Source organism: Hevea brasiliensis, chromosome 3 (assembly GCF_030052815.1).
Source record: "Hevea brasiliensis isolate MT/VB/25A 57/8 chromosome 3, ASM3005281v1, whole genome shotgun sequence".
In the NCBI taxonomy this organism is placed as follows: domain Eukaryota; kingdom Viridiplantae; phylum Streptophyta; class Magnoliopsida; order Malpighiales; family Euphorbiaceae; genus Hevea; species Hevea brasiliensis.
The window spans coordinates 112,541,170-112,685,348 of record NC_079495.1 but is presented as its reverse complement, the minus strand read 5'-3'; the positions used below and the strand labels follow the sequence as shown (position 1 = coordinate 112,685,348).

Sequence of the window (144,179 nt, the reverse complement as noted above, 5' to 3'; positions counted from 1 at the left end):
GTGGCATGGAATTGAAAAACTCCCTGGATCCTTTAGCTTTGGAGGAAGTTTCCTTTGGAGGATAGCACTACATTCTTCTGTCAAAGCTACAGTTTCATGGTCTTCAATTCTCCTCTTATTTGAGAGAATCTCTTTTAAGAATTTTGCATAAGAGGGCATTTGTGAAAGAGCATCAATAAAAGGCAGATTGATGTAAAGCTTCTTCAAGACCTCTAAAAACTTCCCAAATTGCTTATCAAGCTTAGCCTTTTGAAATCTTTGTGGAAAGGGAAGCTGTGGCTTATAAGGCTCTGGAGGTATGTATTTCTCTTCTTTCTCTTCAACCTCCTCTTTACCTTTTTCTGCACTCTCTTGTTTTTCACTCTCATCAGTTTCTTTCTAATTTTCTCTCTTTTCACTATTTTCACTCTTCTCATTATTTACAACTTTCCCACTTCTTAAAGTAATAGCTTGACACTGCTCTCTTGGGTTTTCTGGTTGACTTGGAAGTTTTCCAAAAGACTTGGTACTTGAGGAAGATACTTGTTGCGCAATCTGATTTTCCAGCATTCTGTTATGTGTTTGCATCTGTTCTAGCCTTGCTTTCATCTCTCTCATCTCCTCATCATGCTTAGTTTGGTTAGCAAGAATCTGTTGCAATAAAGCTTCTGTGGTGGAACTTTGTTCTTGCAGTTTTGGTGGAGGGTTCATATTTTTCTGTTGAAAATTAGGCAATGGTTGCCTATTTTGCTGATATGGAATTCCTTGTTGCTGTTGTGGTTGAAAATTCTGATTTGGAACTTGACTTTGCTGATTTCCCCATGAAAAGTTAGGATGATTCCTCCAAGTTGGATTATAAGTTTGAGAGTAAGGATTCCCCGTTTGTTTGTTTCCATAATTACCAACATATGCTGCTTGCTCTCCATAGTCTACTCCACAGCTGGTAGTTCCCTCTACATAGGCAACTTGTTGTGAACTTCCAGATGATGATGATGAACTAACCAACATACTCAAATCTTCCATCTTCTTAGCCAAAACATTTGTAAGTGCACCAAACTTTACATTAATCATGTTGAATGGATCAAGATCATACATTCCAGCAGCTTGCCTCTTTTGAGTTGGAGCTGGTCCTCTTGGACTACTCCAAAGATGAATATTCTTTACAGTTTTCTCCAATAGCTCATAAGCTTCATCTTCATGCTTCATAATAAATTCTCCTCCTGTTTGAGCATCAATAATCCCTCTAATTGCAGGAGTGACATTTGTGTAAAAATTCTGATTTATCATCCATTTCGGAATGGCATGATGTGGGCATTGTCTCTCTAATTCCTTCCATCTCATCCATGACTCATATAGAGTTTCATCTTCTCTTGGTCTGAAAGCTGTCATTTGATTCCTCAACTCTTGAGTTTTTCCAGGTGGAAAATATTGTGCAAGAAATGCATCAGTGAGCTGCTCCCAATTTGTAATGGAGTTGTGAGGTAAAGAATCAAGCCAATCCAATGCTCTATCTTTCAAAGAGAATGGGAATAGCTTCAATCTTGCTGCATCATCAGATACTCCAGGTTGTTTTTGCATGTCACAGATCATAGCAAACTTCTTCAGATGTGTGTGTGGATTTTCAGAAGGATGTCCTCCGAATTGAGAATTTTGAATCATTTGAAGAACTCCAAAATCCATCTTGTAACTATTTGCATCAATTCTTGGACTTGCTATGCTCTCTCTCAAGTCATCAAAACGAGGAAAAGCATGATCCATCATACTTCCCCTAGGCACATTAGCATTTACAACCTCTTCTCCTTGGGCAACATTTTCATTGTTTCGATCATTTCCAGCATTACCACCAATTCTAATTCTTTCATCAGCCATGACTTCTTCTAATTTAATTTCTCTCAAAGCTTCTTTTCTTTTTCTGGTTTCTTTCTTATTGGCCTTACAAAATTTATCAATTTCAGGATTGAACAATAAGGATGTGTCACTTGTGCTTCTAGCTCTTCTCATAAAAGATTAAAAGTACCTGAAAAAGAACAAACAAACACAAAAATGAAAAGATAACAAAGATAAAACTATAAACAACTAAAATAATCAAGAATTCAATCTTAAACAAACAACTCCCCGGCAACGGCGCCAAAAACTTGATGTGGCCCAACCGCAAGTGCACGGGTCGTACAAGTAATATAGAAAAGATATCGTTCCCACGAGGAGTTTTGTTAATGATTGAATTTTTGATATAAAAAGTTGACTAAATTGAACTATTCTTGAAATTAAAGTAATAAATTGATGGGTATTTGAGTATGAAATCTATATGTGCAAAATTAATAATCTATCCAACAATGTATTAATTAAACTAAAATTGCATCAATTTGAAATAAGCAAGTTGAAATCTATATGGCAAAATTAAAATGGCAAGCAATTAAATTCAATTAAAAATTAACAATTATGAAAAGGTGATTTTGGAGTTCGAGATTTCATATTCGAGCTATTTTGGGATTTTAAATTGGTTATCCAATCTTGTGGAACTTACTGGTTTTAAGGAGATTAATTCTTAAATCCTTTGAATACCCTTTCGAGTGAGACAAAGAGTGCCTTAATCAATCTAATCCTACTTTCGTGGAGTTAGAGTTAATTAAGACCCATTAAGTTCTTTAATTAATCTGTAAATCCTCTTAATCCTTAGTCTATTTCTAGAGCTAAGTTAATTAAGTCCAATTTCTTGATTATCTATCACAAGGCCTTCTCCTTTCGGTGCCTCAACCATGGATTAAGAACATTACTCAATGGGATCCTACACTAAGCATGCCATTAAGCACACAAGAAATGAATAAAACTCATTAAGACCAGAAAATATGGATTACCCAATCAAAATCCACAAAATATCTCAAATATTACAACCCTTACTCCAGAATCAAAATAAAACTACTCACTATCCATAATGTTTACAAGAAATTATGAGTTTATAAGGAAATAAAGCTTTAATCTAAGCTAAGAAACAAGAAACTAAAAACTAGAAATGTAGGAAAAATGTAAGAAAGGAAAGAAATCTGCAAATCTTGGTTGAAAATGGTGTGGAAGGTGAAAGTGACTCTTCAGCTGCTGCCTACACCTCTTCCTTGTCTTCCTCCTTCTTAAATGGGAAATGGGACTATTTATAGCATTTTCTGACATGGAGCCCTAAAATGGTGTGTTTGAGGAGGGATTTTCTGAGGGAATCTTCTGCCAGCTCATTAATGAACTCTTTATGGGACTGCATAAGTGGACTGCATAAGTCATGCAGATCCTTATGCGCTTACCGGCCTTCTAGTTCACTTATGCGAAACTGCATGACTTGGTGCATAGGTTATGCACAATTCCGTGAAAGTGCATAAGGGAGGCGTGAATGTGCATAAGCTATGCAGTCTCCTTATGCACATTTCGGCAGGTATTGGAACAGTGATTTTTCTCCTTATGCAGATCTGCATAGCTTATGCGGCAAGTTATGCACAATTTGGTCAATGTATATTTCAGCTTGAAAACTTGTTTTTGACATCTTTGGCTGTAAAAGTCACTCCTCAATGGTAAAAATTCTCTTCAGTCCTTCAAAAACACCATTTTTCCTACAAAACAAAGTAAAAATTACAAATTAATGCAAAATCGACAACTATGAAAAACTAACTAAATAACTAATGAAATTGGCTAAAAATGACTAATAATAAAATAAAATGGCTATGAAATTAGACCTAAATGACTATGCAAAATGTATGCATCAAATACCCCCAAACTCAAGCTTTTGCTTGTCCTCAAGCAAACTTAAAATTGCAATGCAAATTTTTAGGGGTGCCTTATCCAAAGAGCTATGAAAATCAACTATTAAAGTAACTTAACACACCTTTAGCCACACCAACAATCCATATACCCATCCTTCAAAATGCAAAGAATCTAATGCTTATCCAAGCTTTCACCGCTTAGCCATCAAGTCAATTATCATTCAAAATCCCCAAACCAACCAATCAAAAGAGAAAGTTATGCTCAAAAGGAATTCTAGGACAATCAATAGGCAAAGTGTCTCTATATAGAATGATGAAATTAAATGAATGAATAGATAATTTCTCCAATCCCATAGGCAAATTCCCTACTCCTATCTCCACTAATGTGGCAAGTACTATCAAGAGATCAAAGGTCTTTTTAGGGGTGTAATGGGGCCATGGGGTTTAAAATGAGGCTAAGAAGAAAGATGGGTAAAAAGGATTCAAAGCATGAGAATATTTTCAATTTTTGACAACATAAGGTATATTTCTTATTTTATTATATATTTTTCTCTTCTTTATATATATGGGGGAGAGAAATACACAATGAGGATTGTCAAGTGCTAGCATAGTTTACAAAACACATAAAAATGGAGGGACATTTGATTCTTTAAACTTGTATTTTGCATTTTCTTTTGATGATTGTCCCTAAAATTTGCCACCCCCAAACTCATTTCTTTTAATACTTTGGGTGGATTTCTTTCATTTCGAATGACAATGGTGAAAAGCACATATACTAGCACTTTTACAAGGTGACAAGCATTTCTTCTCCCTTTTATTGCATTTTTTTTCTTTTTTTTTTTTGAATATGTACCTAATGTTATAAATAATTATTCTCATGAAAAGGGTTGGAGTGTTTGGTTCATTGGCTAGGTAGTAATAAGGGTTTCAAGAAAAATTAGGGACAAAAAGGCTCAAAGGGGTTTGCAAGGGTCAATTTTAATTAGGAAAAGGGCCAAAGGTTTAAAATGAAGAGATTTAAATCAAAGAATGCCTAATCATCTCTCTTTTCAAGTACAAGCTGGTATTTCGCCTTGAAAGGTTTAGAAAATTTGTTCTAGGATTGGTGAGACATCATTTGACTACCTTATATCCAATAACTCCCTCTAAACACTTCCATCTCCAAATGACTAGTTGGGTGGCTTTTTGGCTAAGAAGATATAGGCAAGGGATAGACACTTCAAAACCTTGCATCTCTTAGGAAACTTTCAATCCACAAACCCAACTAAAGGTAAGTCAAATCACTCTCATAGGTAGCTTTTCAATACTCAAGGGATTTGGCAAAAGATTTTAATGCATGATGCATGATTCCTAAAATGAGTAATGCATTAACTAAATGGGGAATCTATTTGTGTGCAATATGTACAATTTCTAAGTAATGTATAATGTGTGTGTAAATGTGTAATGTATATGTATGTATGGATGTATATGTAAAATATTTACAGTATATGTAAATGGAATGGGATGAGATGCTCTTATACTCAAAATGTGAAAACTGAAGCAAAAATCAAAATGCACACCCCCAAACTCAAAATTAGACATTGTCCTCAATGTCTCAAGCAATGTATTATCAAAACTCAAAGCAAATAGTAATTACCAGGAATTGTGAAATGTTAAGAGCAAAAAGAAAAGGTTACCTGGTATAGAGCAGATGAGAATTCAAGAGATAATGGGAATGCATAAGTTCTTTGCAGGTTATGTAGAATAAAGTCTTTGTCGAGCAGTGCATAAGTAGGGTGCATAAGCCGTGCGGTTCTGCATAAGTAGCAATAAGGGCTGCACAGGCTATGCAGGACATTTGCATAAGGGGATTCACAGCCTGTGCAGTTCTGCATAAGTGGCATAAAGGGCTGCACAGGCTATGCAAAATAATTGCATAAGGGAATTCCACGGCTGTGCGAGATATTCAAAAGTCATGCATGATGATTAGCAAGGAAAAATGTGCAACCACAATATACAAAACAGAATATATGGACAATTATGCACAAAAGGGCAGTAAAGGCAGTGAAAATCAATGGAAAACTAATGTAATGGCCATCCAATAGAACTTTAAGAAACAAACTAATTCAAAATAAACTAACAGAATTCAAAACAAACTATAATTGCTTGAACATATGTACAAAGAAAAAGTCCGACAAGTTTGAACAAAAGTAAAACAAAAACTAGTCTAGTTCTATTGTTTTGCCCTTGTCCATAGATGTTGCTAAGGGGCTGGTTGCATCTGGCTGCTGTCGAAATGATGGTGCTGGAGGAGGTGATGGAGGTGGAGGTGGCATTCCCAGAAAAATCATGAGTTTCTTCATCATCTCCTTCAATTCTTTCTGCTTGTCCCTGGTTTCCATGACAAGGTCAAATAGGTGATCATGACGATCCTTGAGGGTATCAAGACCAGTGTCAAGCTTCCTATCCACAAAGTATATATCATCACTAAGCCTTTCAAGATAGGTGAATAAGGCTTTAGTGTTGAATGCAGGAGAGGTCGTGGATGAGGAGGTTCAATTGTAGGAGGTGTGGCGAGAAAGGCTCTTTGGGGTGTCTGTGCAGATTGAGGGTGGGGTAGGTTCGATGAAGTCTTTGTGGGGTGATGGGACAGGTTGGGCTTCTGGTTGTGCAGTGGGTTCAGTTTCTGCTGCTGGTTGTGCAATGTCAGAATGTGGCAAACTGAACCCTGTTTTGGATAGGTGTGCAGCATCAAAATATAAGGTGTCCACAAGTGCTGGTATTGGGTGCTCTTCAGGATTAAAACCAAAATGCTTGGCTATAACAGTTATGAGCCCACCCAAGACAATGTCACCTATGGATTTTGTGGCAATATGCAACACATGCTCACAAAAGAAATAACCAGGAGAAACCTTGACCTTGTGAAAAGCACACCATAACATGAATAATTCAGATTTCCCCACAGCACCAGAACTAGTCCCTCTGCCCAAAATAGTGCTAGCAATCAGCCTATGAATAAACCTAAGTGCAGGGTCAAGTATTTGAGAGGTTTTTGATCTGCCAGCAGAAAAAGTCTGAGGTTGGTTTGTGATAATTCTCCAAAATTGAGCAGCATTCCAAATACTCTTGTTTGCTACCTCTACCCTTGTATATGGCACTCTAAATAGCCCATCAATTGCAAAACCAAGAATGCTATGAAATTGATCCAATGATAACTCTCTATTTTGCCCCAAACATCTAAATTTCATAGTTGGCTTAAAATCTACATCATGCAATTTCAGGGTGGCAGAGAATGAGGAAATAAATTCCAAAACTAAAGTTGGGTAAACAATTTCTTGCTTGTGCACAAATTCTATCCAACCCATACCATCAAGATAGGCAACTACATTGTCAAATAAACCAAGTGACTGGAGAGAGTCCACAGAAATATACCTAGTGGGTTGCACCTTCCTTTCCTTAAGTCGTTTAAATGTTGCTTTGTGAGTTGCATCAGGAAGGGACCAAGGTAGTTTTGAGACCTGTGAGGTTGCCGACAATTGCTTTTTGCTTGAAGAGGGTGTGGAGGCTTAAGTTTTTGGCTTTTTGGGTGGAGGCTCTGACCTTGGGGTGGTAGGTGGTTCTTTGCGTTTTGAGAGAGGAGGTGCAGAGGCCATGAGTCGGGTGGATTTTGACCTGATTTTTCGTTTATACGTAGCTGTGGAGGGTGGTGGGGGTGTCTCTTGTGGAGGGGAATCGGGGTTGGGAGGTCGCGTTGACAATGGCGAAACCTGGAGAGGGGAAGTTTGAGGGGAATGGGGAGGCGACTCCATGGTTCCCGATGGTGAGGATGGAGGAGATGAGGGCGGAAATAAAAAATGTAGGGAGAAATTAGGGTTTATGCGGTGGAAATGTGAGTGGAGAAGAATAAGAGGGAAAATGTCGGGAGAAATGGAGGTGGAAGGACGGTCGTGAATAGAAGAGTCGGGAAATGGAGGTGGGAAAATTGGTTGCCGAAAAGAAATTTGATTTGAATAGGGTTTGCGTAAAAACTGCATAAGTGAAAAGTGAGTTGTGCATAACCTATGCACTCTCTTATGCATGTTTAGGTGGGTGATAAAAAGGTGTGAAAAACTGATTATGCAGGAGTGCATAACTTATGCACTAACTTATGCAAGTTTCGGCTTGTTTTGGACTTCAGAGAAATAGCTCATGCAAAAGTGCATAAGTCATGCACTTTCCTTATGCACTGTTCGGCAAGTTTTGACCTTCAGGGAGAGTGGTCATGCGAAAGTGCATAAGCTATGCACTCTGCTTATGCACTTTTCGGTGGGTTTTGGGTTTTGGGGTTGGTGGTCATGCAGAAGTGCATAAGCTATGCACCCTCCTTATGTAGGTCTCGGCAGGTTTTGGTGTTTGGAAAATGTGGTCATGCAGTTTTGCATAAGCTATGCACTCTGCTTATGCACATTTCGGTGGGTTTTGGGTTTTGGGGTTGGTGGTCATGCAGAAGTGCATAAGCTATGCACCCTCCTTATGCAGGTCTCGGCAGGTTTTGGTGTTTGGAAAATGTGGTCATGCAGTTTTGCATAAGCTATGCACTCTGCTTATGCACATTTCGGTGGGTTTTGGGTTTTGGGGTTGGTGGTCATGCAGAAGTGCATAAGTCATGCACTCTGCTTATGCACCTCTTGGCAGATTCTGGATTTCAGAGTTTTTGGTTATGCGGAAGTGCATAAGTCATGCACCCTCCTTATGCAGACTTCGACAGAGAGAGAAAATGCAGGATTTGAAGTCATGCAAATGTGTATAAGTCATGCACACACTTATGCAAGTCTTGGTAGGTGTGAAATTTGACAAAAATGTGGCTATGCAGAGTTGCATAAGCTATGCACTACCTTATGCAGTTTGCAACAGAGACGGAAATGGCAAGAATTGTGGTTATGCAGGATTGCATAAGCTATGCAGTTGCTTATGCACAATTCAACAAGATTGAGAGTGCAATGGAAAATGATTTGCAAGTGTGAAAAATACCCTAGAATGAAGAAATATAACTCTATTAAGCATAAATCATGAGAAATTATCACCAAAAACACATCAATATATACACATCAAGAATTGTGGTCAGATACATTATCAGTTCTCTCATCCCTTCCCTCTCTCTCAGGCTCCTCATCGCTCTCTTCTTCAGCCTCTAGGATGAGCTGATTCATCCAGTAGAAGTCTTCCTCAGGATAACACTTCTTCAGCTCGGCCAGGAGGTCATTATGGGCGTTCACATATGCTCCAGCCTCTTTTATAGTACTCTCCTCCTCTTTGGCCTAGAGCTCCTACTCCTTCACCCGAAGTTGTTTAGCAAACGAGCGAGATCGGTAGATCAACCAGCTTGGGAGACTTCAAGTTCCCGCTCCACCTCCACTATCCTCTCTTCGCAATGTCTCACCCGATCCTCCAGCTGGACAATGTAATCATTGGCAGTGGAGAGCTGAGCCTTTGTAGCTGAGTAATCCTGGACCGCCTTAATAATCTCCCTCCTTAAGGCGTGGGCTTTTTCTCTGATCACATGTTGATTTGCAATAGCCTCCAAGCCCAAACTCATTGTTTGAGTTAAGATGTTGTTGATACTCTCTTCTGCCATTATGTTTCGATCTTCTTGGAAGCAAATGGAAGCTCCCATGACTTTGGCAAGACCGGGATTCCCTCGGGTGGAACGGTTCCTTTCTAGTGATTGAATGAGCTGTTGAGCTCCCCAGGAAAGTGTCTTAACAGTAGGTTTGGGAGACTCCCCTTCCACATTGGAAGAGATTGGAGGAGGCGGAGGAGGCAGACATTCAATCTGCCAAGGTGGAGAAACGACGACGTCTACTTTAGAGATCGGCTGCTCCTGAGGTCAAGGAGGGGAGCTCGGTATTTCTTGTCACACCCTACCCCTCTGTAAGGCATAACATGATCCCGTAGTATACCTAATGAATTACCAAACTTCGTCTACTGATAACCCATTAAATATATTACAAGGGATTTTAAAACTTTTTTTACTTCTTTTTATAGTGTGAGTACTATTTACAGGTGTTAAAATTTTTTTTAACTGAAGTGAAACCAGACAACACATTTAAAGTATTAATAATTTCTGTAAAAATTTTAGCAGAGTGCCATCTGTATTTTGAATAAAACAGTTCTTCAAAAACCTGTAAAAAAGCACTTCTAATATTTTGTTTAATTCCCAAACTCCAATATCCAATTAACACAATAAGTTTCTCAACATTTGCCAGCTCAAATCCACAATAGTTTTCCATTGTTTTCAAAATCTGAGATAAAAGAAATATACATCATAATATTTTTACAAGCTAAGATAATTTACAATTTTAATATTTTTACAAGCTAAGATAATTTACAATTTTAATGTATAATTTTAAGTTATAATTTTAAGTTACAACTGCTCAAAACTAAGAACAATATATACATACAGTGAACATACATTACAATACAAAATGCAAAGTATGGTATACTCAATATACCCGATGAACTCTCAATGAAGCACTAGTAGCCTAGTCTGCTGCCCTACCAGTCTGTCTATCTGTGACAGCAATGAAAAGCTATTGCTGAGCCAATGTCTCAGTGGTGTACAACATTAACAAAATGCAACTTTAAATCACAAATCATAAGTCATATAAATAGTGGATACTTAAAACAATAGTTAAATTCAAAGACAGTGAATGTCATAAAGAATTTAAACTCCATTTCGCAATATCACAATAAATATCAATAAATCACACACATAGCTTAATCATGTTCCAAAGTCCAATTCATCCCAAAAGCCGATGGCTAGTGAGGAATAACATAGCTAGCTAGCAATAATATGAGTACTCATTCTATTCGTCCTCAACAGACACACACCTCAACACTTCAGCCAGAGAGGGAATTCAAAGTCAATTCGTCCCACTAGACAAGCTAGCGAGGAATTCAATCAATATACATGATAGCTGTGGTTTCAAACCATTTACAATACTTTTCAATCAATAAGTATCCATCAAATATCATTCAAACAATTTTTCACAATTTAAAATAATAATATACAAATAGTCATAATTTATTTCAATTGAAAAATTCAAAAGAAATAACTGTTGTGCACAAACCTCTGATAAATGTCTGTTGGCCCTGACTCAGTGTTTCCTTCCCTTTCCCTGAGTCTTTGCTAACTGAAACACACAATTTGAAGTGTTTCAGTACTCATTTAAACTGTCTCTAAGAATAAAGCTTAATAATTAACTTATTGAATTCTATTATTTCCCTTAGTCAACCTAAAATGTTGACCCTCGATGCACTCTAGGTGAATTAGGTTTAATGTTACCAATATCTCACATTTTATATCATTTTGGTGTTGGTACATGTTACCCAATTCATTTTCAAGTATATTGCATTTTATTGCAATTTGCCGAATTTCGGTATACTAATTTGACCTAGCTGAATGACCTAGTTCCCTTAGTTTTCGGGTTTCGGTCCAAACCACAAACTTGTAGGTCTATGTCTCATTGCACACGGGGCAAAATTTCAAGTCATTCTGAGTTGTGTAGACCAAGTTATGGTCAATTTACCAATGCTGGACAGAATGTACCAAAATGGTAACTTTAGGTCTTTTTTAGGTCACTTTTGGTTCGGTCAGTTTTTGGACCTGAACTTGTGTAAGCTATTTGGCTTGGTTCTGGCCATTTCTGAGCTTTGGTGTCTTCATAAGAATTGTATATATATGTATCAACTATTCATGGTAAAAATTTCAGGTCAATTGGACCTTTTTTGAGTGAGTTATGGCCAAAAAACTAACTACTGCCCAAATGGTCAATTTTCAGGCTTTCAATTCACTAATCTGGATTTGGTTATTTTTCAAGTTACCTTCTAGGCAGAATTTTGGTAAGCTTCCTTCATGAAAGTTGGCACATTTTATGCCTAGTTTCACCTCCAATTGGTCTCATACCAATTGGATCCACACACTTAAGGTTCTAAGCTAAAACATACACTACCCTATTACACATTGTTCATCCTTACCAATTACCCATCCAACACTTATCAAATTAACTCTTCCATGCCAATTCTAGTTTGTACCATAATACTAACACACTTTACTTCACATTTTTGGTCATTTTGGCAGCTTGTAACCACTCTCAACAAACACACTATAATACAGAATTTTCCAAAGTCCCATTTACAATAATTCAACCACATGAATATACCTCATTTCCATGTCCAATTTCAAACAATTATTTATATACACATGCTGCCATCAATGACAACATAATTCAACAATATTTCATGAACTCAAACACTTCAATCTTCTTCATGAGGCTACCACAAATTTACACATACCCATCAACCTCCATTTGCAATTTTCAAGCTTACAAATCAAACCTTACTCATGGAATTCCACTACAATACAATCATACATTTAAATCATCATTCAAACCACTATTTACATGCAAGAACAAGCTGTTCATATTGAGGTTTCATGGCTGCCAAAATGGTGCACCACCATTAACTCATCAAACATCAAAACTTCTTCCATAAATCAATTCACCACGACATCCACTCAAAGTTTAATGAAACAAGAATAAAAAATACACACTTACCACTTTTGAAGCTTGACCAAAACTTCACTAAACCTCCTTAAAATTGCTATCAAAATCTTCCTTGTAAGATGAGGATTAACTTTAAAGAAGAGACTTAGTGAAAATGGTGGCTCAAAGGGGATTGCATGGAGCTTGGAAAGGATTCGGCCATGGAGGTTTCTTTCAAGTGTTTCGGCTGGTTTTGCAAAGTGTGGAAGATGAAGGCATATTCTGCCACAATTATGCTTAATGGTCCACTTTAGTGGTGTTAGTGGAGCACTAATGGAATTAAAAGTATTTTTTAATGTTAAACTTTCAAATTTTCCACATTTTCCTCCTATCTTTTGCTATTTAGATTATGTACCACTATTTTAATTTTTCATGACATTTTCCAAGTGTAATATCATTTATTTTTAATGGACATTTAGGTCAAAAGATAACTTGGGGTGTCAAATGACCACAATGCCCCTGTTCGGGTTGCATTTCTGATTTTTCGGTAACACCGAGTTTTGTCGTTTTCTCGATTTCTCGTTTTTTTTTGTACTAATTAATTAATTTTTCTTTAATATTTCTAATGACATTTATACTTCAATAGATGTTTATTTAAGTCTTAAAAATATTTTCTAGGGTTTCCCGCAGTCCAGGGCTAGTCAACGGTCCACGCCGCAATTTCCCGATGCGGTCACCCATCGCTATGGTTCTCGGCTCGTTTAACTTGGTTACATTTCATTGCTATTATTTTTCTTTTGTTTTTCTTGTATTTTCTTTTCTTGTATTTCATTATTTTATGTCTCCTTACTAATATTTAAGTGTAGTTCTAGGCCTCCTAGCTGTCCGGACAACATTGGTCACTAGAACAGTAGAACGCACTACCGAACATAGGGGTGTTACATTTCTACCAAATCTCGTTGAGGTGTCTGAGCAGCAGCAGCGGTAGCCTCCTTCATCTCCCCTACCTTTCGGGAGACCTCCCTCTTTCACTTGCAGCTCTCTTTAGAAGCATCACCACCCGCCATACCTGCACAAAGAAGAAGTCAGTGAGTTCGCTAAGATTTAAAGGCTAGAGATATGGATTGTACCAGAACCGAGGTCAGAGAGCTGAAGCTCATAGTCTTCGTCGATGATCAGCGCATCATCCACCACTTTAGTTCAGCCATAACAGCATCTAAGCATGAGAATTTATGGGTGGATGCCTGAGTCTTTAACTCTTTCACCATGGCGTCTTCGTCCTTATTTAAAGTGATCTTTTTTAGAATTGAAGCGAACAGGTATTGCCAACTCTATGGGATACCCTCGAAGCCATTCGGAATCTTGCTCCTCAATATAAAGAACCAGTTCTTCCAATTCTTCAACGAAGAAGGGAGATCGGTAAAAAGCGCACAATTCGGCTTTGCCTAAAAGAACCAAAATTTGTCATCCTTCCTTTGGGCAAGCTTATGCAGCTCGGCAAAGACTTTAGCCGTGGGCTCCAGTCTCTTGGCTCGGCAGAGGCCCCTGGAGGCTACTAAAGTCCGCCAGGAGTTCGGATGCACTTGAGCTACCGAGACATGGTGGAACTTTAGGACGGCCTTATAAAATTCATCCAAGGGGAAATGGAGCCTGGCCTTCAGCTGCTCTTCATATACTATGATGAGGTCGCCTTCTTCAAAGAAGTGATCAACTGGAAAGTCGCCATGGCATTTGATCAGTTCAAAGGAGTCTTATGCTCCTAACTTATGGATTGGAGATCGGTTTCTCTCAGGATGGACGACAGCTCATCAATTGGCAGGTTTTCTCTTCTCGAAGAGGTACCTTGTTTCGGTCTGGTAGCCAGACCAGTAACCGAAATAATGGCTGTGTTGGATCGCCTGCCTGATCTGATCACATCGCCTTCTTCCAAGGTCCACGAAAAATGGACGGAAGGCAGGCTTGCAGCTCTCTGACCATCGGTGCTGCTCATTTTCAAAAACAAGAAGGAAAATAACTGGGAAAAGATCAAAACTCTTACCGGAGTATAAATTAGTGCCTGGAAACTTTAGAAAACGAGAAGAAATGCTGAGATTGTTGGGGGGAGGTCTGAAAATGACATAAGGAAAAAATGACTCACCTTTCCCCATATTTATACCCATCTAAGCATTAAATGCTCACGAAGTCCCAAGTGATGCATCGGTTAGCGGAACCGGGCTGCTTCCTTAACACATCGTGGGAAGGTTCCAGAAACATAATAAAAAATTGGATAAATGAGATCGGTTAACCAAAGTCATCAAATTGAATAAATTTCCAAAGCTACGGATCGCCGAATGGCGATTCGTTCAGGGATCAGATTGGTTACACTAATCAGAGATCAGAAAAATAACTAATGCGATAACAAAAGAAAAACATTTAAATAAAATTTTCATTTCATTTCCAAAAGATCGGATTACATCATTTGGGCAATCTCAAAAGATCGGATTACATCATTTGGGTGATCTCAAAAGATCGGATTACACTATTTAGGGCGATCTACCTAGCTTAAGATTACTCTGAGGCCCAGAATGCTGGCCTATGTCAAAGCCCAGTCTTATGGCTGAATCAAAAGATGTGTTTGATCAGAAAGCTAGCCACAAATATTGGATAGATGTGCAGCTCAGATAGGGTGACTGTGACTCTCATGATATTGAGCAGAGTCATCATCGATGTCATTAACCAAAACCGAGCTGCAGTCGAGATGCTCGATATGGTTAGGAGCCAAATGGACTTCAAGAGGCGGTCACCGACATTAAGATTGAAATTAGTAGTCCTCTTGTCCGAGATCGGTCTACCGATTGTACCGATAGACCAATTTGAGATCGGCACGGCCTTCACTTTCAATCTTGATTGGCAAATTAGTCCGGTTCTCTCACTGTCATCAGATGACGCTCTCCTAGTTCTCCGATCACCGGGGTCATAAATTTTCAGACGAGGGGTGAAAGAAATAGTCGAAAAAAGACCAAAATGGCCATCATAATTAGAACTATCATCGGAAAAGCTAGAATTAGGGAGGTGGTGCATTGAAAATGAACTAAAAAAGGAAAAGTGAGGTGTGAAAATGATTTCCCATTTGCTGCATATATATAGGGCCTTGGCATTTATTGCATACAAAACCCGAAGCGGATGCATCGGTAACTGAAAAATTTATTACTTTGACCAATGCAAGTTAGATAGAGAGGAAAGATCTAGAATGAGAGAGATCGGGAAATAAGCAGGGACCCGATGCAAGAGATAGAGATCAGAAAAGGGAATAGTTATAATGGGGAGATCGAAAGAAACAGGAGACGACCTATAGAGATCGAAAAACGTGGAGGGATTAAATAACTTTCAATTAACTCTCTTCATCGTCAGATCCGAGTTAGTTAAAGCATTTGCAGACGCGATCAAATCCTCGCCGCACATCTCATCTGCAGAAACGCTGACCTAGTCGCCAGATGCCAAAACAGTTAAAGCAGTCCTGTACATATCGATCTCCACCGTTGATCACAATCGTAAGTATGGATTTGGAGCCCTCGAATCAAAAAGCAGGCGATAGGTTCAGCACTTTTTATTCCCAGCCTTTGGATCCATTTTGTAACTCAAGGCCCTGAGCCATTGGATTAAGAGAAGAAAGGACGGATATTCTGAATCGGATCTCGACCCTCCATTTCGATTCTCCTTGATTCTCAAACATTAGATTATGTCCTTTTGAATCTGAACCCTCCGTCTCCCCCTGGCAAGATCCTGACCCTTCATTAGGGACACCCGTTCCCTATAAATAACTGCATGCAATACTATAGAAGGAGGACAAAAAAATGAAAAGGTGGTGATTATAGTGGAAAGACTCTGAAATTGATTAAGTCTTGCTACTTACTATTCTGAGCTTTCGAAGTGCTGAGAAACTTTAGAAACTAGTTTTCTTAAGTATTTTCATCAAAAGGAGCTCTAAGTCCTAAAACTTCCATTTTAAGTTTCTGTGCTACCATCTTCACATCACCTCCTTTCCACCGCTTTAGTATCTGGCATTATCTTCCAAGCTCAATTTTGTTCCGACCTATTCCCATTACTTTGGGTAAGTTCAAGTCCTTCGGCTGTCAGCTTTCACCTCTACAAGATTTGTGGATTCCAAAGTCAGCTCATCTGTTTCCTCAACTTTCCACAGGTAATCGCCTAAACTGTTATTTTGTTGAATACCCTCATTTTGTTTTCTCTAGTTTTCTTTTGTAATTTCTTTTATATCCAATCGCACTAAATCTTGAATAGATTATCTAGGCCAATAGTTATTTCCTGTGTCTTCTTTTATTCGTAAATTCCATTTATCGTTATTTTGTTTTCATTTCCTTCAAAAGTAGACATTCAAGTCACTGGCAACTTGTAAATACTCAAAAGAATATAAGCAGGGGTGTTTCGACATGAGAGCTTTTGGTCTAAAAAATAAAATGACAAAGAAAGATAGGTGTAGCATAGGTTGGGTTGGTTGGAAACAAGAATAGGCCAAACCAATAATTTATGAGGTTGGGCTAAGGAACGAGCCCATGTGATAATATAATATATCAAAAATTGAGATAAGCTCAAATCCCGAGTGAACAACTAAAAGAGATTGGATCAAAGAGTTCGGATAAAGCGATCACGCGAAAGATCGGCAAGGAGTTCGATCTTTCATCCTCCATCTAGTCATAAGGTCCCGTAGGCTAGGAAAAGCTTTACACAAGTTTCCTGTGTCTTTGGTACTCCATTCCCAAAAAGAGGAGTCAAGAGAGACCCTTTACCTAAATCCTTAGTTTCAAAGTTCCTACAAACGCTATTCTAATAAACGCATTAAGAGTTCTGGGGAGAGTTCTTACCCGAACTCAGTCCAATTTTTAAATGCAACACATTAAGAGTTTGGGGGAGAGTTCTTACCCAAACTCAATCCAATTTTTAACGCAACACATTAAGAGTTCGGGGGAGAGTCCTTACCCGAGCTCGGCTTAATTTTTAAACATAATATATTAAGAGATCAAGGGAAAGTTCTTACCCAAGCTCAGTTTAAACGTAATAAATTAAAGAGACCGGGGGAGAGTTCTTACTCGAGTTCTCAATTAAAATTCTTAACACTAAGAGATCGAGGGAGAGTTCTTACCTAAATTCTGGCCAAAATCTTTATAAAATATGTGAAGATCGGAGGAGAGTTCTTATCCGAAATCTCCCGCTTAAATTTTATACAGAATAAACTAAGAGATCGAGGGAGAGTTCTTACCCGAATTCTTGGCCAAAATCTTAATAAAATATATGGAGATCGGAGGAGAGTTCTTATCCTAAATCTCCCGCTTAAATTTTAAACAGAATACACTAAGAGATTAGGGGAGAGTTCTTACCCGAATTCTTAGCTAAAACCTTAATAAAACAGGTGGAGATTGGAGGAGAGTTCTTATCCAAAATCTCTCGCTTAAATTCTTAACAAAATACATCAAGAGATCAAGAGAGAGTACTTACCCGAATTCTCTTAACTTAAATTCAAATCAAAATATCACAACTCCAATATACAAATTAACCCCCCAACAAAGAAATCCGTTACACAACAACTATTCACTGAATGGTCATCTCATGTACTCGTGTTCTTGGGCAACCCTAAATAGTGAAATATCAAATATTCCTTTTATCCGTACAAAGGATTGACATCATCATTCCAACCCCCTAATTATCATTTTTAATTTATAAAGAGCATAACATTAAATCTACTTACCCTTGTTGAGGGACAAGGTGGGGTGCCTAACACCTTCCCCACCTGTATACGGACCCCAAACTTAGAATCTCTATTTTCGAAGCGATTTTTTTTTATTATTTTTACAAATGGTTTTCTTTAATTTCCCTCAAAATTAAAGTGGTGACTCCTCACTTTTCCCACTTCGGTGAGAATTCGTCTAGGCGACCGCAAAAACCCTTGCGACACTAATGTCAACAACTCAACATGGAGACCATAAGCAACTTTTGCTTAATAAGGTCAAAGCTCAAACTATGCTCATAATCAGCAGTATATGCAGTAGAATAGGCCTCAGTTTCAGCCTCAATTTCAGCCCATAAGGCAGCCACAACCTGGATATCAAGCAAGAGCACAATAATCCCTTCCACCTCATGAACTAAAGCCAACCTTGAAAAACATGATGGAGAAATTTTTTGTTGGACAAAGCAATCTAAATAGCAAATTGGAGGAAGTAATGCAACATATGAGACAAACCATGGATCAATTACAAGCCCACAACCATATGTTGGAGACTTAATTGGCTCAATAAGCAAGCTTATTGGGAAGCAAATCCTATGTCAAACTACCTAGCCCACCACAAAACCCTCATGAACAATGTAAGGTTGTGACCTTGAGAAGTGGTAAGAAAGTTAGTCAAAAGAGTGAAAACAAGAAAGAAGAAAAAGATAGCACAAAAGAAGAAAATTCAATTGAGAGTAAGAAAAGTGAAAAAGAAGAAGAAAGCAAAAGTGAGCAAGATGAGGGAGAGAAACCATACATTCCACCTGAGCCTTACAAGCCCACCCTTCCCTACCCTCAAAGATTCATCAAGCATAAACTAGACAAACAATTTGGCAAATTCCTTGAAGTGCTAAAGAAGTTGTATATCAATGTGCCATTCACTGAGGCACTATCCCAAATGCCAAATTATGCCAAGTTTTTTAAGGAGATTCTTACCAACAAGAGAAGGCTAGAAGATTATGACACCATCAACTTGGGAGAGCAATGCAGCGCTATAATTTAGAAGAAGTTACCTCCCAAACTCAAAGATCCGAATGTGTTTTCCATTCCTTGTCATATAGGTGATAATTGTGTGGCAAATGCCTTATGTGACCTTGTAGCTAGCGTCAGCCTAATGCCTCTTTCAATATATGAGAAGTTGAATATGGGAGAGTTAAAGCCCACAAACATGTATCTTTCATTGGCTGATCGTTCAATTAAGTATCCAAAAGGCATTCTAGAAAATGTGCCTATCAAGGTTGGGAAATTCTACATTCCAATGGACTTTGTCATTTTAGATATGGAAGAAGACACAAAAATTCCTATCTTATTAGGAAGACCCTTTTTGGCAACAGCTGGTGCATTAATTGATGTAAAGGGTGAGAAATTGACACTTAGAGTGGGAGATGATCAAATGATATTCAACATTAATCTAGCCATGAAAAGGAAATATGAAGAAGTTGAGTCTTGTTTGCAGGTAGACATTATTGATGAGATTGTTGAAGAGCATTTCAAAAAAAGCTATCCACAAGACCCTCTTAAAAATTGCTTAGTCCATGGTGGGAGCATTGATGATAACAATCACAACATAGCTGCTTTTGCATAACACTTGGAGAGCTCTCCACCACATCCTGAAGCTATAATTTTTTAGCTTAAAGAAGTGTAAACTTTGGAGATTAAACCACCATCATTAAAGGTAGAGGATGCCCCAAAGGTAGATCTTAAACCTCTTCTTTCTAACCTCAGGTATGTTTTTCTTAGACCCAATAGAACATATCCTGTTATAATTAAGGCATCTTTGACTGATATTGAGATTGACAAATTGTTAAGAGTTTTGAGAGAATATAGGAGAGTTTTGGGTTATGCGATTGATGATATAAAGGGAATTAGTCTAACAGTCTGTATGCATAGGATTTTCCTAAAGCCAAATAGTAGACCTTCTATTGAACACCAAAGAAGATTAAATCCTACCATGAAGGATGTTGTGTGTAACATCCTCACTTACGTAGTCGGTACGTTCTACTATACTGACGGCTGATGTCTGTTCGGACAGCTAAAAGGACAAGCAGCCAGAGTACAGACAACCAGAATGTGGACAGCCGAAATATAGACAGCCAAAAGGTCTGGAATTACATTTTGGTGATAGTGAGGAGACATAAAATGATGGAATACAAGGTAAGAAAATATAAGAAAAATTAAGAGAAAATAAAAGAGATGAAATGTGATTAAGTTAAACGAGGCAGAACCGTAGTGATGGGTGACCGCACCAGAAAGTTACGGCGAGGACCGTTGACTAGCCCTGGACTGCGGGAAACTCAGGGAAAATATTTTCGGGACATAATTAAAGGTCTACTGAGGTGTAATTGACATTGGAAATGTCAAAAAAAAAAAATAATAAGTTAGTATAAATGAAAAATGAAAATTAAAAAAATCAGCGATACAAGGAGTAAATCGGTAGTACCGAAAAATCTGAAATACAATCCAAAGAGGGACATTTTGGTCATTTGACATCTCGAGTGGACTTTTGACCTAAATGTCCATTAAAAATAAGTAGTATTAAATTTTGAAAATTACATGAAAAATGAAATTATACATAAAATGCAATTAAGGAAAAATGAGTTGTATAATTTAGAATAATTAAAAGTGGATTATTAAACTAATTAACCTAAAGTTAGTGGAGCATAATATATATTATTTAACCTAAAGATAATGGGATATAAAAGGGCCATAGTGGGCAGATTTCTCCACTAACTCATCTCATTTCCTTCAATTCTTCATCCATGGCCGATTTGAAGTTCTCAAGGTTCCTCCATGGATGAGTTCCAAGCAAAGCTTCATTTCCTCATGTTCAAGCCATTATTTCTTCAAGCTCCCTTCATGAAAAATGATCCTCACACCATGGACAACCTATAGGCAGCAAAAAGGAGAGGAAATTCCAAGGATTTGTCAAGCTCAAGTTGAGGTTGGTGCTAGTTTTCCTTACCTCACTTCATTAAAGTTTGTATTAAGGTGGAGATGAGTTGAATGGTAAAGAAATTTGAAGGTTTTGATGAGTTATTGATGTGTAAAATTTTTGGCAGCCATGGAAGTGTAAGGTGCTTGATTTATTTTTATGTGAATTTGATGAGAATTAAGGTTAATTGAAGTAAATTGATGTATTAGTGAGTAAATTTCATATTTTTGATGTGTTTGGGTATTGAATTAGGGAATTGGAGGAAGTGGTAAAATTTTAAGTACTTAGTGAACTTTTGGCAGCCTTGATGAACCAAGAAAAGTGTTGGATTTCATGAAATTACTTGATGAATTCTAGTACTAAGGGATTAATGGAAGTGTATGTAAATTATTCTTTAGAAACTATGTGTAATTGTTAGGTATTTTGTGTATATTGTGTTGATGTAATTAAGGTTGTAATTAGTATATTGAGAAATTGTATAAACTATCCAAAATGACCATGATGAGATGTGATAAATGATGTTTGTGCATTACAAATCTAGAAATTTGGTAAGGAAAATTAAGGTGAAGCAAGTAGGATGTGTAATGGTTGTGTATTTGATGAAGTGTTTAAGGGCAGTATACAATTGAGCTTATAATCTTATTTGTGTGACCCCAATTGGTATGAAGCCAATTGGAGGTAAAAGTAGACTCAACAGGGACCAACTTTCATGTAGAAAGCTTGCCAAAATTCTATCCAAAAAATGACCAATTTAGTGACCTAATCTGGATTTGCAACCTTGCAAACCTGAAAACTGACCATTTGAACAGTGATTACGTAATTGGCCATAACTCCCTGTAGACAGGTCCAAATGACCTAAAATTTATATCATTGGAAAGCTTAGACATAGGGCTACAACTTTGGTAGAGACCACCAAGCCCAGAAATGTCATTAAGCAAGTCAAATTGATTGCCTAAGTTGGGTTACGAAAACTGGCCGAATTGACTTTGACTTAAAAATAACCTAATAGTGCAATATAAGTGCAACTTGACCAGCCATAGTAAAATGACCATATCTTGGCCTACACGACTCCAAATGACCTGAAATTTATATCGTTAGAAAGCTTAGACATAGAGCTATAACTTTGGTGTAGATCACAGAACCTAGAAATGTCATTTACTAAGTCAAATTGCTTGCACAAGTTGAAGTAACAAAACTGTCCAGAACCATTGCAACCCAGAATTTGACCATTTGAACAGTAGTCACTCATTTGACCATAACTCACTCAAAACAGGTCCAAATGACCTGAAATTTATATCAATGGAAAGATTAGACATAGAGCTACAACTCTTATGAAGACACTAAAGCCCAGAAATGGCCAGAACCAAGTCAAATTGCTTGCCTAAGTTAGGGTACTAAATCTGCCAGAATTGAATTTGACCTAAAAAAAAATGACCTAAACTTGCATTGAAAATACAATCTATCCAGCTTTAGTAAATTGACCGTATCTTGGTCTAAACAACTCAGAATGACTTGAAATCTATGCCAAAAATTCAATAAGATATAGAGCTACAAATTTGCTCCTTTGACTAGAAGCTAAAAATCAATGGAAACAGGACATTTAGCTGGACCAATCTAGTACACTAAATCTGGAATTGGTACAATTGACCATTAAGTCCAGAAAATTCAAATAGGCATATCTCCCACAAGAAGTATCCAAATGTAATGAGCCAACCAATTTGGAAAGCTAAGAAAGAGACCTAAAACTTTGTTTTAGGCAACTTCCTCAAATTATAAATGTATAAGGCTAGAATTTAAAGTCAAAGCCATTGACCTAATTGAGGACCATGTCAATATAGGACCTTTGAGTCCAAGTCAACAATTTGACTATAAATAATTCTATAAGACTCGATAAATTACAAGTAAAATTTCTAAATGACTATAAGACATAGGGCAACAAATCCTATAAAGCACACTAGGCCTAAATGTCATTATAAGTAGTCCAAATAAATTAGTAAAATCCAGAATCAAAATGACTACTAAGGGAACCAAAATTCAGATTTGACCTAGTTATGGTTAATTGACCATAACTTGAGTTATACAACTCAAAATAGAGTAATTCAATAAGAGAATTAAAGAAGACACAATAAGAAACAATTTGATGAAGAGAATTTTACTAATTTCACCCTATAGCCTGACCAATGGAACAGTAACTATTGGCCATAAAATCTGAAAATTTGGAATCACATATAATTAGCCTTGAAATAAGTTTAAAAATCAATGCCAATGAGTATAAACTTAAAATGAGGAATCCTAGTGCAACTAGAACCAACATATCTGTTCAGTGTGAAAAAGTCAAAGTTTATGTTTGACTAATAATGTGAATAAGAAACATAATGACTTGATAAATTACATGAATGTATGAATGGGACATTAGTCCTTATTATCAGAGACAAGAAAAATGCTTTGAGTACAATGGTACTTCAGAACAATTGATAGGAAATGTGATCTGTCTGATAATCTACTGAATAATTGTGACATGTTGATACTAGAATCAACATATCCATGATGCATAAAAAGGTCAATAATTTTGTTGACCAATGAAAGGCATAATGACCTATAAACCCTAAAAATAAAGAATTAAATATTTAAGATTGTAAATGCCCTAGTGTTGCCTAGTTAACTAGTTTGGATAGGTTGGTATGCCAATAGGGTTCTGACAGCTGTTCTGTAAATGGCTTTATGCCATATTGTGTTTTATGGCTTATTATGCCACACTGCGATTTTAATAGCCTATGGCTATATGGATTATGTTATTATACTCGGCTTATTGCCTTACTGATTGATTATATGGCTTTTTAGCCACACTGTTTGCACACCGGGAGATACTTTATGACCGATAGTGTGACGGCCAGAGGTACTAGGTACCAAGTGTTAGTATATTCGTTTATCCAGTCTGGTCAGTCTATAGGCTACACAGGCAGTCAATTAAAATATTATTTCATTCAGGCAGTTAAGTTAAGTTAAGTATAATAAAATTTCAGTACAATTAAATTAAGTATTGAATGAAATGAGTAAAAGAGATTAACAATAGAAACATAATAAAAATACAATTTGCAGAACCGTAAAGACTTAAAATACAATATAGTTAGAATAATTTGTATACTAGGTATTATTACTGAAAGGTTATAACTTAGTACTTCCAAAGAGGAACAAACTAGTATATAAGATAGTTGATACTAGAAATACCATACCAAATTAAATTGATTCCTGAGTATCTGAATTATGATTTATTTCTTTCTTTATTTGTATATATTATTTCTTGTTATACTATTGCACCACTAAGCAGAAATGCTTAGCGTGATGAAATTGTTTTTCTCGTGTAGGTACTTTGACTGAGATTTTGGAGTTCAGATCTGCAAAAGTGTCAGAAGAGTTCAAAGTTGTCACCTCCTCAGCAATGCATGTAGATAGGGCTCATATTACACATGTTATGCATTTTGTTCATTCTAAGTATATTGCAAATTATTTGTATATCCTGTACTTGACAAACTTATGTAATTAGTTGGCAAATTATGTAAGTTAATGAAATGTAAGAATTCTGATATATGAGTTAAGTATCTGATCATGATGATTTTGATTGAGATTGAGTATGAGAAATTTTGAAACTGATTCTGAGTTGTGAATTTGAGTATATATATTGAAATTATTTTTGGCAGGTTCAGAAGAACTGTTAGTCTAAATTACAGCCGACACTCTGCTGGATTGTCATTAAAATTTTTGAATTTTCCAAATTAGTTAGATTTTGATAAATAGTAAAAATAGCCTAAACCTCAGATAAAGTTTTTGAACAAGTAAATCAAGAACTATAATGAAATCAGATAAGATCAGGTGCTCCGGAACTCCGTGTGACATGCCTTGCTCAGCTACACTGTAGACGGGTGAGGGGTGTTACATTATGAAAAAGGAAATCCTGAAATTACTAGCTGCTGGAATTATTTACCCTATTTCTGACAGTGAGTGGGTTAGTCCTGTACATGTACCAAAAAAAGGTGGGGTGACAGTTGTTAAAAATGAGAATAATGAATTGATACCCACTAGAACCATTACAGCCTGGAGAATGTGCATAGACTATAGGAAGTTGAACAATGCTATAAGAAAAGATCATTTTCCCCTTCCTTTTATGGATTAAATGTTAGAGAGATTAACCAAGCATTCTTACTTTTGTTACTTAGATGGATATTCTGGTTTCTTTCAAATTCCCTATGGCACCTTTGCCTATCGAAGGATGCCATTTGGATTGTGTAATGCGCATGCTACCTTTCAAAGGTGCATGATGGCCATTTTTTCTCATTTTATTGAAGAAATTATGGAGGTCTTTATGGATGACTTTTCAGTATATAACACTAATTTTGATTCATACTTAACTAATTTGTCTAAAATCTTGTAGAGGTGTGCTGATAATGATCTGGTATTAAATTAGGAGAAATGCCACTTTATGGTCCAAGAGGGGATCGTTTTAGGGCATTTGATCTCAAACAAGGGAATAGAAGTAGATAGAGCCAAAATAGAAATTACTGAAAAAATGCCCCCTCCAACCACTGTCAAAAGAGTGCGAAGTTTTCTTGGACATGTCGGATTTTACTTGTGATTTATTTAGGAGTTTTCTAAACTTGCTAAACCCTTAACAAATCTTTTGAATCATGGTGTTAAATTTTATTTTAATCAAGATTGTATAGTTGTTTTTTTGCAGGTTAAAGATGGCATTAACAACAGCTCCTATCATGCAACCCCCAAATTGGACTTTTCCATTCGAAATCATGTGTGATGCAAGCGAGTTTGCTGTTGGAGCTGTCCTTGGTCAGCGAAAAGATAGAAAACCTTATGCCATTTACTATGCAAGCCGAACCCTTGATGAAGCTCAAGTTAATTATGCTACAACTGAAAAGGAGTTTCTTGCGGTAGTATTTGCACTCAATAAGTTCCGTTCTTATTTGGTCAACTCAAAGGTAATTGTTTTCACTGATCATGCAGCAATAAGGTATTTAATAATCAAGAAAGAAGCTAAATCTAGGTTGATTAGATGGATTTTGTTACTTCAAGAATTTGATTTAGAAATAAGAGATAAAAAAGTGTTGAGAATGTAGTGGCTGATCACCTTTCTAGGATAAAACTGAAAATAAAGATGATGATATTGTGCCAATTGATGAGTTTTTTTTATGAATGAGCAGCTTTATGTGTTGAAATCTACACTTCCATGGTTTGTTGATATTGTGAATTATTTATCTTGTGGTGTCTTGCCACCTGATTTATCTTAGCAGCAAAAGAAAAGATTCTTGCATGATGTTAAATTTTATTCTTGGGAAGAGCCCCTTGTGTTTAGGAGATGCAATGATGGAATAATTAAGAGATGTATACCAGAGGAAGAAATAAATGATGTTATTTACCATTGCCATTCCTCTGAATATGGTGGTCATTGTAGTGTCTCAAAAACTGTTGAAAAGGTCTTGACATCAGGTTTCTATTGGCCTAATATATTTAAACATGTGAGAGACTTTGTAAGCAAGTGTGATAGGTGTCAAAGGGTAGGCAATAATTCCAAGAGAGATGAGATGCCCCAACAGTCCATATTAGAAGTTGAATTATTTGATGTGTGGGGAATTGATTTCATGGGGCCATTTCCATCCTCATATGGGAATAAATATATCTTGGTAGGGGTGGAATATGTAACTAAATGGGTAGAAGCTATTGCTACACCTACCAATGATGCAAAAGTTGTGATGAAATTTCTAAAAAAATTTGTTTTGACCAGATTTGGTGCCCCACGTGCCATAATCAGTGATGGTGGTAGCCATTTTTGCAATCACCAATTTGAAAAATTGATGAGAAAGTATGGGGTAAAGCATGGGATTGCCACACCATCACCCTCAAACAAATGGCCAAGTAGAAATCACAAATAGAGAACTTAAGCAAATCTTGGAGAAAACTGTCAGCAAGTCTAGAAAAGATTGGTCTCTTAAGTTAGATGACACTCTTTGGGCATATAGAATAGCCTTTAAAATCCCCCATAGGAACTACACCTTATAGGTTAGTTTTTGGAAAATCAAGCCATTTGCCTGTAGAATTAGAACATAAAGCTTATTGGGCCATAAGAGCAATCAATTTTGATTTACAAGCTGCTGGACACAAAAGATTTTTGCAACTTGATGAGTTAGAAGAATTCAGACTTGATGCTTATGAAAATGCTAGGATCTATAAAGAAAGAACAAAAAAATGGCATGATAAGCATATCAAGAAAAAGGACTTTAAAGAAGAAGATTTGGTGCTCTTATTCAATTCAAGGTTGAAATTTTTTCCAGGAAAATTAAAATCAAGGTGGTCAGGACCATTTAAAGTTGTGAAAGTTTTCCCTCATGGTGCTGTGGAAATTTTTGGTGAAAAATCTAGTAATTTCAAGGTAAATGGGCAAAGATTGAGGCATTATTCAATTGGTGAGCCAATTGAGAAGATAGCAACCTGCTATCTCTCTCATTCTCCATAAAATTTTGGTTGATTAAGGTCAAGCTAAAGACCTAAACTTAGCATTTCTGGACATAACTTACGATTTTTCTTTAATTCTTTATTTCTTTCATATATTTGTTTTAAGTTTTTCTATACTCTTTATTCAGAGTTTGACATTGTTCTAATTCTTTTATGCAGATGGGGTACAATTCATTGCAAGCAAATGAGCATTAGTCATTCTGTTCTAGTGTAGTTTAAATTTCAGCTTTAAATTTTATTTTTAAATTTGTTCCTTTGAACTTTTCATCTTTTTATGGCTGAATATTTACTGGTTGGTTTTGTAGGACTCATTGCACTTTTTGTTGATATTTGGAGGAAGTTTTTCTAAACTTTGTTATTTTGGTTTAAAAAGAAAATTATTTGAATGTGGATGTTTAAAAAGAAAATTATTTGAATGTGGATGTGTGAATTGGTGTTTTGAAAATTTTTAATGAGTGTTTGATGAACACAGCAGGTTGAGCAATTAGAATTCATGTTATGAAGGTCTGATCACTTAAAATCTAATTTGTTTCAATTTTTCAGGTAGCATGTAATTTTGTCAAATTTGGGCAGAAAGTTTCACAACCTGTGGCACAATCGATTTTGGTTGTGTCGTAGCTTGTGTTCACTGGGCACAATTTGGGTTGAAAGTTCCACAACCTACGACACAATCGATTTTGGCTTATGTCATAGCTTGTGTTCACTGGGCGCAATTTAGACAGTAAGTTGCATAACTTCTAGCATAACTTGCATGCCTGTGTTTTAACTTGTGTTGCTTTTCTTTTATTTGAAACATTTGCTTATTCAGTATTATTTTTTTTTAGTGCTCATAAGTACATTTTTCTTTTGAATTTTTAGTGCTTTGCTCACTTGCTTTTGATATGCTACTTCAGAATTTCACTTGATGAGTGGATATCTCATGGTTATATTTTTTGAGCTTAACCTCCCTATTTTAATTTTTTGAGTTTAATTGCTTCAATGGATTCCATTCCACTGTTTCTTTTGCAATGAGTGCAGCAGCTGTCCAAATTTTATTTAATGAAATTGGCTACACCTTCAATAAGGTAACAATTCTTATTTCAGCTTATGTTATTTTTAGCACAAGTTGCTCTACCACTTATGAAACAGGGTACCCCTTATCCACTTTAAGCTTGCATATCCATTCTTTATGCACAAATTAGCCACATATTTTCTACACATTATTTGATTGAGCCTCTTAAATTTATTTTATGGCCAAATTATCCCATTCCTGGCATTCTTTTAACTTGAGGACAATGTCCATTCTGAGTATGGGGGAGAGGGTAAATTTTTTGCAAAAATTATTTTTCCTTTTCATTTGCATATAGTGAGATATTCATTCATTAATTCATACTTGTACATATTCACATATATACACTGCATATAGCTTCATATACTTAGTTATGCATACTTAGTTGCATATAGGTTCATTATACATTTATACATTCATGCATGCATTTTATTTATTCATTTAAAATTTTTGGATTTTTAAACCAGTCTTTGAATTTCAGAAGTTGCTTATTCAAGCAATCTAACTTACCTCTAGATGGTTAGTGGAATGAAAGTTTTCAGCTAGGTACAAAGTCTTAAGCATTATTTTTTCTCTTATTTAATAGCCAAAAATTAATATATTCATCTAGGTATGCAGATTCTGATTAGTTATTTTGAGTTTTTGAGTGTGTGAATAAGCCTTTAAGGAAGAAAATAGTCATTGTTGTCTCACCATTCCTAGAACAAACATCTTAGATCTTTAAAAGTGAAATTTTTAACTTGCATTTGATAAGAATATGATTTAGGCATTCCTTCATATTTTTAACCTCATATTTAGCCTTAACCTAGCTTAATTTCATTTCAACCCTTGGAAGCCCTCTTGAACCTTAATTTCTTAATTTCTTTAGAACCCAAATCATTTACCTAGCCATAAACCTAAACACTATCACCCATTTATGAGAATAATATTTTAGCAATTAAGTGCAATTAAAAAAAAATTGAAGATGATAAAAAAAATAAATATATATGATAAAAAAAACCTTGGAGGATTGAAACATCTTGAAAAGTGCTAGAGTAATTGTGAAAGCTGATAATAATAATAAAAAAAGGGGTCACCAAAATATCTCAAAGGTAATTTTGAGTGTGACATAAAATAGGGACAAGTACAAAATCAAAAGAGTATAAAAAGTAGTCCCTTTATATAATCATTGTGATAGCACTTGAGATTCATTGTGAATTTCTTTCCTCTTGAGTTAAAAAAATATATATATTATTAAAAAAAAAAGAGAATATTGGATGCACTTTGAGTTTCATGATTATTATTATTCTCATATTTTATTTTCCTTATTCCCTTTCTTTGTTAACCATAATTTTACCTTATTTGACTCCATTACAACCCTTAAAAGACCTAATGATTCTTTAAAAAATGCTTGTTACATTAGTGGAGTTAGATCTTTTGTGCTTGCATATAAGTTTAGCAATACAATCCTCCATACATTACTCACCATTTATTTGAGAAACATTGGCTATCTATTTCTTGTAGGTTTGTTTAGGCACAATTGACTCTTATAGCTGGTTGGTATTTGTTGCTTGGGTTGATTGGTTACTTCTTAGTTATTCTGTAATTATTAAGAGTGATTGCTTCATTCTTTGTACTTTGCTGGTGGGAATTTGGAATGTTGGTGGCTAGAGGTAAGTTGGTGGTTTGGATTAGTGATTTTTGTGTTTTCGAAGATTGATTCCATTCCCTTCCAAATGAATTCTAATGAAATTTTGCTTGGTGACAAGCAAGAGTTTGAGTATGGGAGAATTTGATGCATGCATTTTACATTATCATTTAGGTATAATTTTTACACATAATTGACCCTTGTTTATAACTTTTACTATAGATATTAGCATAAATTTAGTTAATTTTTCCTTCTTACACTTCTTAGTTTAATTTTTGAAATTTATTTATTTTGTTGGTTAAATTTGGAGAATTTTGGTGTATTTTAATCAGAGCAGCCATTTGGAAGAAATTAGAGTTGAATTTTAAAATTTTAAAGTTGAGTTAAAGAAATAAAAAGTTGCACAACCTATGACACAGCTTGTGTCACGGGTTGTGTCTTTATCAAATATGAAGTTTTTCTTGGACAGAAAGTTATACAACTTGCGACACAAGGCACAACACAACTGATTTAGCTTGTGTCGTTTTAATGAAAATGGCTGACATGGCACTTTCATCCTCTGATTTCATACATCACTTTCTCCAGAATCTTCTACCTTTTTACCCATTCTAGGGCAGTCCTCTAAATCATATAAAAAACTTCTTTTTCTCCTTCTTTCCACAAGGAGAAAGAGAAGGAGATTTTGCAAGAAAGAGAGAGAGGAGGAGGAGCACGTAAGATCGTTTTGCAGCAATAGCAGAGGACATTTTCTGCAACACTTCAGCAGCAGATTCTTCATCATTTTACTGGGTTTTTCTTTCCCTTAGCTTAGATTTTCATTATTTCTTCATTTTTATATTTGGTTTTGTCTTGAAACCATGATTTGTGAGTAGATCTTTGAGATTCTAGAGATGGGTTTGCAAAGATTGCTTTGTATTGTGGTCTTTGAACTGATTTAGTCATTTAAATGAGATTTGCTGCATTTTGATTTATTGCTTGTGAGCTTGTTGCCTTGCTTGATGAATGGGCCCTCATTAAGTTAAATTTTAATCCTTGACAGATGGACTGAAAAGTGAATGTTTGGGATAGATAATCTTGCAATAAACTTAGTTTTCTTGGTGTTAGAGATAAGCTAAGAGGATTAAGGATGGACTGAAAAGTGAATGTTTGGGATAGATAATCTTGCAATAAACTTAGTTTTCTTGGTGTTAGAGATAAGCTAAGAGGATTAAGGGGACTTTCAAAATCAATTAGAGCTTTAATTGGGTTTTTGTCAGGTTTGAAATAAATTGAAAATTGATACATACATTTTGCATAGTCATTTAGGTTTAATTTCATGGTCATTTTATTTGATTGTTAATCACTTTTAGCTAATTTTATTAGTTATTTAGATAGTTTTTTATGATTGCTAATTTTTGGATTAATTTATAATTTTACTTTATTTTGTAGGAAAAAAGGTGGTTTTGAGGGACTAAAAAAGAAATTACGCCAGTGAGGAGTGATTTCTACAGCCAAAGATATCAAAAACAAGTTTGAAAGTTGAAGAATACAGAGGTAAAATAGGGCATAACTTGCCGCATAAGTTATGCAGTTCTGCACAGGGAGAAGAAGCAATTTTTCCATTCCTACTGAAATCTGCATAAGTCACAGCATGACTTATGCAGACTTACTCCTTGCTTATGCAACTTCACACAGAGGGCCCAAAAACCTGCTAAAAACTGCATAAGTTATGCAGTTTCATCGAGTCTTCATAATGAGCTGGCAGAAGATTCCCTCATGAAAACTACACTTCAAACACACTATTTTAGGGCTACTTGTCAGAAAAAGATAGAAATAAGCCCTTATCTCATTTTAAAAAAAGGGAGAAGAGGAGACAAAAAGGGCAGCAGTAGGGAAGAGTCAGAAAATAGAGCAAAAACGTCACCTCCCCATTTCTAAACCATATTTGGAGTTTTCTTCCTTTCTTCCCTATTTCTTACCTTTCTTGTATTGGGTTTCTTAGTTCTTAGCTTAGATTGAAGATTTATTTCCATATTAACTCAGAATTTCTTATAAATATTATGGATAGTGAGTAGTTTTCATTAGATTCTGGAGTTGGGATGTAATATTTGAGATATTTTGTGGATTTTGATTGGGTAATCCATATTTTGTGGTTTTAATGAAGTTTTATTCATTTCTTGTGTGTTCAATGACATGCTTAGTGTAGGATCCCATTAAGTATTGTTCTTAATCCATGGTTGAAGCACTGAAAGGAGAAAACCTTGTGATAGATAATCAAGAAATTGGACTTAATTAACTTAAATCTAGAAATAGACTAAGGATTAAGAGGATTTACAGTTTAATTAAGGAACTTAATGGGTCTTGATTAATTTTAACTCCACGAAAGTAGGATTAGATTGGTTAAGGCACTCTTTGTCCCACTCCAAAGAGTATTCAAAGGATTTAAGAATTAATTTCCTTAAAACCTGTAAATTCCATAAGATTGGGTAACCAATTAAAAAATCCCAAAATAGCTTGAATATGAACTCCCGAACTCCGGAATCGCCTCTTTTATCATTGTTAATTTCTAATCGAATTTAATTACTTGCCATTTTAAATCTTGCCATATTTCAATTTGCTTATTTTAATTTGATGCAAATTTAGTTAAATCATTACATTGTTGAATAGATTATTAATTTTGCACATATAGATTTCACACTTCAATATCTATCAATTTATTGCTTCAATTTCAAAAATAGTTCAAATTAGTCAATTTTTATGTCTAAAATTTGATCATTAACACAACTCCTTGTGGGAACGATATCTTTTCTATATTACTTGTACGACCTGTGCACTTACGGTTAGGACCCATCAAGTTTTTGGCTCCGTTGCCGGGGAGTTGTTTGTTTAAGATTGAATTCTTGATTATTTTAGTTGTTTATAGTTTTTTACTTTTGTTATCTTTTCATTTTTTGTGTTTGTTTGTTATTTTTAGAGACTTTTAATCTTTTATGAGAAGAGCTAGAAGCACAAGTGACACATCCTTATTGTTTAATCCTGAAATTGAGAAATTTTGTAGAGCCAACAAGAAAGAAACCAAAAAAAGGAAAGAAGCCTTGAGAGCAACTGAAATTAAAGCAGAAATGGCTGATGAAAGAATTAGAATTGGTGGTGGTAATGCTGAAAATGATCGAAACAATGAAAATGCAGCCCAAGGTGAAGAGGTTGTAAATGCTAATGTGCCTAGGGGAAGCATGATGGATCATGCATTTTCTCATTTTGATGACTTGAGAGAGAGTATAGCAAGACCAATAATTGATGCAAATAGCTACAAGATGGATTTTGGGGTTCTTCAAATGATTCAAAATTTCCAATTTGGGGGACATCCTTCAGAAAATCCACACACACATCTAAAAAAGTTTACTATGATTTGTGATATGCAAAAATAACCTGGAATATCTGATGATGTAGTAAGATTGAAGCTATTCCCATTCTCTTTGAAGGATAGAGCATTGGATTGGCTTGATTCTTTACCTCACAACTCTATTACAAATTGGGAACAACTCACTGATGCATTTCTTGCACAATATTTTCCACCTGGAAAAACTCAAGAATTGAGGAATCAAATGACAGCTTTCAGACCAAGAGAAGATGAAACTCTCTATGAATCATGGATGAGATGGAAGGAATTAGAGAGACAATGTCCACATCATGCCATTCCAAAGTGGATGATAAACCACAATTTTTACACCAAGGTTACTCCTGCAATTAGGGGGATTATTGATGCTCAAACAGGAGGAGAATTTATTATGAAGCATGAAGATGAAGCTTATGAGCTATTGGAGAAAATTGTAAAGAATACTCATCTTTGGAGTAGTCCAAGAGGACCAGCTCCAACTCAAAAGAGGCAAGCTACTGGAATGTATGACCTTGATCCATTCAACATGATTAATGCAAAGTTTGATGCACTTACAAATGTTTTAGCTAAGAAGATGGAAGATTCAAGTATGTTGGTTAGTTCATCTTCATCATCTGGAAGTTCACAACATGTTGCTTATGCAGAAGGAACTACCAGTTGTGAAGTAGACTATGGAGAGCAAGTTGCATATGTTGGTAATTATGGAAACAAACAAATGGGGAATCCTTACTCTCAAACTTATAATCCAGCTTGGAGGAATCATCCCAACTTTTCATGGGGAAATCAGCAAAATCAAGTCCCAAATCAGAATCTTTAACCACAACAGCAACAATTCCATATCAGCAAAATAGGCAACCATTGCCTAATTTTCAGCAGAAAAACATGAATCCTCCACCAAAACAGCAAGAGTAAAGTTCCACCACAGAAGCTTTATTACAATAGATTCTTGCTAACCAAACTAAGCATGATGAAGAGATGAGAGAGATGAAAGCAGGGCTGGAACAGATGCAAACACACAATAGGATGCTGGAAAATCAAATTGCACAACAAGCAAGCTCTTCAGGTACCAAATCAATGAGAAGACTTCCTAGTCAGATAGAAAATCCAAGGGAGCAGTGTCATGCCATCACACTGAGAAGTGGTAAAATAGTGCATAATGAGAAGAGTGAAAAAGTTGAGAAGAGAGAAAATGAGGAAGATGTTGAGGGAGATGAAAAATAAGAGAGTGAAAAAGGGAGTGCAAGAAAAGGTAAATAGGAGGTTGAAGAGAAAGAAGAGAAATATATATCTCCAGACCCTTACAAGCCACGACTTCCCTTTCCACAGAGATTTCAAAAAGCCAAGCTTGATAAGCAATTTGGGAAGTTCTTAGAGGTTTTAAAGAAGTTATATATAAATGTGCCTTTTATTGATGCTCTTTCCCAAATGCCTTCTTATGCTAAGTTTTTGAAAGAAATTCTCTCAAACAAAAGAAGACTTAAAGATTATGAGACTGTAGCCTTAACTGAGGAATGCAGTGCTATACTCCAAAGGAAACTTCCTCCAAAGCTCAAGGATCCAGGGAGTTTTTCAATTCCATGCCACATTGGGGAATCATGTTCTATAAAAGCTTTATGTGATTTAGGGGCTAGTGTAAGCCTTATGCCCCTCTCCATTTATGAGAAGCTCAACACGGGAGATCTTAAGCCAATCCACATTTCTCTTCAGTTAGCAGACAGATCAATTAAGCATCCAGAAGGGATATTGGAGAATGTACCACTAAAAGTTGGAAAATTCTACATCCCTGTTGACTTTGTCATCTTAGACATGGAAGAGGATTCTCATATGCCAATCATTTTGGGGAGGCCTTTCCTAGCTATAGCTGGTGCTTTGATTGACGTGAAAGGTGAAAAGCTTACTCTCAGAGTCGGCGAGGATCATTTAGTCTTCAACATTGGCAATGACAAGAAGAAGCAACATGAAGATGTAGACTCTTGTTTGAGAATTGATATAGTTGATGAGTTAGCAAAAGAGCACTTTAGAAAGAGCTCTTCGAAGGCTTCTCTTAAAAGTTATCTTGTCCATGAAGGGAGTATTAAGGATGAAAATCTAAAAGTGGCCGCATTTGCACAACATTTAAATAGTAATCCACCTTGTCCTATGGCACCAATTTTTCAAGTTGAGCAAGTGGAGAAAAGTGAAGTAAAGCAACCATCTCTCAAAGAAAAAGATACACCAAAGGTTGTCAAGAAAGAAATGGTCGGATTTTTAGACAAAGCAACAAGGATCTTCTCATGTGATGGAAAGAAAATGAAGTATAGATTCATTGAAGCACCTATTGGAAACAGAGGCAATAAATTCCAATTCTAGCCACCATGAAACATAACAAGAGTCCAGCTAAGGACTATAAATTAGCACTCTTGGGAGGCACCCTAAGTTCTTTTATTTTGCTTTTGTTGATTTACTTTTATTTGCATTATTTTTGTTTTTGTCTTAAATCTCCCTAAATTCAATTTTTAACATTGTTGAATTTTGTCTTTTGTAGATGTATTTCAATGGATGAAGGTTGTTACATTACTGGGGAGTAACTCTTAATTTGATATTTTATCCATTAACTCTACCAAGATTGGTTTATTTTCATTGCTTCCTGTGCAGGACCCTTTCTTGGCTTATGCAGAAAAATTTTCAGCAAAAAGGGTCTGCAGCATATACTATTTGCTTCTTTGTTGAGGTTGAGTGTGTATCTTTTTATGTATTTGTGCTTATCATGTTAATATGATGGTAAGTGGGTCATTTTAGTGGTTTTGAACTTAATTGGGTTGTGTGATTCAATGTGCACATGCTACATTTTCTTGACATAACTTGGAGAGTCTATTTTCTTTTGTAGATAAGTGTAACTTTGTGCAGATTTTTATTGAGCTTTAATATGCTAGAATGTTAATTTGCAGGGTTTGAGTTGAAATGGCATAATTCAAACATGTCTCTCGTGCAGAAGTTACTTCTACAAGCTTGTATGGTGCAATTGTGATGGATTCTGTATATATTGATATGTTTTTTTATGATAATTTCTCATGATTTATACTTCACAAGGTTACATTTCTTCATTTAAAACATTTTTTATTGCAATCTGAATCTTGTTGAAATGTGCATGAGTAACTGCATAACTTATGCAGCTTTCAGGTCTCATTTTTTGCCATTTTTCTTTTCTGCCAAAACCTGCATAAGCTCTTGCATAACTTATGCAATCCTGCATAACCAAAATTTTGTCATTTCATTTCTTGCCAAAATCTACATAAGGGTGTGCATAACTTATGCAATTCTGCACCGCCACAATTTTTACCATTTTCTTTTTTTGCCAAAATCTGCATAAGGGCGTGCATAACTTATGCAATCATGCATAAATAAATTTTTGCCAATTTTCATTTCTGCCGAAACTTGCATAAGTGTGTGCATAACTTATGTACTCTTGCATAACTTCAAATCCTACATTTTCATTTATGCCGAATTCCATATAACCAAGTGCACAGCTTATGCACTATTGCATAACCAAATTTTCTGGGATTTCCATTTCTGCCAAAACTTGCATAAGAGAGTGCATAAGTTATGCACTTTTGCACGACCAACTTCTCAGACTCCCCATTCTTGCCGAAACTTGCATAAGAACCTGCATAACTTATGCGCACCCATTCTCCCCTTATGCAGAAAATCATACGTCCTGTGCAAATCAAAATTTTCGGTACACCTCACTTTCCCACCTCCCACTTCCCGTCGTTTCTGTTCACAACCTCCCTTCTGTTCTTTTTTCTCGGCACCAATCCCTCACCCTCTACCTTTTCGCCGATCGATACCCTAACTTCTCCTCTATCTCTTTTATTTTCTTCTTCCCTCCTCCATTCCCACCATTGTCGACCACCACCATGGAAATCCCTCCCCCTTCCCCTTAAGTCTCTCCTCTCCAAGTCACGGCCCTAGTAATGCAAGCCCCCAATCCCGATTCTCCTCCATAATAAACCCCTCCACCTCCTCCTACATCCACCTATAAGAGGAGAATTCGGTCTAAATCAACCCGACCCATGGCCTCTGCACCACCTCCCATAAAACGAAAAGACCCACTTGCTATTCCACTTTCAGAGCCTATACCCAAAAACCCTCGAACTTCTGCTTCCACACGACAAGGGGTTGGTGCTTTTAGCTCTACCCCACAAGCCAAATCTCCCTCCTCTAGCAAGAAGCAACCTTCAGCAGCGGCAACACAGGTATCCAAACTACCTTGGCCTCTTCTTGATGCAACCCATAGGGCAACTTTTAAGAGGCTAAAGTACAGAAAAGTGCAATCCACTAGGTACATTTCTACAGATGCTCTCCAATCTGTTGGTTTGTTTGATAATGTTGTTGCCTACCTTGATGGTCTAGGTTGGATAGAATTTGTGCATAAACAAGAATTAGTTTATCCATCCCTAGTTTTGGAATTTATTTCCTCATTCTCTGCTACTCTAAAATTGCATGAGATAGATTACAAGCCAACTATGAAATTTAGGTGCTTGGGGCAAAATAGAGAGCTATCATTAGACCAATTTCATAGTATCTTTTGGTTTGCTATTGATGGATTATTTAGGATCCCATATATAGGCATAGAGGTAGCAAATAAAGGTGTTTGGAATGCTGTTCAGTTTTGGAGAAGTATTACAAACCAATCTTAGAGTTTTTATGTTGGCAGATCCAAGACCTCCCAAATAATAAACCTGGTCCATAGGCTTATTACTAGCACTCTCTTGGGCTGAGGGACTAGTTCTGGTACTGTTGAAAATCTGACTTGTTCATGCTATGGTGTGCTTTTCATAAAGTCAAAATATCTCCTGGTTACTTATTCTATGAACATGTGTTGCACATTGCTACCAAATCTGTAGGTGATATAGTCATGGGTGGGCTCATAACTGTTATAGCTAAACATTTTGGTTTTGATTCGGAAGAGCATCCTTTACCAACACTTTCAGACACTCTATATTTTGATGCTACTCACTTATACAAGACTGGATTCAGTTTGCCACCATCTGACATTGCACAACCAGTAGTAGATATAGGACCATCTGTACAACCAGAGGCACAATCTGCACCAGCAGTCCAATAGCCTTCTGTTGAACTTGCACCACCTACTCAATCTGCACAGGATACCTCAGCAGAATCTGCACAGCCAACACCATCTGCAGCTGGACCCTCTTCCTCCACAGCACCTCCTCCCTTCAACACTAAAGCCTTATGCACTTATCTTAAGAGGCTTAGTGATGATGTATATTTGGTGGATAGGAAGCTTGAATCTGGTCTTGATACCCTTAAAGATCGTCATGATCAACTCTTTAATCTTGTTATGGAAACCAAAGACAAGCAGAAAGAGTTAAAAGAGATGATGAAGCAACTCATGGCTTTTCTGGGTATGCCACCTCCACCTCCATCACCTCCTCCAGAACCACCCCTTCAGCAGCAGCCAGCTCCATCCAGTCCTCTAGCAGCACCTTTGGACAAGGGCAAAACTATAGAAATAGATTAATTTTTATCTTGCTCTTGTTCAACTTCTAGGAGCTTTTCTTTTTAGATGTGCTGGAACAATTTTATAATTTTAGTCTATCTTGAATTCTGTTTTCTTGAAATGCAATTGGATGGCTATTCCATTAGTTTTTCATTGCTTCTCATTGCCTTTGCTACCCCTTTTGTGCATACTTGTTAATACATTTTATATATTTACATACCTCTGCTTGTGTTTTCAAGTTTTTCCTTGATATGTCATTATGCTGCAACTTTTCAATATACTGCACAGGCTATGAAACTCCTTATGCAAATGTTCTGCATAGCCTGTGCAGTCCCTTATCTAACTCATGCCATACTACACAGCTTATGCACTCTTCTTATGCACCTATTCTGTAAAGTATTTATTCTGCATAACCTGTGTAGCTTTCTTATGCATCACCATCATCTTTTGAATTCACATTTTAGATGTTAAAACACTGCTCTATACCAGGTAACTCTTTCTTTTCGCTTTCAAATTTAACTATTCCTAGTTATTCTTCTTTGCTTTGAGTTTTCATGCTACACTGCCTTAGACATTGAGGACAATGTCCAATTTTGAGTTTGGGGGTGTGCATTTTGATTTTTTGCTACATTTTTCACATTTTGAGTATAGGAACATCTCATCCCATTCCATTTACATATATATTGTAAATATTTTACATACACATCCATACATACATATACATAACACATTCATATACACATTATACATCACTTAGAAATTGTATACATTGCATACAGATAGATTTCTTCCATTTAGATAATGCATTGCTCATTTTTAGGAATCATGCATCATGAAATAAAATCTTTTGCCGAATCCCTTAAGTAATGAGAAGTTGCCTATGAGAGTGACTTGACTTACCTTAAGTTGGGTTTGTGGATTGAAAGTTTCCTGAGAGGTGCAAAGTTTTGAAGTGTTTATCCCTTGCCTATATCTTCTTAGCCAAAAAGCCACCCAACTAGTCATTTGGAGATGGAAGTGTTTAGAGAGAGTTATTGGATAAAAGGTAGTCAAGTGATGTCTCACCAATCCTAGAACAAATTTTTTAAACCTTTCGAGGCGAAATACCAGGTTGTACTTGAAAAGAGAGATGATTAGGCATTCTTTGATTTAAACCTTCTCATTTTAAACCTTTGGCCTTTTTTCTAATTAAAATTAACCCTTGCAAAGCCCTTTGAGCCTTTATATTCCTAATTTTTCTTGAAACCCTTATTGCTACCTAGCCAATAAACCAAACACTCCAACCCTTTTCATGAGAATAATTATTTATAATATTAAGTACACTAAAAAAAATAAAATAAAAAAAAATAAAAGGGAGAAGAAATGCTTATCATGATGTATGTACTTTTCATTATTATCATTCAAATTGAAAGAAATCCACCCAAAGTATTAAAGGAAATGAGTTTGGGGGTGCTATTTTTAGGGACAATCATTAAGAGAAGATACAAGATACAAGCTTAAAGTATCAAAATGTCCCTCCATTTTATGTATTTTGTAAAATATGCTAGCAATTGAAAAGTCTCATTGTGTATTTCTCTCCTCTTTATATATATAAAAAGAAAAAAGAAAAATTATTAAAAAAAAGAAAAAAAGAAAAAAAAAGGGTAATAAGAGGTGTACCTTATGTTTTCAAGATTGAAAATACTCTCATGCTTTGAATCCTTTTTACCCTTTTTCTTCTTAGCCTCATTTTGAACCCCATAGCCCCATTACATTCCTAAAAAGACCTTTAATCTCTTGATAGTACTTGCTACATTAGAGGAGATAGGAGTAGGGAATTTGCCTATGGGATTGGAAAATTATCCATTCACTCATTAAATTCCATCATTCTATATAGAGATACTTTGGCTATTGATTGTTCTAGAATTCCTTTTGAGCATGACTCTCTCTTTTGATTGGTTGGTTTGGGAATTTTGGATGATAATTGACTTGATGGCTAAGTGGTGAAAGCCTGGATAAGCATTAGATTCTTTGCATCTTGAAGGATGGGTATATGGATTGTTGGTATGGCTAAAGGTATGTTAAGTTACTTTAATAGGTGATTTTCATAGCTCTTTAGACAAGGCACCCCCTAAAATTGCATTATATTTTTAAAGTTTGCTTGAGGACAAGCAAAGATTTGAGTTTGGGGGTATTAGATACATGCATTTTGCATAGTCATTTAAGTTTAATTTCATGGCCATTTTATTTGATTGTTCGTCACCTTTAGCTAATTTTATTAGTTATTTAGATAGTTTTTCATGATTGTCAATTTTCGGATTAATTTGTAATTTTACTTATTTTGTAGGAAAAATTGTGGTTTTGAGGGACTAAAAAAGAAATTATGCCAGTGAGGAGTGATTTCTACAGCCAAAGATATCAAAAACAAGTTTGAAAGTTGAAGAATACAGAGGTCAAATTGCGCATAACTTGCCGCATAAGTTGTGCAGTTCTGCACAGGGAGAACAAGCAATTTTTCCATTCCTACCAAAATCTGCATAAGTCACTGCATGAATTATGCAGACTTACTCCTTGCTTATGCAGCTTCACACAGAGGGCTCAAAAACCTGCCAAAAACTGCATAAGGGACTGCATAACTTATGCAGTCCACTTATGCAGTTTCATAGAGTCTTCATAATGAGCTGGCAGAAGATTCCCTCATGAAAACTACACCTCAAACACACTATTTTAGGGCTACTTGTCAGAAAAAGATATATATAGGCTCTTATCTCATTTTAAAAAAAGGGAGAAAAGGAGACAAAAAGGGCAGCAGCAGGGGAAGAGTCAGAAAACAGAGCAAAAACGTCACCTCTCCATTTCTAAACCAGATTTGGAGTTTTCTTCCTTTCTTCTCTATTTCCTACCTTTCTTGTATTGGGTTTCTTAGTTCTTAGCTTAAATTGAAGATTTATTTTCATATTAACTCAGAATTTCTTATAAATATTATGGATAGTGAGTAGTTTTTATTAGATTCTGGAGTTAGGATGTAATATTTGAGATATTTTGTGGATTTTGATTGGGTAATCCATATTTTATGGTTTTAATGAAGTTTTATTCATTTCTTGTGTGCTCAATGACATGCTTAGTATAGAATCCCATTAAGTATTATTCTTAATCCATGGTTGAAGCACTGAAAGGAGAAAACCTTGTGATAGATAATCAAGAAATTGGACTTAATTAACTTAAATCTAGAAATTGACTACGGATTAAGAGGATTTATAGATTAATTAAGGAACTTAATGGGTCTTGATTAATTTTAACTCAACAAAAGTGTGATTAGATTGGTTAAGGCACTCTTTGATAAGTGGTGAGCATTTTCTAATAAGTATTTAAAACATTTACTTAAAATTAAAACTAGTTAATATTTTTGGTCCATTTTAGTTTTCCATAAATTTTATAAAAATTTTGACAGAGTTCCCTTTGTATTTTGAGAAAACAGTTCTTCAAATAACTGTTAGAAACACTTCTAAAAATTTTTCTCAACAACTGCTTCAATTTCATACTCAATCTCAATCAATTTCTCAACATATTTATCAACTTTCAAATTTCAAATCCACTATCCAATGATCATCAAAATACTAGCAATCCATTTCATTCAAATTAAATAAAATAGTTCTATTCATATTTCATTAGAAACAAAATAATTTAGATACATCATTACAAAATTTACATTAAGAGAATTTCAAACTACAATATATATTACAACTTTATACAAATTTTATACAAACTGCTCAAGACCCATTTTTACATGTCCATACATTTATGTGCAATATATACATCAAAAGAAATATTTACAGTTAGGGTATAAATTATACCCGAAGACTTCAAGCTAAATGATCCTCAATCTTTAGCAGCTCAGTCTGCTGCTCCTCTAGTCTCTAAATCTGCGACAGCAATAAAAGCTATCGCTGAGTACTAGGACTCAGTGGTGCACAACATACTAAAATAATCTTTATGCAAAACTTAAATCACATTTATTCAAAATTTGAACTGAGCATGCGAGTTAAACACAAAACATAATTTATGAGGTTTTAATCCCAAACAATTTCATTTTGAAGTATCAAATCACATTTCATAAAACCCACAGTTAGATTATGCCATTCGAAACAAATAGAATCTCAATAGCCAGAGGCTAAAGAGAAATCACATCACAAGGCTAGCTAGCTCAAATATATGGATATCCATTCACATCCTCTTCTACTGGCACACCTCAACACTTCTCCAGAGAAGGAATCAAAATTCGAAACTAATTATCCCCACTAGTCGTGCTAGTGAGGTGTTCAAATATATGGTCATGACACAGTGGTTTCAAAACTTATCTTAACAATTTGCTAAACATTGTCATTTCAAATATACACAATAACTTTCACAATTTAAATCAAACATCATAAGAATGCCATAATTCAATATTTCACATTATTCAAAACAGTATGCAGAAGATAATTATAAAAAGTATATGTTGTGCACAAACCTCAAGCGAGTCGCCTCTTGGCCTTGATTTGGTTCCTCGGCTTCCTTCCCGGTATTCTTTTTAACTGAAACATACAATTTTATAATATTTCAGTACTAGAACTTAACATAAATCCAAAATAAATTTAGCCTCATTTTTACCTAGCTCTAAGGTGCTAAACTCGACGTTCTCGAAATTTTGTGTTTTGGGTTACTATTCACTATACTATTCAAGTCAAATTGTTGACTTTCTAAGGCTTAATAGGTATGGGAACTCCAACTTCACCCACATATCACATTTTGGTTACTAAACTTGTTGGTTTTAGTCATTTTCTCAAAACTTAGGTCTTTTAGGCAAAATGGCCAAATTTTCAGTTTTGGTGTCCCTAATTGTACTGTTTTATTGGTCAGTTTACTGTTGGAATTTGGCAAAACTTTCTTCATAGAAAATGTTCCCTATTGTCTTAAGTTTATTCTCCTTTTTGAATCACCCCAATTGGAGTTTTGTAGCTCAAGTTATAAGCAAATTATGTTTACTGTTCATGCTGCAGAATTTGGTTCTGCAGATTTGTTGCTCCAAATTTGTTCAGCAATTTGATCAAGTTAAGTCCATAATTTGGTCTAATTTTCTTCATATGAAATGTTCTACTATATCTTAGGTTTCCATCGGTTCAAGAATCACCTAAATCGAAGTTTTCTAGAGAGAGTTATAGCCATTGAAACTTTACTGTTCAAATGGAAAATCTGCAGTCTGCAGATTCAGTGACCCAACTTGGCTCAGTAATTTGATTGGGTTAATGGCATAATTTGGGTTGGTGTTCTTCATGAAAGTTTTAGGTCTATATCTTATCTAACCACTGGTAAAATTTCATGTCATTTTGACCTGTCTAGCTCGAGTTATGACCAAATGAACAATACTATTCATTTGGTCAGGTTGTGCAGGGCAGCCTGCGATTTCTCAACTTCGGTCACTTTGTTCACTAGGTTTTAGTCACTTTTTGGGCAGGCTTCCTAAATAAAAATTGTATCATTTAGTGCTTATTTTCATCCCCAATTGGTCCCATATCCATTGGACTTGTAAAATTTTATTTTTGGTCCCTCAAAGGAAATTTTGGTCATGCTTCCAGCACATGACCTTATCCAATCCAAATTGGCTTTTAATTCCAACACTTCTAACACACCTCATTTGGTCAAAAATGACCATTTTTCACTTCACATTAGGTCAAATATATCATTTACCAATTTCTCACAATTTTGCCTCCCAAACCCTAGGTCCAAACCCTAACTTTCATATCTTACTCACTTGTTGATTTCTAAATGCATTTTTAGTACTCATACCCTCACTTACACTTAACCACTTCATTATTTGTATCAAAATTACCCATTTCAACATTAGTTTGCTGCTGGCCAAAATTCCTAGGGTTCTAGATAGGCATGATTTTGCATGTTTTCATGTATTTCTAACCACTTTCATCTTACTTCTATACTTATAATTCAATCAAAATTAAGGAAGAGAGCTTACCTCAAATGGAGCTTTCCAACTTCTTGATTCTTCAAGCTTCTTTCAATTTTTATCTTTCCAATCTTCTTAACAAGACTCAACTACAAGTTTTAATTAAGAAACTTATAAATTTTATGGCTCAAATCTTGGGTTTAAGAAGCTTTTTAGTGAGCTTCAATGGAGGAGGTTAAAAAAATGAGAGAGATGAGAGAGGAGATGAGAGTTGACGGAAATGAAAAAAAGAAACCAATTTTTTTTCTTTTTATTTTGTCTTTTAATTATTAAGATTTATCCCCAAATTTTCAATTATTTAAATATTAGGTTTATTGCATCATGCATGATGTCATGCATGATGTAATAACCTTTTTCCAACCTTTTTTTTTCTTTCTTTTTTTTTCTATTAGTTCTTTAATTTTATTCCCGACTCTAAAATTTTCTTTTCTCTGATTTTATTTGACAGTTAGGTCAGGAGTCAGCTCTCGGGGTTAATTGACCAAATTGCCCCTCGCTGGTTCATCCCGGTTTGCAATTAATTCTATATTTCTTCTAGCTCCCTGACCTAATTATTTGACTGGCTTAACAGTTCTTTTTCGTGATTTTCTCTTTTCCACTGTGTTTATAAGGGTCCTAAGGACCGCAGCGTCACTTTTTACGGTTCGAAATTTGAGTTTAAAATGACTTCGCAGTCGTTCCCGAGAAAGTCACACATCGCTGTGACTCTCGGCTCGTTTAACTTCTTATATTCTGTTTTTTCATGTTTATACTTAACTAATTGGACATTACTAATTATTTGTGTTTATAGCTTCTCTAGTTGTCTTAAGTGTGGTTCTAATCCCCTTAATTGTCCGGACCGACACCGGTCACCGGAACAGTGAAATCTACCAGGCTATGTAAACGGGGGTGTTACAATTGGGTAACCAATTAAAAAATCTCAAAATAGCTTGAATATGAACTCCCGAACTCCGGAATCGCCTCTTTTATCATTGTTAATTTCTAATCGAATTTAATTACTTGTCATTTTAAATCTTACCATATTTCAATTTGCATATTTTAATTTGATACAAATTTAGTTAAATCATTACATTGTTGAATAGATTATTAATTTTGCACATATAGATTTCACACTTCAATAATTATCAATTTATTGCTTTAATTTCAAAAATAGTTCAAATTAGTCAATTTTTATATCAAAAATTCAATCATTAACACAACTCCTCGTGGGAACGATATCATTTCTATATTACTTGTACGACCCGTGCACTTGCGGTTGGGACCCATCAAAAACAGGGTTTGATTTGATGAATACCAGCTTTGAAATGCTTGAAAAAGGTTTCAAAGAACTAAGAATTGATTTCCCTCAAAATGATAATTTTCATGTGTTTGACTAAATTGGGGATAAACCATATGCAAACAATATTGAAAACTCTATCTCTAGAATCACTTTAATTTTTATTGAATTTAGATTTAAATTCCTCTCGATTTCATAATTAGCAATTTCAATTTAAATTTTGGTAATCTAGTCTAATTAATTTAATTAATTATTTGATTTAGCTTAAATTCCTCAAATACCAATTTTAATTTTAAATTTCATTTTTAATATCTTTAAATTTTACCATTCTAATTAGCTTATTCCTTTAATTCCAATTTAAGCACAATTCCCTGTGGAAACGATTTTTTTTTTTTTTAAACTATACTACTTTGACCCATGCACTTGCGGAAGCTATTTCACAGCTAACACCAATCAAAAGTTATACTTGCCATAAAGTCATTTAACCAAGTTGGTCTGGAATGGACTCTAGAACTTTTTCTAGGAACCGCAGGAGGACTAGGAGATGGTATGATGGACTGGGAAGGCTATGTAAGTTGTTTGGGTGAAGTGTCATCTGAAGGTGTAGGAAATTCATCTATTGACATAGGAATTGGACATAGAACTTGTGGGGATGAGGTATCTACATGCTTATAGGGAAATATGTCTTCATGGAATTTAACATCTCTGGATATGTAAACCAGTTGTGTTTGCAAATTTAGGAGTTTAAAACCTTTATAACTTGTAGCATGTCCCAAGAAAATGCTTTTAATAGCTCTAGGACCAAACTTATTTTTGGAAGGACTAATATTGGTACTGTAATAAAGACAACCAAAGGTTTTGAGGATATTATAATCAGGAGTTTTGTGATGTAACACTTCATAAGGACTTCTCCAATGGAGGACAACAGTAGGTAAAACATTAATAATGTAAGTAGCATGTGAAATAGAATATCCCCAAAACTTTTATGGTAGACCTGTAACACCCCTCACCCGTCTACAGTGTAGCCAAGCAAGGCGTATCACACGGAGTGCCGAAGCACCTGATCTTATCTGATTTCATTACAGTTCTTAATTTATTTATTCAAAAACTTTATTTAAGGTTTAGGCTATTTTTACTTTGATCAAAATTTAATTAATTTGGAAATTTCAAAAATTTTAACTATAATCCGGCAGAGTGCCGGCTATAATCTGGACTAACAGTTCTTCTGAACCTGCCAAAAACAATTTCAATATATGCTCAAATTCATAACTCAGATTATCTCAAAGCATTCTCATCAGTTTCTCAAACTCAGATTCAATCTCAAAATTTCTCAAACTCAATCTCATTCAGAATTATTATGATTAGATAATCAATTTAAATATCAGAATTCTTATATTTCATTAACTTATACAAATTTGCCAATTAAGTACATAAATTTATTAAATAAAGGATAGACAAATGAAATTACAATTACTAATTCACATTACAATAATAGCAGTAGTTATAATGTACAGATTATAAAACATGCTTAAAATGAGCCCTATCTACATGCATTGCTGAGGAGGTGACAATCTTGAACTCTTCTGACACTTCTGCAGATCTGGACTCCAAAAATCTCAGTCGGTAGTCTACTGGTTTTACCTTCAGTACCTGCGAGAGGAAGCAATTCCATCGCGCTAAGCATTTCTGCTTAGTGGTGCAATAGTATAACAAGAAATAATATATATAAATAAAGAAAGAAATAAATCATAATATCTCCCGGTGTGCAAACAGTGTGGCTAAAAAGCCATATAATCAATCAGGCATTAAGCCGAGTATAATAACACAATCTGTATAGCCATAGACTATTAAAATCATAGTATGGAGTAATAAGCTATAAAACACAATATGACGTAAAGCCATTTACAGAACAGCTGTCAGAATCCTATTGGCATGCCAACCTATCCAAACTATTCAACTAGGCAAACTAGGGCATATTACAAGATTAAATATTTATTTCTTTATTTTTAAGGTTTACTGGTCATTATATAATTCACTAGTCAATGAAAATGTTGACCTTTTTATACATCATGCATAAGTTGATTCTAGTATCAACATGTCACAATTCATAATTCAATATGCTTCCAAAATAGTACAATTTACCATTTTTACAAGTTGGCATTCATGGCCAAATTGCTTCAAGCATCATTGTATGTAAATATCAAATTCTCAATTTTTGTGTGCTAGATTGGTCTAGCTTAAAGTCCTATTTCTCTTAGGTTTTAGCTTCTGGTCAAAGAAGCAAAATTGTAACTCCATGTCTTATTGCACTCTGGACAAAATTTCAGGTCATTCTGAGTTGTATAGACTAAGATATGGTCAATTTACTAAAGCTGGACAGATTGCACCTTTACTGTAAAATTTGGCCAATTCTAGGTCACATTTAGTTCTGGCAGTTTTGGTACCCAAACTTGTGCAAGCTATTTGACTTGGTTCTGGCCATTTCTAGGCTTTGGTGTCTTCATAAGAATTGTAGCTCTATGTCTTATTGAACTTTTGGCAAAATTTCAGGTCATTCTGAGTTGTATAGACCAAGATATGATAAATTTACTAAAGCTGGATAGATTGCACCTTTAATATAAAATTTGGTCAATTTTATGTCACATTTAGTTCTAGCAGTTTTGGTACCTAAACTTGTGCAAGCTATTTGACTTGGTTCTGGCCATTTCTGGGCTTTGCTTTCTTCATAAGAATTGTAGCTTTATGTCTAAGCTATCCATGGTAAAAATTTTAGGTCAATTGGACCTGTTTTGAGTGAGTTATGGCCATCCTAATGACTACTATTTATATAGTAAAAAATCTGGGTTGCAAGGTTGCCATTTCGAATTTGGTCATTTTTAAAGTCAGTTTCTAGGCAAAATTTTGGCAACATTTCTCCATGAAAGTTGGCCTATTTGGTGTCTAGTTTCACTCCCCATTGGCCTCATACCAATTGGGATCACAATTTTTCACTTATGACCTAATTTAGGTGCTACCAACATACACAACCTACATTTAAACATCACACTTCCAATTTTGACAATCCTCCTCCTTCCAATACTTCAACATTTAATCATGGCACTTCTATATATATTGTACACAATTCTAGCAAGCATTTTGGGCAGAACACTCAAGTGTTCAATGCACACAATACATCATTTGTAACACCCCAAAGTTAACTACACTTTGACACGAGGAGGAGACATAAAATAATGAAATACAAGAAAAAAATACAAGAAAAACAAAGGAAAAATAATAGCAAAGAAATGTGAAAAATATTTTTAGGACTTAAATAGAACCTTATTGAAGTATAAATCTCATTAGAAAGATTAAAGAAAAATTAAATAATTAGTACAAAGAAAAGTGCATTATGGTCATTTGACATTTGACTTAAATGTCCATTAAAAATAAATAGTATTACACTTAGAAAATAAAATGAAAAATTAGTTTAGTGGTACCTAAAGTAAATAGCAAAAATCATGGGTTAAATGTGGAATAAGTGGGAATTTAACATAAAATATGACTTAAATTCTTTAGTGGACCACTAAGAACATTAAAATGATTAAATTACTTCATAAGTGGGCAGATTATTCCCACTCAAAGGTCATCTTCCTCATTCCATTAAACCTTTGAGAAAGAAAAGAAAGCCACCATTAACGTTTTTTCTTCAAGCTCCCATGCACCCATTTTCAACTCCAATCACTTTGATAGCTTCATGAAAAATGGTCTACACACCACAAGGAAGATATTGATACCAATTTTGAGAAGTTTGGTGAAGGTTTAGCAAGTTACAATTAAAGGTAAGTTTGCATTTTTGAGAAATTCTTTGTTAAAGTTTATGTTCATGTTATGGGTGTTAGCTTGGTGAAGGAAAATTTTGAGTTTGAAGGGTTATTGTTGTTTTCATTTTGGACAGCCATGAGTCACGTTTTTGATGAGGTATTTGTGCATATAATTGATGAGAAATAATGTTAATCATGGTGATTTAGTAACTTAGTGAATTATTTCATGTTTATATGGTGAATTATGCACTTTGATGGGAATTGGTATATGGGACGGCAATGTGATGTTGAAGAATGGTTTGTGGCAGCTTGTGGACACTTGAGTAATGGTATATATTGAAGGAAGTGTGGGCAGAATATTGACCTAGAAGGATTGATGATATGTATGTAAATTAACATTGTAAGGTGTATGTAAAGTTTGTAATGTTTAGGTGTGTTTGTAATGGTACTTAGAAATTGTAATTGTGAATGATATTTGGTGTGTTGAGGGTGATTGGAATCTACCCAAAATAATGCTAATGTAATGTAGAAAATGCTTTTGGTAATGTGCAAAACAGTTTAAACAAATGGCAAAGGTAAGTGTGTGTTTGAAGTTGGGGTGTGAAATGCATATTGAGGGCAGTGTATATTTTAGCCTATAACCTTGAATGTGTAACCTCAATTGGTATGAGACCAATTTGAGGTGAAACTAGGCACAAAATGTGCCAACTTTCATTGAGAAACCATGCCAAAATTCTGCTTGCAAGGTGACCTAAAAATTTGACAAATTCTGATTAGTTGCAATTAGGACCTGAAAAATGACCAATTGGGCAGCAGTGAGTGTTTAGGCCATAACTCACTCAAACCAGGTCCAATTGACCTGAAATTTTGACCAAGAATAGTTAAGACCCATACCTACAAGTCTTATGAAGACACCAAAGCCCAGAAATGACCATAAGCAAGTCAAACAACTTAACCAGAATTGACCAATTTGACCTAAAATTGACCTAAAATGGTACCATTTGACCAGCAAGAGTGTAATGACCATAACTTGGTCTACTTAACTGGATTGACCTCCATAAGACCTAAATCTACAAGTTTGTAGTTTTGAAACTAGATCGTCCGTTAGGTCAAACTAGTGTTAAACATACCAAACCTAAAACCCTATCAAATGTGACATATTAACAACACTAAAATCTAATTTACATATTAGGTGATTAAGTGAATAATTGAGTTCTTTACTTTGAATATTTCATATGATTAAATGACATATTTTTCTTATGTATTATGTTTAACAAGCATTGGATTTAATTCAATGATTATTGAAAATTGTTATAGTATGTATGAATTAATGGTATTTCCACAAGTATTAAGCATTGTTATGGATTGAACAAATTATGTTTTGGAAAATTGTGATAGAACATGTTTTGAATTGTGAAGGTAATTTTCATGGGAAAATGCAAATTTATGATTTGAATTGTGATGAGCATAAAAATTATTGGATATTGGAATTGAATTTGAATCGAATTATATTGTGATTTATGCTCATTAAAAGGATTGTGATATTGTTTTATATCTCACTATAGATGTCTCATTTGTTGAGAAGACAATGGAGTTAGTTGTGTTTTGATTACGTTAGATCTAAGTTTATTTTATCGAGATTCATTATTGTGATGGAGTTAGAATCGATTCGACCTCCTCCCACATAGGAGTTAGAATCATCAATAATATGGCCCTTTCGGATTAGTCTTGCATATTAGTGAGATAAAGATTGATTTTTGAGATACAGAATGGCTTTTGAATGGTAAGAAATTGTGATTTCAATTATGGTTATTGTATAATTGATTTTGTTGGAATTACTTAAAGGGATAGTCATGATTTGATAAATTGAATTTTGTGATCAAAGTTATTTATACAAATGATTTACATTATTGGCAATGAATATTTTGAGTTGTGAAATTTGATATTCTCAAATTATTTAAATTTGTCAATGTATATTGTACTATGTTTTAAATTATAGTTGATTAAGTTGCTTTGAGGATACATTTATCATAGATATACCCATGTACATAGGTTTTGATGTAAGCATGTAATAATATGTATGTAAATTATTTGAGCAGTTGTATAGAAACTCTTGTAAAATATTTTGGTATGTAATTAAATGTAAATTATCGTGAATGTAAATCGGAGATTTCATTTACTTAAATAGTTTTGTATTATATTTCTTGTATCTCACTTTGAAAAATCACTATGGATTTGAATTGAGAAATATGTTGTGTTGAGAAATATATTGGAGTTGAGATTTGCAAATACATATTAAAGGTTTTTAACACAAAGTTTTGAAAATCCCTTGTAGTGTATTTAATAGTTGGTAATTCATTAGGTATACGTGTGACATCATTAATGTTTAACATTTACTTTAACCCAAATTCAATGTACATCAACACTTATATTACACATACACTTCCATGGCAATTACACAAACTGCCCACCATTCAACACCATCATATTTCATTAATAAATTTCATAAACTCACACACAAATTCATGATATTTAAGGCTACCCAACATGGCAGTTTACTAAAGCATCAAAGTCCCACTTTTAAATCCTTAATTCAAATGTTCTAATTCAACAATTCACATTCAATCAATTTCTAGCACAAGTATTTTCATCAATCCAAGTGTAACCCTCATTTGCTTACTTATCAACATCCCAAAACATCAATTAAATTCATGAGATAATCAATCTCCCATATTTTCATGGCTACCCAAAATGAAGCAACAATACAAATCCCCATTTCAAAAGCTCAATCACAAGTTACACATGAGATTAACTTACTAGCATCACAAATTACTTTAATCTACACTAATTCCCATCAAACACCATCAATTACATATAAGAATAATTCACTTACCTTCCCTTTTCATGGCTGCCAAGAATTACACACACCAAATACTCACTCAATTCCTTAAATTTTAAACCAAACTACTCACCATAACCTCAATACAAACTTTAATTAAGCAATGGAAGAAAAACTAGCACTAACCTCAACTTGAGCTTGAAAAATTCTTGGAATTTCCTCTCCTTTTTGCTGCCTATATGTTGCCCATGGTGCAAGGATCATTTTTCATGAAGGGAATTTGAAGAAATAATAGCTTAAAGGTAGGGAAATGGAGCTTGCTTCATGGACGTCCATGGAGGACACTTGAGAGCTTCAATTCGGAAATGGGAGAGGAGCTTGATGAAAGTGATGAAGTGAGTGGGAAAATTCTGCTCCTTAGGTGTCTTTATATAGTGCCACTTAGTGTCCACTAAGTAAAGTTTACTAATATAATAATTAAACTATATAATATTTAAATTAAACCCCATATTTTTCCTAATTTTCATTACACATTTAATTTCCTTTTTCATGGGGTTCCCAAAATTTAATACTACTTATTTTTAATGGACATTTAGGTCAAAAGGCAACTCTAAATGTCAAATGACCAAAATGCCCCTCTTCGAGTTAAATTCGGACTTTTTCGGTGCTACCGATTTACTCCTTGTACCGCCGATTTCTTAAATTTTCATTTTTCATTTATACTAACTTATTAATTTTTCTTTGGCATTTTCAATGTCAATTACACCTCAGTAGACCTTTAATTAAATATTTCCCCAAGTTCTCTGCGATCCAGGGCCAGTTAACAGTCATTGCCGTAACTTCCTGGTGTGGTCACCCATCGCTACGGGTTCGGCTCGTTTAACCTAGTTTCATTTTCTCTCTTTTATTTTTCTTTAATTTTTCTTGTATTTTTTTTTATTTATTTCATCATTTTATGCATGTTTACTATCACCGAAGTGTAGTTCTAGATATTCCGACTTTCTGTGACAGACATTAGCCGTCGGAACAGTAGGACGTACAAACTACGAAAATGAGGATGTTGCAACTCTTCCCCTCTAAAAAGGAATTTTGTCCTCGAAATTCATCAGATTTAAACAACTGAGCTTATCGTTATCTCATAATTCTATTCACTTTCCTATCATTGTTTTCTTTTGCCTTTAGTATTTCTATTCATGAAAGTCTATTATTCATTAGTTCTTTGATTTCGCATACTGGAATTCTTACTGGTCCTTCAGTCTCTTTTACCAATTCCAACTCTGTTAAATTACCCTTTGTCTAGGTATTCTGCATTTATCTCATACAAAACTCCATCAATGAAAGGTATCTATTCTTGCTTCCATAGGGAATAGCACTACAACTTCTAAATATATTTTCAAATACCTACATTATTCTTTTCTGACAAAAATATCAAAATAATTATAAGACTCAATATCAATGTCTAGATATCTTTTCCCAACTCAGTTCAACGTACTGGTGTTCTGCACTTTTTCCCTTATAGTGTTTCATAGGGTATCATTTGTATGCTAACTTGGCACTTATTATTGTATACAAATTCTGTTAGTGGGAGGTATCTGTCCCATCTCCCCTCAGATTCAATGACACAAGTTCTCAGTATATTCTCGAGGGCTTATCACATATTACAGGTTATTATTATCATTTCATTTCATTTCATTTTATTGTTTACAGGAACTCAATGAGTTTCAAAATTTACCTGAATTACTCATTTCGATTGTCCATCCGTCTGAGGATGATAAGTCGTACTGATATCTCTAAGCTTATAGCAATTACTGTGGTACAGGTAGTTCACATTAATGTAACCGAGTCACTAACTCTAGCTACCTTATAAGTGTAGTCTTTCGATAGACTAGTTTTGAAGTTTTAAATTTCTGACTAGAAGTTTTAAATTTCTGACTAGAATTTTCACATTTATTTCCCGTAATAGTACTCTATTCGAGCGTAACTGTATCAAATCACAGACTACTTACAAATATTCTCATTTTATTGTACCATGAGGAAGCACATAGCTCTATACAAAAATCCCATGTCGGTACTGTAATCTGCAGCTTACAATACAAACATCGAGAACATTACATAGTCACTACGTTATAACCTCATGGACTAGGTTTCCTACTTCTTTTTTCTAATGCCTTCTGCGACTCTGAGTCCATATCTTAACTTTGAATAATCAAAAGTAAACAGATCTGCATCAGTGTCACCTCGACTCTTATGAATGCAATACATGTATGCACACTAGTTCTTTCTACTTATCTGAGCCTAGGAACGCCTAAACCATGCTCTGATACCACTAAATGTAACACCCCTCACCCATCGATAGTGTAGCCAAGCAAGGCGTGTCACACGGAGTGCCGAAGCACCTAATCTCATCTGATTTCATTACAGTTCTTGATTTATTTATTCAAAAACTTTATTTAAAGTTTAGGCTATTTTTACTTTGATCAAAATTTAATTAATTTGGAAATTTCAAAAATTTTAATGATAATCCGGCAGAGTGCCGGCTGTAATTTGGACTAATAGTTCTTCTAAACGTGCCAAAAACAATTTCAATATATGCCCAAATTCATAACTCAGATTATCTCAAAGCATTCTCATCAGTTTCTCAAACTCAGATTCAGTCTCAAAATTTCTCAAATTCAATCTCATTCAGAATCATTATGATTAGATAATCAATTTAAATATCAGAATTCTTATATTTCATTAACTTATACAAATTTGCCAATTAAGTACATAAATTTATTAAGTACAGGATAGACAAATGAAATTACAATTACTAATTCACATTACAATAATAGTAGTAGTTATAATGTACAGATTATAAAACATGCTTAAAATGAGCCCTATCTACATGCATTGCCGAGGAGGTGACAATCTTGAACTCTTTTGAGGAAGCAATTCCATCGCGCTAAGCATTTCTGCTTAGTGGTGCAATAGTATAACAAGAAATAATATATACAAATAAAGAAAGAAATAAATCATAATTTGGATACTCATGAATCAATTTAATTTGGTATGGTATTTCTAGTATCAACGATCTTATATACCAGTTTGTTCCTCTTTGGAAGTGCTTAGTTTATAACTTTTCAGTAATACTACTCAGTATACAAATTATTCTAACTGTATTGTATTTCAAGTCTCTACGGTTCTGCAATTTATATTTTTGTTATGTTTCTTTTACTAATCTCTTTTACTCATTCATTCAATACTTAATTTAATTGTACTGAAATTTCATTATACTTAACTTAACTTAGCTGCCTGAATTGAATAATGTTTTAATTGACTGCCCATGTAGCCTATACACTGACCAGACTGGATAAACAGATATACTAGCACTGGGTACCTAGTACCTTGGGCCGTCACACTATCGATCACAAAGTATCTCCCGGTGTGCAAACAGTGTGGCTAAAAAGCCATATAATCAATCAGGCATTAAGCCGAGTATAATAACACAATCTGTATAGCCATAGACTATTAAAATCATAGTATGGAGTAATAAGCTATAAAACACAATATGACGTAAAGCCATTTACAGAACAGCTGTCAGAATCCTATTGGCATGCCAACCTATCCAAACTATTCAACTAGGCAAACTAGGGCATATTACAAGATTAAATATTTATTTCTTTATTTTTAAGGTTTACTGGTCATTATAAAATTCACTGGTCAATGAAAATGTTAACCTTTTCATACATCATGCATAAGTTGATTCTAGCATCAAAATGTCACAATTCATAATTCAATATAGTGCAATTTACTATTTTTACAAGTTGGTATTCATTGCCAAATTGCTTCAAGCATCATTGTATGTAAATATCAAATTCTCAATTTTTGTGTGCTAGATTGGTCTAGCTTAAAGTCCTATTTCTCTTAGTTTTTAGCTTCTGGTCAAAGAAGCAAAATTGTAACTCTATGTCTTATTGCACTCTGGGCAAAATTTCAGGTCATTCTAAGTTGTATAGACCAAGATATGGTCAATTTACTAAAGCTGGACAGATTGCACCTTTAGTGCAAAATTTGGTCAATTCTAGGTCATATTTAGTTCTGGCAGTTTTGGTACCCAAACTTGTACAAGCTATTTAACTTGGTTCTGACCATTTTTGGGCTTTGGTGTCTTCATAAGAATTGTAGCTCTATGTCTTATTGAACTTTTGGAAAAATTTCAGGTCATTCTGAGTTGTATAGACCAAGATATGGTCAATTTACTAAAATTGGACAGATTGCACCTTTAGTGCAAAATTTGGTCAATTTTAGGTCACATTTAGTTCTGGCAGTTTTGGTACCCAAACTTGTGCAAGCTATTTGACTTGGTTCTGGACATTTCTAGGCTTTGGTGTCTTCATAAGAATTGTAGCTCTATGTCTTATTGAACTTTTGGCAAAATTTCAGGTCATTCTGAGTTGTACAGACCAAGATATGGTAAATTTACTAAAGCTGGACAGATTGCACCTTTAATGTAAAATTTGATCAATTTTAGGTCAAATTTAGTTCTGGCAGTTTTGGTACCTAAAATTGTGCAAGCTATTTGACTTAGTTCTAGCCATTTCTGGGCTTTGGTGTCTTCATAAGAATTGTAGCTTTATGTCTAAGCTATCCATGGTAAAAATTTCAGGTCAATTAGACCTGTTTTGAGTGAGTTATGGCCATCCTAATGACTACTGTTCATATGGTCAAAAATCTGGGTTGCAAAGTTGCCATTCCGAATTTGGTCATTTTTAAGGTCAGTTTCTAGGCAGAATTTTAGCAACATTTCTACATGAAAGTTGGCCTATTTGGTGTCTAGTTTCACCCCCCATTGGCCTCATACCAATTGAGATCACAGTTTTGCACTTATGACCTAATTTAGGTACTGCCAACATACACAACCTGCATTTGAACATCACACTTCCAATTTTGACAATCCTCCACCTCCCAATACTTCAACATTTAATCATGGCACTTTTATATATATTGTACACAATTCTAGCAAGCATTTTGGGCAGAACACTCAAGTCCTCAATGCACACAATACACCATTAATGTTTAACATTTACTTCAACCCAAATTCAATGTACATCAATACTTATATTACACATACACTTCCATGGCAATTACACAAACTGCTCACCATTCAACACCATCATATTTCATTAATAAATTTCATAAACTCACACACAAATTCATGATATTTAAGGCTGCCTAACATGGCAGTTTACTAAAGCATCAAAGTCCCACTTTTAAATCCTTAATTCAAATGTTCTAATTCAACAATTCACATTCAATCAATTTCTAGCACAAGTATTTTCATCAATCCAAGTGTAACCCTCATTTGCTTACTTATCAACATCCCAAAACATCAATTAAATTCATGAGATAATTAATCTCCCTTGTTCTCATGGTTGCCTAAAATGAAGCAACAATACAAATCCCCATTTTAAAAGCTCAATCACAAGTTACACATGAGATTAAATTACTAGCATCACAAATTACTTTAATCCACACTAATTCCCATCAAAGACCATCAATTGCATATAAGAATAATTCACTTAACTTCCCTTTTCATGGCTGCCAAGAATTACACACACCAAATACTCACTCAATTCCTTAAATTTTTCAACCAAACTACTCACCATAACCTTAATACAAACTTTAATTAAGCAAGGGAAGAAAAACTAGCACTAACCTTAACTGGAGCTTGAAAAATCCTTGGAATTTCCTCTCCTTTTTGCTGCCTATATGTTGCCCATGGTGCAAGGATCATTTTTCATGAAGGGAGTTTGAAGAAATAATAGCTTAAAGGTAGGGAAATGGAGCTTGCTTCATGGACGTCCATGGAGGACACTTGAGAGCTTCAATTCGGCCATGGGAGAGGAGCTTGATGAAAGTGATGAAGTGAGTGGGAAAATTCTGCTCCTTAGGTGTCTTTATATAGTGCCACTTAGTGTCCACTAAGTAAAGTTTACTAATATAATAATTAAACTATGTAATATTTAAATTAAACCCCATATTTTCCCTAATTTTTATTATACATTTAATTTCCTTTTTCATGGGGTTCCCAAAATTTAATACTACTTATTTTTAATGGACATTTAGGTCAAAAGGCAACTCTAAATGTCAAATGACCAAAATGCCCCTCTTCGAGTTAAATTCGGACTTTTTTAGTCTTTGTAGATTTACTCCTTATCTGTAGATTTCTTAAATTTTCGTTTTTCATTTATACTAACTTATTAATTTTTCTTTGATATTTTCAATGTCAATTACACCTCAGTAGACCTTTAATTAAATATTCTCCTGAGTTCCCACGGTCTAGGGCTAGTCAGCAGTCATTGCCGTAACTTCCTGGTGCGGTCACCCATCGCTACGGGTTCGGCTCGTTTAACCTAGTTTCATTTTCTCTCTTTTATTTTTCTTTAATTTTTCTTGTATTTTATTTTTATTTATTTCATCATTTTATGCATGTTTACTATCACCGAAGTGTAGTTCTAGACATTTCGACTTTTCGGGACAGACATTAGCCATCGAAACAGTATGACGTACAAACTACGAAAATGAGGATGTTACAAGACCAGATTGAAATAAGAGGGCTCTTGCTATTTGAATTAAATGTTTATGTTTTCTCTCAACAACACTATTTTGTTAAGGTGTATAAGTGCATGACCTTTGGTGTATAATTCCTTTTTTATGAAATAATTGGTTACACTCAGAATTTACAAACTTAGAACCATTATCTGTTCTGATAAATTTGACTGAAGAATTGAAATGATTATGTATGAGTTGGAGGAAATTGGTTATGGTAGAAGACACTTGTGTTTTATCTTCAAGTAAAAAAGTCCAGGTGGTTCTACTATAGTCATCTACTATGGTTAAGAAATATGATGCACCTTGAAGGGATTTAATTTTATAGGGTCCCCACAAGTCCATGTGTAAAAATTGAAAGCTATCAACGGTAAAAATGGTGCTTTTAGGAAAGGGCATTCTTTGTTGTTTAGCTAAAGGACAAATATCACAGACAAAATGAGCTAGATTAGATTGAATATCAGAAACATGTACAAGTGTGGGCTCAGAGGCATGTCCTAGTCTTGTATGCCACAAAAAGGAACTAGTTTTATTGCTATTTACAAATTTATCAGCAGTACAAGAATTAACATTTGAGTAATGGTTCATAGACAAACTAGGTACTGTGACATTATCTGGAAATGAAAAAGACTCTGAGGACAACTTGTACAACCCTTTATCCAACTTTCCAATAGCAATTAACCTTTTAGTCCATAGGTCTTGCAGATAACAATGCGAGTGAGAAAATAGAACAATAATATGTGATTCTTTTGCAAGTTAGCTTATTAACAATAAATTATGTAACACCCCTATTTGTATAGCCTGGTATATTTCACTGTTCCGGTGACCGGTGTCGGTCCGGACAATTAAGGGGATTAGAACCACACTTAAGACAACTAGATAAACCATAAACACAAATAATTAGTAATGTTCAATTAGTTAAGTATAAACAAGAAAAACAGAACAGAAGAAGTTAAATGAGCCGAGAGTCACAGCGATGGGTGACCTTTTCGGGAATGACTGCGAAGTCATTTTAAACTCAAATTTCTAACAGTAAAAAGTGACGCTGCGGTCCTTACGACCCTTATGAACACAGTGGACAAGAGAAAATCACGAAAAAGAACTGTTAAGCCAGTCAAATAATTAGGTCAGGGAGCCGGAAGAAATATGGAATTATTTGCAAACCGGGATGAACCGGCGAGGGGCAATTTGGTCAATTGACCCTGAGAGCTGACTCCTGACCTAACTGTCAAATAAAATCGGAGAAAAGAAAATTTTGGAATCGAGAATTAAATTAAAGAACTAATAGAAAAATAGAAAAAAAAAAAGAGGAAAATGAAAAAGTAAAAAGGTGATGACATCATGCATGACCTCATGCATGATGTCATAAAAGAATCAATTAAATTATTTATTAAATTAGATTTTTATGGTCTTCCATAGCAAAATAAATAAAAGAAAACAAAAGAAAAAAAAATTAGAAAAATCACTCTTCTTCTCCCTTGGTTGCCGCCTCACCATCTCCACACTTCCCCCATGAAAATTCTCCATTAAAGCTTGCACTTAAGCTTTAATTCCTCCACTCAACCTTAATAAATCCCCTAAAAACTTTACTAGACCTTGCAATCTCAACTTAAGAATAAGAAAGAAAGAAGAAAGGAGGAGAGAAATTGAAGAATTGGCATTATAGTTGAGGTTAGTATGCTAACTTGTTATTTTTCCATTTTAAATGCATATGTAATGGTTGAAATGAGCTTAGAATTAATGAAATGAGATAAAAATATGGGGGAAGGACCATTGCTGAATTTTGGCCAGCTTGAAGAAGGAACATAAATTGTATGGTTTGATGCATTAGAATGAGTTTAAAAGTCTTAATTAGTTGAATGATTATAGATTGGAACTTTGAAATTACTAATGGTAATTAAGTAGTGAGATTAGGGTTTGGAGGCCTAGGGTTTTGAGGCAAATTTTGGAGAAATACATAAATGATGACTTTGACCTATTGTGAAGTGAAAAAATGGTCAATAATGACGAAAGGAGATGTGTGGGAATTGTTAGAATGAAAGTCAAATTCATAGGGTAAATGGTCATGCTGCTGGCAGCATGACCAAGCCAACTTTGAAAGACCAAAACGGAAATTTTACAAGTCCAATTGATATGCCACCAATTGGGGATGAAAATAGACATAAAATGACACAATTTTCGTTAAGGAACCATGCCCAAAAACAGACCAAAACCTAGTGAACCAATTGACCAAAGTTGGTTAAGAGCAGTCTGCCACTGCACAAACTGACTAAATGAACAGTAATTATTCATTTGGTCATAACTCGAGCTAGGAAGGTCAAAATGACCTGAAATTTTACCAGTGATTAGATAAGATATAGATCTAAAACTTTCATGAAGAACACCAACCCAAATTATGCCATTAACCTAATCAAATTATTGAGCAAAGTTGAGTTACTGAACCTGCAAAACTGCAGAATTGCCATTTGAACAGTAAAGTTTCAATGGCTATAACTCTCTCTAGAAAACTCCGATTTAGGTGAATATTGAACCGATGGAAACCTAAGACATAGTATAACATTTCTTATGAAGGAAATTAGACCAAATTATGGACTTAACTTGATCAAATTATTGAACGAAGTTGGATCGAAAATCTGCCAGAACCAAAATTTGCAGCATGAGCGATTGCACGTGAGCGATCGTATTTTGGCTATACCTTGAGCTACAAAACTCCAATTGGGGTGATTCAAAAAGGAGAATAAACTTAAGACAATGGGGAACATTTTTTATGAAGAAAGTTTTGCCAAATTCCAACAATAAAGTGACCAATGGAACAGTGCAACTTAGGACTCCAAAACTGAAATTACCAAATTTGCCTAAAAGACTTAGGATTTGAGTAAACAACCAAAACCAACAAGTTTAGTGACCAAAATGTGGTATGTGGGTGAAGTTAGAGTTCCCATACCTATTAAGCCTTAGAAAGTCAATTATTTGACTTGAATAGTATAGTGAATAGTAACCCGAAACACAAAAATTTCGAGAACGTCGAATTTAACACGTTAGAACTAGGTAAATGTGAAGCTAAATTTATTTTGGGATTTATGTTAAGTTCTAGTACTAAAACATTGTAAAATTGTGTGTTTCAGTTGAAAAGAATACCGGAAAAAAACCCGAGGAACCGAGTCAAGGCCAAGAGGCGACTCGCTTGAGGTTTGTGCACAACGTATACTTTTTATAATCATCTTTTGCATACTATTTTGAATAATGTGAAATATTGAATTATGGCATTCTTATGATGTTTTTATTTAAATTGTTGAAAGTTATTATGTATATTGAAATGACAATGTTTAGCAAATTGTTAAGATAAGTTTTGAAACCACAGTGTCATGACCATATATTTGAACACCTCACTAGCACTACTAGTGAAGGTAATTAGTTTCGAATTTTGATTCCTTCTCTGGAGAAGTGTTGAGGTGTGCCAGTAGAAGAGGATGTGAATGGATATCCATATATTTCAGCTAGCTTGCCTTGTGATGTGATTTCTCTTTAGCCTCTGGCTATTGAGATTCTATTTGTTTCGAATGGCATGATGTAACTGTGGGTTTTATGAAATGTATTTTGATACTTCGAAATGAACTTGGTTTGCATTAAAATTTCATAATTCATGTTTTGTGTTTAATGCTTATGTTTAGTCAAATTTTTGAATAAATGTGATTATATTCTGCATAAAGATTATTTTAGTATGTTGTGCACCACTGAGTCCTAGTACTCAGCGATGGCTTATTCTTTATCATGCAGATCTGAGAGACTAAAGGAAGCGTGGTGAAATTTCTTGAGGTGTGAGGAGCTATCAGCTTAAAGTCTTCGGGTATAATTTATACCCTAATTGTAAATATTTCTTTTCATGTATGTATTGCATATAAATGTATGGACGTGCAAATGGATCTTGAGCAGCTTGTACAAAAATTTGTATGAAGTTTGTAATAAAGTTTAGTTTGTATTTCTTTTGATGTAAATTTTGTAAGAATGTACATAAATTGTGTTGTCTCTAATGAAATATGAGTACAACTATTTTATTTAATTTAAATGAAATGCATTGCTAGTATGCTGAGGATTATTGAATTTTGAACTTGAGAAATTTATTGAAATGATTGTGAAATTGATTGAGTTTGATTGTGAAATCGAAGTAGTGGTTAAGAAAAACTTTTAGAAGTGCTTTTTACAGGTATTTAAAGAACTGGTTTCTCAAAATACAGACAGAACTCTGTCAAAATTTTTATAAAATTTGCGGAAAACTAAAATAGACCAAAAATATTAATTAGATTTACTTTTAATCATATGTTTTAAATACCTATTAGAAAATGCTCACCACTTGTCAAAAGTAAGAAAATTGTTTAAAATCCCTTGTGGGGTACTTAATGAGTTATTGGTAGGTGAAGTTTGGTAGTTCATTAGGTATTCTACGGGATCATGTTATGCCTTACAGAGGGGTAAGGTGTGACAAATTATACTTGAAACCAGGAATAAGAAAAACATTTTGTAATTTTAGGAGTGGATGCAAGGTAATGAGGCCTACATGGGTGATTTGTTTGGTGGTACCATCTGGTAGAGAAACAATATTTAAAGAATGTACAAGGTGAATTATGTCAAAAAGTGTGTGATCAGAACACATGTGTGTTGTTGCTCCACTATCCACAATCCACATTCCTTATTCATTTGAACATTTACCAATAGGAGAGGGAACAGATCCATTACCTGAAAATCCAACACATCCTGCTTCATGAACCATTTTACCTTTTAGCATCTTCATAACTTCCTACTGAACAAGATTGGTTATACTAATTGTATTCCATTCCTCAAGTTGTTTAGCAACATCAACATGATCAGATAATGGATTGTACTTTGTGGCTGTATCAATTGAATTTGCTGACTGTTTGGCTTTCCTTTGTTTAAACCGCTCAGGATAACCATTTAATTTGAAACAAATTTCTTTGATATGTCCACGAGATTTATAATATTAATAATATTTGTCATCCTTCTTACTCTGCTCCCTCTTCTTGTATTGTTTTCTATTTCCAGTAGATTCTTTCTTATAATTCAAACCTTTAGCCAGCATAGCCATTGAGGATTCATTGCCGTCATGAATGAAAGAATTGATCTCTCTCTGCATTTCAACACTTAAAGTCATAGAATAAGCCTTGCTTATTGATGGAAATGGGTCCATCAATAAGATTTGATTTCTAACATGATCATAATAGTTGTTTAAACCCTTAAGAAATTGCATTAACTTGGTATCATTCTCAATATCTGCAATTGCTTTCGAAGCACCACATTCACAAGTTGGATATGGCTTGAGACATGCTATTTCATCCCACAACTTCTTCATTTTGGTGAAGTAAACTGTAATAGACATATTTCCCTAACTTAAGGAACAAATTTCTCTATTTAATTGATGCAGCCGAGGACCATTGCTCTCACCAAATCTTTGAGCTAATTCATCCCAAAGATTTTTAGCAGAAGTCACATACAAAAAAACCTCAACTATTTCTTTAGAGATGGAATTAAGAATCCAAGATATAACCATACGATCAACCTTCAACCATTTCTTAGATTCCTCATAATCATCTTTGGGTATTTCACATTTGCCATTGATGAAGCCAAGTTTGTCTTTGGCTCTCAAGGCAATTAGCATTGATTGACTCCATGCTAAGTAATTGCAACCAGTAAGAGGGATACTTACAAGAGACATTCCTGGATGATCAAAATTCTGCAGTGCCATTTGATCTTGATGTTTGCCCTTCCTTGAAGTTAATGGATCAGCCATTACAACAATCTTTAGATATTATCCAAAAAGTGAAAGAAACTAATGGATAATCATAGAGAAGGGATCTATGGCTCTGATACCATGATCAAATATGAAAGAAAAAACTAAATCATGAAAAGCAGGTGTTAAGAATGAAAATATTTATTTCTCATTGCTATGAATACCGTACAAATTGTTCTTATGTAAAAAAAAAATTTCTGAAATCTACTAAAACTAACTTTATACAGCTTAGCACTAAACAAACCCGCCAAAGAATAACAGACTAACAATTTCTCACTGTACACATTTTTTGCATGAGCTGAGATCCTGAGAGTCTTGTTTATATTGATGCTACGTCCCGTTTCATTTAACCTCCTTCTTGCATGCACCATTTTGCTAAGACTCTTATTAGCATACTCTTATTAGCTTCAGGTTACTCTCTGTTCTTTGTACATGCAAATTTGCAGCTGCATGAATTAAATATTTTTTCTGCTGAGCTATATCTTTATCAAACTCTCTCAAGGTCGTCACTTCGGTGCTTATTAGCATATACCTTTCCCTGTTATATATGGCTTGTATTGCATGTTCCGGACTAGGAGTATTAGATTCCAGTTGAAGCCTCTGCACCAAAGACATTTTCAGTAAGTTTTTTTCTCCTTTGTTTTATTTTTCTTTATATATATATATACTAAAAATTTTTAAGAATTGCAGAATAGGGCAATTGTTGGGAGCCTGATATGGCGCATTTTCATTCATGGGTGAAATATGGAGTAAGGGGTGACACGGGACGAGCTTTTAATGCTGTTGGATTGATTGATTGTTCAGTAATGGGGATTCAACATCTATATAGGAAACCAATTTATGCGAACCAAGGTAATCTCTCCAGTGAGAGATGATTTCACTTTCTTTTGGTTCTTTCTATTCTTCTCTCAACAATTTGCTTTTATATCCTTCTTTTATTTATTCAGTGCCATCGTTAGTTTTGATAACATTTGCGTTTCTGCAGCTCTATAGTACAATTCCCCAGATTATGGCCCACTGCATCCAGATGCTTCTTCGTGGTGTCAAGCCCCTTTGATCCAGGACTCTTATGGTTTGTTTACATTTTCACAGTTCTTGAATATTTTTCTAGTCAACCCAATATGAGAAGAAGCTAGTGAAGCTCTTTGCACATTCAATTACATGTGTCTCACTGCTAGTGCTGCTAGCATCCGATTTGCTGGAATCTACATGTTGGTTAAATCCATTACATATTGAAGCATACTTTTTAATTAATATAATAATGTAAGTTTATTGAATAAATATTGATATTTGTAGTTCTAAATATATGTTTGATATTATTGTATACCGTAAAAGCGTGTAAATTAAAAAAAATAAAATAAATATATAAAACATCAATATTTACTTTGTTTATCCTCTTCATATGAGACTATATCCATGAGCATGTCATTTTTCACTATCAATGACGTACAGGTATGTCATCTTCCATTATATTAATAAAATAATCATCAATTAAAAGCTTTAAACTATACTACTTAAGAAAAATTATAAACACGCAGCACATGGATTCAATATACGGGTACTAACCTAACCCTTATTCATGCAACACTAAGATCTTTATCATATTTGTTTCACTACTATTTGAATTAATTATATGTTATTAACATGAATTAAAACATTAATCCATAGTCTAAGTATATATCTTATTTGGAAAAAATAAATGGTGGACACCATTGTTGAATTTAAGAGAATTTACAAAGATAAAGGGCCAAGTAAAAATTTTCATTTTGGTCACTGTTTTCTCGCGAAAGTAACCACACGTTTTTGTCACTTTGTTATTATATGTTTTGTAACCGCTCAAAGGCAACGGCCATTTGAACTTGTATATATTTATTTGCAATAAAAGGTTGCAACTCTTGATTTGTTCATAGAAGATATGGCCACCTTTGGCCAAAGGTTACATAGGTAACTAATTACATGTAATTTAGATTAACCTATCATGGGTGATCCAATTCTTATTTCCTTCACTACCAATCATCCCAATTGCACTTAAGAAATCCCATTACAAATTGTTTATATTAAATACATTAATTAGTTTCTTTTATATATAACACACTATATTTACTACACTAGATGGTGTATTCAATTATATGGGCAAAAGCCCTCTCACCAATGAATAAGAATTCTTTCTTCTTGAATTTTATGTTTTTTCTCTACCTTAGGCTAAAGACTTTTTCCCTTCATGGGATTGCAATGGGTAGGAGCCTCTCATCGATAAACAAAGCCAAATTTTCAGCAATTGGTAGAGACATTCACTCTATGGGCTGAAAGTCAAATAACCTTTTTACCATTCTCCTATTTATAGTCTTAATTCTTTTAATCCTATTTAATTAGAAATTCCATTAAATTTAAGAATAACACTAAAATATGAGTTCTATATAATATAAGAAATAATCTTCTACTTATTGAGAAATATTTCTCCTACTCAAATAAAAAAAAAAAAGATCTTTCTAAATCTCACTACGATTTTGAGTCATAATTCTAACAGATTTCTTTCTATAATAAAAGAGCAGTTTTATTTTGTTTTGATGGAGGTGCTCATTAGGTAATCAGCAGTAATGTGTTTTTCCCACATGTGGATGCGTGTGGATATAGGCTGTGTTGAAGTGGACGGGGATGCATGCAAGGATGGTATATATATTCTTGCAGCTTGCAATATATTTTGCATGTTATCTTGCAGGGATTTTATTGGAAGCAGCCACAAAATAACATTGTACTTTTTTGTCATTAGATTTTCTTTGCTCCTCTAAAGCTTCACTATTGATAGTGTGTTCCAATAACCTTTTCCGGTTTTCATCTCTAGCAACTTTGGTTAACTGCAATTGAAAATGAATGTATAATAGACTGGCGGATTTAATTTTCATGGCTACCCTTCATAGGCATAGCATTGTTTATTGTTGTTTAGTAGCAGTAAATGGTCGAGATTGTACATTCTTGCATTAGTAGTTTCTGTATTTGATTGGATTCAGTATTTCAGAAATCAGGAACTTCAAAAATCTTAAAATTGTCATTTTCAAGGAATTTACTTAATGCGATATTGAAATTACAATACATCATTGTTTGCCCCAATGGCCTTGTATTGCAATTTTTTATTGCCGTTTAAAAAAAATTAAAAAAAAATCATTATTGGACCAAAAAACTAATTATTGTTTAGAAAAATCACTATTTATTCCGTCTATTTGTACGAAGCTGATGATTTAGTTTTCTTATTTTGAAAAATACATTAGTTGTATAGTGTATTTTTATTCTATTTACTCTTTAATCTTTCTAGTAATTTTAGGCGTTAATTTGAATTTTATTAATTTAAAAAATATAATTATTGTTTCTCTATTTCCTAAAATTTGAACTATTTAATCTTTTATAACAGTAATTTCTCTCTCCATCTAATAAGTTGATTAATATAAAACTTGATTTAAACTTGATGAATAAACTAAGGAGTAGAGAAAACAAAAATATAGGAACTAAGTATTTTTTTAAATAAAAGTACCAATGTTCCTCCTCTCCTCATCTTATTATTATTATTATTATTATTATTATTATTATTATTATGGGCTAATGGGTTAAAATTTTCTGGTGCAAATCAGAAATAATTTTGACATGAGACCAATTTTTAAGAGCAAATCAAATAAACCAATACTTAAGGGAAACAGAATTAATCCAGAAGAGCAATCCCTGGCCACGAAAAACAGTAGGATTCCCGAATGGAATGATGGGAATCATTGGCGGGGGTGGGGTGAAGGTGGTTTTGAATAAGGCAGAGGAGAGGGTGTCGGAGGAAGCATAGGGGTAGATGGTGGTGGTGTAGATTCATTATTTTGGTAGTAGGGATATATAGAATACACAGTTTGAGCAATAGTGAGGGCGAAAAGAAAGACTGCACCAATAAGAGACAGGATAGCCCAGGGATTTCTGAAATAGGTATGAATGAGGTTGGCACGCCACTCGTTCCAAGCCTTCTTGCAGTAGGCATTGACCCTCTTATGAACAAAATCTAGGCTGCTATTTGGATCGAGCGAAATATCCTTAGAGAGAGAATTGAACAATTTAGCAACAGCTTTGTCACTTCCAATAGCATTCTGGATGATCCCTCTCGAGTGTAGGAGGGCAACATCCCTCTCACTGTCAATGATGTTGTCCATGAAAAAGACGTAAGATGTTACCTCATTGCCTGCACCAACATGGAACCGTTCAAAGGCTATCAAATTCAAAAAGATTGACTCAGTTGCATCATCCACCACAATTACTGGAAGCCTAAGGACTCCTCCTCGGAATGAGATGTCTTTCAAGCTTCTAGTTTTACTTTTCTTGAACCGGATTCCTGCTTCATTGAGCTCTGCTGCTGACCGGATAATATTGTCACCACTTTTATGGCGTCTACTTCTTAATCTGCTGCGACGCTTTCCCCCACCATGTTTTTGAAGTAAACTCTTCCTGTACACATCCAATGAATGCAAACACTTACCCAGGCTTGAGACAGGGGCATCAGGAAAGCAGAACATGAGAATGAGCTTGCTGACAAAGTCTTCATCCTGCATAGAAATGGTTAAATTAAGTTTCCATGATCAATAAAATAAATGAGAAATCAATAGTTTACTTCTGTGATTCAAGTGCGTATACCATTTCTTTACCGCTTTCAACAGCCACCAGCTTGTCCAGAACCAATAATGGCAGTTGATTTTCAAGCATCAGCATGTCACGCATTATATATGGCATGATATAGAGCTTCCCATGATTGCTAAAAATTGGATCATTGGGTGCATAGTCATCCAATGTATAAGTAGCAATGCGTAAGATCTCCAGCATGAAACAGCCATCAAGAATCATCAATTGCAGAAATCTAGTATCTTCCTGCCAAAATATATCAAGAGGATCGTAGTAGTCTTTCAAAACCTGCACTACTTCAGTTAAAGAATCAACAAAAACTTGTAAAGGTTTGTTTGCTCTTTTTAGAAAATGAAGAAGGGCTCTTTGCTTATGCTCCTCCATTGGCTTCAGATAATCTTCCCCGTGATGATAAGAACCAAACGAGACTGCCTGAGGCCTGTAGGCTTTCTTATTCAGGTCTGTGACAAATGCAGGTATTTTGTAGATTGCACTCTTCTTCCACCGCTCCTCCTCCGTGGAATTATCAGTATCCATCATGCTCTCAACCTTTTTGTTGACTTCAATAACCCAATTCGTTCCCGCCATTGCTCCTAGCTGCAAAACAGAATTTTAAGGAAATTGCAAAACAAACACCAGACTGCGCTTATTTGGTTCCACTCAATTGCCTCTTTAAAAATCTGAAACAATGATCCCTCAAGCATCCAAGTTTGATTATATTTAATTTTCATTGCTTCAGAGTCAAGAAAAGCAGTTGTTTGGAATTGTTGCTAAAGTAACAGTATACAATTGGCTTTACAAGACAAAAGCTGGAATCATTTCATTCTTAATGGCATTTTGAAGGTTAAAGAATTAAAGGGTTCCCATGCGAAACAAGGCTATAAGTTACGCGTCTTCTACCAAATAACTTAACTAAAGATGATTGATTAATTGTGCCATTCCTTTCTTGCAGAAGATGAAAGATGCAGTTCCAAGCACTTCACTGGCTGTCACCGATACTTTCCCATCTTCAAGAGGGAGAATATGTCTTTCGACATAAGATTAAACAAAAAATAAAGAAACACCAATAGTACGTACAAAGGAAAGAACCGAACAGCACAAAATCTAAAATAATGCCCTTGTGTTTTTCCCTACTACATATTTTGAAGAAAAGATTACTCTACTCTATATTGTCGTTCACAACAACACGCGCGAATGCCCTCTGATTGGTACCTGCTGGTACTAATTCCAATTAAATTTCCCACAGGAAAAATAATTTCTCCCATCTACAATGCCCGTGAAGAAGAAGAAGTAGAAGAAAGTGTTGGGCCAAGTTGCTAGAAGAGATGGCCACGCAGATTAGTTATTCTATTTTTCCTGTGCAACTTCTCTGTGCTGCAGTGCTCACCCTTGTCAAGAGTCTCCCATCGAAAGATCACAAGTAATTCAAAGAGCTTATAAGGGTGAAAGGTTAGCTACCTAATTTGTTAGTTTTAATTTTTTTTGAATTGTTGGTCCTAATCTGAGTAAGCTCATCTCACTTGTTATGAACTCTTGCCTCTGCCTGCTTAATTTAAGTTTGTAATAACCCTTTCCTCCGTCGGTTCGTTTACACAGCAACTAGTATGCCATACCTCTTTCCTTTGGTTCAAATTAATTAATTTTGGGTGTTTCTCTTCAATTGTTCCGTATGTAGCTGGACTCTTTTTTATTGCATGCGAACCATCCTCGTTTTAAGATTTTCTTTACCTGTAATTCTCATGCAAGAGAGTACGACTCAATTCTGTATTTTTATTCATTTCTTCATGCTGATAGAATAGAATTTTGTTTCACTATGAATGCTGATTTCCATTCATCGGGTTACAACTCTTTGATTTTAAAGATTAACAAAATAATGATAAAAAGATATTAATATATTATTTGAAGTGTTGTTATAAGTGTATACATATTGAAAAACTTTCTTAGAGTTGTACACAAGATCAAAGAGAAAGTCCATTGAAAGACGCAATTATATTTATTTTAAAGGAGTTCAAACTTCCAAAAAATATTCTTCATAAGTATTGTTAATGTTCCCAAAGTGTTAGAAATTTTTTTTAACAAATTTGATGACTAATTTTGGAATAATAATTAAATTAGATGACTAATTTCATAGAATAAATCATCTAATTCTATTGTTGGATAGTTGTTATCGTCAAGTACCAAAAAAAAAATATAAACATTGATGACCATTATACCTTCAAACTCACATCTCTCTTTGTTAATGTTCAATTTTTAAACTTACCTGTAAAAAGAAGTTTCTTACATCATTTTTATGCATGAGAGCATTCCTTTATTCAGCGATTGTGTTTTATCAATTTGAAAAACCTTAATGGGTGTCAAACTGTTTCCTATTTTCCATTTTGGCAGAAGGTGTTTTTGGCTCTCTAATTATTGTTCAATAATTAAAAAATATATTTTTTTATTTTTTTTATCTTAATAGGCCCTTTAATTATTTAAAATGATACGTTTAACTCCAAAATTAATATATATCAATTTAACTTGAAACATATGTTTGTCATGTGGTCATGTGACTGCCAATGATGATTAACTCTAAGATGATAAGTTTGACTTTTTTTTATTACTTATTCATTTCAACCAACCCCACTTTATCTGCATGCACATATATTTCCACCTCTACTCCCCTCTCAAAGGCACAAAATGAACCAAGCAACCATGGAGGAGGCTTTAGTTTTGTACCATCACCGACTATAGGCCACATAATATCTATGGTAAAGCTTGGCAAGATCATACTCCATTTCAGTCATATACTCGTCTCCATTTTCATATATAAATTAACTTGATTTTTATAAAAAAAAATTAAAGTATAAATAATTATATTTTATATATTAATTATATTATAAATTTAAATAATATTTTATTTTCATAAAAATTATAAATAAAATAAATCTATTTAAAACATTATAAAATATAATTACTAAAATAAATAATTTTGTGAACAGTAGCTCTTAAATTTCTAAACGATTTAGCGTAGGAGTCCGTTCAATTAACTAGCTTATGAGCCTATTCAACAAGCAGCCTATTTACTAAGCTAGCTTGGAAATATGCACATCGAACTGACTCGTAAGCTTGTTAATGAGTCAAGCTTGAACTTGAATTCGAGTTAAATATTGCTGAGCTCGACTTCAATTTGTATGTTAAACGAATCTAAAATTTGAGTTTAAATGTCGAATTAAATCGAATTTTTATGAAACTAAATCTTAAACAACTCATGAGAAACTTGATTGCTTGGTTCGTTTATAGCAATAAATTTTATATTTAAGAAGAGAGGCCTTCATCATCCTTGGCAAGGTGAAGCTCCTTACAATCAATCGTGGCAATCAATTTTTTCATCTTAAAAAATGAAAAATAACTGAATTGATTGAACATATTTTATAATTAATTTAATATTTTTTTTAACACAAAATTCAATCCCAATTCTATTTTCATTGAATTTTTTGGGCCAAACATTAAAAATTCAGAACAGAAAATAAACCAACTTATATGAAATATTTTGATTAATTTAGTTTTTGAGTAATAAAGTTTAATTTGATTTTTAAAAAAATTGATTAAAATAAATGATTGAAAGTATCTTTTAATTCTTAACTTGAAAAATCACTTGATATTTTATATTTAATTACATCTCATTTGATATTTATATTTTGTAAATATTTAACTTTTATGACTATGAATGCAAAGATATGATTTGTATACGTTTTGATTTTTTATTGTACTTTTATAAAAATTTAAAAATTTAATAATTATTTTTTTATATAATTTGGATATCAAATAGGATGTAATTAAAGATAAACGTATCAATTAGTGCAAGGTTCATGAAAAAAAAATGCTTTAGACCAAAATAAATTAGATTAGCTGCCTATTTGAAGTAGAAATATGAGGTTTAAGTATAGATATAATGAAGTTTTAGTATTATCCATAGCCGGCCAGTCACGATGATCATCTGTGGATAATTATTAAGCGTAATTATTAGCATAATTACGGCAATTAGCATGATTATAGGAGATTTGTGTAGCATAATTACAGCAATTAGCATTATTATAGGAGATTTGTGTAGCATAATTACAGCAATTAGCATGATTATAGGAGATTTATGTAGCATAATTGCAGCAATTATTATTCTTGTCTAAATTAGCTCATATTCTCATGTATAAATAGATGTAATATCTCTGTAAATAAGATACAGATAAATACACAATTATTTCCTTCATTACTTGTATTATTTCTTCTAACATTGTATCAAAGCCATAAAGCTTTTATTTCTAATTTCTGGGGTCTCTCTTCTCTCTCTACAACCTATTCTGGTTCATTCTTTTATTCCTGTTATTATAACATTTTTTTTTTCTCCTCATCTTGTTATCAATGGAGAAATCTGATATTTCAAAACCTATTGCAACAATTCTGACTGGTTCCAACTATAATCTTTGGGTTCAAGGAATGAAAAGTTTTTTGATAGATCGCAATCTTTGGAGTATTGTTATCGGAGATATCACTACACTGAAAAGAGAGAATGATAAAACTGATGTAAAATTTACTGACCGTCTTGAGGATTGAGATAGTAAAAATGCTCTGATACCATGTTAGAAGAAAGAATACAAGTAATGAAGGAATTGATTGTATATTTGTTTGTATCTTATTTACAGAGATATTACAGACAAATTACATCTATTTATACATGAGAATATGAGCTAATTTAGATAAAAATAATAATTGCTGTAATTATGTTACACAAATCTCCTATAATCATGCTAATTGCTGTAATCATGCTACACAAATCTCCTATATCTTTCTTCTAACAGTAATAATTATTTGATATATATAAATAATCAAATTATATAAAAATTTAATCAACTAAACACTAGCGGATTTGAATGTGAATAAACTTCTTAATTCTAAAGTCTTAATTATTATTAGACTAAATCCTCATTGGTAATATTTATTGTGTATCAATATATATAATTGGTAATGCGATATTTATTTTTAAAAATTTATTTAAATTTAATTTAGTATGTATAAATTTTATATATATTTTATCTTAAATTTATAATAAATTATATTTATATACGAATTTCCCAATATTCTTTATAATATCATTTTAAGAGCATAAATTCCACCAACGAGCCCCAACATGTGATATTCCTCACCCATTGAAATTGGACACCAAGGCAAGCATGGACAAGTGATATAGATGAATATATGAAAATATTTTATTTCATTACTTTTATGAGAAGTACAAATAATGAAATAAGAAAGAAAGGATACAAGCAAGCAAAGAGTCCACGTGCTGTGACCGAAATAAATAGCAAACAACAATAAAAATAATATTACCGTCGCACATGAACCCATAAATCACGCTCGATATAGAGTATGATTAGAAGCAATATAATGATTAATTAAATAAAAAGTTAGAAAGGGATGAAATATTTCATATGTCCCTGTCCCTCGTGCATTCAGATGGAAGCACCGAGTATCTTTTCCTATCAGTGTAGTAGTTGTAGATGGTGAGCTTCTGGCGCACCCATTTGAGCCTCCTGTATTGGAAGGCATCCAGATCTTGGAACTCCTTCTGATCCCACCATCGCTTCCCCTGAGGGGCACAGAACTTGGCTTCCACTGATGCCACACACCCGTCGATGTGGAAACCCTTGCAGGAGGCTATAAAAGGAGGCTTAGACCAGTCCGTCTTCTCTAGTCCACCTCTGGTGGCCCAATCATCAGCGTTGATTGCATTAAATTATATAGACTTTTAAGGTTAACATGCATTGCATTTTGTTAGCATTTAATATCCTTTTATATTTATTTTTATATGTTTTCATTATTATTTTAGAAAACATATTAATCTAACTCAATTCATTGATTTTTATATTTTATCAAGTGTTTTTATATGGTTCTAGAATCAAAGATGAGTTTGGAAGAGATATTGAGGTCAAAACGTGAATAATACAGGGCCAGAAGCAGTACACGGGCCGTGTAACCCACCCCGTGTAACTTCCTGGACCCCGTGCAACCTTCTGGACAAAGAAAACTTGAAAAACAAAAGCAGCAGAAAGTTACACGGGGCATATATCACTACAAGACCCGTGTAAAGTCCCCTGACAGCGATTCTGATACGACTTTTCTTGCTTCCAGCTCGACCCGGATGGACTCCTAACGCTTCTAAGACTCTGAAATTAGAGTTTTTACACCAGATATAAATATACCAAGTCAAGAATTGAAGGGGGAGAGAATTTACACCCAAGAATAGAATTTACATTCAAGAGAACCAATTTACATTCAAGGATGCACATCAACTTCAAGGGAGGCAAGGGAGAAAATAAGATCTACAAGATTTCTCTAAGAGATTTTGAGCTGAAGTTCCAAAAGTCCAAGGCTGCAACTCTCTTTCTGGGTTCTTTCAGTTTATTTTCTTCTCATGTCTTCTCTTTATCTTTTTATAAACTTGATTGTAAAACTCACCATGGGTGAGTAGGTTCTTTATTCTAGGGTTAGGGTGTAGCACTCAATTTCATTATCTAGTTTGATTTTATTTAATACATTGGGTATTTTATTCTTTGATTCAATCTCTTGTGATCTTAATACATGCTATGTGTTGGTACCTACTTAGTATTGATTACAGATATTAATTGAACGACTGAAAGGTGAAGATTAATATTAGAAAATCGAAATTTTGAACCTAGAAAATCTGACCTAGAGATAGGCTGATGATCTTTATGGAGTTCCAAAATTAATCAAAGATCTTAAAGGCTTTTAATTAATTTAATTACCATGAAAGTAGGGTTTATATTAATTAAAATACACCTTGAGTGCCTTGAGAGAGGACTTAAGAAAATTTAGGATTAACTTCCATCAAAGTAATAATCTCCCATTTATTGAATGAATCAGATTGATTCTATAATTGATTGAAGTGTGAACCCCTAGCTCTAGAATGCCTTTGTCCATTAGTATTTTATTTTAGTTAATTATTTAGATTTTATTTCTTGCAAATTAGATATAATTATTATTTCTCTACAATTCGATCGTCTAGATAATTAAAATCACTATAGTTTGGTACTCAACACGATCCTCATGGAAACGATACTCTACTCATCACTTTATTACTTGTTAGCGATCCGTGCATTTGCGGTGGTTGAAAAATCAACAAACAAGTTTTTGGCACCGTTGCCGTGGATCGGTGCTTGATATTGAATGATTAGTGATTTGATTACTCTAGACATTCTTATTTCTTTTATAGTTTATTTCTTATCTAATTTTATTTTTACTTATTTTTCTTGTGAGGATCATTATGATGTTTCACCAATAAGTCTTCACAAGCTTTATTCAATAACACAATGAACCTTTTCACGATGCTTGGAGAAGATTTAATGAATTGGTAGAGCAATTTGCCAATCATAATCTTTCAAATTATGAACTCACTCTCAATTTCTACAATGGTTTGAATGAAGGAACAAGGAATTGGGTAGATTATGGAGCTTGGTCTACTGGTGATCATGTTCTTCAAAGAGACCATGAGGATGCCATTCACTTGTTGAATGACATGGCAGATTTTGATTACCATTGGTATTAGAATCCTTCACTACAGGGTTGGATTCATCAATATCCCCCATACATTTATCAGCCTAACATTCCACACTAGCCATTTGAGCTACAATTAGAGAAGAGAGTGGGACTTGAAGAGGCAGTAACTCCTTTAGAAAATTTTGATAACCTTATGATGAACAACGAGCTATCACTCTATGAGAAGGAAACAAATGAACAAAGTTGGGAGAATGAATAAGCTTCATTGGAATTTGAACCTACAGAAGAAGTTGAGCCCGAAGAACAAAATTCCTTTGAAGATGAGTTACCAATAGAATTCTCAGAAGAACAAGAGTTACTTGAAGAAGAAGTGGAACATAAAATTGAAGAAAGCAACTCCTTTATTATTGGAGGGTCATTGGAACACTGCTTACATGAAGACAAATCAAAGATGAAGGTGGTAGATGAAGAAACTAATGAGACTATCAATCTAAGTTCATTAATGATGCTCACACGTACACCACCAGAATACCCCTTTCTATCAAGGACACCTCCTGCATCATTGCATGTCCTCCAGGAGCTAAAGCAGTCCCCATCCTAAGCATATCATTCCAAGTAATGTGTTGTTCGTGCTATGTGCAATATTGTTTTAGATCTTGCCAATCTTGAGGGTACTACAAATCAAGACGCATATGTGGTGTTACATGACAACTACTATGGGCGAAAACCGCTCTTTGATTAGTAATTCTAAAAGGGGTCAAGCTAATGACCTTAAATTAGCGCTTCTTGGGAGGCAACCCAAGTTTTAAATTTAATCTTTGCATTTGTCTATTTCTCTTGTTTTATCACCTTCCCAAACTTGATTTCGATGTTTGTTCACTTTGTAGGTTTAAGAAGCACTTGAAAGAAGCAATGGAGATCAAACTCACAAATCTTTAAGGGAAGGCACGCTTCAAGGGGGAGTATTCTATATCTATTAGCTTTTCCTTGTTATTACATTTATGATGTTGCTCTTGACCTGATTATGATATCTTGATGACATTGAGGACAATGTCAAATTTGAGTTTGGGGGTGTAGCATTTCATGCATTACATTCATATATTACATTTCAATCTGCATCATCTTATTATGTCTATATTATATTTGAGTATGAAAAATCCAGAAAATTTTTGCAAATTTTGAACTTTTTGAAAAGGCTTTTAACTTAGAATTATAACTAAAACCTTGATGAGCTAATGATTAGACCCTCTGGGAAAGAGGAATGAATGTAACTAGATGGGCAAAAAGGCTTTAATATGTTGTTTGTGAAAAACTAAATCACCTAAGTGGAGTTAAACTAGTTAAACCCCTTCATAGCTATTAATCTGTCACATTGAACTTGCAAAATTAGGAGAAAATTTTTGAAATACAAGCAAACCTAACAATGCCTCACCAACTTTAGAACATGTCTCTTGGACCTATCAAGGTGAAATCCTAGCGTATGCTTGATGAAGAGATTATTAATGCATTCTTTAATATAACCTCACTAAGCCTTAGTCACCCCTAATTAAAATATATATCCCTTGCAGCCAACTTAAAGCCTATATTTACCTCTTAGAATTTATTGCTTACCCATATTATTTACCTAGCCCCTAGCCTAAACACCTACCCTACCCTTTTGAGGAAGCTAAATGCATAAGTAAAAAGTATATTAAGTGCAAAAAAAAAATTTGGAGAGAGGATGTAGAACTCAAGAAAGAGTGCAAGTATGCAATTGAAATAAAAGAAAATTTTATCTTTCCAACCCAGCAAAAGCAATGAGTTTGGGAGAGAGGACAAAAGGGACATAAATAAAATAAAAAAAGAAAGGGAAGAAGAAAAAGAAGTCCCAAGATAAGTATCATGGAAGCATGCTTGGCACTATAAAAAACCAAAAGCCCCACCTCTCCATACAAAATCAATAGAATAAACTTAGTATACTTGGTATTTTATGCATAAATACTATCATCATATTTGCATTCCCTAAAAACCTTTCATTGGCAACTAAGTCATTATCCTTTTAGCCCCATTACAACCCTTTTAAAGACCTTTTGATCTATTGGTGCCTTCCATTTTTTCCTGTCTTCCTATTGGTTGAAACACCTCACCCATATCCCAGTCTTATTCGAATTCTGCAATTGTAGTTGTTTAAGTCATCTAAACTTTATCATCCTAAGACTCCAAACCCTATCACACCTCTCTCCCAAAACCCTATAAATACCCTACTAGAGAAGGGAAGAAGAGGATGGGAGGAAAGAGGAAGAGAAAATTCAGAGCTATAAGAAATTTAGAGATATTCAAAACTTTTTGAGTTCTTCCTTATTTTTTCTGTTCTTCAAGAAGATTTTCATACAAGATTTCTGAAAGGTCAGTTTTTATTGTTTTTTTTTTCAAGATCTATGCCACATAATATTTTAATTCTATGCTCTTTGTCTTCAATTTATTTTATATGTTCATATAGATCATGTAATCATGTTTAATTTGAGGGGATACACAACTTTGCACATGTTTAGTTTCTGTCTCTTGTACTTTTATTATTTTTCTTTATTGTCTTTATTTTTTATTACAAACAAAATTGGTAAGTAGCCCTAAGGTAAGTACCAAAGAGGGCATTTGCGTGGAGCTTATATGGAGCTAAACGGGAGTAAGCCAGGGATATCATTGCCATACTAGAAGAGAATACCCTTTTTTAAGGGTAGCTTGCCCCAATGGCAACTGCATTTACCAACAAGTAAGTAGCTCTAAACTTCTCGAATAACCATTGGCATGAAATTGTAGTAATAATAGAACTTTCATTTGGTAAATTAAAATTAACTTTGTTTTTAATTTAAATGACTTTTGCATGTAATTAATTTAAATAAATACTTTGTAAATTAAAATTAATCTTGTTTGTAAATTAAACTAATATTGGCATGTAAAATAAATTTAATTTAATACTTGGTAATTGTAAAATAAATTTGTATGTTAGAAATCTTTATTAGGTTGTGATTGTTTGGGACTTATGTGATATTAGAATAAATTACACATGTACATAATTAACTTAGTTCAATTATCCTTAGGGTAACTTAGTGAAAATTAATTAATTAGGTTAAATAGAAACATAGGGTTATTTGAAATTGAATTTGTTTGTAAATTAAATTCCCAATAATAAATTAATTTTAGTTATCTGGTAAATGTTATTTAAATAATTAGCAACCCCATAGATAGGAATTACTTATGCATGAAAATTGTGTGTAAACAACAACCCTTTTTTGTGAATTACTTGCGTGTGTAGGATTAGAATTGCATTTTTAGGATAAAGTTTAATAAAGGAATAATAAATAAGACTTCTAGAAACATTAGTAGAGGACTGGCACTCGAATTAACGAGGTTAGACCAGGCGTAAGGGGTGCCTAACACCTTCCCCTTACGTACCCATTATCCCGAACCTAGACATTGGGCTATGGTAATGACGGTTGTGGAAACTCTGCAAGGAGTAAGTTGCCATCCATGACCCTCGGAAGAAACACTGAATATGTCCCGGTTATTACCCGGGTGGCGACTCCTGTCTATCTATGCCTTCGTGGCATAAATCCTTAGTACCGTGGTAGTGTTATGGGAAGACGGTACTTACCAATGGTTTGATTCTATTAGGATTGTATGAAGTGCATGTCTAGGAAATGCTGTCTAAGGAGGTGGTATTTAAGTGAGACCATTGTGACTCCACCATCTTTCCTGGGCATTACCTGGTGCATTTTATATAATTTTGATATTTTGCCTCACGCCCCCCGCCCCACAGTTTGGCGACTCCACTGGGGATTAAATGGATAGTTACTCCAACATATTTCTATTAGTCTAATATTATTCCTTTGTTAAACTTTTTGCATTGCACTATACTATCACACGGATCACCCTTACCCTTTTAGCCTCGTTAGTACTAGCCAAAGAGACCATGGTTCTACTCGAGCTATGACAAATTGGTGAATGCTAGCACCCCATGCCCGTACCTTCGAGTATATAAAAGAGCCACAGCTCCGGCCGTTGTGCTTAATGAACAAGCTCTCACATGGGTGACCCTTTTCCTACCCGATGAAGCCCATGAGCCATAGATTTTAACCCTAGGTACCCCGTAGATTTTTGTTGTGCTAGATTTATAACTTTACTGTTCAAACCATAAGTTCTAGTGGTAGTTGAGATGAACCTAGGCCTATGCATAGGCCCAATGTGTGTATAGGCCCAAGTCCATTTCAAAACCCATGTTAAGCAAGAGGATGCTTACTTATGGTTAAACTTTAAGGATATAAATCCTTTGTTTGTGAGGGAAGGATCGTCCTGGACCATCCCCTGTTGGTGTGTCCAGTGTACCGTAGCCTAGGATAGAATTTTTTCTTACCCTGCACGTGAGAGTTGAAGGTATAAGGAGGCGAAGATTCAGTTCTTGAGATTTTTTTTTGTCTTTGGTTTTAATTTTGTCTTTGGTCCAATTTTAGTTCAGTTTATATGGTCTGGTTTTGGTTCTATTGGTATGGTTCAGTTTTGGTTTTGTAAAAGTAAAGGCAAAAAAAAAGAAAAAGAAAAAAAAAGAAAAAAAAGAAAAAAATGGTTCATTCATGCATTGCATTCATGTACATAGTATGCTTAGGTTAACCCTTAAATCCTATTTTTTTTTAGCAAATATAGCCTCAAAACACACCAAAGAGACTTCCAATTAGGTCACTTGGATTAGGGAATGGAAGAAACTAGTAAGGATTTCTCTTGCACTACTTAAGATGGAAAAAACTATAGCCGTCTTGATGAAATATTGAACGCCAAGATGTTTGAGCTAGAAGAGACAATTGTGGTCAACTTTAGAAAGAGGCCCCGAGGTAGGCCAATTAAGTGGCATTAAAGTTATTGAGGTTCAAATTGTGTCTCACACCCCAAGGAGATTTTTTCCAAATCAGCCAACCCTTATCCTAAGTTTTGGAGCGTCTCAAAGTTCAAGACCTCCTACAGCTCTTAGCACCCAGACCACTACCAAATCCACTCCCACCTAGCTATGATATCAACCAATGTTGCCGGTTCTACCAAGCCCACAATCATGACACCGACTGATGCTTTCAACTTAAGCATGATATCTAAGACCTAATTGATGCCAAAAGGATAATTGACCCAGAAAATCAACCCAAAAGCCCCATGCCTAGCCAAAATTTCCACCTACACCAGGTCTCTACATAATCTCCATCACCCCAAATAATCCTAACAGAATTATTGACTTTATCCAACCCATCCAAAAGCCCAATAAACTTATCCAACCCATCCAAAAGCCCAGTGAACCTATCCAACCCATCCAAAAGCCCAATGAACCTCAGTCTATAATGGTTGTTGACATTTGTGATAATTCTAGCTATGATGAGGGTCCTTTAGATGTTTTGATCAATTTTGATGAGGAGGTAGTTGCATTACAACTAGATGGTTCAGTTCCACTAGTGTTTGATTTTCAAGTTGTTGGGATCTATAAAAACTAGATGGATCTAAAGGTGGCTACTATGAAGAAAGGGATGAAGTTTTTTCTTAGCACAGGCCTAGAAGAAAGTATAGATGGTCTGGTGACTTTTCTTGAAATGAAGGGGTAGATCACAAGGTATGGTTTGGGCTATGAGCCAACTAAAGAGGAAAAAGAGTCAAAACCTCCTAAGTTCTTGAAAGAGAGGGGCAATTATCTAGACATATGATTAGGGGTTACTACATGTGAAAGTGCTAAAGCAGAAAATCAAGACCATTGATCTAAGGACAGCATGGAAAGCTAAGCACCTAAAGTTACACTCCTAAGTTTGAGTTTGTCTTTTGTAATGCTCATAGTAGTGATGCAGATGTTTCCATTTTTGATGTACTTGATGCTCATTTTAAGGCGAAGATCAACAACATGTGTAGACCCTTATTTTGTGATGAGTATGTGCATTGAGGCCGTGAGAAACCCGATGATGAAAAATTATATGACTGTAAGATGTAATTGGAGGCATTGAGCTGAATTATTAATTTCGTGGCATGATCTTGAAAAAATAAAAATAATAATAAAGTTTTGGGAAAATTAATTTAATTAAATTTAAATAAAATTTTATTTTGTTTAAATTTAATATGGGTAGTTTTTTTAAATGGATCTAATTAAGTTTAATTGGGCTCCATGGGCCTAAGAAAACCTTGTTAAGAATTTTAAATGGGACCTAATTAATTATTTTCTAAAAATTAAAATAACAAAATATCTCTCTCCTCCTTGGCCCCACTCTCTTCCTCACTCCCTATTGGTGCCTTCCATTTTTTTCTTGTCTTCCTATTGGTTGAAACACCTCACCCATATCCCAATCTTATTCGAATTCTGCAATCATAGTTGTTTAAGTCATTTAAACTTTATCACCCCAAGACTCCAAATCCTAGCACACCTCTTCCTCATTCCCTATTGGTGCCTTCCATTTTTTCCTGTCTTCCTATTGGTTGAAACACCTCACCCATATCCCAGTCTTATTCGAATTCTGCAATTGTAGTTGTTTAAGTCATCTAAACTTTATCATCCTAAGACTCCAAACCCTATCACACCTCTCTCCCAAAACCCTGTAAATACCCTACTAGAGAAGAGAAGAAGGGGATGATGGGAGGAAAGATTAAGAGAAAATTCAGAGCTATAGAAAATTTAGAGATATTCAAGATTCTTTGAGTTCTTCCTTATTTTTTCTTTTCTTCAAGAAAATTTTCATACAAGATTTATGGAAGGTCAGTTTTTTATTGTTTTCTTTTCAAGATCTATGCCACACAATATTTTAATTTTATGCTCTTTGTCTTCAATTTATTTTATATGTTCATATAGATCATGTAATCATGTTTATTTTGAGGGGATACACAACTCTGCACATGTTTAGTTTCTGTCTCTCATATTTTTATTATTTTTCTTTATTTTCTGAATCTGTAAAAAATTTGTAAAAATTATATTCACATTCTACACGAAATTCCATTAATTTTAGGCTCAAGAATCACTAAAAAAGCTTCAATATTTTGTAAGTTATGGCTGTTTGAAGTTAGGGTTCCTGTAAAATCTGATTTGCAGGATATCCGACTTGTGGAGCCCATATCTCCCTTGTTCCTTAATATTTTTGTGCAAATCTAGTGTCTGAAATTAACTTCAGAATCTTATGAATCTTTTCCAATTGGTTTTGCATTCATATCTTTTGTGGTTAATGAGTTATGAATTTTACAAAAAAGTAGTACGATTTTGTCACTTAGAAGAGTTACGATTTATATAGATCATTCGGCTAGGGTTTTGTTTGATTTATAAATTTTATATTATTGTATGATATGTAGGCTGTCTTCTTTAATTTTTTTATGATTTTTAGGCATGTGTAACTATTTTTAAAAAATCGAATTTCTTGCTATTGTTAATCTGCCAGAATTTGAAAATTGTATATTTATGCATGTTCTTGTATTTTCTTAGGTTTTAATTGATATTTGATCTATTTTCTGTATTCTTTTAATTCAAGAAGTGTTATAAAGTATTTGGATCATGTTAGAAGACTTAGACCATTAGGTAGTTGTAACTAATTAGGAATCTTAACCCTTTAGGAGACTAGAGTTAGAATCCAATGTAAATTATTATTAATATTTTCTTTATTTCTTTTATTTTCTTTAGTTTCTTTATTTTTTATTACAAACAAAATTGGTAAGTAGCCCTAAGGTAAGTACCAAAGAGGGCATTTGCGTGGAGCTTATATGGAGCTAAACGGGAGTAAGCCAGGGATATCATTGCCATACTAGAAGAGAAGACCCTTTTTTAAGGGTAGCTTGCCCCAATGGCAACTGCATTTACCAACAGGTAAGTAACTCTAAACTTATCGAATAACCATTGGCATGAAATTGTAGTAATAATAGAACTTTTATTTGGTAAATTAAAATTAACTTTGTTTTTAATTTAACTGACTTTTGCATGTAATTAATTTAAATAAATACTTTGTAAATTAAAATTAATCATGTTTGTAAATTAAACTAACATTGGCATGTCAAATAAATTTAATTTAATACTTGGTAATTGTAAAATAAATTTGCATGTTAGAAATCTTTATTAGGTTGTGATTGTTTGGGCCTTATGTGATATTAGAATAAATTACACATGTACATAATTAACTTAGTTCAATTATCCTTAGGGTAACTTGGTGAAAATTAATTAATTATGTTAAATAAAAACATAGGGTTATTTGAAATTGAATTTGTTTATAAATTAAATTCTCAATAATAAATTAATTTTAGTCATCTGGTAAATATCATTTAAATAATTAGCAACCCCATAGATAGGAATTACTTGTGCATGAAAATTGTGTGTAAACAATAACCCTTTTGTGAATTACTTGCGTGTGTAGGATTAGAATTGCATTTTTTAGGATAAAGTTTAATAAAGGAATAATAAACAAGACTTCTAGAAACATTAGTAGAGGACTGGCACTCGAATCAACGAGGTTAGACCAGGCGTAAGGGTGCCTAACACCTTCCCTTACGTACTCCACTATCCCGAACCTAGACATTGGGCTATGGTAACAGCGGTTGTGGAAACTCGCAAGGAGTAAGTTGCCATCCATGACCCTCGGAAGAAACATCAATATGTCGGTTATTACCCGGTGGCGACTCCTGTCTATCTATGCCTTTGTGGCATAAATCCTTAGTACCGTGGTAGTGTTATGGGAAGACGGTACTTACCAGTGGTTTGATTCTATTAGGATTGTATGAAGTGCATGTCTAGGAAATGCTGTCTAAGGAGGTGGTACTTAAGTGAGACCATTGTGACTCCATCATCTTTCCTGGGCATTACCTGGTGCATTTTATATAATTCTAATGGATGATATTTCGCCTCACGCCCCCCTTGCCCCTACAGTTTGGCGACTCCACTGGGGACTAAATGGATAGTTACTCCAACATGTTTCTATTAGTCTAATATTATTCATTTGTTAAACTTTTTGCATTGCACTACACTATCACACGGATCACCCTTACCCTTTTAGCCTCGTAGTACTAGCCAAGGAGACCATGGTTCTACTCGAGCTATGACGAATTGGTGAATGCTAGCACCCCATGCCTGTACCTTTGAGTATATAAAAGAGCCACAGCTCCGGCCGTTGTGCTTAATGGACAAGCTCTCGCATGGGTGACCCTTTTCCTACCCGATGAAGCCCATGAGCCATAGATTTTAACCCTAGATACCCCGTAGATTTTTGTTGTGCTAGATTTATAACCTTACTGTTCAAACCATAAGTTCTAGTGGTAGTTGAGATGAACCTAGGCCTATGCATAGGCCCAATGTGCGTATAGGCCCAAGTCCATTTCAAAACCCATGTTAAGCAAGAGGATGCTTACTTATGGTTAAATTTTAAGGATATAAATCCTTTGTTTGTGAGGGTTTGTTTGTGAGGGAAGGATCGTCCTGGACCACCCCCTGTTGGTGTGTCCAGTGTACCATAGCCTAGGATAGAATTTTTTGTTACCCTACACGTGAGAGTTGAAGGTATAAGGGGGCGAAGATTTAGTTCTGGAGATTTTTTTTTTTCGGTTTTGATTCAGTCTTTGGTTCGATTTTAGTTCAGTTTATATGGTCTGGTTTTGATTCAGTTTTGGTTCTAGTGGTATGGTTCGATTTTGGTTTTGTAAAAGTAAAGGCAAAAAAAAATAAAAAAAAAAAATGGTCCATTCATGCATTGCATTCATGTACATAGCATGCTTAGGTTAACCCTTAAATCCTATTTTTTTGAGCAAATATAGCCTCAAAATACACTAAAAAGACTTCCAATCAAGTCACTTGGGTTAGGAAAGGGAAGAGACTAGTAAGGATTTCACCTGCACTACTTAGGATGGAAGAAATTATGGCCGTGCTTGATGAAATATTGAATGCCAAGATGTTTGAGCTAAAAGAGACAATTGTGGTCAACTTTAGAAAGAGGCCCCAAAGTAGGCCAATTAAGTGGCATTAAAGTTATTGAGGTTCAAATTGTGTCTCAAACCCCAAGAAGATTTTTTCAATTTAGCCAACCCTTATCCGAAGTTTTGGAGCGTCTCAAAGCTCAAGACCTCCTATAGCTCTTAGCACCTGGACCACTACCAAATCCACTCCCACCTAGCTATGATATCAACCAATGTTATCGGTCCTACCAAGCCCACAGTCATGACACCGATTGATGCTTTTAACTTAAGCATGATATCTAAGACCTAATTGATGCCAAAACGATGATTGACCCAGAAAATCAACCCAAAAGCCCCATGCCTAGCCAAAATTTCTACCTACGCCAAGTCTCTACATGATCTCCATCACCCCAAATAACCCTAACATAATTATTGACTTTATCCAACACATCCAAAAGCCCAATGAACTTATCCAACCCATCCAAAAGCCCAGTGAACCTATCCAACCAATCCAAAAGCCCAATGAACCTCAGTCTATAATGGTTGTTGACATTTGTGATAATTCTAGCTATGATGAGGGTCCTTTGGATGTCTGGACTGATTCTGATGAGGAGATAGTTGCATTACAACTAGATGGTTCAATTCTACTAGTGTCTGATTTTCAAGTTGTTGGGATCTATAAAAACTAGATGGATCTAAAAGTGGCTACTATGAAGAAAAGGCTGAGTTTTTTCTTAGCACAGGCTTAGAAGAAAGTATAGATGGTCTGGTGACTTTTCTTGAGATGATGGGGCAGATCACGAGTCATGGTTTAGGCTATGAGCTAACAGAAGAGGAAGAAGAGCTAAAGCCTCCTAAGTTCTTGAAAGATGGGGCAATTACCTTGACATATGATTAGGGGTTACCACATGTGAAATAGCTAAAGCAGAAAATCAGCACCATTGATCTGAGGACTGCATAAAAAGCCAAACACCTAAAGCTACGCCCCTATGTTTGAGTCTATCTTTTGTAATGCTCACAGTAGTGATATTGATGTTTCCAATTCTGATGTACTTGATAAAGATTTTGAGGCAAAGATCAATAACATGACCAGTCCTTTTACTTACTTGTTTGATGTTTATTCTAATAGGCGTATGCATGACATTCTTAATCATTTAGAATTTATTTCTATTAATGCATCAAAATCAATCTCTATTAATTTGGGTACACCAAATAATCCTAAAGACATTAAGTTAGCTGAAGATTTAACCCAAGAAGAAAGAGATAAATTTATAGCCTTGTTAACAAAGTACCAAAAAGCACATGCCTCGAGCTTAAAATCAGATGGCCGATTCCCAAGCCACGCTGGTGTGCCCATAGGAAAAGAGTGATCAAAAGTTGACTTAGCTAGTTATCCTAATGAGGAGTAAAATTTCATGCTATGAATGATTAATAGTAGCACATGTGGACTTAGAGGGAGAAGAAAAATGATGTGAAGACATAAGGAGGTCTCTGGAAGTGAGAGAATACTCGCAATAAGCCTACAAAAGAGATAGAGCAACATTCATAGATTAGCCACTCAACTTACTTTAGCTGGGGGGCAATTCTACAAACTCTTATGTGTGATAAAAAAAATAGGCTGAGCAAATAATGAAAGAAGTACATGCAGGAATGTGTAGTCCCCATATGAATGGAAAGGTTCTAGTTGGGAAAAAAATATTCAAAACATATAAGGATTGGCCTAAAAAATTCCTTATGTTCTTTAAGGTTATCATAGTACTACAAGGACATCCACGGGGGCAACCCATTCTCTTTAGTAGATGGGACTAAAGCAATGCTATCCATTAGTAAGAGGTCAAATCCTTGAGGGTGATGCTAGAAGCTAAGATCCTAAAAAATGAGTGGGCTTAGAAGATATATGAAGAACTAGCTTTGATTGATGAAAAGAGAATGTGAGCCTTGTATCATATGCAGGCTTATTAGAGGAAGATAGCTAAGGCCTTTAATAAAAAGGTGAAGCCAAGAAAGATCAAAGAGAGAGACATGGTTTTGAAACAAGCTTAGCCCGTCCCTTTTGATTTAAGAAGAAAGTTTAACCCAAGCTAGGATGGTCCATACATAGTCAAAAAGATCTTGCTATTGTAAGAATATCAGACTTGGGTGGGAATGAATTTCAAGAACTAGTCAATTTAGACAGGCTCAAATGGTACTTTGTGTGAGATAGGCTCGCTAGGCTGAAAACCTACAAAAGGCGGTCTAGGCAAAAGTAAGGGTCAAAGAAAAAAGAACGAAAAAAAAAAGAAAAAAGAAAAAAAAAAGAGAAAAGAAAAGAAAAAATGCTAGATTGAAAACCTGCAAAAGGCAGTCTAGGCAAAAGGAGAGATGAGAGAAGATCTGGATGGAAAACCTGAAAAGGCCATTCGGCAGGTTATAAAGCTTATTTCTAACTTTGGAATGTTAGAAATTTAGCAAAACTAAATGTAAGAGGGAGTAATGGTGTACCTGAATAAATAAAGAAGTTTTTATTGTATTAACCAGGAATAGGTTTTATTTAATTATGATTGTGAATGTTTGTGTCTTGAGGGATACATCAAAAGATTAAGTAATTGAACTGCATTGTTTTGATTTAACCTATTGTCTTGTGAGCATGATAGAATAGGTGCTTGATATGAATATCCTGGTGATTGTCTAATTTCAAAGAAAAAAAAAAGAGAAAAAGAACAAGAAAAAGAAAAGAAAGAGCTCGCTAAGTGGAAAACCCGAAAGGGCCGCTTAGGCAAAAGTTAGAGCAAGCCCGCTGAGATGAAAACCGAAAAAGGCATTTCAGGCAAAAGTTAAGGCACAGAGAATGGAGTTCATGGAAGAGAAATGAGTCAAGGAAGAAACCATAGGGGGAGAGAAGAAAAAGAAAAATCAGAGGGAAATTGTATTGTGACCTTAAGGAAGTCTTTTTAGTGAATGGTTTTTCTCAAAAATTTTGAGGCTAAAAGAAAGTTTTTGCAAAAGAGATCCCTCAGAGGACTATGTTTTTTTAGAATCTCCAATAAAATTTGCATTCTCATGATAGGAAATAGCATACAGAAAGCACAAAAATCAGAGAGAATTTTGAGACCAAGTTATCCCAATTTTTTTCAAATCACGAATTAGATATTTTTTGGTAAATCCTTAGACGTTGTTTAGGGCGCACGACATAGTTGTGTAAGGCGTAGAAGAACACGCATCAACATGTCACCTGTAGGTGTGTAAGGCGTAGAAGAACATGCATCACCACAGTTTCAAGTGTCGAACTACGAGGGGGTCTGATTCTTCCTCAGGATAGCGAGGGGGATACGTAGGTAGTTTAGGACCGCGGTCCTAAATACGAACCCACAACATTTCATGACAGATATTTTTTTGGTAAGTCCTTAGACGTTGTTTAGGGCATATGGCATAGTTGTGTAAGGCGTAGAAGAACACGCATCAACATGTCACCTGTAGGTGTGTAAGGCGTAGAAGAACATGCATCACCACAGTTTCAAGTGTCGAACTACGAGTGGGTCTGATTCTTCCTCAGGATAATGAGGGGGATACGTAGGTAGTTTAGGACTGCGGTCCTAAATACGAATCCACAACATTTCAAATCACACAGTTGCCATTGTCATGAGACCATAGCTAGTCTCATGACACAGAGTGTATCGACAGAGCAAGATGCACTCAATTTTCACATGACACAGTTATCACTGTTATGAGACCGTAGCTAGTCTCATGACGCAGAGTGTATCGACAGAGCAAGATACACTCATTTTTCACATGACACAGTTATTACTGTTATGAGACCGTAGCTAGTCTCATAATATAGAGTATGTCGACCGAGCAAGATATACTTGATCCTCATAGCCAATGTTTCATAGTTATTAAAAATTCGAGTTTCACTTTGACGAAACTTGAGCAATGCTTTCGCATTGATGTCAACTTTCGCCAAAGTGGAGGGCAAACTGTAGACCCTTATTTTGTGATGAGTATGTGCATTGAGGCCGTGAGAAACCCGATGATGAAAAATTATATGACTGTAAGATGTAATTGGAGGCATTGAGCTGAATTATTAATTTCGTGGCATGATCTTGAAAAAATAAAAATAATAATAAAGTTTTGGGAAAATTAATTTAATTAAATTTAAATAAAATTTTATTTTGTTTAAATTTAATATGGGTAGTTTTTTTAAATGGATCTAATTAAGTTTAATTGGGCTCCATGGGCCTAAGAAAGCCTTGTTAAGAATTTTAAATGGGACCTAATTAATTATTTTCTAAAAATTAAAATAACAAAATATCTCTCTCCTCCTTGGCCCCACTCTCTTCCTCACTCCCTATTGGTGCCTTCCATTTTTTCTTGTCTTCCTATTGGTTGAAACACCTCACCCATATCCCAATCTTATTCGAATTCTGCAATCGTAGTTGTTTAAGTCATTTAAACTTTATCACCCTAAGACTCCAAATCCTACCACACCTCTTCCTCATTCCCTATTGGTGCCTTCCATTTTTTCCTGTCTTCCTATTGGTTGAAACACCTCACCCATATCCCAGTCTTATTCGAATTCTGCAATTGTAGTTGTTTAAGTCATCTAAACTTTATCATCCTAAGACTCCAAACCCTATCACACCTCTCTCCCAAAACCCTATAAATACCCTACTAGAGAAGAGAAGAAGGGGATGATGGGAGGAAAGATTAAGAGAAAATTCAGAGCTATAGAAAATTTAGAGATATTCAAGATTCTTTGAGTTCTTCCTTATTTTTTCTTTTCTTCAAGAAAATTTTCATACAAGATTTATGGAAGGTTAGTTTTTTATTGTTTTCTTTTCAAGATCTATGCCACACAATATTTTAATTTTATGCTCTTTGTCTTCAATTTATTTTATATGTTCATATAGATCATGTAATCATGTTTAATTTGAGGGGATACACAACTCTGCACATGTTTAGTTTCTGTCTCTCATATTTTTATTATTTTTCTTTATTTTCTGAATCTGTAAAAAATTTGTAAAAATTATATTCATATTCTACACGAAATTCCATTAATTTTAGGCTCAAGAATCACTAAAAAAGCTTCAATATTTTGTAAGTTATGGCTGTTTGAAGTTAGGGTTCCTGTAAAATCTGATTTGCAGGATATCCGACTTGTGGAGCCCATATCTCCCTTGTTCCTTAATATTTTTGTGCAAATCTAGTGTCTAAAATTAACTTCAGAATCTTATGAATCTTTTCCAATTGGTTTTGTATTCATATCTTTTGTGGTTAATGAGTTATGAATTTTACAAAAAAGTAGTACGATTTTGTCACTTAGAAGAGTTACGATTTATATAGATCATTCGGCTAGGGTTTTGTTTGATTTATAAATTTTATGTTATTGTATGATATGTAGGCTGTCTTCTTTAATTTTTTTATGATTTTTAGGCATGTTTAACTATTTTTAAAAAATCGAATTTCTTGCTACTGTTAATCTGCCAGAATTTGAAAATTGTATATTTATGCATGTTCTTGTATTTTCTTAGGTTTTAATTGATATTTGATCTATTTTCTGTATTCTTTTAATTCAAGAAGTGTTATAAAGTATTTGGATCATGTTAGAAGACTTAGACCATTAGGTAGTTGTAACTAATTAGGAATCTTAACCCTTTAGGAGACTAGAGTTAGAATCCAATGTAAATTATTATTAATATTTTCTTTATTTCTTTTATTTTCTTTAGTTTCTTTATTTTTTATTACAAACAAAATTGGTAAGTAGCCCTAAGGTAAGTACCAAAGAGGGCATTTGCGTGGAGCTTATATGGAGCTAAACGGGAGTAAGCCAGGGATATCATTGCCATACTAGAAGAGAAGACCTTTTTTTAAGGGTAGCTTGCCCCAATGGCAACTGTATTTACCAACAGGTAAGTAACTCTAAACTTATCGAATAACCATTGGCATGAAATTGTAGTAATAATAGAACTTTTATTTGGTAAATTAAAATTAACTTTGTTTTTAATTTAACTGACTTTTGCATGTAATTAATTTAAATAAATACTTTGTAAATTAAAATTAATCATGTTTGTAAATTAAACTAACATTGGCATGTCAAATAAATTTAATTTAATACTTGGTAATTGTAAAATAAATTTACATGTTAGAAATCTTTATTAGGTTGTGATTGTTTGGGCCTTATGTGATATTAGAATAAATTACACATGTACATAATTAACTTAGTTCAATTATCCTTAGGGTAACTTGGTGAAAATTAATTAATTATGTTAAATAAAAACATAGGGTTATTTGAAATTGAATTTGTTTGTAAATTAAATTCTCAATAATAAATTAATTTTAGTCATCTGGTAAATATCATTTAAATAATTAGCAACCCCATAGATAGGAATTACTTGTGCATGAAAATTGTGTGTAAACAACAACCCTTTTGTGAATTACTTGCGTGTGTAGGATTAGAATTGCATTTTTAGGATAAAGTTTAATAAAGGAATAATAAACAAGACTTCTAGAAACATTAGTAGAGGACTGGCACTCGAATTAACGAGGTTAGACCAGGCGTAAGGGGTGCCTAACACCTTCCCCTTACGTACCCACTATCCCGAACCTAGACATTGGGCTATGGTAACGACGGTTGTGGAAACTCTACAAGGAGTAAGTTGCCATCCATGACCCTCGGAAGAAACACTGAATATGTCCCGGTTATTACCCGGGTGGCGACTCCTGTCTATCTATGCCTTTGTGGCATAAATCCTTAGTACCGTGGTAGTGTTATGGGAAGACGGTACTTACTAGTGGTTTGATTCTATTAGGATTGTATGAAGTGCATGTCTAGGAAATGCTGTCTAAGGAGGTGGTACTTAAGTGAGACCATTGTGACTCCATCATCTTTCCTGGGCATTACCTGGTGCATTTTATATAATTCTAATGGATGATATTTCGCCTCACGCCCCCCTTGCCCCTACAACATGACCAGTCCTTCTGCTTACTTGTTTGATGTTTATTCTAATGGGCATATGCATGGCATTCATAATAATTTAGAATCAGTTTCTATTAATGCATCAAAATCGATCTCTATTAATTTGGGTACACCAAATAATCCTAAAGACATTAAGTTAGCTGAAGATTTAACCCAAGAAGAAAGAGATAAATTTATAGCCTTGTTAACAAAGTACCAAGAAGCACATGCCTCGAGCTAAAAATTAGATGGCTGATTCCCAAGCCAAGCTAATGTCCCCATAGGAAAAGAATGATCAAAAGTTGACTTGGCTAGTTATCCTAATGAGGAGTAAAATTTCATGCTACGAAGAATTAATAGTGGCACCTGTGGACCTAGAGGGAGAAGGAAAATGATATGAAGACATAAGGAGGTCTTTGGAAGTGAGAGAATACTCGCAATAAGCCTACAAAAGAGATAGAGCAATAATTCATAAATTAGCTGCTCAACTTACTTTAGCTGGGGGGCAATTTTACAAACTCTTATGTGTGATAGAAAAATAGGCTGAGCAAATAATGAAAGAAGTACATGCAGGAATGTGTGGTCCCCATATGAATGGAAAGGTTCTAGTTGGGAAAAAAATGTTCAAAACATATAAGGATAGGCTTGAAAAACTCCCTTATGTTCTTTAAGGTTATCGTAGTACTGCAAGGACATCCACGGGGGCAACTCCATTCTCTTTAGTGTATGAGACTAAAGCAATGCTATCCATTAAGCGAGAGCTCAGATCCTTAAGAGTGATGCTAGAAGCTAAGATCCTAAAAAAATGAGTGGGCTTAGAAGAGATAAGAAGAATTAGCTTTGATTGATGAAAAGAGGATGTGAGCCTTGTATCATATGCAAGCTTATCAGAGGAAGATAGTTAGAGCCTTTAATAAGAAGGTGAAGCCAAGAAAGATCAAAGAGGGAGACATGGTTTTGAAATAAGCTCGGCCCATCCCTTTTGATTTAAGAGGAAAGCTTAACCCAAGCTAGGATGGTCCACACATAGTCAAAAGATCTTGCTACTGTAAGAATATCAGACCTGGATGGGAATGAATTTCAAGAACCAGTCAACTTAGACAAGCTCAAACGGTACTTTGTGTGAGATAAGCCTGCTAGGCAGAAAACTTACAAAAGACGGTCTAGGCAAAAATAAGGGTCAAAGAAAAAAAAAGAAAAGAAAAGAAAAAAAATGCTAGATTGAAAACCTGCAAAAGGCAGTCTAGGCAAAAGGAGAGATGAGAGAAGATCTGGATGGAAAACCTGAAAAGGCCATTTGGCAGGTTATAAAGCTTATTTCTAACTTTGGAAGGTTAGAAATTTGGCAAAACTAAATGTAAGAGGGAGTAATGGTGTACCTGAATAAATAAAGAAGTTTTTATTGCATTGACTAGTGATGGATTTTATTTAATTATGATCGTGAATGTTTGTGTCTTGAGGAATACATCAAATGATTAAGTAATTGAACTGCATTATTTTGATTTAATCTATGTCTTCTGAGCATGACAAGATAGGTGCTTGATATAAATGCCCTGGTAATTGTCTAATTTCAAAAAAAAAAAAAAAAAGCTCGCTAGGTGGAAAACCCAAAAGGGCCTCTTAGGCAAAAGTTAGAGCAAGCCCGCTGAGATGAAAACTCTAAAGAGCATTTCAGGCAAAAGTTAGGGCACAAAGAATTGAGTTCATGGAAAAGAAAGGAGTCAAGGCAAAAAAAATTTTGAAATAGCTGTAGAATAATGAAGCATGGGGGAGAGAAGAAAAAGAAAAAGAAAAATCAGAAGGAAATTGTATTGTGACCTTAAGGAAGTCATTTTTGGTGAACAGTTCTTCTCAAAAATTTTGAGGTTATAAAAAAGTTTTTGCAAAAAGAGGTCCCTCAAAGGACTAATTTTTTTTAGAATCTTTAGTAAAATCAGCATGCCCATGATAGAAAGTAGCATATAGGAAACATAAAAATCAGAGAGAATTTTGAGACCCAATCATTCTAAATTTTTCAAATCATGACAGATATTTTTTGGTAAGTCCTTAGACGTTGTTTAGGGCGCATGACATAGTTGTGTAAGGCATAGAAGAACATGCATCAACATGTCACCTGTAGGTGTGTAAGGCGTAGAAGAATATGCATCACCACAGTTACAAGTGTCGAACTACGAGGGGGTCTGATTCTTCCTTAGGATAGCGAGGGAGATACATAGGTAGTTTAGGACCGCGGTCCTAAATACGAACCCATAACATTTCATGACAGATATTTTTTGGTAAGTCCTTAGACGTTGTTTGGGGCATATGGCATAGTTGTATAAGGCGTAGAAGAACACGCATCAACATGTCACCTGTAGGTGTGTAAGGCGTAGAAGAACATGCATCACCACAGTTTCAAGTGTCGAACTACGAGTGGGTCTGATTCTTCCTCAGGATAGCGAGGGGGATACGTAGGTAGTTTAGGACTGCGGTCCTAAATACGAATCCACAACATTTCAAATCACCACGATTGCCATGAGACCGTAGCTAGTCTCATGACACAGAGTGTATCGACAGAGCAAGTTGCACTCAATTTTCACATGACACAGTTATCACTGTTATGAGACCGTAGCTAGTCTTATGACGCAGAGTGTATCGACAGAGCAAGATACACTCATTTTTCACATGACACAGTTATCACTGTTATGAGACCGTAGCTAGTCTTATGACGCAGAGTGTATCGACAGAGCAAGATACACTCATTTTTCACATGACACAGTTATTACTGTTATAAGACCGTAGCTAGTCTCATAACATAGAGTATGTCGACCGAGCAAGATATACTTGATCTTCATAGCCAATGTTTCATAGTTATTAGAAATTTGAGTTTCACTTTGACGAAACTTGAGCAATGCTTTCACATTGATTTCAACTTTCGCCAAAGTGGGGGGCAAACTGTAGACCCTTATTTTGTGATGAGTATGTGCATTGAGGCCGTGAGAAACCCGATGATGAAAAATTATATGACTATAAGATGTAATTGGAGGCATGGAGCTGAATTATTAATTCTGTGGCATGATCTTGAAAAAAATAAAAATAATAATAAAGTTTTGGGGAAATTAATTTAATTAAATTTAAATAAAATTTTATTTTGTTTAAATTTAATATGGGTAGGTCTTAAATGGATCTAATTAAGTTTAATTGGGCTCCATGGGCCTAAGAAAGCCTAGTTAGGAATTTTAAATGGGACCCATTTAATTATTTTCTGAAAATTAAAATAATAAAATATTTCTCTCCTCCTTGGCCCACTCTTTTCCTCACTCCCTATTGGTGCCTTCCATTTTTTCCTGTCTTCCTATTGGTTGAAACACCTCACCCGTATCCCAGTCTCATCCAAATTCATCGATCCTAGTCATTTAAGTTATCTGAACTTTATTACACTAGGACTCCAAACCCTACCACACCTCTTCCTCACTCCCTATTGGTGCCTTCCATTTTTTTCCTGTCTTCTTATTTGTTGAAACACCTCACCCATATCCCAGTCTTATTCGAATTCTGCAATCGTAGTTGTTTAAGTCATCTAAACTTTATCACCCTAAGACTCCAAATCCTACCACACCTCTTCCTCATTCCCTATTGGTGCCTTCCATTTTTTCCTGTCTTCCTATTGGTTGAAACACCTCACCCATATCCCAGTCTTATTCGAATTCTGCAATTGTAGTTGTTTAAGTCATCTAAACTTTATCATCCTAAGACTCCAAACCCTATCACACCTCTCTCCCAAAACCCTATAAATACCCTACTAGAGAAGGGAAGAAGAGGATGGGAGGAAAGAGGAAGAGAAAATTCAGAGTTATAAGAAATTTAGAGATATTCAAGACTTTTTGAGTTTTTCCTTATTTTTTCTGTTCTTCAAGAAGATTTTCATACAAGATTTCTGAAAGGTCAGTTTTTATTGTTTTTTTTTTCAAGATCTATGCCACACAATATTTTAATTCTATGCTCTTTGTCTTCAATTTATTTTATATGTTCATATAGATCATGTAATCATGTTTAATTTGAGGGGATACACAACTTTGCACATGTTTAGTTTCTGTCTCTCGTACTTTTATTATTTTTCTTTATTGTCTTTATTTTTTATTACAAACAAAATTGGTAAGTAGCCCTAAGGTAAGTACCAAAGAGAGCATTTGCGTGGAGCTTATATGGAGCTAAACGGGAGTAAGCCAGGGATATCATTGCCATACTAGAAGAGAAGACCCTTTTTTAAGGGTAGCTTGCCCAAATGCCAAATCCATGTACCAACAAGTAAGTAGCTCTAAACTTCTCGAATAACCATTGGCATGAAATTGTAGTAATAATAGAACTTTCATTTGGTAAATTAAAATTAACTTTGTTTTTAATTTAACTGACTTTTGCATGTAATTAATTTAAATAAATACTTTGTAAATTAAAATTAATCTTGTTTGTAAATTAAACTAATATTGGCATGTAAAATAAATTTAATTTAATACTTGATAATTGTAAAATAAATTTATATGTTAGAAATCTTTATTAGGTTGTGATTGTTTGGGACTTATGTGATATTAGAATAAATTACACATGTACATAATTAACTTAGTTCAATTATCCTTAGGGTAACTTAGTGAAAATTAATTAATTAGGTTAAATAGAAACATAGGGTTATTTGAAATTGAATTTGTTTGTAAATTAAATTCCCAATAATAAATTAATTTTAGTCATCTGGTAAATATCATTTAAATAATTAGCAACCCCATAGATAGGAATTACTTATGCATGAAAATTGTGTGTAAACAACAACCCTTTTTTGTGAATTACTTGCGTGTGTAGGATTAGAATTACATTTTTAGGATAAAGTTTAATAAAGGAATAATAAATAAGACTTCTAGAAACATTAGTAGAGGACTGGCACTCGAATTAACGAGGTTAGACCAGGCGTAAGGGGTGCCTAACACCTTCCCCTTACGTACCCATTATCCCGAACCTAGACATTGGGCTATGGTAATAACGGTTGTGGAAACTCTGCAAGGAGTAAGTTGCCATCCATAACCCTCGGAAGAAACACTGAATATGTCCCGGTTATTACCCGGGTGGCGACTCCTGTCTATCTATGCCTTCGTGGCATAAATCCTTAGTACCGTGGTAGTGTTATGGGAAGACGGTACTTACCAGTGGTTTGATTCTATTAGGATTGTATGAAGTGCATGTCTAGGAAATGCTGTCTAAGGAGATGGTATTTAAGTGAGACCATTGTGACTCCACCATCTTTCCTGGGCATTACCTGGTGCATTTTATATAATTTTAATGGATGATATTTTGCCTCACGCCCCCCGCCCCACAGTCATTATCCTTTTAGCCCCATTACAACCCTTTTAAAGACCTTTTGATCTTTTGAAAAGTGTATGCTATATTAGTGGAGATAGAAAATTGAGATATACCTATAGAGTTGGAATTGAGTCACTTCATTATAATTATCCATAATAGAGGCAAATTTGGGGGAGTAAGTGTTTCTCAAGTCTATCCTGATAAAATGGGTTATTTGTGACTTATTAATGGCCTTGTATAGAAGAATAATTAGTTGAAACACCATGAAGGGAATGAGGTTCTAACTAGCAACTGTTGAGGTCTCTATGCCATGAAAGTAGGAATTGGTATGAAAGTTAAAGAGTGTCCAATTATGTGCAAGTTAAATTTTTTGTTATGTTTCTAAGTACCCCCAATGAGTTTTTATAAAGTTTTAATTTGCTTGAGGACAAGCAAAGGTTTGAGTTTAAGGGTATTTGATTGCATCAAATTATATAGACATTTAAGGTTAACATGCATTGCATTTCGTTAGCATTTAGTATCCTTTTATGTTTATTTTTATATTTTTTCATTATTATTTTAGAAAAACATGTTAATCCAACTCAATTCATTGATTTTATATTTTATCAAGTGTTTTTATATGGTTCTAGAATCAAAGATGAGTTTGGAAGAGATCTAGAGATCAAAACGTGAAGAATACACGGCCAGAAACAGTATACGGGCTGTGTAACCCACCTCGTGTAACTTTCTGAACCCCGTGTAACCTTCTGGACAAAGAAAACTTGAAAAACAAAAGTGGCAGAAAGTTACACGGGGTGTGTATCACTACACGACCCGTGTAAAGTCCCCTGACAGTGATTCTGATGCAACTTTTCTTGCTTCCAACTCGACCCGAATGGACTCCTAACACTTCTAGGACTCTGAAATTAGAGTTTTTACACCAGATATAAACATAACAAGTCAAGAATTGAGAGTGGAGAGAATTTACACCCAATAATAGAATTTACATCCAAGAGAACCAATTTATCTAAGGAATTTTGAGCTGAAGTTCCAAAAGTCCAATGCTGCAACTCTCTTTTTGGGTTCTTTCACTCTATTTTCTTCTTATGTCTTCTCTTTATCTTTTTATAAACTTGATTGTAAAACTCACCATGGGTGAGTAGGTTCTTTATTCTAGGGTTAGGGTATAGCACTCAATTTCATTATGGATCTGGTTTGATTTTATTTAATACATTAGGTATTTTATTCTTTGATTCAATCTCTTGTGATCTTAATGCATGCTATGTGTTGGTACTCACTTAGTATTGATTGCAGATATTAATTGAAGGACTAAAAGGTGAATATTAATATTAGAAAATCAGGATTTTGAACCTAGAAAATCTGACCTAGAGATAGACTGATGACCTTTGTGGAGTTCCAAAATTAATCAAAAATCTTAAAAGGTTTTAATTAATTTAATCACCACGAAAGTAGGGTTTATGTTAATTAAAATACACCTTGAGTGCATTGAGTAAGGACTTAAGATAACTTAGGATTAATTTCCATCAAAATAATAATCTCTTATTTATTGAATGAATAAGATTGATTCTATAATTGATTGAAGTGTGAACCCCTAGCTCTAGAATGCATTTGTCCATTAGTATTTTATTTTAGTTAATTATTTAGATTTTATTTCTTTCAATTTAGGTATAATTATTATTTCTCTACATAATTAAAATCACTATAGTTTAATACTCAACACAGTCCTCGTGAAAACGATACTCTACTCATCACTTTATTACTTGTTAGCGATCTGTGCGCTTGCGGTAGTTGAAAAACTAGTAAACAAGCGTTCCACAGGCTCGAGTACAACTTCATGGGTTGGTTGAATGGAAATTTTACTCCCAAGTCCTTGCAGTTTTTGAAAACCCTGATTGGAACGTCGTCCACGAAGAACCTGAACTCAATATTATCAGATGTTAATATGATTTTGTGATTGTGCAGGAAAAAATAAATTAAAACAAGATCGCAATTTCTCGAAATCAAATTCAAATCCAATCAACTTCTACGGAAAGAAAAATAATGTGATTGCCAGCTCAAAAGTACTATCGGAATAATCCAATCCTCATCCTTGAAAAACAGCACTCTATCAACTTGCTTTCAATGAATTTCAACGCATAGTCCTACGTTGTTGGTTGATTTGTTGATTTGTTTCAAACTAGTTGGACCATATCAAATTCACATGCATCCTATGTGCCACACTTAATTTACGTGGATTCATTATCGTTAAGCTCCTTAATAATCGCATTAATTGCAGAAGGTTAAAAAGAAAATTTAAAAAAAAAAATACAGGCAATGGCAAGGCTACTCACACAATCTGATACAAATTCCACAGTACAGAGTAGGAGTGATAATCTTTGGTTGGGTCAAACCAGAGGTAAATCCTCTGCTCTCTGTCTCCTTCACCTCCTGTGAACGCATTTGTCTGCAAAATGTAGGGCTGCCCAGTCCTGTTTCCCAAGAACTCAATGTCTATCTCATCATGCTCTGAGTTTTGAGAAGATAGCTGCCATAGATATAATTATAATAAGTTGATGTTCAAATGTCTAAGTCATAACAGAGCAAAATATCAGTCACACCAATTTTTTTCAAAGTCTTTATTTAGAGGTAACAGTGTTATGACAAATACTCACATAGAAGGCAGTAACAAATCCCCAGGAACCAACTTTATTTGCATACTGAAGTGGCCGAACAAGTATGACCCTTTCGATTGGAAACCAGTGCCTTCCCAAGATCAAACCCATTCAAAGTTGATAAATATTCGCATTTCGAAGAAAAATGGTCTTTGTACTAGAAAAAAAAAATAATGGAGACGATGTCGCACCAGTGTATTTATCCAAGTGGTGCTTGATGCATACATTTTGCATAGTTATTTAGGTCTAATTTCATAGCCATTTTATTTTATTATTAGTCATTTTTAGTCAATTTCATTAGTTATTTAGTTAGTTTTTCATAGTTGTCAATTTTGCATTAATTTGTAATTTTTACTTTGTTTTGTAGGAAAAATGGTGTTTTTGAAGGACTGAAGAGAATTTTTGCCATTGAGGAGTGACTTCTACAGCCAAAGATGTCAAAAACAAGTTTTCAAGCTGAAATATGCATTGACCAAATTGTGCATAACTTGCCGCATAAGCTATGCAGATCTGCATAAGGAGAAAAATCACTGTTCCAATACCTGCCGAAATGTGCATAAGGAGACTGCATAGCTTATGCACATTCACGCCTCCCTTATGCACTTTCACAGAATTGTGCATAACCTATGCACCAAGTCATGCAGTTTCGCATAAGTGAACCAGAAACCAGCCAAAAACTGCATAAGGGACTGCATGACTTATGCAGTCCACTTATGCAGTCCCATAAAGAGTTCATTAATGAGTTGGCAGAAGATTCCCTCAGAAAATCCCTCCTCAAACACATCATTTTAGGGCTCCATGTCAGAAAATGCTATAAATAGTCCCATTTCCCATTTTAGAAGGGGAGACAAGGAGCAGAAAAGGAAAGAAAGAGGAGAGGCAGCAGCTGAAGAGTCATTTTCACCTTCCACACCATTTTCAACCAAGATTTGTAGATTTCTTTCCTTTCTTACATTTTTCCTACATTTCTAGTGTTTAGTTTCTTGTTTCTTAGCTTAGATTAAAGCTTTATTTCCTTATAAACTCATAATTTCTTGTAAACATTATGGATAGTGAGTAGTTTTATTTTGATTCTGGAGTAAGGGTTGTAATATTTGAGATATTTTGTGGATTTTGATTGGGTAATCCATATTTTCTGGTCTTAATGAGTTTTATTCATTTCTTGTGTGCTTAATGACATGCTTAATGTAGGATCCCATTGAGTAATGTTCTTAATCCATGGTTGAGGCACCGAAAGGAGAAGGCCTTGTGATAGATAATCAAGAAATTGGACTTAATTAACTTAGCTCTAGAAATAGACTAAGGATTAAGAGGATTTACAGATTAATTAAAGAACTTAATGGGTCTTAATTAACTCTAACTCCACGAAAGTAGGATTAGATTGATTAAGGCACTCTTTGTCTCACTCGAAAGGGTATTCAAAGGATTTAAGAATTAATCTCCTTAAAACCCGTAAGTTCCACAAGATTGGATAACCAATTTAAAATCCCAAAATAGCTCGAATATGAAATCCCGAACTCCGGAATCGCCTTTTTATCATTGTCAATTTCTAATCAAATTTAATTGCTTGCCATTTTAAATTTTGCCATATTTCACTTTCTTATTTCAAATTGATGCAATTTTAGTTAAATCATTACATAGTTGAATAGATTATTAATTTGGCACATATAGATTTCATACTCCAATACCCATTAATTTATTGCTTTGATTTAAAAAATAGTTCAATTTAGTCAACTTTTTATATCAAAAATTCAATCATTAACACAACTCCTCGTGGGAACGATATCTTTTCTATATTACTTGTACGACCCGTGCACTTACGGTTGGGCCACATCAAGTTTTTGGCGTCGTTGCCGGGGAGTTGTTTGTTTAAAATTGAATTCTTGATTATTGTAGTTGTTTATAGTTTTATCTTTGTTATCTTTTCATCTTTTGTGTTTGTTTGTTCTTTTTCAGGTACTTTTAATCTTTTATGAGAAGAGCTAGAAGCACAAGTGACACATTTTTATTGTTCAATCCTGAAATTGAGAAATTTTGTAAAGCCAACAAGAAAGAAACCAGGAAAAGAAAAGAATCTTTGAGAGAAACTGAATTAGAAGCAAACATGGCTGATGAAAGAGTTAGAATTGGTGGTAATGCTGGAAATGATCGAAACAATGAAAATGCAGCCCAAGGTGAAGAAGTTGTAAATGCTAATGTGCCTAGGGGAAGTATGATGGATCATGCTTTTCCTCGTTTTGATGACTTGAGAGAGAGCATAGCAAGACCAAGAATTGATGCAAATAGTTACAAGATGGATTTTAGAGTTCTTCAAATGATTCAGAATTCTCAATTCGGAGGACATCCTTCTGAAAATACACAAACACATCTGAAGAAGTTTGCTATGATCTGTGACATGCAAAAACAACCTGGAGTGTCTGATGATGCAACAAGATTGAAGCTATTCCCATTCTCTTTGAAAGATAGAGCATTGGATTGGCTTGATTCTTTACCTCACAACTCCATTACAAATTGGGAGCAACTCACTGATGCATTTCTTGCACAATATTTTCCACCTGGAAAAACTCAAAAGTTGAGGAATCAAATGACAGCTTTCAGACCAAGAGAAGATGAAACTCTATATGAGTCATGGATGAGATGGAAGGAATTAGAGAGACAATGCCCACATCATGCCATTCCGAAATGGATGATAAACCAAAATTTTTACACAAATGTTACTCCTACAATTAGAGGGATTATTGATGCTCAAATAGGAGGAGAATTTATTATGAAGCATGAAGATGAAGCTTATGAGCTATTGGAGAAAATTGCAAAGAATACTCATCTTTGGAGTAGTCCAAGAGGACCAGCTCCATCTCAAAAAAGGCAAGCTGCTGGAATGTATGATCTTGATCCATTCAACATGATTAATGCAAAGTTTGATGCACTTACAAATGTTTTGGCTAAGAAGATGGAAGATTTGAGTATGTTGGTTAGTTCATCATCATCATCTGGAAGTTCACAACAAGTTGCTTATGTAGAGGGAACTACCAGCTGTGGAGTAGACTATGGAGAGCAAGCAGCATATGTTGGTAATTATGGAAACAAACAAATGGGGAATCCTTACTCTCAAACTTATAATCCAACTTGGAGGAATCATCCTAACTTTTCATGGGGAAATCAGCAAAGTCAAGTCTCAAATCAGAATTTTCAACCACAACAGCAACAAGGAATTCCATATCAGCAAAATAGGCAACCATTGCCTAATTTTCAGCAGAAAAATATGAACCCTCCACCAAAACAGCAAGAACAAAGTCCCACCACAGAAGCTTTATTACAACAGATTCTTGCTAACCAAACTAAGCATGATGAGGAGATAAGAGAGATGAAAGCAAGGCTAGAACAGATGCAGACACATAACAGAATGCTGGAAAATCAGATTGCACAACAAGCATCTTTCTCAGGTACCAAGTCTTTTGAAAAACTTCCAAGTCAACCAGAAAACCCAAGAGAGCAGTGTCAAGCTATTACTTTAAGAAGTGGGAAAGTTGTAAATAATGAGAAGAGTGAAAAAAATGAGAAAAGTGAAAATAGTGAGAAGAGAGAAAATGAGAAAGAAACTGATGAGAGTGAAAAACAAGAGAGCGCAGAAAAAGGTAAAGAGGAGGTTGAAGAGAAGGAAGAGAAGTATATACCTCCAGAGCCTTACAAGCCACAACTTCCCTTTCCATAAAGATTTCAAAAGGCCAAGCTTGATAAGCAATTTGGGAAGTTTTTAGAGGTCTTGAAGAAGCTTTACATCAATGTGCCTTTTGTTGATGCTCTTTCACAAATGCCCTCTTATGCAAAATTCTTAAAAGAGATTCTCTCAAATAAGAGGAGACTTGAAGACCATGAGACTGTAGCTTTGACAGAAGAATGTAGTGCTATCCTCCAAAGGAAACTTCCTCCAAAACTCAAGGACCCAGAGAGTTTTTCAATTCCATGCCACATTGGGGAATCTTGTTCTACAAAAGCTTTATGTGATTTAGGGGCTAGTGTTAGCCTTATGCCCCTTTCCATTTATGAGAAGCTCAATATGGGAGATCTTAAGCCAACCCACATTTCTCTTCAGCTAGCTGACAGATCAATTAAGTATCCTGAAGGGATTTTGGAGAACGTGCCTCTGAAGGTTGGGAAGTTTTATATACCTGTTGACTTTGTCATCTTGGACATGGAAGAGGATTCTAATATCCCAATCATCTTGGGAAGACCCTTTCTAGCTACAGCAGGGGCATTGATTGATGTTAAGGGAGAAAAATTGACTCTTAGAGTTGGTGAAGATCAATTGGTTTTCAACATTAATAACACTATGAAGAAACATCATTCTGAAGCTGATACTTGCTTAAGAGTTGATATCATTGATGAGCTGGTTGAAGAACACTTCAGAAAAAGATATCCAGAAGATCCACTTGAAAATTGTTTGGTTCATGGAGGAGGCATGGACTATGACAACCCTCATGTGGCTGCATATGCTCAACATCTAGAGGGAAGTCCACCATTCATTTTTGCTTCAGTCTTTCAACTCACACAAAAGGAAAAAGTAGAATCTAAGCAACCATCATTCAAGGAAGAAGATGTACCTAAGGTAGAACTTAAGCAACTTCCTTCTCAGCTCAGGTATGAATTTCTTGGCACTAATAACACTTATCCAGTAATTGTAAATGCAAACTTGAGTACTTTAGAGGCTGATAAGTTGTTAAGAGTGTTGAGGCAATTCAGAAAAGTTTTAGGATATACCATAGATGACATTAAGGGAATAAGCCCACACTTTTGCATGCACAAAATTATTTTGGAAGAAAATTGTAAGCCATCTATTGAACATTAGAGAAGGTTGAACCCAAATATGAAAGAAGTTGTTAAAAAGGAAATTTTGAAGTTACTTGATGCAGGGATCATATATCCTATCTCAGACAGTACTTGGGTGAGCCCAGTACATGTTGTCCCAAAAAAGGGTGGAATGACAGTGGTCAAAAATGAAAATAATGAATTAATTCCCACAAGAACAGTAACTAGTTAGCGAATGTGCATAGATTATAGAAAACTAAACATTGCCACTAGAAAAGACCATTTTCCACTTCCCTTCATTGATCAAATGTTAGAAAGACTGGCTAGGCATTCTTATTTTTGCTATTTAGATGGATACTCAGGTTTTTTTCAAATCCCTATCCATCCAAATGATCAAGAGAAAACCACTTTCACTTGTCCATATGGAACCTTTGCTTATAGGAGGATGCCATTTGGGTTGTGTAATGCACCAGCCACTTTTCAAAGGTGCATGATGGCAATCTTCTCAGATTTCATTGAAGATATAATGGAGGTTTTTATGGATGATTTTTCTGTTTATGGATCTTCATTTGACATATGCTTGGCTAACCTTTCTAAAGTTTTACAAACATGTGCGGATCGACCTTGTGTTAAACTGGGAAAAGTGTCATTTCATGGTTCAGGAAGGGATAGTGCTTGGACATTTGGTGTCTAACAGAGGAATAGAGGTTGATAAAGCCAAGGTTGAAGTGATAGAGAAGATGGCTCCTCCTACCAATGTCAAGGGAATTCAAGTTTTCTAGGACATCTTTGGGTTCTCTGACGCTTTATCAAGGATATTTCTAAAATAGCCAAACCTTTGTCTAATTTGTTAATTAATGACACACCATTTGTATTTGATCAAGATTGTTTGGATGCCTTTTGCAGGTTGAAGCAAGCTCTTATCACTGCACCGATCATGCAACCACCTGATTGGAGCCTACCTTTTGAAATTATGTGTGATGCTAGCAACTATGCAATTGGAGCTGTTCTTGGTCAAAGAAAGGACAAAAAGGCTTATGCTATTTATTATGCTAGTAGAACCTTTGGATGAGGCTCAAACAAATTATGCAACAAGCGAAAAGGAATTTTTAGCAATTGTCTTTGCATTGGAAAAGTTCGGACCTTACATAATTGACTCAAAGGTGGTTATATTTTCAGATCATGCACCATCGGTGTTGCTCAGTAAAAGGAGGCTAAACCTAGGCTCATTAGGTGGATTCTGATGCTACTAGAGTTTGACTTGGAGATTAGAGATAAGAAGGGAGCTGAAAATGTAGTTGCTGATAATCTTAGTAGGTTGAAATTGGATGATGAAGAATTGGATGAAATCCCTATTGATGAGTTTTTCTTGGATGAACAACTTTTCTCTCTTGTTGCTAAACTACCTTGGTATGCAGACTTTGTGAATTATCTATCTTGTGGAGTTTTACCTCTAGGTATGACATGGCAACAAAAGAAAAAGTTTTTGCATGAGGTAAAATTTTATAGATGGGGGATCCTTTACTCTTTAGGAGATGCTGTGATGGTTTAATAAGGAGATGTGTTCCTGATGAGGAGACACATAGTATTATGCATCATTGTCATGCTTCTGATTATGGAGGACATTTTGGAATCTCTAAAACAGCTAGTAAAATTTTGCAAGCTGGTTTCTTTTGGCCAAATCTTTTTAAGGATGTGAGGAAATTTGTGTTGGAATGTGATAAATGACAAAGGAGTGGAAATCTGTCAAAAAGAGATCAAATGCCCCTAAATGGTATTCTTGAAGTAGAATTATTTGATGTCTGGGGAATAGATTTTATGGGGCCATTTCCTCCTTCATTTGGTAATAAATACATTCTAGTTGGAGTCGACTATGTGTCAAAATGGGTGGAAGCTATTGCAACTCTAACTAATGATGCTAGAGTGGTAGTGAAATTCTTGAAAAAATTTGTCTTGAGTAGATTTGGAGCTCCTAGGGCTATAATTAGTGATGGTGGTTCACATTTTTGTAATAAGCAATTTGAGAGCTTAATGAGGAAGCATGGTGTAGTGCACAAGATAGCTACCCCATACCACCCTCAAACTTCAGGACAAGTTGAAATTTCTAACAGAGAACTCAAACATATCTTGGAGAAAACAGTGAGCAATTCTCGGAAAGATTGGTCTATCAAACTAGATGATGCTTTATGGGCATATAGGACTGCTTACAAAACCCCTATAAGAACTACTCCATTTAGGTTGGTGTATGGTAAGTCTTGTCATTTACCTGTGGAGCTAGAACATAGAGCATATTGGGCCATTCAGACCTTGAATTTTGATCTTAAGCAAGCTGGTGAAAAGAGACTATTGCAACTTAATGAGCTTGAAGAATTGAGGATGGATGCTTATGAAAGTGCCCGTATTTACAAAGAAAGAACTAAAGTTTGGCATGATAAGCATCTTAGAAAAAAGGAATTCAAAGAAGGTGATTCAGTTTTATTGTTCAACTCAAGATTGAAATTGTTCCCTGAAAAACTTAAATCAAGGTGGACTGGCCCATATAGAGTTTCTAAGGTTTTCCCTTATGGAGCAATTGAAATTTGGAGTGAAAAATCTAGGAATTTTAAGGTCAATGGGCATAGATTGAAGCATTATATAACTGGAGACCCAATAAAGGGAGCAAGCTGTTACAAGCTCTCCAATACCTCACCTCTTTTCAGTGAAATTCATGAAAAGTCCAGCTAAGGACTATAAATTAGCCCTCTTGGGAGGCATCCCAAGCTCTTTTATTTTCCTTTTTGTTGATTTACTTTTATTTTCATTGTTTTTGTTTTTATCTTAAATCTCCCCAAATTCCATTTTTTACATTGTTGAATCTTGTCCCTTGTAGATGTATTTCAATGGAGGAAGGTTGGTGAACTGCTGGGGAGTGATTCTTAACTTGAAAATTTTGTCCTTCAAACTTTCCCAAAAACTGATAGGTTTTTGCTACATAACCTGTGCAGGGGCTGCTATCTAGTTTATGCAGAGAGGAAAAATGACATTCTGCAGCAAAGAGGGTGTCTGCAGCAGATTACTCATGTTCTTGGTGAGGTTGGGTATGTAACTTTTTAATATTTGTGCTTATAATGTTAATATGGTGGTAAGTGAGTCAATGTTGTAGTTTTGAGTTTATTTGGGGTGTGAGATTTAAGATGAACATGCTGCATTTTCTTGGCATGCCTTGGGGATTTCATCATTTGTAGATAAATGCAACTTTATGCAGATTTTATTGAGTTTTAATGTGCTAAATGTTGATTTGCAGAATTTGAGTCAAAATGGCATGGGTCACAAATGCCTTTTATGCAGGATTCACTTTTACAAGCATGTGTGATGTAATTTTAATGGATTTTGTATATATATTGATGTATTTTTGGTGATAATTTCTCATGATTTATGCTTAATAGAATTATATTTCTTCATTCTAAGGTATTTTTCACACTTGCAAATCATGTTCCATTGCAATCTTAATCTTGTTCAATTGTGCATAAGCAACTGCATAGCTTATGCAATCCTGCATAACCACAATTCTTGCCATTTTCATCCCTGTTGCAAACTGCATAAGGAGACTGCATAGCTTATGCAACTCTGCATAGCCACATTTTGTCAAATTTCAAACTTGCTGAGAAGTGCATAAGCAAGGTGCATAACTTATGCACATTTGCATGACTTCAAATCCTGCATTTTCTCTCTCTGCCGAAGTCTGCATAAGGAGGGTGCATGACTTATGCACTTCCGCATAACCAGAAACTCTGAAATCCAAAACTCACCGAGAGGTGCATAAGCAGAGTGCATAGCTTATGCACAACTACATGACTACATTTTCCAAACACCAAAATCTGCCGAAACCTGCATAAGGAGGGTGCATAGCTTATGCACTTCTGCATGACCACAAACCCTGAAAAACAAAACCCACCGAAAAGTGCATAAGCAGAGTGCATAGCTTATGCACAACTGCACGACCACCAACCAAAAATCCCAAAACTTGTCGAGAGGTGCATAAGGAGAGTGCATAACTTATGCACTTCCGCATAACCAGAAACTCTGAAATCCAAAACCCACCGAAAAGTGCATAAGCAGAGTGCATAGCTTATGCACTTCCGCATGACCACTCTCCCTGAAGGTCAAAACTTGCCGAACAGTGCATAAGGACAGTGCATGACTTACGCACTTTTGCATGAGCTATTTCTCTGAAGTCCAAAACAAGTCGAAACATGCATAAGTAGGGTGCATAAGTTATGCACACCCATTAATCCCCTTATGCAGTCTTACATATCCAAATCCAAAAATTTTCTTCGACTCCCATTTTTCCCACCTCCCGACTTTTCTGTTCACTACCGTCTGTTCACTCCCATTTATTCCGGCATTACCTCTTTCCCTTCTTTTCCACGCTTATTTCCACCGCCTTAACCCTAATCTCTTCTTGCATTTTTCTTTTCCCCTCACCTTCTCCATCTTCACCATCGGGAACTATGGAGTCGCCTCCTCATTCCCCTCTAGCTTCTCCTCTCGAGGTCTCACCATTGTCAATGCGACCTCCTAACCCTAATTCCCCTCCACAAGAGACACCCCCACCACCCTCCACAACCACGTATAAACGAAAAATCAGGTCAAAATCCACCCGACCCATGGCCTCTGCACCTCCTCTCTCAAAACGCAAAGAACCACCCACCACCCCAAGGTCAGAGCCTCCACCCAAAAAGCTCACCGAGAGGTGCATAAGCAGAGTGCATAGCTTATGCACAACTGCATGACTACATTTTCCAAACACCAAAATCTGCCGAAACCTGCATAAGGAGGGTGCATAGCTTATACACTTCTGCATGACCACAAACCCTGAAAAACAAAACCCACCGAAAAGTGCATAAGCAGAGTGCATAGCTTATGCACAACTGCATGACCACCAACCAAAAATCCCAAAACTTGTCGAGAGGTGCATAAGGAGAGTGCATAACTTATGCACTTCTGCATAACCAGAAACTCTGAAATCCAAAACCCACCGAAAAGTGCATAAGCAGAGTGCATAGCTTATGCACTTCCGCATGACCACTCTCCCTGAAGGTCAAAACTTGCCGAACAGTGCATAAGGATAGTGCATGACTTACGCACTTTTGCATGAGCTATTTCTCTGAAGTCCAAAACAAGTTGAAACATGCATAAGCAGGGTGCATAAGTTATGCACACCCATTAATCCCCTTATGCAGTCTTACATATCCAAATCCAAAAATTTTCTTCGACTCCCATTTTTCCCACCTCCCGACTTTTCTGTTCACTACCGTCTGTTCACTCCCATTTATTCCGGCATTACCTCTTTCCCTTCTTCTCCACGCTTATTTCCGCCGCCTTAACCCTAATCTCTTCTTGCATTTTTCTTTTCCCCTCACCTTCTCCATCTTCACCATCGGGAACTATGGAGTCGCCTCCTCATTCCCCTCCAGCTTCTCCTCTCGAGGTCTCACCATTGTCAATGCGACCTCCTAACCCTAATTCCCCTCCACAAGAGACACCCCCACCACCCTCCACAGCCACGTATAAACGAAAAATCAGGTCAAAATCCACCCGACCCATGGCCTCTGCACCTCCTCTCTCAAAACGCAAAGAACCACCCACCACCCCAAGGTCAGAGCCTCCACCCAAAAAGCCAAAAACTTCAGCCTCCACACCCTCTTCCAGCAAAAAGCAATTGTCAACAACCTCACAGGTCTCAAAACTACCTTGGTCCCTTCCTGATGCAACTCACAAAGCAACATTTAAACGACTTAAGGAAAGGAAGGTGCAACCCACTAGGTATATTTCTGTGGACTCTCTCCAGTCACTTGGTTTATTTAACAATGTGGTTGCCTATCTTGATGGTATGGGTTGGATGGAATTTGTGCACAAGCAAGAAATTGTTTACCCAGCTTTAGTTTTGGAATTTATTTCCTCATTCTCTGCCACCCTGAAATTGCATGATGTAGATTTTAAGCCAACTATGAAATTTAGATGTTTGGGGCAAAATAGAGAGTTATCATTGGATTAATTTCATAGTATTCTTGGTTTTGCAATTGATGGGCTATTTAGAGTGCCATATACAGGGGTAGAGGTAGCAAACAAGGGTATTTGGAATGCTGCTTAATTTTGGAGAATTATCACAAACCAACCTCAGACTTTTTCTGCTGGCAGATCAAAAACTTCTCAAATACTTGACCACGCACTTAGGTTTATTCATAGGCTGATTGCTAGCACTATTTTGGGCAGAGGGACTAGTTCTGGTACTGTGGGGAAATCTGAATTATTCATGTTATGGTGTGCTTTCCACAAGGTCAAGGTTTCTCCTGGTTATTTCTTTTGTGAGCATGTGTTGCATATTGCCACAAAATCCATAGGTGACATTGTCTTGGGTGGGCTCATAACTATTATAGCCAAGCATTTTGGTTTTAATCCTGAAGAGCACCCAATACCAGCACTTGTGGACACCTTATATTTTGATGCTGCACACCTATCCAAAACAGGGTTCAGTTTGCCACATTCTGACATTGCACAACCAGCAGCAAAAACTGAACCCACTACACAACCAGAAGCCCAACCTGTCCCATCAGTCCCACAGCACTCTCCTGAACCTACCCCACCCCCTCAATCTACACAGGACAACCCAAAGAGCTTCTCACCTCATCCACCTCCTACAAATTAACCTCTCTCCATTCAACACTAAAGCCTTATTCACCTATCTTGAAAGGCTTAGTGATGATATATACTTTGTGGATAAGAAGCTTGACACTGGTCTTGATATCCTCAAGGATCGTCATGATCACCTATTTGACCTTGTCATGGAAACCAGGGACAAGCAAAAAGAATTGAAGGAGATGATGAAGAAACTCATGATTTTTCTGGGAATGCCACCTCCACCTCCATCACCTCCTCCAGCACCATCATTTCGACAGCAGCCAGATGCAACCAGCCCCTTAGCAACATCTATGGACAAGGGCAAAACAATAGAACTAGACTAGTTTTTGTTTTACTTTTGTTCAAACTTGTCGGACTTTTTCTTTGTACATATGTTCAAACAATTATAGTTTGTTTTGAATTCTGTTAGTTTGTTTTGAATTAGTTTGTTTCTTAAAGTTCTATTGGATGGCCATTACATTAGTTTTCCATTGATTTTCACTGCCTTTACTGCCCTTTTGTGCATAATTGTCCATATATTCTGTTTTGTATATTGTGGTTGCACATTTTTCCTTGCTAATCATCATCATGCGTGACTTTTGAATATCTTGCCACAGTGTGAATTCCCTTATGCAATTATTTTGCATAGCACATGCGACCCTTTATGCCACTTATGCACTGCACAGTGTGAATCCTTATGCAAATGTCTGCATAGCCTGTGCGGCCCTTATTGCTACTTATGCGAGCACGCGGCTTATGCACCCTACTTATGCACTGCTCGATAGCACTTTATTCTCGCATAACTCAATGCTACTTATGCATTCCAATTATCTCTTTAATTCTCATCTTCTCTATACCAGGTAACCTTTTCTTTTTGCTCTTAACATTTCACAATTCCTGGTAATTACTTTTTGCTTTGAGTTTTGATAATAAATTGCTTGAGACATTGAGGACAATGTCTAATTTTGAGTTTGGGGGTGTGCATTTTGATTTTTGCTTCAGTTTTCACATTTTGAGTATAAGAGCATCTCATCCCATTCCATTTACATATCATAAATATTTTACATATACATACAAACATACATATACATTACACATTTACACACACATTATACATTACTTAGAAATTGTACATATTGCACACAAATAGATTCCCTCCATTTAGTTAGTTAATGCATTACTCATTTTTAGGAATCATGCATCATGCATTAAAATCTTTTGCCAAATCCCTTGAGTATTGAAAAGCTACCTATGAGAGTGATTTGACTTACCTTTAGTTGGGTTTGTGGATTGAAAGTTTCCTAAGAGATGCAAGGTTTTGAAGTGTCTATCCCATGCCTATATCTTCTTAGCCAAAAAGCCACCCAACTAGTCATTTGGAGATGGAAGTGTTTAGAGGGAGTTATTGGATATAAGGTAGTCAAATGATGTCTCACCAATCCTAGAACAAATTTTCTAAACCTTTCAAGGCGAAATACTAGCTTGTACTTGAAAAGAGAGATGATTAGGCATTCTTTGATTTAAATCTCTTCATTTTAAACCTTTGGCCCTTTTCCTAATTAAAATTGACCCTTGCAAACCCCTTTGAGCCTTTTTGTCCCTAATTTTTCTTGAAACCCTTATTACTACCTAGCCAATGAACCAAACACTCCAACCCTTTTCATGAGAATAATTATTTATAACATTAGGTACATATTCAAAAAAAAAAATATATATATATATATATATATATATATAATAAAATAAAAGAGAAAAGAAAAAAATGCAATAAAAGGGAGAAGAAATGCTTGTCACCTTGTAAAAGTGCTAGTATATGTGCTTTTCACCATTGTCATTCGAAATGAAAGAAATCCACCCAAAGCATTAAAAGAAATGAGTTTGGGGGTGGCAAATTTTAGGGACAATCATCAAAAGAAAATGCAAAATACAAGTTTAAAGAATCAAATGTCCCTCCATTTTTATGTGTTTTGTAAACTATGCTAGCACTTGACAATCCTCATTGTGTATTTCTCTCCCCCATATATATAAAGAAGAGAAAAATATATAATAAAATAAGAAATGTACCTTATGTTGTCAAAAATTGAAAATATTCTCATGCTTTGAATCCTTTTTACCCATCTTTCTTCTTAGCCTCATTTTAAACCCCATGGCCCCATTGCATCCCTAAAAAGACCTTTGATTTCTTGATAGTACTTGCTACATTAGTGGAGATAGGAGTAGGGAATTTGCCTATGGGATTGGAGAAATTATCTATTCATTCATTTAATTCCATCATTCTATATAGAGACACTTTGCCTATTGATTGTCCTAGAATTCCTTTTGAGCATAACTTTCTCTTTTGATTGGTTGGTTTGGGGATTTTGAATGATAATTGACTTGATGGCTAAGCGGTGAAAGCTTGGATAAGCATTAGATTCTTTGCATTTTGAAGGATGGGGATATGGATTGTTGGTGTGGCTAAAGGTGTGTTAAGTTACTTTAATAGTTGATTTTCATAGCTCTTTGGATAAGGTACCCCTAAAAAAATTTGCATTACAATTTTAAGTTTGCTTGAGGACAAACAAAAGCTTGAGTTTGGGGGTATTTGATGCATACATTTTGCATAGTCATTTAGGTCTAATTTCATAGCCATTTTATTTTATTATTAGTCATTTTTAGCTAATTTCATTAGTTATTTAGTTAGTTTTTCATAGTTGTCAATTTTGCATTAATTTGTAATTTTTACTTTGTTTTGTAGGAAAAATGGTGTTTTTGAAGGACTGAAGAGAATTTTTGCCATTTAGGAGTGACTTCTATAGCCAAAGATGTCAAAAACAAGTTTTCAAGCTGAAATATGCATTGACCAAATTGTGCATAACTTGCCGCATAAGCTATGCAGATCTGCATAAGGAGAAAAATCACTGTTCCAATACCTGCCGAAATGTGCATAAGGAGACTGCATAGCTTATGCACATTCACGCCTCCCTTATGCACTTTCACGGAATTGTGTATAACCTATGCAGCAAGTCATGCAGTTTCGCATAAGTGAACCAGAAACCAGCCGAAAACTACATAAGGGACTGCATGACTTATGCAGTCCACTTATGCAGTCCCATAAAGAGTTCATTAATGAGCTGGCAGAAGATTCCCTCAGAAAATCCCTCCTCAAACACATCATTTTAGGGCTCCATGTCAGAAAATGCTATAAATAGTCCCATTTCCCATTTTAGAAGGGGAGACAAGGAGCAGAAAAGGAAAGAAAGAGGAGAGGCAGCAGCTGAAGAGTCATTTTCACCTTCCACACCATTTTCAACTAAGATTTGCAGATTTCTTTCCTTTTTTACATTTTTCCTACATTTCTAGTGTTTAGTTTCTTGTTTCTTAGCTTAGATTAAAGCTTTATTTCCTTATAAACTCATAATTTCTTGTAAACATTATGGATAATGAGTAGTTTTATTTTGATTCTGGAGTAAGGGTTGTAATATTTGAGATATTTTGTGGATTTTGATTGGGTAATCCATATTTTCTGGTCTTAATGAGTTTTATTCATTTCTTGTATGCTTAATGACATGCTTAGTATAGGATCCCATTGAGTAATGTTCTTAATCCATGGTTGAGGCACCGAAAGGAGAAGGCCTTGTGATAGATAATCAATAAATTGAACTTAATTAACTTAGCTCTAGAAATAGACTAAGGATTAAGAGGATTTACAGATTAATTAAAGAACTTAATGGGTCTTAATTAACTCTAACTCCACGAAAGTAGGATTAGATTGATTAAGGCACTCTTTGTCTCACTCGAAAGGGTATTCAAATGATTTAAGAATTAATCTCCTTAAAACCCGTAAGTTCCACAAGATTGGATAACCAATTTAAAATCCCAAAATAGCTCGAATATGAAATTCCGAACTCCGGAATCGCCTTTTTATCATTGTCAATTTCTAATCAAATTTAATTGCTTGCCATTTTAAATTTTGCCATATTTCACTTGCTTATTTCAAATTGATGCAATTTTAGTTAAATCATTACATAGTTGAATAGATTATTAATTTTGCACATATAGATTTCACATTCCAATACCCATCAATTTATTGCTTTGATTTAAAAAATAGTTCAATTTAGTCAACTTTTTATATCAAAAATTCAATCATTAACACAATTCCTCGTGGGAACGATATCTTTTCTATATTACTTATACGACCCGTGCACTTGCGGTTGGGCCACATCAGTGCTGAATCTCAGAGCCTCTGTTGAAGTATTTAATGTGGTCAAATGCCCATGTAGGCACATAGTTCCTGCCGAATGGCACGGCTACAGGCCTCCTTGGGGCAGCTCCCATAGTTGTAGATACCATAAACAGCAAAGCCAAAGGCAGAGTCCACATGTAATGAGAAGCCATATTTCAGCGGATTTTGAAGCAATATTAGTTATGATAGACCTGTAGAGAAGTTGAATAAGAAGCGATCAACGGGAAAATCAAGAGCATTATCTAGGAGAGAGGGAGAGAGAGAGGGACATGCTAAGAGAAGGATGAGGGGAATGGTAGAGGGGAATGGCTTTATGTAGGGGGTCGACTTTAAACTAACATTAAATTATTGAAGCCTACAATAAAATAATGGTAGTGGTAATACAACTATAAGCCTGTGTTTAGCTCTCAGTAAAAAAAAAAATATATGACCTTGAGTGAAAATAAAAGGTAAACTTGAGTATTTTGCTGTAGTCTTCATTGAAGTCCGTAGGTGAGTTGGGCGTGTTCAGGATTGATAATTCAATATCCCACATTGATTGTGGATAAGGTGTGTGTGGCTTATCTAAAAACAAAAAACTTTGATAAAATTATCATAGTTTTAACAAGTATTTATTTTCATTGTATGTGTGTATATTCATTTTCATTTTCATTGTATGTCGCCAAGGGGTGTAATAGAAACATGAAAAAAAAAAATAGATGGAGCTGTAGCATAAAGAGAATGTGTTCGTTTGAAAATATTTTGGGGCATAATTACTTGTTTTGGTTATGGTATGCCAGTATCAAGGAAAAAGTCGGCCATGTGCCGACCACCTACCAACTCCCAACTCTCCCAACTCGAAAGAGGACTGTCCTTTTCTTTCCTCTTTTTGTCAATTTATGTATGGGTGGCTCCATTCAAATTGCGTTACCTCAAAAGCTCTTCGCCCTTAGTTGATCAGACTCAGCTACACTAATCAGACCGAAATTTCTCTAATTTTGTGAAAATGTGTGTTAGATTTATAAAAAAAAATAAAGATTTTATTAAAATTAATATAATTTTAGTAGTTATCTATTTTTATCATTGAACTTATTATACGTGTGTTTTTCATCTTTCTGATAAAAAAAAATATTGTATGGGGGCAGTGTATGTGAGTGTTTCTGTTGACGTTGTAGGCTGGCGCTTCAGCGTCCCATGTCGCTTGTGGAAGTGTGTGTGCATTGAGTTTATATGATAATGAGAATGCTATCAAAATTGCCGTGATGTTAGTAATGATCCATTCTTGTCACTAAACTCAGTGTACGTATGTTTCTCATCTCTCCGACAGAAAAAAATAACTGAATTTTTTTAAAAAGAAAAATTCACTCATTAAATTTTATAAAGATTAAATTATAATTTGTTTTAAAAGAATGTATATATTTATATTAATTTTAATATAATTTAAAAATAAAATAGTTATTTATCATAAGAATATTTTAATTATTTTTGTGAAAATTTTGATTTTGATCACTCTTTGCTGCTGAAACCTGCAAGTGAAAAGTTAAAGTCAGTAACTTATTAATATTCGCCCCATCACTCATCTCAGTAATAATTGAGATGAAATCAAGTGATGAAATTAAATCTCTTCAGGATGAAAGTGAGATTCATATGGCATAGAGTAACCTACCTTTTTTTCAGAATGTCTTCTACGTCTTATACTTGTATTTTGGACTGTTAGAGAGTATTTCTCTACAATCTTAGGTGTTTATGTCTCAATCCGAGGTAAACTATGCACTATGAGTGCAATGCTCTGAGATTCTTATCGAAAAGATCTCATATAGTTGACATTGCCTTATTTACGCATTGAATTGTATGAGGACTGAACTAAGCCATATGGATGAGACTCGTCTGCTTTGGATTTTCATTCATTCGGCCTAGCCGAGTTAAGTCTTGTTCGGTTCGAAAAGTGCCCCATATGTCTAGTTCACTTGGGTCAGGTTTTGAGTCAAGTATATTATAAATGGTAATTTGTCTTTATTGATTATTTCTTGATATTAGATAAGTGAACAAGCCCTTAAACAAATGATACATGTATGCACATAAAGAGATTGTATGTATGATATTGAGAAGAATGGTGAATCTTAGGTAGAAGCGTATATGTTTCGAAAAGGAGTCGAATATTTTCAAGGTATAACCGTATGAGTTTTTAAAAAAGGTGTCCCCTCTCAGAAGAAGGTAGGTATCCCTTAGACCCAATAAGACAGAAACCCATCTAATAATACAATCACCTTAATCTCGATTTCACTTCTAGCTTTGAATTAAAGAAGTCGTCTAAACAACCTTAACATTGAAAGTAGTCGTATAGTCCACATAATGGAAAATGAATATGACCATCAATTTTACTCCAAGGGAAATCATATTGACAACATTCATTCACACTAAACGAAGAAGTCGTAATGAATACCCCTAAGATAAAATACTTTGCATGATTGGTAAACACATAAATGTCGAAACTAAAATCTTTTATATAATTGTCACTTTGTTGGTTGTCTTACATACTGCTCATGGAAGCAACGATTATAGGCCTAGCACTATATGAGCGTAGTCCATGCTATTTTCTGATTTGTTTAAGTCAGAGTGTCCTCCATAAGTAGGTCGACACACTTACACCAACCCGACTGGGCATTACGTGTTATTATTGGTCCCTATGTACCAGAGTCATTATCTTCCAAAAATAATCTGATCGGACCTTTAAATAGACTCTAGTGATTAAGACAACCTACTTATTGAAACTTTATATATGTCCACTAAACGTTGGCCGCTTACTCTATAAATAAGGACCTTCCCTATTAGGAGGGGTACATTTTTTCCAAGCCCATATCATGCCACTTAATGTTCTCCCATGTCATCCTCATTAGAGATGGCCGTAGTGCTACAACAATAAAGTAGTCATATTCTCCTCTGAGAATACTCCAGCACCTGTATTTCCTGAGATTCCTTAGCTACATGTTACTATTTGTGATACTCCTTTATCTTTAGTTATTATTTCTTAAATAATTAATGAAAAGTTGATAAAAATTAGATGAATATACCTTTAATTTAATATATTTAAAATATAGGAAACTAATTATTAATTTTCAAAAACCAAGAAACATTTATATTAATTTTAACACTATTTAAAAATAAAAATACTTTACCCTAAATTAAAATCACCCATTTCAACTCTGACGGGTCTTGTGGCCATCCCCATAGTGAGACACACCAAGGAGAAGCAAAAACGATTTTATTTTTATATTAAAAATTGTTACTATCATCCTTTCAATAAATTTTTTTTATCAAATATATATATATATATATATATATATATATATATATATATATATATATATATATATATATATATATATTAGTTAATGATAAGAATAGTAAAAAAAAAAAAAGGAATTATTCAATTGCACAAATCAAGAAAAGTTAATTTGAAGTTGGAAAAAGGCGGGCGATACTGGCTCTGAAACGATCCCCTCCTCTCAGCCTCTACAGAACGCAGCATGAATATTGAATATAAGGCAGAGCTCCCCACCTTAATATTCCTGAGTTTTCACTGAGATTACCATCATAACGGCAGAGCTGCTTGCGTGTGTGTGTGTGTATATATATATATATATATATATTTTTTTTTTTTTTTTTTTTTTTTTTTTTTTTGAATTCAAGTACGAGGAGAAGATTTTATAATTAATTACAATTTGTTTTTTTTCATCTGATTTCGTGGAAGTAGTTGTTAGAGAGTAAAGAAGAGAGCAACAAATTTAAAAAAGAAAAAAAGAGAGCAACAAAAAGCTATAGGTGGAGGTGGTCCGGCCCTTGGAATAGCTAGATGGATATAGAAAAAAATGTAATGGTGAGACAGAGGGGTCCAGCAGACACCTGCATGTGGGATGGTGTCTCAACAGGCACATGAATCCTCCCATGTTAAAATTATTAGGTTTGGCAGTTGATCACGACCCGCCCTCGGCTTTGCCAGCTGATTCTGATTTATTGACCTCATATTTTTGGGTTTGTGAATATCGAATCTGTTTTCTATTGAGATTGATTTGGATTTGCCAGTAGCTTAATCATTAATCTTTTTCTTTTTCGGCAGAAGATAATAGTTAGCAGCGCAATTCGCTAATCCAAAAAATGGAGAAATTTTCACACGCTCGCCTATCCTGTTTAGGGCTGTAATTGAGTCCACTCCAGTAATTAATACGCTTCAAGCTGTTATTGGTTCAATATTTTAATGATTGAATGCAGATTATTCCTTTTAAAATTAATCATTTATAATAATTAAATTCAAATAAATTTTTATATAATAAAAATAATTTTTGTTTCATTTGAAATAAAAATTTTTAAGGTAAAAGAAATAATTTTTTATTAATAAAAAAATTAATAAAAAAATTCAATTAAATTAAATTTTTGTAAAATTTTTATTTTTAAATAAGGAAAATGTTAAAAAATTAAAAGAAATTCACTTTTTTAGTAACTCTAATTGTTGGGTCAATTTCACAAATTATTCCTCAATTTAAGTGATTGCATCCACTTCAACTTCAATTTGTATCATAAAAATCTTTGATTTCAATTTGAATATAGTTAAATTTTATTCATCCTTCTAATTAACTTAGATAGGTATATTACAATCATGGTTAAATTTTATTCATCCTCCTTACTTAGATAGGTATATTACAATCATCCTTCAATTTTAATTTATATTACAAAAATTTTTAAATTTTAATTTAATATATTTAATTTTTTATTTATTTAAAATAAAAATCATATTTTGAGAAATAGTCTTTTATATATAAATATATCTTATTAAAAATTTTATTGTTATTATTATTATTATTATTATTATTATTATTATTATTACTACTCTCTTAAAAAATAATATCATTTTTACTTTTATTACTTTTTAAATTGATTTTAGTTAATGTCTAAATGATTCATATCTAATTTATCTTAATTTCATTAATCTTATTTTAAAGTAATAAGAGAAAATTTAATAATAAATATTATTTGACTTTATTTTAATAATATCCACACTAATTAAGTATGGATGATTTTTTTTTTATATAGGTTGATATTACATATAATTTTTTTTTATTCTTTCTTATATTAACAAAATAATATATCAGATTTTAAATTATTATTAAGCATAATTTGCATGAAAAAATTATTTATATATTAAATTAAAATATAAAGATTTTCGTTATACAATTTAAAGTTGAGAAATGTTTATAGTACACTTATCTAAATTGAGAGACAACAAGTAATATGTTATTATAAGTTAACCTGCAAATTAATAACAGAGATTTTAGTAATATTCAAATTGAAATTCATAAATTTTTATGATACAAATCAAAATCGAGAGATATTATTGACATAATTACTTAAATTGAGAGACGATTGATAAAATTAACTGATATGGCCTAACCGCAAGTCACGGGCCGTTCAAGTAGTATAGATAAAAATATCGTTCTTTCGAAGAGTTATGTTAAGAATTGAATTTTGATATAAAAGTATACTAATCTAAACTAAATTTAGACTAAAAATTAATTAAATGAAGATAGAGGAAATTGAAGGGTGTAATTATAAATTTAATAAGGGAAATACTTGCATAGAAAATTTCACAAAAATTATAAGAAATAAATTGAGCTAAATGTAATATGGCAAGAATTAAAAATATCAGGTAATTAAAATCAATTAACAATCAACAATAATAAAAAAAAGCGATTCCAGAGTTTAGGGATTCATATTTAAGCTATTTTGGGATTTTGAATTGGTTATATAAACATATGGAAATTATAAGTTTCAAGGTGATTAATTTTTAAATCCTTTGAATATTTTTTCGAGTAAGACAAAAGTGCCTTAATTAACTTAATCTTACTTTTGTGGATTTAAAATTAGCCAAAACCCATTAGGTTCTTTAATCAATCTATTAATCCTTAGTCTATTTCTAAATCTAAGTTAATTAAATCTAATTTCTTGATTATCTATCACTGGGTTTTCTCCTTTCGATACTTCAACTAAAGATTATGAACTATACTTAATGGGATTCTACACTAAGCATGTTATTAGACACACAAGAGATGGATAAAACTTCATATTAACCATAAAATTTATATTAACTAGCTTAAATCCACAAAATATCTTAAATATTACATACTCCACTCCAAAATCTTGAAAGAACTACTCACTACTCATGTTTATTGCAAGAAATTCTAGCAAAAGAAGGAAATAAAAGATGAAAAGAAAATTAAAATTGAAGAAACCCAATGAAAGAAGCGTAGAAAATGGCAGAGATGAAGAATTAGAGTTTTAGATGAAAAATAATGAGATTGGCGGCTCCTTTATCTCCTACTCTCTCCCTTTTTCTTCTTACAGCAAAAATGAGGTAATAATGCCTTTTTATAACCTCTGACATAAACTCTAAAGTGGAAAAAAAATAGTGTGTAGTGAGGTCACACACGTGTAACAAAATTTTACCTCTTTAGTTAATTAATGAGGAATTGCATGGCTGAAATCATGCTCATGCAGCATCTTATATAGAGTCAGAATTGAAAAGAATGATAAAGACATGTTTGCATAGCCATGCACGTCTCTATGCGTGTTTTGGTAAGCTTCATAAAGTTTCCGTGAATGTGCATAAGCAATTGCATAAGTTATGCGAAAGGTCATGCATATTTCGGTAAGCTTGAGTTCATCTTCCATGACAGTGCATAAACTATGCAGGAAGCTATGCACATTTCAACAGATTTACAATACTTCTCTGGTCTATTGCATAAGATGGTGCATAGCTTATGCATAAGGCTATGTAACTTTCGGCAACTTAAGAATTTCTTTGATTTTCTGAGCATAAGCTGCATGGGTTATGCAGCTCCTTGTATAACTTTCTGCAGCCTTAAAAAATCTTCAATTTTAGGCTCCAATTTTCTAACTTTTGGACTTGGACTTCACTCCTCACTTGTAAAAATTACCTTTTAGTCCCTTAAAACATCATTTTATTTATAAAATAAAAGTAAAATTACAAATTAATTTAAAAATTGAAAATTATGTAAAATTAAGTAAATAACTAATAAAATTGACTAAAATTGACTAATAAATAGATAAAATGACTGTGAAACTTAACCTAAATGCATATATCATTAACATCTAATCATTTGTCTAATCTTTAAAAGTGAGATGCTGCTTCTGATTTTACCTTTTTATATAATGTTTTCCCTATGATTTCGTTTAATGAGGCTTTCTTATGTCTAAAAAAATTTAGTTTAAATCTCTAGTAAATTTTCAAGCTCAAATTAAACTCAATTTTAAAATGATAAGTGCAAAATTCGATTGGATTGAACTAAATATTTTAAAGTTTTCACTCGATTCATTGAGATATTTAAAATATTTAGACTCAATTAAATTAAATTAAACTATCATAATTAAAATTTAAATCTCAAATACATATTTAGTGGTTTTATTCAACTTGAAAATGAGATATGTAATATCTTTTTAAAATTAATGAATTTTTTTAACTCAATAACATTGAAGTTGTTTAATGTTTCAATTAATATCAAAACAATAATATATATATATAAGTAAAAATGTAATTTTCAATAAATTAGATTATGTTTGTGAGTCACTTGAATTAATTATTATTATTATTATTATTTAATTGCTTAAAATATTTAAATATAAATAATTAAAATAGGTTAATTTTAAATATTTTGCACATCAAATTTAAAGAACTCATCAGTTTTTTTTTTTACAAAATTAATTTACACGCAACACGTTCATTTTTCTATTTTTACAGTGTATTGTGTTGCGCGATGCAATTTACAGGCCTTGTATCACCAGGATAAATTTTTATTTACCTGAATATTTATCAAAATCGCAGGGTTGATCTGATAGCCAAAATTAAGTGGTCTTGGTTCCCAATCCTTCCTCCAAACATGTGGAAGGAGATCATTGCCTCATGTAGTTATTAGGTGGAGGAGGAAAGTGGGCCTACATCCACATTATAATTAAAAACTTGATTATTGCCAAAGGGTCAATTCAGGTGTTGTTCAACTTGAAAAGTTTTAAGTTGGAATTTCGTTATTAATTTTTTTTAATGAAATGGTATATTTGTGTTGAATTATTATATAATGCATGTATTTTATATATTCAAAATTAAGATATATTGGGACTAATATGCTCTTGTGATATATAATATGTTTTATTTATTTTAATTTTTCATAATCTAATTAAATGGAAAAATTATATATTCTAAAAATTAAAATTATAAATAAATTTTAAATTTTTAATATCATTTAAAAAAAAAAAGAAATTATACTTTTTTCAGGAAAGTGATTGTAGTAAAATTGAATTTCTGTAACTAAACGCCCAAAGTGAAACTATATATTTGGGAAAGTGAGTGGAAAATAATCCAAAAATTCTCTCTGTGTTTTTTTCTTCTTATTACCGTCATAATGGCAAAGTTAGAAGAAGGAGAAAAGAAGGAATGCAGAAAGTGGTGATTGTAGAAAAATAAGAGGCCGATCCATTAGCCAAAACATGTGCAATTAATGGCTTGACAAGTTTTGACGTGCAAAAGAATCTCTAGCATGCATATATCCAGTTGTTAAGCTTCACTGGTGGCTGATGTTGCCCATCAGGCTCAGGGATGGCTGGAATGGAACTATTCCTAACGAAAGCTCAACTGCATCTTAGCTGTATATTTTCTAATAATTCAAATTCCTCTTCTGTGCGTGCATGGATCCACTCCATCAAATATATATGAATTCAAAAGCAAAAAGACAATTTCCTTCCCATATATTGATATAATTTCAGTCTTCAGATGATATTGAGTTCATTTCTGAACCATTCCAAAAATATACAGAACGTCCAGAGTTTATAGCATGAGTTTTGTCACTATCCTGACACACCTGTGCCTCACCCATCCACCCATGTTAATAAATAATCCAAATTTCATATCTTTTTTTTTTTTTTTTTTTTTTGCTACGTAAACAAGAATGACATAAAATGCTTTTTTTTTTTATTGCAAAATTTTTCCTGGGAATTATAAGGTCAATTAATGGGAATGAGAAAACACACAAGGACTAGGACCTTAATTAACCGGTAATAATATGGCAATAATCTAATAAAACGGCAGTATCCATTTTGATGTGGATCAGATTTCACATATTATTGTTTCCCCAATCAATTAACATGCATGTGGCATGCGCCCTGTTATTATTATTATTATTATTATTATTATTATTATTATTATGAAAACCCATCCTATTGTTTGCATAGTCAGTTTGTTTCTATGACAAAAGATTTGCTGGCTTTGGACCATATATTCTCTTGCTAAACCTTATGTATCATTAGATCACGCTTTACTTGCTTAATCTTAATTATTCACAAACTATATGAAAGAGTGAAGAAGGAATGCACGTTCCAGATCAGTGGGCTCCTATTTCCCAGCATTTTTAGTCATTTTACAATGCGAGCTGATGCCTGGGATTTGGTCGATCCACCGAGCAAATCTTTAATGGGTAGAGGGTCCAACAGTACATAATACAAGATGTGGGCTCTCTGTAGTGCTTTAGCCCATGCCTCAGTTGGGCCAACTAGGGTTAGGCTAAATGGGCTAAATCTTTGCATCAGCTCTTCGCCTTACCTTTTTTTTTTCCTTTTTCTTTTCTTTTTTTTTTCACCACACCTTAACTACTACTCTCTTGCACATTCTAAATGCCAACATTAGACAACACAGCGTTTTATAATGCATAATAATAATAATAATAATAATAATATTATTATTATTATTATTATTATTGTTATTGCAGGGTATTGAAAAAAATTAAAAAAAAAAAAAAAAGAAAATTGAACTATAGCCCATATATATGTTATTTATTTTACCAACCTTGTTGGAGCATCAATTGGCCATATGAGTTTTGAAAGACGCTAGCACTTTCGAAAATTCCACTTCCGATGGCAGCCACATAACTAACTTTCATAAATAAATAACTCTAAAATATTGAAATTTTCACTCATATTTTTTTAATACATATTTTCTCTCCTCTTAATAAATATATAAAATCTGAGAATATGAGAAATCAGTTAGCATTGTTCTAGATAACACCAACGACGCATGAGCAAAAATCCCACGTGCTCATCCTCAAAATTACTTCTGGGATAATCAGCAAATAAAAAGGAAGATGCATGGCTTGTTATTGGTCCAAGTTTGTAGCGTAGACTCGTAGCAACAGTTTGACATTTCGTGACCATTTTTTTAAATAATAATAATAAAAAGAAGAAGAAGAAAAAAAAAAAAAAAAAAAAGAAAGAATTCGCGTTTGGAAATCTAATACGTATGATAATTGATAAACGCGTCCCTTTTTAGAGCGGGTCTACCGATTTTGATTTTACAACTTGGAATATCTACCTGGCTTTCGTTTCACATTTGCAACGATCTTTTAACTCTTTCTACTGCTACTAATTAATGGAATAAAATATATAATGTTGATTTTGGTTTTCTTAATTAATTATTCATTGCTGTCAATTCCTTTATTTTTTTACTTAGTAGTTTTCAATCTTTGGTTAATTAACGTCTCATCTGGGTTGCAACTAAAGTGAAAGAAAAGCAAGCGTGTGGAGACATTTAAGATGCTGTTTTCAGAGGGATCCAAAATAGGGTTCCGAAATTCTAAGTTCAATTGTTTTACTTCTCGAACGTCTGCTTACTTGGCAAGTTCATATCATCGATCGTTTCTTTTGTGAGTCTTAATTAATACATCACCATCTAACTTCAATTGAAAATTAATGTTTCTGTCTCTGTGACCTGAAAGTGATCGACAATAAAATCATAGTGGGAAGGATTTTGATTGAGTGTAGGATTTTTCTTACTTATATATTCATTCCCTTGTCTTCCACGTCCTTCAAGTTAGAAATTAAATGCGAATTAGGCCACTATTAATTAGTATAGTCCTCGATAAATTTATTTTTCTTGTGTTGTTTTAAAATATATAATTAGAGAGGAATAAGTTGTGATAATGTTTAATTGTTATACGAGTAAACGACTAACTTCGGATCACGTCAACCTATTTCCTAACTACATATCCTAATTAATTCTCAAAAAATTATATCAATCTGTTCAGTTTGTGGATAGATCAGGGATAATACTGCAACAAAAAAGCATAAACTTCTGCATGTATATTAAATTCCTTTCAGTCATATCTATTTACATTTGCAAATATATATTAATCATTCGACTCGAACACATTACTTGCAGTTTTGCTCCATTGATATTGGACAGCATATATAAAGAAGACAAAAAGCTTTTCTACTAATAAAATACAAGTTACCAAGATAACTGCATGAAATTTTATTGGGATAACTGCTAAAAAAATTCTATATTTTTAAAATTTTTGCAATTGCCAATTAAAACTTGAATTTTTTTAACTCCTATCAATTCTAATCTATCATTAACAAATCCATTATCTTACTAACGGAGGGCCACGTCAAATGCTATAGAGATGCCACATCAGTTGCCATGTCACACTATTGTAGGATACAATTGGTAAGAGTTAAAAAGTACAGTGTTTAATTGGTAATTTTTTTAGTATGAATATAATTGTAAAAAATTCATAAGTGTAGGTTTTTTTTGACAATTTTCTCAATCTATTTTAATTTATACAAAATTGCAAGTTACTTTTAAAATTGAGAGTTGATTAACTATTTGATTTGGATTAATTTACTTGACCTAAAAATGATTTAACACTAAAATATGATAAAATAGTTGTGAAAGAAATGAAAATGAAAATGAAAATGGAGATACCTAAAATGATACGAAAGGAAGTAACAATAAAAAATTTATAACTTTTAAATATTGATACGAAATTAATTTTGAGCATAATTGAATAGCAAAAAATGATTCATATAATCAATTAGAAACTTAATTATTATTATTATTATTGTATATATTTAATTAATTACATATAATTTTTATAGCAAATATTTAGGAAAATTTTATTTTTGAGTCTTTAAATTATTTTAGGGAAATTATCTACATAAAATATATTTATAGATAATAATTTATATTTTAATTAAATTATTAATTAAATCCTATGCTTTTTAACTTTTACTTATTATACCCTATCATTAGCACGGCGTGATAACTGATGTGACGTCTTCTTCAATGAAATAATAATTTTGTTAATGGTAGGATAGAATTGATAAGAATTAAAAAATTTAAAATTTAATTGATAATTTTTATAGTATGGGGTGAAATTATAAAAGTTTAAAAAATACAAATTTTTTTTTACAGCTATCCCAATTTTATTCATCTAAAGTGAATATTAGAGTTTCATCACTTGACGTGCATATATAGTATTTAATTTTTAATCGGCTTTTTTTTTCTTTGGTAATTAAATTAGTAGTTTTTTTTATAATTAGTTTTGATTGGGATTTGAATCAACTTCATAGTTTGAGGATGAATTTAGTATTAGTGAATCAAATCTCATCAGTAAATTAATATGTTAATTGATAGGAATTAGAATATAGGGAAAAACTCAAATTAAAAGTCTTCAACTACTATTTTAAAAAGGAAAAAATATATATTAATAGTTTTTTTAATATATAAATTGAAAAAAACTATTTAATATTCTATATATATATATATATATGTACTTAAAATATTTTATAATTTTCTTAAATTGAAATTTTATCTTTTGATGTTACATTATTAGAGTAAATGCATATTCTTTGATAATATTATAAGTCGAATAGGCGTTCAACAAAAGCGCATTTAAAAATTTTTGGTCCTTGAGGTCAGTTTGACCGGCAGATCCTTCCTACAAGCTTCGCAGTTCCGTATTATTATGACCGAGAAGCTTATATTATTATAAAATTAGCTACGCCGAGACAATGGGAAAGCAACATTGTCAAAAGCAGATCATGGGAGCTGCCTTCTATTTTATATATAAATATAGTGAGATGGAGCAGGTGAGTTTCTCCTTCTTTCCTATTATTTAATCAGTATCTATAATTCTATATATCCACCCAATTCTTCTTCAAAGTAGCTTCTCAACGGCACTTTTTCAAAATGAGAAGCGAAGACAATTCCGACTCTGAGAGCATAGCCAGCGACCGCACTGCCTTTAGCGGGCCTCTAGGAGGACCTCCTCTCACCAAAAAGCGATCTTCCAAGAAGAGCGCCAGGTTCAACATTCCTCCCGAAACCACCACCACCACCACCATCAGTAACTCCGATGACGACCCCTCCTCCTATGTTGAGATTACTCTTGACATTCGCGATGACTCCGTCGCCGTCCACAGCGTTCACCCAGCTAATGAGGACCCCGAATTCGCTTTGCTTGCCAGGAAGACTCTTGAGAACAAGTCGTCTTCTTTCCGATCCTCCTTGTTTCGTAACACTTCCTCCCATATCAAACAGGTATCACAAGAGCTCAAACGTTTTGCTTCCCTATCAAGGAGGCCTTCTTCCGCTAGACGATTTGATAGGACCAAGTCAGCCGCCGCCCACGCGTTGAAGGGCCTCAAGTTCATCGCAGCCAAAACTGGACCCTCTGGAAATGGATGGCCTGCGGTTGAGAAGAGATTTCAGGAACTTACGGTCTCCACCAACGGCCTCCTTCACTGTTCCTCATTCGGGGAATGCATAGGTATAGCCATCTCCATCAACAAAATAACTAATATTTTGATCCAAGTATTTTCTCTTCCGCTATCAAATATCAAATACCAAATGTTATATAGTAATTTTTTTTATCAACCACGGTGACAGGCATGAACAAGGAATCAAAGGAATTTGCTGGTGAATTGTTTCGCGCACTTGCTCGAAGGCATAACATAAATGGCGATTCCATTAACAGGGCACAGCTTAAAGAGTTCTGGGATCAGATCTCAGATGAAAGCTTCGATTCCAGGCTCCAAATCTTCTTTGACATGTATATATACCAATCCTTCAAGTTTAGAAAGCTTCACATAAATTGCTTTCCCGCTGGCAATAAATGTTTTAATATATTGAATCCATGCAGGGTCGATACAGACGCTGATGGAAGAATCACAGAAGAAGAAGTGACAGAGGTAAAATTATAAAGTGAATAATTAATTAGTCAACGGGGACTCCTTCAAACCAAACTGGAAATCCATAATTAAGAATATGGATATATATTTTTTTTTTCATTACAAATGCAATAAGTAAAACTTTTGGCTAACTACATCAAGCTTCCAATGAATATTGTAGATTATAAGCTTAAGTGCTTCGGCAAACAAACTCTCCAACATTCAGAAACAAGCTAAGGAGTATGCAGCGTTAATTATGGAAGAATTAGACCCAGATAACGCTGGATACATCATGGTCCGTACATAAGTATCTCTTTCACATGTTTCTTTGTCTTTAATTAACCCCAATTTTTCTCTTGCTCAGTGTTTGATCGCTACTGCTGATTCTTTACAGATTTATAACCTGGAAACACTGTTATTGCAAGCTCCCAGCCAGTCCGTCAGGGTTGGAGATAGTCGAGTTTTGAGTCAACTACTGAGTCAGAAACTCAAGCCTACACAGGAGAACAATCCATTAAAAAGATGGTTCCAGAAGGCCAAGTACTTTTTATTGGATAACTGGCAGAGGATGTGGATTATGGCGTTGTGGCTTGGAATTGTAGCTGGTTTATTTACATACAAGTTTATACAATATAAGAATAAGGCCGTATACGATATAATGGGTTATTGCGTTTGTGTTGCCAAAGGAGGGGCAGAGACCCTTAAATTCAACATGGCCTTGATTTTACTGCCAGTCTGCCGGAACACCATTACTTGGCTCAGAAACAAGACCAAGTTGGGAGTAGCTGTGCCTTTCGATGACAATCTGAATTTCCATAAGGTAATCTAATCATATGAATATGTTCAAGGTGCAGTAGTTATTTTTAGATTGAAAATATAAAATTGGCTTCTTTATTATTACTTTGATGTGATATATTTTTACCAGGTGATTGCAGTTGGAATTGCAATTGGGGTAGGACTGCATGCAGGCGCTCACTTAACGTGTGATTTCCCGAGGCTTCTTCATGCGACTGAAGAGGAATACGAGCCTATGAGACCTTACTTCGGGGATGAACAACCACCAAATTACTGGTGGTTTGTGAAAGGCGTAGAGGGTGTCACCGGTATTATAATGGTGGTGCTAATGGCTATAGCATTCACTTTAGCCACTCCTTGGTTTAGGCGTAATAAGCTCAACCTTCCAAAACCCCTCAAGAAACTCACCGGCTTCAATGCCTTCTGGTATTCTCACCATCTATTCGTCATCGTCTACACTCTACTCATAGTCCATGGCATTTACCTCTACCTCACAAAAAAATGGTATCAGAAAACGGTGCGTCCTAGCTCCTTCCACACTTCTTACTGCAACCTCTTTTAATGTGATCTTTTTCACGAATGCTTGACAATATCCATTTCTAATTCTCCACCGCAGACATGGATGTATCTGGCAGTGCCAATAATCCTTTATGCATGTGAAAGGCTGATTAGAGCTTTTAGATCAAGCATCAAGTCCGTTAAGATTCTTAAGGTAATACATCATTACATGTTGCTTGTGCTAGTAATTTCCAATTGAAATTGTAAGAATTAATTAATTCCATAAACGCACTCTAGGTTGCTGTATATCATGGAAATGTCTTGGCATTGCACATGTCGAAGCCACAGGGCTTCAAATACAAGAGTGGACAGTACATGTTTGTCAATTGCGCTGCGGTTTCTCCCTTCGAATGGTAAGTTAGTAACATATTGCATTATAGGCCATGCCACTCACTATTAAAAGCTATAAACACTAAAGCAATTATAATTCGGCACGCACTACGCAGGCACCCATTTTCTATCACGTCAGCACCAGGAGATGACTACCTTAGCGTGCACATTCGAACACTGGGAGACTGGACACGGCAACTCAAAACTGTTTTCTCTGAGGTCTGTTATTAGTTAACAACTAATCTATATATCTAATTTTTAGAATGCCAACCAACCGTCTAATCTCCTCTATTATGTTTGAACTGGTTGTTAGGTTTGTCAGCCTCCAGCTGCTGGCAAGAGTGGACTACTAAGAGCTGAGGGCACGCAAGGCGGGAACGACCCTAGGTAACGTAATTAAGAATCCTACTATTCTGTGGTTTTTAATGGATCGATTTGTTATATATGTGCTCTTTGGGCATTGCAATGATGTATAGTGTAAATGAAATGAATGAACAGCTTCCCAAAGATATTGATCGACGGTCCATATGGAGCTCCGGCTCAGGACTACAAGAAATACGACGTGGTGCTGTTGGTAGGGCTTGGCATTGGTGCCACGCCCATGATCAGCATTGTAAAGGACATCATCAATAACATGAAGGAAGAAGATGGTCGTGAGACAGCCTTAGAGGGTGGGAGAGCAACTCCTAATAATAATTATAATAGTAAGACGAGAAAAGCCTACTTCTATTGGGTGACGAGGGAACAAGGTTCGTTCGAGTGGTTCAAAGGGATAATGAACGAGGTAGCTGAAATGGACGATAAGGGGGTGATAGAGCTGCACAACTACTGCACCAGCGTGTATGAAGAAGGGGACGCCAGGTCAGCCCTGATTGCAATGCTCCAGTCGCTCCACCATGCAAAGAATGGTGTGGATGTGGTTTCTGGCACCCGAGTCAAATCGCACTTTGCCAAGCCTAACTGGCGCCAAGTCTACAAGAAAATAGCTCTCCATCATCCAGATGCAAGAATTGGTTGGTTCACCTACCCATCCACTTGCTTGCATTTGTTGACATATTATTTAGCACAATTTACTTTACTTTTAAGGCAAATTATGACCAAAAATATAATTGCAGGAGTTTTCTACTGTGGGGCACCAGCACTCACGAAAGAGCTAAGGCAACTGGCTTTGGACTTCTCTCACCGGACCTCCACTAAGTTCGATTTTCATAAAGAGAACTTTTGAGGGACACCCATGTACAGTATTGCAATTAACACCGACTGAAGCTTCGTGACTCTGAGTGGCGTACAACGTCATCAATCCATCAGCAATTGTTCGTTAATTAATTTTTGTTTCTTTGATTTAGTTTTACTAGGTATATATACCAAGTCGATAATCATCCTTCCAATTAAAGAGAGTGGTGATGATATAGATATAGATAATAAATAAGCTCATCATTCGGTTGTATTCATTAAAAGAACTCAAGCTTAATAGTCTACATGTGATTCGTGCCATATAGATAAGAATTACTGTTACCAAATGCTAAATTTTCAAACTAGCATGGGATTTTGCATTCTTGAAATTTGTAATAATGGCCCTTAAAACTCTTTGAGACAAATAGATGGCAATAATGCCCCTCGGAAAGCAATTTAATTTCATTGGGACGCAAGTATTTCATTTTGTCATGATGACCAAATCTACGAGTCAAAGAAGATTTAATTGTATTTGCGCCTGAGCCATCGATCAAGAAAACTCATTGACATGTAACCAAAATAAAGGAAAGAAAAAGAAAACTCATTGACAAATCTCAAATTGTGCTCATCTGTATCATATCCTATAAATAGAAATGTTCAATTAGAGTGTGAAATACAACTCTCCTAGAAGCCTAACCTTTGGGAAGTTTGCGTGGACAAAATCAAAATGACTATCTCCATAAATAAAAATTAATTTCACCATTAAGCAATTGGAGAGAATTTTAGCCAAATATGAAAAGGTTTTTCTTTCTATATAATGGAAGAAAACCTACCCACTAGTACAACAAATTCTACCGAACCCAGAGACTTGCGTATGTTGATATGCTAATAACCATTCATTGAATTTGAAGCTAGTTTTGAACGATAGCCTTTTATGACCATGACCTATCGACATTTCTATAGTGTATATGGAAAGTACTGTACTGCTAAACGCCGCGTACAGGGGGTTGGCTTCTTCCTCGATTAATTTGCATCCTAATTATCCAATTAATCCAGCCTGCAATTCTCGTGAATTTTCAAAACTGACGTGATTAGGATTAATAATATAAATAATATTTTAGGATCAATTTCTATTAAACTAATTTTTTTTACTCATGTTATGTCCTTATTATACGTGTTTTGTAATTTAATTTTCTTTATGTGAAATTAAAAAAAAAAAATTCTTCATACTAATTAACTAATAAATTTTAAAATTAATAAAAAAAATTTTATTAGATTTAATAATTCCATAAAACTAAAAAAAAATAAAGTAAACGTTTAAAATTAAGAGTATGATTGTACATCAGAAGTTAATTTGACAAAATAGACCTTGCAAATCAAGAGTCTTTTTCGGTACGCGAACTCTATCCAAAATAAAATTAGCATGAAAATTTACATTATAGATTTAGTGTAAGTACTTTAGAGAGAAATTTTCGAATTTTATGATTCTAAAAAAAATTTAAAACACAATTATTATACATACAATAATTTTATTATACATTAGAATACATTCAGAATTGCATTGAATATTCTCCTTTTTCTTTCTTTTTCATTACGGTCGGCCAATTGTCTTCGTATTGACCAACAAAAATATCATGAAAAACAAGTTCTTTGTAATTTTTCTCCTTAAGATCCAAGAAAGTATTACAGATTGACTCGGCCATAAAGAAAGAAAAACAAAAAGTTAATTAGCCAGAACCAAGAGGTCAAATAGGGAGCCCGTCGTGCACGCTTCAGATTCATCTGTTATGTCATATGTGAACTGGCAACCACTCAGACCCACAACCATTCAACCAATTGCTCTTTTTCAAGTTGACCAACTCAATAATTTTTTTAAGCTAGTAAGAGAAATATCAATTTTTACCATTTTATTCTCGTCCATATGCCGCTTATATTTCTAATGCTTACCATTGCTTGCTATGAAGTGGAGAGAGAACGGAAGAGTTTTCACACAGAGAAGGAAACAAAAAAACGTCATGCAGCAGTGCATTCGCTTGCTATGTAAATGCATATACCATCTCAATCTGCATTTTCCTCAACAAATGAACTTTGCAGTAACTATATTTATCTGACATCCCATGATCATCTTGTATTTCCACATATTTTATCTTAGCATACTCATTTATGTGGTAAATTTTAGAATATTTTTTGTATGCTTCTTTACTCATAAAAATGTGATCCTTTTATGAAATCAGAAGAATAAACCTCCCATAATTATGACAAGTAGAGAATAATCTCCCCATTTATGTTACAGTTACAGAATTAACCCCAACCTATAGCCTAACTTCAAGATTAATCACATCCAAAAATTATCATAATTAAAACTCCAATCTCTCAAAACCCTTAAAATCTAAGAAGTTTGTTAGTTTTCACATTATAAATGGCACTTAGAATCTTCAACACGTATATCATAAAACTTGGCCCCGTTTAAAGTAATGTGGATGCGTTTCACAGCAAACTTCAAAAGAGAATGTCAAGGTAACCATCTGGATTCTGTTCTTCAAGATTTTTTTTTTTTTTTTTTTTTTTTTTGGGGGGGGGGGGGGGGGTTGTGGGGTGGAGGAGCGAGGGGAAGAAGAAGATTCTGTTCTTCAAGTTAAATTAGAACAGAAGGATTGTAGAACATGACATTCTATGCATTAAAACATGACTACATGTGCAATGTACAGCAGGTTAATTACCAAGATAATTATCAAAGTCAGAATAGAAAATTTGTAGGCTTATAGCATACTTAACAGCACCTTCCAATGTTTCAAGGGCAGAGAAGAGAGAAAAGATTATTCAACTTTAAAGCCTAAACATTAAGCCAAAAGATAATCTAAAATTAAATAAGAACCAAGAATCAAGCAAAAACAGTGGTTCAGAAATCATATATGTCTTTACAAAGCAGAATTAGCAAAAATATCAACGGAAAAACATTATCACTAGTTACGTCTTTTTTATTGACTCTTCTTCAGGCTGTCACCACCTGTTCTACCAGAAAGGGTAGGAGATGAATCAACATCATTACAGTCACCAGCATGATTGCTAGGAGAGGATGCAACCATTGTGACATCAGTGGAGTACTTTTTTATTCTCAAGGAAATAAGGATGCTGGATACAATACCAAGTATGGGAAATAGGTAAGACCACACCTTAGATTTCTGAGACCCAGATGTTGAAGCAACAGCAGCACCAGCAAGGCTGCCTATGGATGTGTTCTGTAAGATCATGGGCAGACAACCAATGACTGTAGGGAGCAGGAAATCCACTAGGAACCCAACTTTTGTCGCAGCTAGGGCATAGTTGATTACATAAGAGGGCATGGGAGAGAAGCGTGCAAGCAGTACAAATCTCCAACCATCTCGTTCAACTCCTCTAGAAAGGAGATGGAAATATCTGTTTCTCTGTGCCCATTCCATGGCTGAACTTGAACTCTTGAAAACTAACCTAAACAAATCCACAACGTCAAAGAAGACCAAAGGGGTAGTTCATTCAGACTAACAATGCCAAGTAAAAACACATACTAACACAGAAAACGTGAAATCCTCAGAAAAGTATGTTCACTTACTTTAAAATTTGCAAAAGGTACATAGACAGTTAGTTGCTGCACTGACCACTGCCTGCTAGCCATTGGACAAGTAGCCCAGTGGTCATGCGCTTGCCTTGTAGTGCAGGAGGTCAGGGATCAAAACCTGACAACCCCATCCCCTCTAACGATTTCCAAAGTACCAAAGAAAAAATAACCTAACTCCAGCCCTTACCAGATCTTTATGCTTGACCATCCCAATCTAATCATATGACCAAATGTCAAGCAAAAGGAATGATCTGGGTTCTGTTCATGGACCATATGAACCACAACCTGTGAATGTATTAAACCTAAATCCTACTTCAACACGATAAAGTACTTCCTTTATCAACAACAAAATAAACTTCATAATAACTTGAAAATGAGCTAAATTAAACCGGAGAACAATAAGACCGACTAGAACTTTAAACCAAAACCCAATACCTTAAAAAAGAAAAATTATTAGGTGCACCTGATGCACATACATCATCCCTCACAATCATGCGAGACCCACTCTCTATATTATAGGGAGGACCCACTTTTCTGTTAGAGAGGAAACACCATTTATTTTAGTGCTTCCAATATATCTAATAATTAGCCCTTAAAAAGGGAAGGGGCAGGGGGAACTTACACTCCCACGCACATATTAGACCAAATGTTCCGAGAAGCATATACGGAAAGACCTGTCCTAGAAAATCTTGTTACTGTGATAAATATTCAAAATTACCACTATCATCAGCATTTTTTATGACACGTAACTGACTACCTGATTTGCAAATGAGTTACAATTGTTAATGGAACCTAATAGTTGAGTGTCATCTGAGAGGCATATTACAGTGCATTGGTTTTAGCCATCACATGCTGCACAATTTCCCCCTAAATCCTAATTTTTATCCAAGAAAGCAAAGAGAGTAATATATTTTGTAATAAAAAATTCCTTCTTGCTCTCATTTTATATCTTTTCCCTTGTCTTTCTATTCCTACAGTAAATAAAATGCTTGATTCTACAGGCTACAAGTTGAAAATTCTAGTTGAAATCAGACATTCACACCTAGCACACAACATAATTTAGTTAGAATTTCCAATTCCTAGTATTTTGGAAGAGCTATAATGAGAGCTATAATTTAGTATGAATTTCCAATTCCTAGTATTCATACCTAGCACACAACATAATCTACCGCTAGTAGCCACAAGCATGGGGAAACGAGGAATATGATATTGATGCCTGATTGTAGAAAACAGAAATATACTGAGATGCAAGGAACATGATTACAATATGCCGTTGCTGTTTCGCAAGCAGGAGCCCTCATAGAGCAAGATAGGACAGAATCGAATAGTTTAAAGAAAAGTTTTCTATTAAAAAAAACTACGATTCATAGTTATGAAAAAAAAAAAAAAAAAAAAAAAAAAAAACCTGCCGATCCAGAAGGAGAGGGAAGCCCCTAAGACCTTGGCGGAAAAGACGCAGAGGACAGCAGGTAAGAATCCGAAAAGTAAAGAAGCGCCAGCCTCGAAGAAAACAGCGTAGGGCAAGCAGAGCGCGAGAGTAAGCGTGTGAATCCCAACATAAACAGGCATCGCCCACATCCCCAACCGATCGGACCATAGAGCAAACACCTGGAGAGCAGCGTCTTTATCCCATCCCAATTGCTTGCTCAATTCCCTGAATATTCCAACGATCCCCACTACTACTGCTACCTTCCACCATTTCGGCATCGTTCTCGGCTGCACCCAATAATTTCCCCTCACTCTCGCCAACCTTAATTTGTTTTGCAGTTACAAACAAACCGTTGCAAGGGACTAAAGCACAAAACATTAAACCCAACCTGAAAAGGCCTTTTTGTTTCGTCGGCTGTTAATGCACAAAATGGACCTCGTAGTATGTAGGTTATTTTGTGCGGCCCATACTAATAAAATACAACGTTATTTCTAGTATTAACAAGCTCTAACATGATTAATAAAATACAACGTTATTTTTTTATTTATTTTTTAATATGATTAATAAATAAAAAATTATTTATACTAAAAATATATTCAATTTTAATTTATAATAATATATAACTATTATACTTATAAATTATAAATAAAATTTTTTTTAATAATTATTAAAATCATTTAATCAATTTAAAAGTAAATAAAATTCAATTATTAGTTACTTATAGAGAATTTATGAATTTTATGTAATTTTATGTATATAAATTATTTAATTTTATTGATTAATGGTTATTAGATTCAAATAAAGATCAAAATCAGATTAAATAACTTAAAAATAAATATAAATTAAAAAACTAATCAAAACTAAAAAACTGATAAATTTAAATCGAATCAAACAGAAATAGAACGGTTTGCTTCAATTCATTTTTTATTCATTTCAGTTTAGTTTGATTTCTAAAATATAATAATTCAATTAATTCAATTTTAATGATTCGATTCTGTTCTATTCGAATCAAATGCTTAGCTCTATATTTAATATACTGAACAACTTTAAATAAATATTATGAAAAATTTCATAGAAATTTTTTTTAATATTTTTTATATAAAAATAATTATATTACTATTTTAAAATAGTAGTCTATAAAAAGAAAAAGATAGTATAAGCAATATTAGTAAAATAGATTAATAACATAATATGGAATTCTGATATTTCATTTAGGTAATGTTAATGTATAAAGTGAAAGTCATTATATCACAAAATAAAATTATCAATAATAATAACTAATGTAAATTTAATAATGAAATAAAATAATAAAAAAATTAAAATAATAATAACAAAAAAAAAGAAAAAAGAAAAATTAATTTGAATTTATGTGCTTTAAAAATTAAAAGGATAAAATAAAATTACCAATAATAATAACTAATATAAATTTATTAATGAAATAAAATAATAAAAAAATTAAAATGATAATAAAAAAAAGAAAAAGAAAAATTAATTTAAATTTATGTTACTTAGAAACGGTAAAAAGATTATTTGTTTTAGTTATATATAATAATTGTTAGATTCCTAGAAAGTATTCGTAAATTATATTTTAATAGTTTAATTTATTTTTAATACTGGCTCAGGCTCTGATATTTTTAATCCAACCTTATACTTTTATATTTTTTCGAATATGTAATTTAGAGTGTTAGGTAAATTATATTAGTTGATTTATATTTTTATATATTAAAAATAATTAATCAATTTAATATTATAATCCAACCATTTATATTTACTCAATTTGTAATCTCAATATTAAATTATTTGATATTTTCAAACGCTTGTTTTATTTTCCCATTCTTTTGCGTTGGAGATTAAATTCAGCCTGCATGGTAAACGTTAAAGCCTTACTATCACTTAATTTTATAAAAAAGTTATTCATGTTTCAATTATAAATTATATTTATTATGTTGTACCAAAATTGAAGCATGGTATAGGTAAAACTATTATAAACTCAATTTTATATAAAAATGATTTCAGTAATTTTTAAATTAAATATCTATATATTTTTTATTTCAATTATATATGCATATAATTTTTTATATAAATATTTAATTTACTTTTTTTAAAAAAATATGATCAATTATAGGCTTATTCTCATCTTTAAAATCTTAGGCATTAGGTTTCAATTTTCCTATGATAAATGTCACGATCCAAATTATGGACTGGATCGATACTAGAACTTTGGTCAATATAAGGCCCCCAAAGCCTGTAGTAAGCCTAACTATTGATTAGCCTAACCTTGAAACCCATATACAAGCCCAATTTCAAGAAATTAACCGGATAGAGTCTGGCCATAAACTGAACTATCCAATAGGGAGTTTTTAGCTCACCCGACCTGTGATCACAATATACATATATATGGGGAGCATAGCTCTCCCTCACAATCATCAACAACTCAATATAAGATCAAATGGGAGTCCAACTCCCTCATCCAACATGGTCATCCATCCACTGATACCACATACATAAATTAATAAGTTTACAATTTCAAAATAATTAATCTTACAATCTCATGCTAAGTAAAATGATTTTACACATGCGGAGATTTAGAATTCAAATTTAACGATACAAAATACAAAAATAACAGCTAGTAGACCTGCGAGGTAGGAAGCAGGTTAAGCACAAGAATAAGCTCTCTAGTAACCTAAAAAAATAGATAAACAGGAGTGAGCGTTCGACTCATATAGTAAAATATTAATTTTAAATATAATTTCTATAACTATCTAAAACTAATACATCCCTAAGGATGAAATACAATAAATACCAACATATTCAATCAAATTCAAACAATACTCGCGCAAAGAATAATTTAGAGTACTCACACACTCATGTGTCTCATCAATCAAATATATACATATGAGAGCTGATCCCCTACACAACTCTCTTAATTCCAACCTCTGTCAGTGAGATCAACTCGAGTCGGACTTTCTCTTAATAATCCAAATGCGGGGGTCAGCGAGATCAACTTAAAGTCGTACTCATCCCGACTTATCACAAAAAGGACCAGGCCCCAAGCGAGACTAGCTCAAGCCGATTTACCAGTCCTACTCATATCCAGTACCACACATCACACATGCCAACACACGCACACAACTCTAAATTACCCTAAGGTGACACCTATATCAATTTCATCAAAAAATAATGCAATACAAAGTGTGTCTATAATAGCTATATACATATAATTATAAGTGAATACATGAACATGCCTTGTATGTATAATAATATTGAAATTATAAATAAAATCAATATCTACTCACAGATTAACCGGAGATCGCTGAGGCGGCTAGGCGAAGGAGAAGGGTTGACTCGGATCACCTAAACAATTATATCTATGAATTTATTAATATTAAAATAAAATAAGAAAGTTAAAAAGTCAAAGACATTCTAAATTTATGCCGAAAAACCGATAAAATTTATCTTATACCTAGGACCTACCCATCCTGCAAGGTAACTCAATCAACACTTCTACATCTAATGGCCTCATGCCCATATCACAACAACATCATATTGCCTCTCCTAAGCTTGCCAAACCAATTAAAAATTATATAATTACACATAAAATAATTATTTAAAAATTCAAAGTGTTACATTATTCCCTCCTTACAAAAAAATTCATCCTCGAATTTTACATGAGGCAGGATAATGACAAAGAGTTACATATCAAATAAATATGGGTACAGTTACATATCAAATAAATATGGATACTTGCTGTGCATATCCCGCTCTAACTCCCAAGTGTATTCCTCCATAGATTGACTCCTCCTTAGCACTTTAACCATAAGGATCTGCTTTAACTAAAGCTGTCTCATCTTATAGTTTATTATGGCTACCGATTACTCCTCAAAGGTCAAATTCTCATTTAACTCCACTGTGTCTTGTTGCAGCATATGAGAATGATCGGAAACATACTTCCTAAGTATAGAAATGTGGAATACTAGGTGGACATAAGAAAGGTTTGGTGACAACTCCAACTAATAGGCAATTGCTCCCACTCTGTCCATGATCTCAAAAGGTCCTATGTAACAAGGTGCCAACTTGCCTTTCTTTTCAAATCTCATAATCTCTTTTATAAGAGAAATCTTCAAGAACACATAGTCACCCATTGCATATTCTACATCTTTTCGCCTTGGATCTGCATAATTCTTCTGTCTGCTGAAAGATGTCTTTAAACATTCCCTAATCAAAAGAATCATCTCTAAAGTGTACTGCACCAGATCTAAATCATGTACTCTCACCTCTCCAACTTCTG

General features: G+C 34.4%; 3 protein-coding genes, 1 long non-coding RNA gene, 3 other non-coding genes and 1 pseudogene across 7 annotated transcripts; 3 read left to right on the top strand and 5 right to left on the bottom strand.

The window, feature by feature from the left end:
* Positions 1–1,276: 1,276 nt before the first annotated feature.
* On the top strand, positions 1,277–1,384 carry LOC131178878 (small nucleolar RNA R71). The gene has a single exon (XR_009147886.1). It is a non-coding gene; the product is annotated as a small nucleolar RNA R71 (small nucleolar RNA).
* Positions 1,385–33,679: 32,295 nt separating this feature from the next.
* On the bottom strand, positions 33,680–33,786 carry LOC131178838 (small nucleolar RNA R71). Its single transcript, XR_009147846.1, has one exon. It is a non-coding gene; the product is annotated as a small nucleolar RNA R71 (small nucleolar RNA).
* A 31,861-nt stretch (positions 33,787–65,647) lies between these two features.
* LOC131178565 (uncharacterized) lies at positions 65,648–66,508 on the top strand. Its single transcript, XR_009147468.1, has 3 exons — positions 65,648–65,895; positions 65,958–66,127; positions 66,261–66,508. It is a non-coding gene; the product is annotated as an uncharacterized LOC131178565 (long non-coding RNA).
* Positions 66,509–68,917: 2,409 nt separating this feature from the next.
* Positions 68,918–70,589, bottom strand: LOC110638794 (UPF0481 protein At3g47200-like). The gene is made up of 2 exons (XM_021789478.2): positions 69,932–70,589; positions 68,918–69,843 (listed from the first exon to the last, which is right to left on the bottom strand). The coding sequence occupies exons 1-2, from the start codon at positions 70,502–70,504 to the stop codon at positions 69,031–69,033; spliced, it is 1,386 nt and encodes a 461-aa protein (XP_021645170.2). The 5' UTR covers positions 70,505–70,589; the 3' UTR covers positions 68,918–69,030.
* Positions 70,590–75,374: 4,785 nt separating this feature from the next.
* LOC110638795 (xyloglucan endotransglucosylase protein 34-like) lies at positions 75,375–118,231 on the bottom strand (annotated as a pseudogene).
* On the bottom strand, positions 104,847–104,953 carry LOC131178841 (small nucleolar RNA R71). Its single transcript, XR_009147849.1, has one exon. It is a non-coding gene; the product is annotated as a small nucleolar RNA R71 (small nucleolar RNA).
* A 12,629-nt stretch (positions 118,232–130,860) lies between the features above and the next one.
* On the top strand, positions 130,861–135,214 carry LOC110638810 (respiratory burst oxidase homolog protein D). Its single transcript, XM_021789496.2, has 12 exons — positions 130,861–131,611; positions 131,731–131,893; positions 131,984–132,032; positions 132,193–132,306; positions 132,406–132,831; positions 132,937–133,323; positions 133,423–133,518; positions 133,602–133,717; positions 133,811–133,913; positions 134,008–134,081; positions 134,193–134,707; positions 134,810–135,214. Exons 1-12 carry the CDS (start codon positions 131,032–131,034, stop codon positions 134,917–134,919), a joined length of 2,733 nt encoding a protein of 910 aa, XP_021645188.2. The 5' UTR covers positions 130,861–131,031; the 3' UTR covers positions 134,920–135,214.
* Positions 135,215–137,707: 2,493 nt separating this feature from the next.
* On the bottom strand, positions 137,708–140,302 carry LOC110638805 (uncharacterized). The gene is made up of 2 exons (XM_021789487.2): positions 139,868–140,302; positions 137,708–138,335 (listed from the first exon to the last, which is right to left on the bottom strand). The coding sequence occupies exons 1-2, from the start codon at positions 140,167–140,169 to the stop codon at positions 137,846–137,848; spliced, it is 792 nt and encodes a 263-aa protein (XP_021645179.1). The 5' UTR covers positions 140,170–140,302; the 3' UTR covers positions 137,708–137,845.
* Between the last annotated feature and the right edge of the window lie 3,877 nt (positions 140,303–144,179).

Coding starts and splice junctions, on each gene's coding strand:
- LOC110638810 (XM_021789496.2), top strand. CDS start 131,032: ATGAGAAGCGAAGACAATTCCGACTCTGAGAGCATAGCCAGCGACCGC. Junction 131,894..131,983: donor CTCCAAATCTTCTTTGACAT/GTATATATACCA, acceptor GAATCCATGCAG/GGTCGATACAGACGCTGATG. Junction 134,708..134,809: donor TCATCCAGATGCAAGAATTG/GTTGGTTCACCT, acceptor ATATAATTGCAG/GAGTTTTCTACTGTGGGGCA.
- LOC110638805 (XM_021789487.2), bottom strand. CDS start 140,169: ATGCCGAAATGGTGGAAGGTAGCAGTAGTAGTGGGGATCGTTGGAATA. Junction 138,336..139,867: donor CTCTCCTTCTGGATCGGCAG/GTTTTTTTTTTT, acceptor GGATTTGTTTAG/GTTAGTTTTCAAGAGTTCAA.
- LOC110638794 (XM_021789478.2), bottom strand. CDS start 70,504: ATGGCGGGAACGAATTGGGTTATTGAAGTCAACAAAAAGGTTGAGAGC. Junction 69,844..69,931: donor TTGAAAGCGGTAAAGAAATG/GTATACGCACTT, acceptor ATTTCTATGCAG/GATGAAGACTTTGTCAGCAA.